The sequence below is a fragment of the Lissotriton vulgaris genome, chromosome 4_2 (assembly GCF_964263255.1).
Source record: "Lissotriton vulgaris chromosome 4_2, aLisVul1.2, whole genome shotgun sequence".
Classification (NCBI taxonomy): domain Eukaryota; kingdom Metazoa; phylum Chordata; class Amphibia; order Caudata; family Salamandridae; genus Lissotriton; species Lissotriton vulgaris.
Genome location: NC_141692.1, coordinates 1991449 through 2135627, shown reverse-complemented (window position 1 = coordinate 2135627; position 144179 = coordinate 1991449). Strand labels below are relative to the sequence as shown.

The window sequence follows — 144179 nt, the reverse complement described above, 5'->3', positions numbered from 1 at the left end:
CCCTCAATCAGACCCTCACAGAATGCCATCCTGCGGGAACTCTAAAGAGAGCATTGCACAGTTTATGTTTGCTCGCCCAGCTTACACTAGTGTTAGGTCTTGCTGGCTTGTGCCAATCTGTAAGCAACTAGGCACTCTAGACCATCGAGTTGCCCTACCTATTCTAAGAACAGACCCGAGAACATATGCTTGCGGTGTTGCCAAGATTTTGGGACGAGTCTGGCTAGTTAGGCAAAGGGCTATACGAAGGGCTTCCCAAAACTGATATAGTGCCCAAGAGTATGAACATTGTACAACTGAAGTTCGTAATGCTATACCTTTGTCCAGATACCATATATTTTATATCTCAAATGTAATTGCTTTTTTATTGTCTTAAATTGTTTTTAATCATAATGATTTTTAAAACACTTCAATAAGCTGTAATTCATATTGAACAAGGAGAATTGCATTCTAAGTTTTTATCTATTACGACGTGATGAACTATATTCTAATTTGAAATCCGTTTTGCAATTCTTTTATGATATTTTTATCGAAATAAAGCTTTGACTGACTGACTGACTGACTGTATCTATAGGAAATAAATGTGTAGCTAAATGTGGTAATCCATTACAAAACGTTTCAGAAAAGATGAATGAAAGTATGTAATTCGCAGTGACGAAATCATGAGTTCATGACCTTTCTGAGTTACCGCGTCCCGGTAATCCTGTGATCCCGGCAGCGTGCATGTCTATGTTTCACGTCGAGTGATCTTATAGGTATTTCAACTGATACCTGGAAGATCCTACACTGATGTTAGAACAGAACAAAGGATCAAAAGAAAAGGATGACATAAAAGGATACATAGAAGATATGAAGATATCAAGTTACAAAAGTATGCAACCCATTTTTTATGAAAAAGAAAGGGGACCCCCTGCTATGGATATGCGTTCTCGGGCAGGGACAGTACAATAAATGTACAAAAACCTCTGGCTACTCAAAATGCTAAGATTAACATTGGATCTAATAAAGGGCTCACAAGAAAATGCGTCTCGGTGATTACAAAACATAATTTTTATTGACAATCAACAAAGTTAAAAATATAAAAGACACATATTTCTATCCACTGTCATGGCTATGTTGGTGTATAGGTGCAAAGACTTTGTCATTTGGCATGAATCACACTGATCAAGTCCATCACGTATCTCACAATTCATATCCCCAGACATAGACAACATATGTTAAATCTGTACAACAAAGAATTCTTCAACACAGTGTTCCTTGATAATGTGCATCATGCTAGCATTTTTGAAGATATATAAATTAGCTAAATGCCTTGTTGTTAGTCTTCTGGTGGCTTTAATCCATTTTTATTTATTAAATGGATTGTCATTATTCTTCTGTAAACATAATTACAAAAGCTAATGTCCTAATATGGCTTTGGCATTTTGTCATGCATTTTGCAATGGATATCTTAACAAGATTGGTAATGTAAAGGCTTTTTCTTATTAATTACAGCACACATGTTTTCTAAATGTATTCCAGTTAAGTTAACTCTCTCAGACAGTTTACCAGTAAACTCTCAAACCTTGACTTCACTATTAAAAGTACCAAACTGTAACGTGGTGGGTGCGCCTGCCATATATGACTGGTGGGACCCTCGCAATGCTGACCATCCACCGACTCCTTCTTTTCAGCCAGGTCAGCGGAACGAAGGACGGAGCTATACGGAAGAAGAAGATAACATCAGCGGCTCCTTTAACTGGGCGTTTGCTGAGAGTAGGGAGGATCCGCCCCAGAGTGACGTAAGGGCGACGGGATTGGAGAAAAGCCGGGAAGTCCTGTTTGTCGGGTGTGCAAGCACCCCGGAGGAGGAGGAGAGAAAGGCGGAAGCGAGCGGAACGGAGGACGGAGACGGCGAGGAGAAGGGCGAGGAGAAGAGCGTGAAGAAACCCAGCCCAGACGACCAACCCGGAAAGGACGGAGAGAAGCCAGGAGGCCAACGACCCTGCGGACCGCCGTGCCACGCTCCCGAGGGAGGAGTGTGGCTGTCACAGGTACGGCGGCGTTGGGCGGCTTGGCCGGGGAGGCGAAGTGAGAACGTGTAGATCGTGTACAGCCCCAGTTCGTACCTACCCTGTGTTGTGTTCCTTTCCCTTCCGCGCATCCCTACCCAATCCTACTTCTACCTAATTTTCCCCTCCCTTCACGAGCACATAGAGCACTGTAGAGTGAAGCGGCACTGTACACTGGGTTTCCCTCACACCCCCCGGACCCCCCTGGTGCGACCTCATTGAGGATTGAACCCTAACGGCTCCCTTTTCTGTTGGTTCCCTTGCATGCACCGGAGCCTGAAGCCACGGAGAACCGTCCATCTTCCGGAGCCACGGCAGAACCACCTTAACCCCTTCCACGACCTGGGAAAGGAGAAAACAGACCACCGCCACGGACCCCAGCGTGTTTGCCCGTGAAAGACTGACTCTGAGAAACAGAAAGACTTTAATGTCTAAACCTGCCAGGGTGATAAAAATAAAACCATCGTTAACCCCTCAGCTTGGTGTCACGGTCGTCCCTAATCCCACGCCCACACTGGTGTCAGAAGTGGGATCTACCTCCACAGAACCGACCATGGCAATGGAACAAGTAATCCAGACCCTCATAGACGGGCAACAAAAGCTGGAATGGGCAATAGGTCAGCAAATCAACACGGCGGACGCCGACAGAGAGTTGTTCAGAACGTCCATGACCCAACAGATGGACAATCTCCATAAAGTTGTACAGGCCCCAAGCGCAGCGGTACCCCGACTAGGAGGACATCACCCCTCGGGAGTGGCCCTGCAGAAATATGTGAATGGGGAAGATCCGGACGCATTTCTACTAAACTTTGAGCGGGCGGCGAGGGCATGTGGGTGGCCTGAGGAGAAATGGCCGTTCTTCCTGGCTCCCTTGTTGACAGGAGAAGCCCAGGCCGCATATCAAGTGGCCAACCATTCCGGTACGACCTCATATGTCGACATCAAGGCAGTGATTTTAGACCATCTAGGCATGGATGCGGAGGCATACCGGCTCCGTTTCCGAAAAGAGAAAGGAATCTCTGGCGAGAACCCCAAAACCATGTACCTGAGGGTGAAAATGGCGGCAGAGAAATGGCTGAGACCCGACATCCATACCAAGGAAGAAATAATGACCAGTGTTATCCTTGAACAGTTCATGGAGGTACTGCCATATGGCACCCAAAGATGGCTCAGACAGCATCCGGGACTAACGGCCGCACAAGCCATTGAGATGGCCTCCAATTACAATAGGGCAGCCCCCAGGTCTTTTACATGGGATATGGACAAGAGCGGCAAGCCGAACCCGAATACTGCCAAACCAGAGAGAAAGAAACCAGTCCCCGAACCTCCTAAACCCCGACAATATCGACAGGAAGGACCTTCCCCCATGAGAGGGCCCCAATGCTATGAGTGCGGAGAGTGGGGGCACATAGCCAGAATGTGCTCCCATCGAAGAAACACCGAGGAACCTATGGAGGTCGGCTACATACCTAAAGCCGTGATGTACTCGGCCGAAATGGGTCCATCATTTTACGTACAGGTACGGATAAATCGCAAACAAGTAAAGGCCCTCCTAGATTCAGGGTGCAGGCAATCAGTAATACAGGGGAAACTGTTACGTCCTGACCAGATAGGCCGGAATGACACCGTGCATATTAGATGCGTACACGGTGACGTTAAGTCATATCCTCTAGCCCACATAACCATACACCCGGTAGGTAGAGAGCCCTGTGTGGTGAAGGTGGGGGTGGTGGAGTCCTTGCCCGAAGAACTCATATTGGGAGTGGATAACCCTGATTTTCTGTCCCTTTTCAAACGGGAACTGAAAGACCACCCGGCCGAAGCATACCTGTCGGTCGAACCCTGGGTTTTAGATCGGGGTTTTAAGTTTGCGCAATCTAATGACCCTACCCTACTGAATGCGTGGGAAGCGGCTCATGTCGCGCAAGGTAACCCTACCCAGGGGTTCCCCAGGTTCAGGATAGTGAATGACTTATTGTACCGAGAAGGGAAAGCGGGCGATCCATCCCAGCTAGTCGTACCAAAAGAGTTCAGGGAACAGATCCTGTTTTACGCCCACACTCATCTTACGGCCGGACACAGTGGGGCAGAAAAAACAACCCAGAACATAGTACGCTTATTCTTCTGGCCGGGGATATACAAAGAGGCGGAGACGTACTGCAGGCAGTGTGAGGTCTGTCAGAAAAAGAACTTGACACGACCCCCAGCGGTACCCCTACAACCCCTGCCGATTATCGGCAACCCATGGGATAGAGTAGGGATGGATCTCATCGGTCCATTACCCCGGACCACCCGAGGGCATACATACGCTCTGGTGGTGGTGGATTACAATACACGGTTCCCTGAGGCCTTTGCTCTCAGTGCACCGACCACAAAGAACATAGCAGAAAAACTAGTAGAGCTGTTTTCCAGGGTGGGGTTTCCACGTGAGATCCTAACGGATCAAGGTACCCCATTTGTTTCTCGGATGATGGGGGAGGTGTGCAAGTTGCTGGACCTCCACCACATCAGAACGTCCGCCTACCATCCCCAAACGGACGGCCTCGTTGAGAGGTACAATAGGATGTTAAAAACCACTCTAAAAAAATTGTTGAGCGCGGAAAACAAGGATTGGATAGGATGTTGCCCCTAGCCCTGTACGTAGTGAGAGCCCAAGTACAGAGCAGTCTAGGGTTTTCACCTTTTGAGCTCCTCTATGGACGGCAACCTAGATCCCTCCTTGAAATCACAAGGGAAGCCTGGGAGAAGGAGGAGGCGGCCGAACAAAGGAGTCTTCTGGAATATACTCAACAACTGAGGTCCAGACTGGGAAAGCTCAGAGACCTAGCATATTCGAACCTAGAAAAAACCCAACGAGTCCAGAAGCAATATTATGACAAGGGTAAAAAGTGGAGAACCCTAGTAGTAGGGGACTGGGCCCTTGTACTCCTTCCTTCTTCAACACAAAAGTTTAAAAGTGAATGGAAGGGTCCCTACAAAGTTCTAGACACCTATGGGAAAACGACCTACCAGTTACAAATGTCTCCCTCTCGAAGACAAACTTTCCACATCAACCATCTCAAACGGTGGCTAGGACCACCTCCTCGAACCGCACATCTGGTGTTACCCTCCAGCGTTCCAACCACCACCTTGGGGGATCTCCCGGTAAACACAGAGCTGAAGGACACAGAAAGAAAGGAACTGTTCCAAACGTTGAACCCTTTTTCTGCTATATTCTCGGACACCCCGGGATGTACACATTTAGCAGAGCACCGGATCAAAACCAAGGAAGGTCAGGTAGTGAAACAGAGGGCATACCGCATACCGGCTGCAAAAAGGGCAGATGTGAGGAGAGAGGTACAGGACATGCTAAACCTGGGGGTAATAAGACCTTCCAGGAGCAACTGGGCTTCTCCCATAGTCATGGTCCCGAAACCTGACGGGTCCACCCGTTTTTGTATGGACTTCCGTGCGTTGAACGCTATCTCGTCCTTCGATGCGTTCCCCATACCCCGGGTGGACGAATTGATCGAACGGATAGGGGAGGCTCGTTTCATCACTACCCTTGACCTTACCAAAGGTTATTGGCAGGTCCCATTGAGGGAGGAGGACAGGCACAAAACCGCCTTCGCAACAGAGGATGGACTCTTTGAATTTAATGTACTCCCTTTTGGACTGCACGGTGCCCCTGCCACCTTTCAAAGGCTCATGAACAGGGTGTTAGCTCCTCATGTCCGATATAGTTCCGTATATCTGGATGATATAGTCATTTTTAGTACCACATGGGAGGAACACCTAGGACACCTGGCCAATGTTTTGAAGGCTCTACAGGAAGCGGGGTTGCACGTGAACGCACGAAAATCAAGAGCTGCTTTCCCCAAGGTGAAATACCTGGGATTCATGCTTGGGGAAGGAGTGATAGCCCCACAAGAGGAGAAAATTAAAGCCATCACCCAGACACCCTTTCCGTCCACAAAAAGGGAACTACGAGCGTTTCTAGGCCTAATTGGGTATTATCGACGCTTCGTTAAGGACTTTGCTGCCCTGTCCAGTCCCCTGACTGACCTACTTCAGAAAAACGTCAAAAACTCCCTACCAATGCCTCCCACCGAAATGGCCCAAACCGCCTTTCAGGCACTGAAGACTGCTATGACTACAAGTCCGGTCCTCATACCCCCGAATTTCGAAAAAACATTTTCCCTGGCCACTGATGCATCCGATTGCGGTATTGGTGCAGTGTTGTCCCAGGAAGGTGAGGATGGTGTGGAACACCCCATACTGTTTGTGAGTCGAAAATTACACCCAAGGGAACGTAAATATCCCACGGTGGAAAAGGAGTGCCTGGCCATCCGCTGGGCAGTCGACAAACTGCGTTACTACTTGGAAGGCAAGGCCTTCGTTCTCTTCTCAGACCATGCCCCCCTGCAATGGATGCAGAAAAACAGGTCGCAGAATGCAAGGATCCTGAGGTGGTTTCTGTTTCTGCAGCCATTCTCTTTCACAGTGATACACAGGAAAGGAAGGGACAATGGGAACGCTGACTTCCTTTCCCGGATGCCGATTCCCCCCAAACGGGAGAATCCAGGGGGGGAGGAGTGTAACGTGGTGGGTGCGCCTGCCATATATGACTGGTGGGACCCTCGCAATGCTGACCATCCACCGACTCCTTCTTTTCAGCCAGGTCAGCGGAACGAAGGACGGAGCTATACGGAAGAAGAAGATAACATCAGCGGCTCCTTTAACTGGGCGTTTGCTGAGAGTAGGGAGGACCCGCCCCAGAGTGACGTAAGGGCGACGGGATTGGAGAAAAGCCGGGAAGTCCTGTTTGTCGGGTGTGCAAGCACCCCGGAGGAGGAGGAGAGAAAGGCGGAAGCGAGCGGAACGGAGGACGGAGACAGCGAGGAGAAGGGCGAGGAGAAGAGCGTGAAGAAACCCAGCCCAGACGACCAACCCGGAAAGGACGGAGAGAAGCCAGGAGGCCAACGACCCTGCGGACCGCCGTGCCACGCTCCCGAGGGAGGAGTGTGGCTGTCACAGGTACGGCGGCGTTGGGCGGCTTGGCTGGGGAGGCGAAGTGAGAACGTGTAGATCGTGTACAGCCCCAGTTCGTACCTACCCTGTGTTGTGTTCCTTTCCCTTCCGCGCATCCCTACCCAATCCTACTTCTACCTAATTTTCCCCTCCCTTCACGAGCACATAGAGCACTGTAGAGTGAAGCGGCACTGTACACTGGGTTTCCCTCACACCCCCCGGACCCCCCTGGTGCGACCTCATTGAGGATTGAACCCTAACGGCTCCCTTTTCTGTTGGTTCCCTTGCATGCACCGGAGCCTGAAGCCACGGAGAACCGTCCATCTTCCGGAGCCACGGCAGAACCACCTTAACCCCTTCCACGACCTGGGAAAGGAGAAAACAGACCACCGCCACGGACCCCAGCGTGTTTGCCCGTGAAAGACTGACTCTGAGAAACAGAAAGACTTTAATGTCTAAACCTGCCAGGGTGATAAAAATAAAACCATCGTTAACCCCTCAGCTTGGTGTCACGGTCGTCCCTAATCCCACGCCCACACAAACATAGATAAAGAAGATAAGATTACAGGTCTTATTATGATGGATTATAAGGGGGAAGGTGGGCAGTGGGGTGAGGGTCTAACAGCAAAAAATCTCAGAAGGTCAACAGCAAGAAGAAGGGACTGGGAGTCTCTTTCAATAATATGGCACAAAAATAATAGAACCGGTAAGATGGAGGTTTGACACACTTGAATAGAAAAGGTTTCACTTGACTTACTTGACTTACTGTTCATTGTGGATTGTAGAACAGGGCCTGTAGAAAAAGTTAGTCAATAAATTAGAAACAAACACAAATAACAATGATCACAGAATAGGTATACAGACAGAAAGTGGCAGAAATAACCATGCGCAGTGAGGAAAGTATACCTTTATATTATTTCTGTTTTTTTAAGTGCACATACCACTCATAAGAATGAGTCATAAAACGTGTTTTCCTTTACATTTCCACATACTTGTCAAGTAAAGATTGAACAACATTTCAAGTCACTCACAGAATGTAACAGAGTTGGAAATTCCCAGGTTTAACTGTGGAATTCCATACGAAGAAAAAAGTACTTGCTTTCAGTAACAGTTTTCCAATGGATGCTATGTTTACACATTGCTTTATCACCTTATGAACCCTCTGGTACCAAATTCAGTCACAAACTCTTCCAATATCTCCTCGCTGCAAAGAGATGAAGCAGCTTGGCTTTAATTTCTCCCTTCTATGATCATCACTGATACAATTTGGGCGAGATGCAGTAACATTAGGAATAGCAAAATACCTAATTGCGATTATCTCCGATTGCAATTAGTAACTCGCTATTTCTAATGTTCAAATTACAGTATTAATAAGGTTGGTCTCTGTTTGCAACGCCTTAGGGTCTGTGGTGAACGTTGGCCAGCTGGACCATCATGTATGTGATTGCTTTTAAATAAAGTAACGTTTTTGCTTTGAAATGCAGCCCATTTTCCGTAAAGGAAAACAGGATGCACTTCAAAAGAAAATAAATATTTTAAAGTCAAGAGTAGTCAGTGGATACCTATATAAGTAGGCCACAACACACAATACATGTTCTACAACAATTTGTAAAAAAAAGGAAACATGTTTATGATCAAAATGACATCAAAGCGATAAAATCCAATACAGGGAACAGGAGATATACTTTTTTAAAGAGTAAATGCTTTCGAGGGCCTAAGCCCCAAAATCATGAACTTAAGACACCTGGTCATGCTATGAAGAAGTCAAAATGGGGGTAAAAAGTAGGGGACATTGCAAAAAGTCCTGGTTTCTCACAACCCATCAGTTACATCTAAGCTCCCTTTGTGTGTGGCTATTTAGAGGGAATAAACAAGCCCAGCTGTCAGCCCACCCCAAACGGTGTGTTGGAGACAGGCATCAGGCACCAAATGGCTAAAGTAAGAAAATGCAATGTACTTTTAGTGGTGATGAAAAGCACGCCATGTACTCAGTTGTTTGACCATGCTTCACTGTTTTAAACATAAGCTGGCGTGCAGACTGGATTCGCGCTCCGCCCTACATAAGAAAGACACATGGGGGACATTGCTAGAACCCTCTCCAGATATACAGCCTTATCCATTAACAATTAATCGAATAAATCAATTTCATGCTTCTATTTTTAAGTTTCATCCATTTGTTTTAAACAACATCAATAAATGGTTCCAGACGCTCTGCATTTCTGTTTGGGATATTGGGACTACAAGAAAATGTGTTAAACAACTATATTAATGGAATATAATGGCATGTTTTTGTAATATTTACTCAAGTTGTGATTTTAAATAAAGGCAAGACGGTTTAAAACTGTACATGGTGAGTTTTTGATTTTTCCTTATGGACTTACTGTGTGTAGGAAACGCTGGATTTTTAAACACTTTAGTCAAGTTATAATGATATAAACACTACTTAATAGGTGGATTGGTGTGGTGGTGGGTACGTTAAAAACTGGGTACATGCATGCGATCTGAAAAAAAGCGTTGGAAAAGCTCTGCATGTTAGAGGCAAGAAGAATAGTTTTTGTCAATAATTGTTTGAGTAATAGTGTTCACGTACAGCACATTGTGTAAGGCTAAATAGGAACAGTAGATATAACACCCAGGATAATGTGCTGTGTGGGTAAATACTTTTTAGGTCCTAAAGGCGAGACCGATTGCATTGCAAATGCTTGTTTCTGTATTGGAGTGCAAAGTTACCTTTTGAATGCTTAATGGATCAGTGCAAAACTTTCCATGAAGAAGTCGAAGTGGATGAACTTTATTTTATTGAAAGATTTGTGACAGCATTTTGTTTCTGCTCTTTATGCGGCCTGGCCTGCTTCAAGACTATGCTAATATTAGTTTTTGAGGTGTTTATTTGAGTTTTGCTATATATTATGTATTATTGGACATAGTACAGCCTTTCCTTCCATGCTCCCGCACTCCTCCAAGATTGTCATTTATTTCATGTCGCACAATTTCCTCACTTTGAAGTGAAAGAAAAAGTAAACAATAGAGCGACATTGTCTGACATTTGAACTCTGTCTCTGTTCATACTCCAAATATAAAAGGTTATTCATCGCTCATTCTATTCCTCGTTTATTTAACTTGTGAACTCTGTCAGGATTGTTTCGTTCGTGCTGCAGCTGCACCTCCCGCACCCCTCCCTTCCAGCACCCTTCCTTCCAGCACCCCTCCTTCCAGCACCCCTCGTTCATGCGCCCCTCCTTCATGCCCCCCTCCTCCTGCACCCCTTCCACTCACCTGCATCCGGACGTCTCATCTGAGTTGTTTCCGTGGCTTCTCTTCACTCACTAATACTTGTCTCCTCGTCAGTGCATGAGTAAAACACCAGCAGCTTCCTTCCCTTAGAGCCGCCTCCCAGCAGTGCTGTGCTGCCTTCGACCACACGAGGGCGCCAGACACCCACACATGCTCTGTACTCTTTGCAGGCCCCTGGCGGTGAACTCTGAAGACTTGAACCCATGGAAGGAAAATGAAAGTGAAAGCCTTGGTGATGATAATCGGCCTACAAGAAGAGGCTGTCACCAGAGCAGCTGGCGTCTGACAGCAAGAGGTTATTGTGCATTGTGTTTAATACCTTGGAAACCCACAGAGCTGCACAACAAGAGTGACTCAGCAAGGGCCCCCTGCAGAGTTCAAAGCCTGAGCACCATCTACCAACCGCACCCCCCACCTCGGCTACAAACAAATCTGCCCCAGCACCGGCTCCTATGCAGCGTCCCGCAGGTCTAAGACATTTAGCAGTAAACATGACTTTAACCCCTTCACTGCGGCAGCAATTCCGCTGCAGCTCTAACGGGTTGCAGGGGCCGCGCGGCGCTCCCATGCTCGTGACGGAACCGCTCCGTCACAAGCCTCGGGTGCGCCGTGCTGATGACGGAGCGGTTCCGTCACAGCCCGCCCGCTCAACAGAACGTCCAGCGCAGGTGCGGAATCCGCGCCGCGCCGCGCAGGCGCGCCGAGTGGGCTGTGAAGGAACTGCTCCGTCATCAGCACAGCGCGTCCGTGGCTGGTGACGGAGCGGTTCCGTCACCAGCCTGGGATGGGTTAAATGGGATCCCAACTCAGGGGGTTAGAGCAGCGTGGGGGCAAGGATGAGGCAACCACAATGGAATGGAATGGGCCATGAGTGCCTCCAGTTCCTTTTATTACCCCCCTTGGACTTACTGTCCCGTCAACCCCCGTTTTGGGGAAGGAGTTACTACACATAGGGGTATATTTACAAGGGGGTAGAGCCACCAGAGCGATACCCTTAGTGACGTCCTGGTGGCGCTATACCTTTCTCCATATTTACAAAGGGACTTACGCCACTTTTTGTGGCTTAACGCTGCCTTGTAAATACAGCATCTTCACACACCATGTTGCGTGAAAGGGGCATGCGGTTTAGAGTGTTTCACATCCACACCCATTGCTTTTGATGCTACACCAGATTTACAAGGGGGGCGTAACTATGGGGCAGCACCAAAAAAACTCCATTCAGCAGCATTTTAATCGCGAAATGAGGGAAAATACTCCTATTTCTCCTCATTTTTGCTTTGCCTATATGTACGGCATTCTGAAGCACACATAGGAAGAGCAAGACACCATTAATAATTGCTTTTTGTGCAGGAAGGTGACTCTTCCTGCACAAAAACGATCATTAAATAATGTCGATATGCTACGTGCATAGAGGTAAAAAATCAGCATTATTGATTTCCATTCCTGTACAGTGATCCAGTGATCATTAGTGCAGTTTTCCCTCTAATCACGGGGTGCCGCTCACCCCGGGCGTGCGCATGAACCGTATATAGCGCGTATCTGCATTTCTATCAGTCGCAGGCGTTGCGGGTCCCGATTTGAAACGCAGGAGTTGCGGGCCATAGTTTGTGGCAGCCGGAGGTATCTGTGTCAAGATCGCAGGGGCAAGAGATCGGGATTTCTGGGCCAGCAGGCTGGGCGTTAAGTGCGCAATTAGTTGGTCCCAGGATGCAGGGAGGATCACAGGTGTGTGTTCGCTCTCGTCACGGCAGGAACCACGCGTGTCGAGGGAGATATTGACCCAGGGTAGGGCAGATCTCCTCGGCCTTTCTCCCTTGGGATCATGTGGGGTGCGGTCGGAGCATGACTTGGGTGAGCATGGCAGGGCATCGGTTGGGGGCAAGCGAGCGCCGCGAGACTGCCTCCACTGCTGGTCCTGGGGAGGCATAATCACAACAGGTGGGCACGGGGGTCTACCGGGCGCTACTTTCGGCCTGAAACGGGGCCTCGTTTACGTGGGACAGTGTTGTAGCCCGGTGAGTCCAATGGGTGTTGCGCGCCTGCTGGGCACCTTCCTCTCGGCTCTTCTCTCGGGCCCAGGCTGCCTGTGCAACGTATTTACTGTTTCCAAGCGTAATATATTTTGGCTCAGACGCGGTTATCGGGAGGCTCAGCACGTTGTATACAGAGACGTTTTAATGCATGGGCAAAGTGGGCTCTGGCCCAGGGCCCAAGCCTGTCAGGGGACTCCCTGACAGAGTCAGCTCCTTTATTCAAAGTTTTGCTCTAATGACCTTGAACATTTCTTAAAAAGATTGTTTTAAATACTGTTTTCCTTTAATTTATTTTGTATGTACCTGATGTGTGAGAGTCTAGTATTTTGCAGAGAAATGTGGTGTTTATGTTTCATGCAATATACATAAAGAAATTTTATTTTACATCAATAAAGGCCTTACATATAAGAAATGGGAGGGCATCACAGAGATTATTTGCAGTAATATTGGTGAGTTGCTGCAGTGTTACAAATATTGAAAACACACATAACTATCCCATAATATTAGATGTAAACACATGTAAGGCCTTATTTATGAGAAGAAATACATCGCTGTGTGAAAACAGGAATGCTTCACTTCTTAGTGCGCCCTCCTTGCGACATGATAGATGCATAATATTTACAGTATGACACATCATGTCGCAAGGAGTTACAGATACGTCAGTATTTCTGACGTATCTGTAGGCGCAAAAGTGATGCATTGCTGGGGTGTGTCTGAAAATAGATGCAACTACAGCAATGTGTCTTTTCACATGGTACAAGCCCCCTATGAAAAGATCTCCGTCAGTCTTGAGACTGCTGTGAGGCAGGTTTAACATATTGACGTAATGGTGTCCTAGAAGTGGCGCACTGAGGTTTCATTGATTTCAATGTGCCACTTCTACAAGGATTTTTGTGGGGGAACACCCACCCTGAATACATTGTACCTGGTGCAGATGTAATGTGGTGCAGGGGTTTACAAAGTAATGCATCTGCCTAGATTTGTCACTTTGCAAATAAGGCGCAATACGCTTTTTTTACGCTTTCGTGCATCATAAAAAAGTGACGCACCAGCGGCATAAAGTGAAGCAAGGCCTCATAAATAAGGCCCTTAGAATTTGGACGAGTGTTCCTTTGCACTGTCAGGGTCCAAATGAAATTAAATGAAATAGTGTATTTAATAAAGCGGACAGCTACTCAAACTACAGTGTCCTGGCGCGTGACAGCGGGAGGAAAACGTGCCTAAAAGACCCATCAGTTATTGAGAATACAGGTTTTTAAGTTCTTCCTGAAAGAGAGTTGGTCTGTGGTTAGTCTCAGAGACTCAGGGAGTCTTTTCCACAATCTTGCGCCTACAAAGCCGAGGGATCTGCCTCCAGTGCGGGCAGGGCATATTTTAGGCACAATGGCCAGGTTGGCATTGGAAGATCTTAGGGTCTAGATGTTGGGTAGCGATTAACATGCTTATTTATTTTGACTGACTGACTGGCTTATTAAGTAGCCGGCTCCTAAGGCGTAGAAAGCTTTACAGAAGATGGTCATTGCTCGAAGTCAATCGTTCTTTTATGCGGAGCCAGTGTAGAGACTTAAGAATAGGAGTCATACTAGATCTGGGTTTAGGCATCAGGGTGGCTAGGGCTACTGCATTTTGTACCACTTGTAAGCACTGGATAAAGTACTTGGGAAGACCGAGGTACAAGCTGTTGACATAGTCAAGCTTTGATGTCACCAGAGCCTCCACCACAATCTTCCTTCTCCCTAGTGGCAATAGTGGCAGGATTTTTATTTTAGCATTCGGAGTATGCAAAAGCAGGCGCCAGTTAGATTTTGGATTTGAAAATGCATGGAGAGTAACTTGTCTATGACAATTCCTAAGTTTTTTACTTTCTCCTTTTCCACAGGCGGGGCCAGCAGATCTTTTGGCCTCCAGGTGCTCTAGTCAAGCATTTCTGGATTACCAAATAAAACAACTTCAGTTTTGTCAGGATTGCACTTCAGCTGATTGTTCTTAAGCCAGTTAAAAACATTTGTGAGGCAAGACCTGATCATTGCCCCGTCAAAGTTGGTTCCTTTCTCACATGTAAAAATCAGCTTAGTGTCATCCGCATAGGAAATAATTTTGGTGCCCTCTTCCTCTACCAGAAATGAGAGGGGGGACCGATATATATTAAAATAGGACTGCGAATGGAGCCCTGAGCGACACCTACATTCATGGCCGGAACTAGAGATGAGAAAGTGGGGAGCCAGATGTCCTGAGATCTATTTATCAGGAAGGATGACATCCATGTTAAGGTGGTTCCCCCCAGGCTGATATTAGCTAGTTTCTCGAGGAGCCTCTCATGTGGGACGAATGTCTGACAAAATATCGAAATCAAAAATATCGAAATACAAAAATATCGGAACAAAAATATCGAAGTCAAAAATATAGGAATCCTATCCCTAACAACGTAAGTACAAAAATATCGAAAAAATAATATCGTAGTACAAAAATATCGAAATTAAAAATATCGTTTTTTTAAATGTATTAATAATAATGTAAAAATAATTATAAAATACATATAATGTTACAAATATTAAATAAAAATATTAAAACATAATTAAAAAATTAAAACTAATACATATACATTTAAAATAAATTAAAAACTTAATAATGTAATGTAATTTTATATTTTTTTATTTCATTTAATTGATTTAAGTTAAATTTATTTTATTTTTACCCTGTACGACTGTACCCCAAAAACCCAAAACTGACCCTGAACCCTAAAAATACCCTTTTACCCAAAAACCCAAAACTGACCCTGAACCCTAAAAATATCCCTGTACCCCAAAAACCCAAAACTGACCCTAAACCCTAAAAATACCCCTTTACCCAAAAACTGAAAACTGACCCTGACCCCTAAAAATACCCCTTTACCCAAAAACTGAAAACTGACCCTGAACCCTAAAAATACCCCTTTACCCATGAACTGAAAACTGACCCTGAACCCTAAAAATACCCCTGTACCCATGAACTGAAAACTGACCCTGAACCCTAAAAATACCCCTTTACCCAAAAACTGAAAACTGACCCTGAACCCCAAAAATACCCCTGTACCCATGAACTGAAAACTGACCCTGAACCCTAAAAATACCCCTGTACCCAAAATTAATTAATATTATTTAATTACCAATTAATTATTAATTAACAATAACAATAAAGTAAATATATTAGCACATTTGCTGTAATTAATTTAATTTAATAATTAATATTATTTTGCACAATTAATTAATTAAGAACAACAATAAATTATATATAAAAAAATTACTATAATTAATGTAATTAAATAATGAATAATAATTAATTACCAACTAATTAATAATTATAAATATGTAAAAAATTATAATAATTAATTAACTAATTATTAGAAATTAATTACCAATTAATTATTAATTAAAATATGTACAAACATATATCAATTAATTAATTATTATTAAATTACTTCCCACCCTATTCCCCTATAAACCCATAACCCGCTACAGAACATATTTATCAATTAATAAATTAATAAAAAATAATTAAAAATTAATTCTCAATTAATTAATTAATAATTCCTACTAATTAATAATTAATTTAACATAATTAAATTACTTCCCACCCTATTCCCCTATAAACCCACAACCCGCTACAGTAGTAAAAGACAATATTTAATAAAATAACATTAAAAATAAATAATAAAACATAATAAATACAATATAATATACACTAAATTTATTTAAAAATTGATATTAGTAACATCAAAGTTATTAATTTCGATATTATTAACATCGATATTTACAACTTCGATATTACTGATATCATACCAATATCGATATTTAGACTGTCGATATTACTTACCTTCGATATTTTTGTATTTCGATATTTAAACTTCGATATTTTTGCATATCGATTTTTAAAAATCGATATTTTGTCTGTGTACCATGTGGGACCGTATTGAAAGCTGCCAACAGATTGAGCAGTATCAGAAAAGCCTTGCCTCCCTGGTCCAGCTGACCCATGAGAAATTCAGTCACTTTCAGCAGAGCGGACTCCATACTGTAGTTAGCCCTAAAACTGGATTTGGACTCATGAAGGAGTTTCCCATCTTCAATGTGTTTTGGGAGGGCCTTGTTTACATGCTTCTCTAATACTTTGGAGAGGGCCGGAAAAAGGAAGCTTAGCCTCTAGTTAGCAGGGTCCGTCACTTTGGCGTTAGCCTTTTTTATCCGTGGAAGTAATATAGCATTCTTCCATAATTTTGGCATGTTGCCTGAAGGGAGCGAAGCATTAACCCCTTAAGTGCTGCGCCCGTTCAGCGGCCGACGGCACCACTACCTCGTGAGTGCTGCCGTCGGCCGTTGAACGTTCCAACTGCACCTGCGCACTGGAACGTCCAGCACTGGAGCTGGACATTCCATAGCTGCTAAGGTGTTAAAGAGCTGGTTTACCGTGGGGTTTATGTTGGGAGCTAATAGGTTCAGGATATTCGCTGGACATGGGTCGGTTGGAGAGCCATACCTAATGCTTTGGAGAAGGGTCATTGATTCTTGCAGCTGAAGCACAGGGAAAGCTTGTAAAGATGAAGGGGTTAAGAGGTGAAATTTGCTATCAGAACTTCAGTCAGTTCTTCCACTGAGATCTTTTTGTGGAAGAATTGAGCTATCTGCTTGTACCAATCTTCAGTGCATGGCCCTTCCTTTGTGCCGGCTTTCGGGCGGTAAAGGATTTAACTATGCTAAAGATTTCCTAACTGTTATTTTGGGCATTTTCTATCTTGGTTTGAAAGAAGATTTTCTTGGCTGCCTTCATGAGAATATAATGAGCTTTTAAGGTGTCTTTATACAACTTCCTGTTCGCAGGTAGATAGGATTTATACCACTTCCGTTCCATTTTAATACAATTTCTTTTGCTATATCTGAGGGAATTGTTAAACCATGGAGCTGGTGGTGCCGACCTCTTTGAGCAGTGAGAAAGAACAGGTATGACTGCATCAATGTTGGTTCAGATCCATGAATCTTTTGAGCCGGCGTCCGAGTCGAGGCAGCCAGGCATCTCTGGTGAGGAACGACGAAGGGCATCTGCTAACATTGGGATGGATATTTTATGGAACGTCCTGCAATTAGGGACCCTCTGCCCTGCGTTAGCCCGAAAGGCTGTGGCAGAGTTGGAAATGACGAATTTTAATAGGAGGTGGTCAGACCAGATAATGGGAAGAGGTAGGATTACTGATATGTCAAAGTTGTGAAAGATTTGGTCTAGGGTATGGCCCTTCTCATGGGTGGCCGAGAAATAGTTGGAAACATGTTGCATGCCTGCAGCGTTTTCAACAAGGAAATTGGTTTTGGGTCTTTTCCATTGTCCATCTGAATATTGAAATCTGCCAGAATAAGGCAGTTGTTGTATTTTAAGGCCAGGGAGGTGGAGACTGTATTAAGCGTAGTAATAAAAGTTCCAATTGCACTGAGAGGTCTGTAAATCAGAAAACCAGCTATGCTATGATGGGGGATAAGGTACAGCGGAAGCCAAAGGACCATGCACCCTCGATTTTTTCCATTGGGATAGGAGAGCCGTAAAGTTTTGTATTGTAAATTATGGCCACACCACCCCCCCTTCCCACTCGGCCGGTCCCTCCTAAGGATTTTATAACCCGTAGGGATGGCCGAGGTGATAGTAGGGTTGGAGGCTTCGGACAGCCAGGTCTTAGTGAGAAATAAAAGATCAGGCAGTTTGTTTAAAAGTATGTCATAAATGTGTGGTTCATGCCTTTGCATAGAGTGACAATTTAAAAGGATGAGCCCATAGTACTTTGACGGCAGGTACTCTGATTGTAGTACCTTCCCTTATCATGGGGAGAATATACTTGAAGTGGTGAAAAGGATTGATACATGCCTTATTCTTCGCCGTTTTTTGCTGCCTGAAGTTTCCATTCACTGCTGTTTTATCTGGGTGGCCTCTACTTTTGACATTTCAAGTCCAGGTGCATCATCTATCACTCCATTCAGTGATGTCGCCATCTATTTATTTATACATACGCCCTGCACCACCCATCTGTTCGGACACGTGGACTGTGTGTTTAGAATGATCCTTTTCTGCAACTATCTTGATTTTTTGCTACAATAACGGTGACCATCCAGCTTTACCTTTACTACGCGACTGCTGGAATTGATATTAGATCTAAAACTTCACCGACCCATGACGTGGACTTTTTTGGGCTTGTGGGATCAGCATGTCCCGGGGGTTCATCTTTAAAACATTGCTGCTGTCTTTTTTGCCCTGATGAAGTCCCCCTTGGGGACGAAATGCATTGGCTGAGGCCTTTCAAAGATTACTAACTATAAAGGAACTTTTTTCTACTGACTATATTTGCCACGGACTTCTTTCTTTTAGTGCACCATCCTTCACTCCTACACTTTGGTATCTGCCGCAACAGTGGAGCTTCTGTGTGGCTAGCCCCGGATGTGATTTCTACAACTTCCCAAATTCTTCCCACTGTGAAATTTGAGTGTGAACCTTGGTCAGCCACAACTTTCTTTATTTTACCAATTTAAAAGGATGGCCTTTAAGTCCTCTGTTTTCTAATTGTTTTTACACTTATTGTTGCGTGGGATGATCTTGGGTACGGGTTTCCTGGGCTGGAGGAGAGACCAGTTGCACTTATTGCATTGAAAGTCTACCTCTAAGCACGGATCAGCCGTTGCACATGGACATAATGATAGCCGCCTAAGGCTTAGCAGTTTTCCCTATTGTAATATAGTGGAGGAAACTCACCGGAGGGTAACTGGGCAGCATGGCCAGTGCCGGACACCTACGGGATACTGACGAGCGCAGACAGACTTCCAATTCGTGCGCCCGCTACGCGCGATTCAAGCAAACCGGGCCGAAGACGGCTGTAATGCCAGAAACCGGTCCCCGGGAGCTTGTTTCCTTCCCAGTGTAAGAATTGGCTTTTGTAGTTTGGTTTGCTCTGTTCCCATCATGCACTGGGACAGGAACAGACTAATTTGCATACAGCCAGGTTCTGAAACTGGGATGGTGCAGTGAGCTAAAAAACGGTGTTGGATCTAGCCCTGATCTCTTGACTGGGTGAGAGCTTTCTGCTTAATTCAGAGACTCTGTCCCTCACCACCCCTTGTTGTAAATGTTTTTGTCCACCCTAAGCGTGGAAGGGTATTCTCAGATGTGAGACCCTTGCTCATTGCACCATCAGGATTCAAGCAAACCGGGCCGAAGACGGCTGTAATGCCAGAAACCGGTCCCCGGGAGCTTGTTTCCTTCCCAGTGTAAGAATTGGCTTTTGTAGTTTGGTTTGCTCTGTTCCCATCATGCACTGGGACAGGAACAGACTAATTTGCATACAGCCAGGTTCTGAAACTGGGATGGTGCAGTGAGCTAAAAAACGGTGTTGGATCTAGCCCTGATCTCTTGACTGGGTGAGAGCTTTCTGCTTAATTCAGAGACTCTGTCCCTCACCACCCCTTGTTGTAAATGTTTTTGTCCACCCTAAGCGTGGAAGGGTATTCTCAGATGTGAGACCCTTGCTCATTGCACCATCAGGATTCAAGCAAACCGGGCCGAAGACGGCTGTAATGCCAGAAACCGGTCCCCGGGAGCTTGTTTCCTTCCCAGTGTAAGAATTGGCTTTTGTAGTTTGGTTTGCCCTGTTCCCATCATGCACTGGGACAGAAACAGACTAATTTGCATACAGCCAGGTTCTGAAACTGGGATGGTGCAGTGAGCTAAAAAACGGTGTTGGATCTAGCCCTGATCTCTTGACTGGGTGAGAGCTTTCTGCTTAATTCAGAGACTCTGTCCCTCACCACCCCTTGTTGTAAATATTTTTGTCCACCCTAAGCGTGGAAGGGTATTCTCAGATGTGAGACCCTTGCTCATTGCACCATCAGGATTCAAGCAAACCGGGCCGAAGACGGCTGTAATGCCAGAAACCGGTCCCCGGGAGCTTGTTTCCTTCCCAGTGTAAGAATTGGCTTTTGCAGTTTGGTTTGCCCTGTTCCCATCATGCACTGGGACAGGAACAGACTAATTTGCATACAGCCAGGTTCTGAAACTGGGATGGTGCAGTGAGCTAAAAAACGGTGTTGGATCTAGCCCTGATCTCTTGACTGGGTGAGAGCTTTCTGCTAAATTCAGAGACTCTGTCCCTCACCACCCCTTGTTGTAAATATTTTTGTCCACCCTAAGCGTGGAAGGGTATTCTCAGATGTGAGACCCTTGCTCATTGCACCATCAGGATTCAAGCAAACCGGGCCGAAGACGGCTGTAATGCCAGAAACCGGTCCCCGGGAGCTTGTTTCCTTCCCAGTGTAAGAATTGGCTTTTGTAGTTTGGTTTGCCCTGTTCCCATCATGCACTGGGACAGGAACAGACTAATTTGCATACAGCCAGGTTCTGAAACTGGGATGGTGCAGTGAGCTAAAAAACGGTGTTGGATCTAGCCCTGATCTCTTGACTGGGTGAGAGCTTTCTGCTTAATTCAGAGACTCTGTCCCTCACCACCCCTTGTTGTAAATACATAGTACTTTGACAGCAGGTACTCTGATTGTAGTACCTTCCCTTATCATGGGGAGAATATGCTTGAAGTGGTGAAAAGGATTGATACATGCCTTATTCTTCGCCGTTTTTTGCTGCCTGAAGTTTCCATTCACTGCTGTTTTATCTGGTTGGCCTCTACTTTTGACATTTCAAGTCCAGGTGCATCATCTATCACTCCATTCAGTGATGTCGCCATCTATTTATTTATACATACGCCCTGCACCACCCATCTGTTCGGACACGTGGACTGTGTGTTTAGAATGATCCTTTTCTGCAACTATCTTGATTTTTTGCTACAATAACGGTGACCATCCAGCTTTACCTTTACTACGCGACTGCTGGAATTGATATTAGATCTAAAACTTCACCGACCCATGACGTGGACTTTTTTGGGCTTGTGGGATCAGCATGTCCCGGGGGTTCATCTTTTAAAACATTGCTGCTGTCTTTTTTGGCCTGATGAAGTCCCCCTTGGGGACGAAACGCATTGGCTGAGGCCTTTCAAAGATTACTAACTATAAAGGAACTTTTTTCTACTGACTATATTTTCCACGGACCTCTTTCTTTTAGTGCACCATCCTTCACTCCTACACTTTGGTATCTGCCGCAACAGTGGAGCTTCTGTGTGGCTAGCCCCGGATGTGATTTCTACAACTTCCCAAATTCTTCCCACTGTGAAATTTGAGTGTGAACCTTGGTCAGCCACACCTTTCTTTATTTTACCAATTTAAAAGGATGGCCTTTAAGTCCTCTGTTTTCTAATTGTTTTTACACTTATTGTTGCGTTGGAGGATCTTGGGTACGGGTTTCCTGGGCTGGAGGAGAGACCAGTTGCACTTATTGCATTGAAAGTCTACCTCTAAGCACGGATCAGCCGTTGCACATGGACATAATGGTAGCCGCCTAAGGCTTAGCAGTTTTCCCTATTGTAATATAGTGGAGGAAACTCACCGGAGGGTAACTGGGCAGTATGGCCAGTGCCGGACACCTACGGGATGCTGACGAGCGCAGACAGACTTCCAATTCGTGCGCCCGCTACGCGCGTCTGTTTGCATCAGGAATATAAATGCTAATGCCTATGATGCCAACTGGATCGCTAACGCAGCTGAGGAAGCGGAAACTGCTTGGGCAGAAGTGAGGAGCCCGACAGTAGCCCCAGCTCTCTGCACAATTATCATATCAGCCGCAGTGGAACAGGACTGGAGGAAAGCGAGATGCGAATCGGAGCAGCTAAGGAGGTGTAGGCAAGCAGAATCAAGTATAGTGAAAGTGCATGTAGGTAGGAGAAATTGTTCAAAAGCACAGAGTAATTCAGCCACCCATATACAATGAAAAAAGTATTAAAAACCTAGTAGCAGGGCAGGAAACACTAAATCCCACCGCTGTCAGCTGCGCACGTCCGTTTACTTTGGGGATATATAGGCTAATGCCTATGATGCAAACTGGATTGCTAACACAGCTGAGGAAGCGGAAACTGTGTGGTGAACAGGGGCTCAAAGTGGAACATAAATTCAAAGCTGTTCTGAACAGGGGCCCCCAAAATATGTTTGGCCCAGGGTCCCCAAAATCCTTAAGATGTCCCTGGTTGTATACCATTTCTGAATGTAAGCCCCTTGCTGGGGGCAGAGATAGTTAATTTTCTTGAAAGAACCCAGCAACGCCATTGCGTTACTAAGGAGCAGGTTTCGGTATCTCCTGATCATAGAATGATGCCAGGGTTTATTTAAATGGATTATTGAAATAGACGGTCATTTTCGTGACGCTCTGTTAATACTTCAGTAATGAAGACTTGAAATAAGATCGCCAGTGACACAGAACTGAACGTTCTACTAACAAAGGCTTAAGAAAGTAGTGCCTCAATAGTAATAGACAACGAACTATTAAATGTAAAGCCCGGGTCTGCTGCAGCTGTCTTAACCATGTCACCCAAATAGTTGTCCTAAAATATTCATCCATGTTAAGCAATTAAAATGTATTGTACACTGTTTGTTCATAGTTATGGGCTTAAAAAATTCTGTATGCTGTCACCACCACTCTGTGTGAGAAATCGACGACAGAGACAGTAGTCTCTTGTCTGTCAATGAGGGCACTCTTGGTGCGTCCCTCCAGTTCACAAGACCAGCAAGGACCTTACTTATGTCAAGAGACAGGCTTAGGGTTCTGATCACATGCTAGATTAGCGTGAGGCTAGGGTCAAAATCTAAAACCAGCATACCAGATATTTGTACTTGGGCACCAATTGAGTTGGGGGAGTGCAAGGGATAGTCCGGTCCTAGGGCTGTCTTTGAGGTGCCATAACTGTGCGACTGCCTTCTTTTCTCCTACCTCATACAATGTTCCTTTGCCCGCAAGTGACACCTTCATTATTACCACGGGGCATGCTGGCTGGATTAGCAGTCCCGGCGCTTCATCTTTGTTTGTCAATGTGTTTCCAGCCGCAGACTGCTCGTGCTGTCGGGGGTAGGATGTAACCAGAAAGCTGCTAACCCGGAATATACAATATTCTAAACCACCACAGTATGGGGAAAGAGCTTGCTGTTGGATATACTGTCCAATTAATGGTGACGGTATAGAGTTGTTTTCCTAGATTTTGTAGTTTGAAGAGCACTGTTCGTGCGAATGGAATCCAGTTGAGCGTTCAGTGACCACCTGGAGGGTAGGGTTATCAAAATACATTCATGACACATGTTGTGGTACTTGGTAGCGTTGAAATCGATAGAACCCTTTGAGTGGCCATGTAGTATTCTTCCCCTCTTTTTGATCTTTTGCTAGGGGACGGGTAGACGGATTTGCAATTAAGTGTCTCAGGTGCTCCACACACAGGCTATGGGACCACTTTTTGCTCGCTGTAGGAGCAAAACATAGTATACTAGGGACAATACATATATCCCAAACTTTCATTGAAATAAAAAGGTACAAGTGCATCTAAAGCGGATGTGAGAAGTTTGCCTGGTATATGATGCTCACTAATTCTTAGTGATCACTTTGTACCATGCCAAGCAACCCTTATGATGATTGGTTGTAAGTCAACCTTATAGACCAGTTATCCTAGTGGTAACGTGGACAAAGCAGTCTTAGGCTAAACTCTGAAAGGCATGTGAAGCCAGCTGTATTACCATACACAACCCCCTTGAATACCAGATGAAAGGACACCACACAGATATATATAATGAAAATATATATATATTTATTAATTACAAATATCCCCTAGACTCTTTATGAGCACAGAAGCACAATAGTTAAACACAAGACAGTTTAAAATACACAAAAGTTGCACAATATGAATGAGCCCTAGGGGCCACCTAAACCATATACTAAGAAAGTGGTATAAGAGATACCAATCAGAAAGGAAGTAGGCCTAGGGCCTTGGGAATCGCTGGAGCTGATCGGGACTAGCAGTGACTTAGTCGGGAAAGGCCCGCGGGACTCGGGTGCAGTGTTTAAAGTACACGCACTCACCAATGCAAAGTCTATGGTGCGTAAAGAGTACAAAGTTAGTTAGATAGGAACCTTCCGGGTGACCTAGAAAGCTGAAACTTAAGACACAGGCCCTAGGAGTGTGTACCAGTGTGGGAACACCAGCGTTGCTGAGTTACCTCACCCACAGGACGCGGGTGCACAGGGTCCAAGTAGTGTCGGGTTTCGTCACGCTGGTCGATGGTGCTTGGAGCTGAAGATGCTGCAGGCAGCTCGACGTGAAGAGTTCCAGTGGATCCAAGAGTGGATCTGAAGATGTGAAGACCTGAAAGCAGAGGGGACAATGTTCAAAGTCACTAGCCAGTGACTACCGTGGAACCAGATTGGAACCAGGCGATGTCGGGTTCAAACAGGCATCGAGGTGTAGCTTCTCTCTGCAGCCACGTGAACACCGGTGGTCAAAGAGGTCCAGGAGTCGGTCACGAGCTGTCCCACGCAGGTTTCTCGCTGTTGGCGGTGTCGGCAACTTAATTGAAGCAAACAGGCCCTGGCTAATGCAAGCAACGCAGGAATCAAAAAAGGCTTGTTACTCGGACCAGCAAGGTCAGAGCGGGTGCTCCATTTTACAGGAACGAGGGCAATTCTGAAGCAACCAGACCCGCAGTGTAGTTCTTCGGTTTCGTCGCCAAGATGGCCGCTAACCACGTGGCTAGTGGCCGGGATGGCGCGTCGAGTGGCACAATGCAAAAGGGCCCCACGCAGTCAGGCCCAAGAAGGCTCTGACTTGTGTCTGGGTAGTTGGAGGAGCCCAGTCATGTATGGTCTGGATCTTGCTCTCCAATGGTTGAACCTGATCCCCACCTACTAGGTGGCCCAGGTACACAACCTTGCTCTGCCCTATCTGGCACTTGGTAGCCTTGATAGTCAGGCCTGCCTTTTGCAGGGCCTTGAGAACCTTCTTCAGGCAGATCAGGTGATCCTCCCAGGTGGAGCTAAAGACAGCAATATCATCTAGATATGCTGCACAAAAGTCATCCAACCCAGCAAGGACTTGATTCACCAACCTTTGGAAGGTGGCAGGTGCATTCTTCAAACCAAAGGGCATTACCACAAACTGATAATGTCCACTAGGGGTAGAGAATGCTGTTTTGGCTTTTGACTCTTCAGCTAACCTGATCTGCCAGTAGCCAGCTGTCAAATCAAATGTGCTTAGAAACTTGGCAGAAGCCAATTTATCAATGAGCTCATCTGCTCTTGGAATGGGATGAGCATCTGTCCTAGTGACAGCATTGAGACCTCTGTAGTCCACACAAAACCTCATTTCTCTCTTTCCATCTTTGGTATGAGGTTTTGGCACAAGGACCACTGGGCTAGGCCATGGGCTCTCTGATGGCTCAATCACTCCAAGCTCCAACATCTTTTGCACCTCAGCCTTGATACAATCCCTGACATGGTCAGGTTGCCTGTAGATCTTATTCTTCACTGGCAGACTGTCACCAGTGTCCACCTCATGGGTGCACCAGTTAGTTTGACTGGGTGTGAGTGAAAACATGTGTCTGTGGGCCTGCAACACCTGTCTGCAGTCCACCTGTTGCTGCTCAGTGAGGCTACTCCATCAACTGAACCATCATCAGGGTTCTGCGAAAGCAGGTCTGGGAGAGGGTGACTCTCTTCCTCCTGATCCCCATCTGTGGCCATGAGGAGACTCATGTCCTCCCTGTCAACAAATGCTTTCAAACAGTTCACATGGAGCACCCTGTGGGGGCTCCTAGGGGTTCCAAAGTCAACCACATAGGTGACTTCTCCCTTTTTCTTAATGATAGGGTAGGGTCCAGTCCATTTGTCCTGGAGTACTGCTGGGCTCACTGGGTTCAACACCCACACCTTCTGCCCTGGCTGGAACTCGACCAGAACAGCCTTTTGGTCATGCCAAGCTTTCTGTAATTCTTGACTGGCCTTCAGGTTTTTGGATGCTCTCTCCATATACTCAGCCATCCTGGAGCTGAGACCAAGTACATAGTCCACAACATCTAGCTTAGGCTTTTTGAGAGGTAACTCCCATCCTTCCTTCACCAAACATAGTGGACCCCTCTCAGGGTGGCCAAACAAAAGTTCGAAAGGGCTGTAGCCAACCCCCTTCTGTGAGACCTCTCTGTAAGCAAAGAGCAAGCAGGGTAAAAGGGTGTCCCATTTCTGCCTAAGCTTCTCTGGTAATCCTTTTATCATTCCCTTGAGGGTCTTGTTGAATCTCTCCACAAGCCCATTGCACTGTGGGTGATAGGGTGTGGTAAACTTGTAGTTTACTCCACATTTCTTCCACATTGCCTTTATGTATCCAGACATGAAGTTGGCACCTCTGTCTGAAAGAACCTCCTTTGGAAAGCCCACTCTTGAGAAAACTGCAATGAGGGCTTTTGCCACAACAGGTGCTGTTGTGGTCCTCAGGGGAATTGCCTCTGGGCACCTGGTGGCATGATCCACTACCACCAGTATAAATCTGTGCCCAGATGCTGTTTGAGGATCCCTGGGACCCACAATGTCTATTCCAACTCTTTCAAAGGGTACCCCCACCACAGGTAGTGGTATCAGGGGGGCCTTTGTTGTGCCACCTGACTTACCACTGGCTTGGCAAGTGACACAGGAGCGACATAACTCCTTGACATTTTCTGACATATGAGGCCAGTGAAAGTGAGGGACAAGCCTGTCCCAAGTCTTGTTCTGGCCTAGGTGTCCTGCAAGGGGAATATCATGGGCCAAGGTAAGAAGGAAACCCCTAAACTTCAAAGGTATGACCAACCTCCTGGCGGTACCAGGCTTGGGGTCTCTAGCCTCTGAGTAAAGGAGTCCATCATCCCAATAAACTTTATGGGCACCTTGAGCATTCCCTGCAGCCTCAGCAGCAGCTTGCTGTCTGAGGGGTTCAAGTGAAGGGCAATCTAATTGGGCCTGCCCCAGGTCTGCCCTTGAGGGTCCTCCTGTCCCCAGAAACTCAACTCAGGCTCAAGTTCCTCTGAGACAGTCTCCTCTTGGACTGCAGAATCAGCTTCCAGTGAAGTCTGATCCTCAACGTGGGGCAAGTGGGAAGGCACGGCCTTAACCCTCTTGCTCCTTCTCTTGGGTTGTGGTTGGTCTATTGTTTCAAGATCCACCACTGGTTCAGGAAGGCACTTCTTAGCCTGAGACCTTGTCACTGCAAGGACATGAGCTGAAATCCCTAGCATTTCTGCATGAGTCCTGTACTCAACTTCGGACCAAACTGAGCTTTCAAGATCATTGCCTAACAGACAGTCTACTGGGAGGTCTGCACTTACCACAACTTTCTTTAGGCCATTTACCCCTCCCCAGGAGAAGTTCACAACAGCCACACTATGTGAAGTAGTGGAGTTGCTTGCATTGGCCACTAGGTAACTCTCACCTAGTACAATCTGACCAGGGTCCACAAAGTCAGGTGTCACCATAGTGACACTGGCACAAGTGTCCCTGTAGGCCTGAGCCAGTTTCTCGTTGATTAAAGGCGTCTGCCTATATTTGCCCAGGTTACTGGGACTCACAGTAGTGGTCAAAGATAAGTCCACATCATATAGGAGAACTGCCTGAGTGGGGACTCTGACTAGGCCAGATTCCACCTCAGTACCCAAGGTTAACCCTACTATCCCCTTAGGTTGTGCACTGCCACTGCTGACTGTACTAGGGGGTGCAGTTGCTTTAGGAGCTGCAGTGGTAGGAACTGGATTTTTCTTGGTGCATTCACTGCCCCAGTGTGAAACTGATTTGCAGGTATTACACCAAGGTTTCTTTGGGCCATCATTCTTCTTTTTCTTTTTGTCATTTTGGGAACCACCCTCCTTATTACTAGTTTGGGGGCCTGAAGACGTCTGGTCCTTTTCTTTATCTTTCTGATTCCCACCCTTCTGGTCTGTTTTCTTCTGGTCACCATGGTTCTGGGGTTTCTGCTTAATCCTTTTTCAGACCAATTTGTCTGCCTTCTTTCCCAATTCTTGGGGGGAGGTCAGATCAGAGTCAATAAGGTATTGATGCAACAGCTGGTTCTGACAGTTATTAAGGATCTGCTCTCTTATTATAAGATTGTACATTCCTGTATAGTCTGAGACTTTACTTCACTGCAGCCAACCCTCCAGAGCCTTAGTGGCACAATCAACAAAATCAGTCCAGTCCTGAGTCTGTGCTTTTTGGGTGTCTCTGAACAACAACCTGTATTGCTCAGTGGTTAGGCCAAACCCTTCAATAAGAGAACTCTTCAGGACAGAGTAGTTTTTGGCATCCTCAGGTCTAACTGTTAGGAGACTATCTCTCCCTTTCTCTGAAAAGGAGTACCATAAAATTGCTGCCCACTGATCCTCAGGGACCTGCTGTACCATGCAGGCTCTCTCATGAGCAGTCATCCATTTGTTTGATGCCATCCCCTTCCTTGCAGGGGGGCACCATTTTTGTCAGGTTTCTATTGTCATAGCCCCTGTCTTTCTCTCTAGGAATACTGCTGCCACCAGTGGAATCTAATCCACACAACTTTTGCTCTCTTGCTAGAACAAGTCTAGCTTGAGCCAAGGCTATCTCTTCCCTCTCTATCTGGAGTTGGACAGCCCTCATCCTGGCCCTATGCTCTTTCCTCTGGGGGGAAGTCATTCCCCTTTGAGATTCCCTGGAGACACTAGAAACATGAGAGTCCCCTGAGGGAGATCTCACCCTTCTATTGCCTGAGGGAATTATGGTGTATGGTCTGGGGAGGTGCCGGCCCTCTCCATTCCCATGTAGGTTTAAGTAGCCCTGGTTAAGCCTGGCAACTACAAACTGGTTACCCTGCTGATCCTGGTTCTCAGGTTCATCTTCTTCTGAGCCCTCCTCCTCCTCCTCTTATTCCTCTTCTGGAGTGGTCTCATTCTCAGGGTGGGTCACTCCATCTCCTAAATCTAAGGGAGCTGCATTCGCCTTAGCTAAGTCATCCATTTCTAGGATGGCTATCAGGATAGGAATGGTGGGGTGTCTGCCGCTTTTTAGCCCTCTTGCAATGCACAAGGCACTCAAGTCTTTGTGGCTAAGTTTGTCATAGCTGGAAGTTGCCTTGGCAAGGTCAACTGTCACAAGAGCAGAGCCTGAGGCTCCACCTGCGTCTGACATGACTGCTAGTGAGGTGCAAGTGGTGCACTTGTTATGTTATGTTATGTTATTTAAAATGTGTAAAGCGTGCATACGCCCAGGAGCTTCTTGGCGCTGAAGAGAGATAAAACACATAACAAGGGATGTACCAACAAGAGTCTCTATTTCAAATAGGCCTGTGTGAAAAGGTGGGTCTTGAATGCCTTTCTAAAAGCAAGGAGATCCTTGCTCTGTCTGAGGGCCAGAGGTAATGAATTCCACAAGGTGGCTGCTAAAAAATGAAAACAGCTGCCTCCCTGTCGTTTTTTCTTGAACCGTGGTACCTCAAGTAGATCTTTATGGGCTGATCTCAAGCTGCGTGAGGGGATGTATCTTCCAATCAGCTGCCTGATGAACAGGGGGCCCTTACCTTGCAATGCCTTGAAAATGATGCACCCGGCTTTGAATTCGGCTCTTTGAGCCACAGGTAGCCAGTGCAGATTCTCTAAGCCTAGTTTTATCGATTCCCATTTGGGTACATTGTAGATCAGTCTAGCGGCTTGATTCTGCAGGTATTGCAATCTTCTGAGTTGACCTACAGGTAGGCCAAGATAGAGGCTGTTTGAAAAATCAATGTGGGAGAGGACTAGAGTCATGACCACCTGAATTAGGGCGGAATGGGTGAGGAAATGTGCAATTTTTCTAATTTTCCTTAGTTGAAAAAAGCCAGAACATACCACAGTTCCAATCTGGGATTTTAAAGTAAGGTCCTCATTGATGGTCACTCCCAAGATTTTTACTGTTTGCGATTTTTTAGGGGGCAGACCCATGTCAGAAGGCCAGATATTAGGGCTCCAGCTGATTTCACTCTTCCCGGGCAAAATCAGCTCGGTTTTCCCCGGGTTTAATTTGAGGTGATTTAAAAACATCCAGCTCTGAATTAAGGTCATGGTTGCCTGAAAATCCTCCACAGCATCAGGTGAATTGAGTACAAAGACTAGCTGCAAGTCATCTGCTTAATTATATACAGTGACTTTGTGCTCTCTTAAAGAAAAAAGAAGGGGCCGCATGTACAAATTAAATAATAAGGGAGATAAAGAAGAGCCTTGAGGGACCCCACAAAAAGAATTAATTTTAGGAGCTGAAAAAGATCCTAGGCAGACAGACTGGGTGCGTTCAGATATGAACGATTTCAGCCAGGCCAAGGCAGAATCTCTAAGGCCGGCCTGTTCGACACGGTTGACCAGAATGGAATAGTCAACCGTGTCGAATGCTGCGGACAGATCAAGAAGCACCAGAGCTTGGTGTAGATTTTTGTCGGCGTTAGACCTCAAGGTGTTCTGAACGGCCAGTATTACTGCCTCAGTAGAATGACCAGGCCGGAATCCTGCTTAGTTAGGTTGTAAATAGCCCGATTCTTCCACAAAGTTTGAGAGGCTATTGGTGACGTGAGCCTCCAGATTCTTAGATAGAAAGAGCAGGAGGGATATAGGCCGATAATTAGTGAGGTCTAAAGGGTCAATACCAGGTTTCTTAGTGAGGGGGATCAATAAGGCCTGCTTAAAACTGCTGGGAACTGTCCCAGATGTAAGAGAATTGTTAAGCAAGGATATCATACTGTTGGGGATGGCCCGGCCAATTTCCCTCATGATTTGAGGGGGACAAACATCCATAGGGGAGCCTGATTTGACTCTGGTCAGTAACTCTAAAAGGACTTTCAGATCAATGGGAGGAAAAGAGTGCAATGTTAAAGGATTAAAAAAGATATCATCCACAGGGGCGCAAACTGGAAGTGTGGATGTATTCTGTTTAATCAGTAGTATCTTTTCACTGAAGAAATCATTCAAGGAGTTACAGAGTGTTTGTGAAGGAACTACCGGAGGAGAGGTTCTGTCATCATTACATAAATCGTTTACTATTGTAAAAATTTCTTTCGACTTGTTGGTAGAGTTTAAAATTTTAGTTGAAAAATAAGCAGTCTTATGATTATGTAGAATTTTTTGGTATGCTTTCCTGGCTAGGCAGTAGGTAGCCCTAGCTTGAGGGCAGTACTGAGAACGCCATGCTCTTTCCTGTTGCCTCACTTCCAATTTTAATTTTTTTAGCTCTGGTGTGAACCATTTATGTGCGTCCGCGCTCCTAGAGCTACTAAGGCGCGTAGGAGGGGCATAGATATTGATCGCTGAAGTTAGCCATTCTTTAAACCTAAGGTCAGCTACCTCCACATTAGTACTCTCTAGGGGAAGGGAAGTATTTAAAAAGTTTAAGAAAGCTGACATATCCATGGAAGTCCATTTCCTAGTGGTCTTACTGGTTTGTAGCTTAAATTTAATGGTTTTATCTAGATGAAAAGAGAAACTTATGCTGTAGTGGTCAGACCAGCAGCAAGGTTTTATAGCAATAGAAGATATTGGTAAGTTCGAGGACCAGATTTGATCAAGACTATGACCTTTCTGATGAGTCTCGGAATGAATGTGTTGTATCAGATTGATGTCGTTAAAAAGGTCTTTCATCTCTGCTGCTTGAGGGTCTAACAATGTGTTATCTTACCTACACTAAGTGTTTTCCTACTGTACCTTGCTAGTGAGTTGTAGTCAGGGTGTGCTAATCCCTTTAATCTACAACTACTAAGTTCAGTAGAACTTAATATGCTAAGCTTTTGATTTATATGTACCTAAGGTACTTGATGTGATCTTTCAATTTGATAAAAAGATTGCAATGGTAAAACAACAGCAAGCTCAAATCTGCACTGCTGCGCACCAATGTGAGAAGTTGGCCTGATATATGATGTTTCCAATTCTGGAACCACCTTGTATCAGTCCAAACAACCCTTATGGTGTCTGGTTGTAAGTCAACCTTATTAGACAAGCTATCTTAATGGTAGCATAGACTAAGCAGCCTTAAAGGCTTAACTCAAGAGGTCCTGTTAAGCGAGCTGTTTTACCAATCACAGTCCTGTAATATCAAATGAAAGGACACCACACAAGTATCTATTATAAAAATATATGTATTCATTTCTAAAATAATCCCCAGTACTCTTTATGAGCAAAGGGGCACAAGCGTTAAATCAAAAGCACAGTATAACATACAAAGTTGCACAATTATGGATGAGGGCGGGCGGCCACTCAAACCATATATTAAAAAAGTGGTGTAAGATATAGCAATCGAACAGTGGTTAGGCCTAGGGCCTAGGGAATCGCTGGGAGCAGTCGGTACTAGCAATGCTGAAGTCGGGAAAAGCCCGCAGGATTCGGGTGCAGCGCTTAAAGCCCGGCTTGCACCAATGCAATGTCAATGGTGCATAAAAGTTACACAAATAGAGTTTAGGGATACTTCCGCTGAACCTAGAAGGACCAAACTTCAGACACAGACCCTAGAAGTGTGTACCAGTGTGGGAACACCGGCGTTGCAATGTTACCTCACCCACAGGAAGCGGGTGCATAGGGTCGAAGTGGCGCCGGGTTTTGTCACGCAGGTTCTTGGTGCTTGAAGCTGAAGATGCTGCAGGCGATGTGAAGGAGTAGTGTCCGGTGTGATCCAAGGGAGGATCAGAGTAGAAAAGTACCTGAAAGCAGAGGGGACGGAGTCTGGGTCACTCAGCAGTGACCAGGGTGGAACCAGGATGGAACCAAGCAATGTCGGGCGCAATCAGGTGGTTGTTGAGGAGCTTCTCTCCGCTGCCACATGGGCTCCGGGGCATCTGCGATGTCCAGGAGTTGGTCACGAGCTGTCCCATGCAGGTTCTCACCGTCGGCACTGTCGGCTTCAAGATCGCAGTCAACAACACTTGGCAAAAGCAATCCATGCTTGATTGGGAGATCGCTTCTCACTCGGACCAGGAGGGTCAGAGTGGGGGCTCCTTTTCAGAGGAGCTGGTGCAAGTCTGGAGCAACCAGAATCACAAGTTGGTTTTAGGTTTTCGTTGGCACAGGGGCCACAAGCCAGCTGGCAAGTGACCGGGCCAACGCGTTGAGCCAAAGAAAGCCGAAGGGCCCTACGCAGCACTCGTCGAGTGTAGAGGGGTGAGCTTCCGTGCAAGAGCGGCTCAGGGTTGGGGCTTCTCAAACCCCGGTGTACAGCTTCGAGGGTCACTCGTGGACTGCACAGTCAGCGTCTCATGGTCTTTTCAAGATGGCATGCCCCACGCTTCCGGTCACCTCCACGGGTCTCAGCTCTGCAGGGACTGTCGATCGGGCTGTAGGAAGGCAGGCAAGCTTAATCTCGTTGATCTCTGTCGTTCGAGTTCCAGCGGGAACTGCAACAAAGGAGACATCGAGGTGCTGGATGGTGCCTGTTTGCACAGGGTGGTCACTTCTTGACCACAAGGGAGATTCTTCAGTCTTCTACATTGAGTAGGATGTTGAAGGGTCCAGAGTTTCATTTCAAATGTTTCATCAGGATAATCTGAGTGCGTTGGCACTGCTCCCATTCTCATACCAATCTAGGGGGCTGGATTACCTTCTAGGTCCCCTCCTATGGGTGGGACCCAGGAAGGGGGTGGATATACCCCTTTCCCTTTGATCCAGGCCGCGCTGGGACTGGGGCTGGTGTGCCCCAGAACCGGTTTGGCCGGATTATGCAAGGGGCAGCCTTGTGCTCCCCAGGCAGTGTCTGGTTTCTTTCAAACCTCCCTGCTACAATCCACTATCTCCTGTCTGGGGTGGTGTAACACCGCCCTGCGACAGGAACGCCTTTGTCCAGGCCTCCTCTGCTGAGTTTCGGTCAGCAGCAGGAGGTCAGACTTATGTCTGTGGCAGAAGCATCCATTTTGTGGATCTGAGGCTCTTTTAAAAATCAACCGCGTTTCAGTAAAGTAACATGTCTTCTCCCTCTAGAGGGGTGGAATGCTATCCCCATTGACAGGACTGTCGAGGGGATAGTATTCCAAATCGTATGACACCTTACACGACATGTTTTGATAAAGCCAAACCAAAGTTGCTATATAACCGCGAGGATTATAATGCACTTAATAGTATATGGTATGGCATTATCCCGGAACAGCTTAGGGAGTTGTTCCCGACAGCTGCAGACAGGCTCAGCTCATGCTAGAGCTCCATCTCACATTAAACCACGCACTATGCCTCCAGGATTGATAAGGCCTTCCATAGGAGTGGCTCACAGGTTAATATGTGTCCAGATATAGGTTTAGATATAGGTATACTATATCTAAGCAAGGGGTGATTACACCCACGTGCCCCAGCTGATTGATCAGCCAGTTGTGTCAATGTAAGAACCAGCCAGGGGTGGCAAAAGCTATGCTTCAGCCCCTGGTAGGCCTTGGTGGCACCTATGCCCTGAGCACCTATAGTGCATGGTACAGGGGCTGACAAGGAGTCCATTTCCAATTGTGGTATGTACCTATAGCACATGTATTACGAATTTAGAGAGAGGACAGCAGGCTGGGGGTCTAATTAGCAGGCCCACAGCCTCAGTAAGTCGAAAACCAGTGAAGCAAAAAGCAAAAATTGGGGTGACCCTACTCTCCTACAGTGCCTCCAGATTTTGGTAAACTCCTGGTATGTGCACTGCCACTAGGAAGTAACAGGTGCCTCCAGACTCTGGTAAACTCCTGGTGTGTGCACTGCCACCAGTAAGTGAGAGGTGCCTCCGAATTCAGGTATAATCCTGTTCTGTGCACTGCCACCAGGAAGTGAGAGGTGCCTCCAGATTCTGGTAAACTGCTGGTGTGTGCACTGCCACCAGGAAGTGAGAGGTGCCTCCAGATTCTGGTAATCTATTGGTGTGTGCACTGCCACCAGGAAGTGAGAGGTGCTTCCAGATTCTGGTAAACTCCTTTTGTGTGCACTGCCATCAAGAGGTGAGAGGTGCTTCCAGATTCGGGTAAACCCCTGGTGTGTGTACTGCCACCAGGTAGGGAGAGGTTCTTACAGATTACGGTAAACTCCTGGTGTGTGCACTGCCAGCAGGAAGCGAGAGGTGCCTCCAGATTATGGTAAACTCCTGGTGTGTGCACTGCCACTAGGAAGTGAGAGGTGCATACATATTCTGGTAAACTCCAGGTGTTTGCACAGCCACCAGGAAGCGAGAGGTGCCTCTAGATTCTGGTAAACTCCTGGTGTGTGCACTGCCACCAGGAAATGAGAGGTGCTTCCAGATTCTGGTAAACTCCTGGTGTGTGCACCGGCACCAGGAAGTGAGAGGTGCCTCCAGATTCTGGTAAACTCCTGGTGCGAGCACCGCTGCGAGGAAGCGAGAGGTACTTCCAGATGATTCTGAAAAACTCCTGGTGTGTGCACTGCCATCAGGAAGTGAGAGGTGCCTCCAGATTCTGGTAATCTATTGGTGTGTGCACTGCCACCAGGAAGTGAGAGGTGCTTCCAGATTCTGGTAAACTCCTTTTGTGTGCACTGCCATCAGGAAGTGAGAGGTGCTTCGATGTTCTGGTAAACCCCTGGTGTGTGTGCTGCCACCAGGAAGGGAGAGGTTTTCCAGATTATGGTAAACTTCTGGTGTGTGCACTGCCACCAGGAAGCGAGAGGTGCCTCCAGATTATGGTAATCTATTGGTGTGTGCACTGCCACCAGGAAGTGAGAGGTGCTTCCAGATTCTGGTAAACTCCTTTTGTGTGCACTGCCATCAGGAGGTGAGAGGTGCCTCCAGATTCTGGTAAACTCCTGGTGTGTGCACTGCTACCAGGAAGTGAGAAGTACTTCCAGATTATTGCGAACACCTGGTGTGTGCACTGCCAGCAGGAAGCGAGAGGTGCCTCCAGATTATGGTAAACTCCTGGTGTGTGCACTGCCAGCAGGAAGCGAGAGGTGCCTCCTGATTATGGTAAACTCCTGGTGTGTGCACCTCTGCCAGGAAGTGAGAGGTGCTTCCAGACTCTGGTAAACTCCTGGTGTTTGCACTTCCACCAGGAAGGGAGAGGTGCCTCCAGATTCTGGTAATCCCCTGGTGTGTGCACTGTCACCAGGAAGTGAGAGGTGCCTCCAGATTCTGGTAAACTCCTGGTGTGTGCACTGCTACCAGGACGTGAGAAGTACTTCCAGATTATTGTGAACACCTGGTGTGTGCACTGCCACCGGGAAGTGAGCAGTGCCACCAGATTCAGGTAGAATCCTGTTGTGTGCACTGCCACCAGGAAGTGAGAGGTGCCTTCAGATTTGGTAAACTCCTAGTGTGTGCACTGCCACCAGGAAGTGAGCGGTGCCTCCAGATTTGGTAAACTCCTAGTATGTGCACTGCCACTAGGAAGTGAGAGGTGCCTCCAGATTCTGGCAAACTCCTGGTGTGTGCACTGCCACCAGTAAGTGAGAGGTGCCTCTAGATTTTGGTAAACTCCTGGTATGTGCACTGCCACTAGGAAGTGAGAGGTGCCTCCAGATTCTGGTAAACCCCTGGTGCGTGCAGTGCCACTAGGAAGCAAGAGTTGCCTCCAGATTCTGGTAATCTCCTGGTGTGTGCACTGCCACCAGTAAGTGAGAGGTTCCTCCAGATTTTGGTAAACTCCTGGTGTGTGCACGCCACTAGGAAGTGAGAGGTGCCTCCAGATTCTGGCAAACTCCTGGTGTGTGCACTGCCACCAGTAAGTGAGAGGTGCCTCTAGATTTTGGTAAACTCCTGGTATGTGCACTGCCACTAGGAAGTGAAAGGTGCCTCCAGATTCTGGTAAACCACTGGTGCGTGCACTGCCACCAGTAAGTGAGAGGTTCCTCCAGATTTTGGTAAACTCCTGGTGTGTGCACTGCCACCAGGAAGTGAGAGGTACTTCCAGATTCTGGTAAACCCCTGGCATGTGCACTGCCACCAGGAAGTGAGAGGTGTCTCCAGATTCTGGTAAACCCCTGGTGTGTGCACTGCCACCAGGAAGTGAGAGGTGTCTCCAGATTCTGGTAAACCCCTGGTGTGTGCACTGCCACCAGGAAGTGAGAGGTGTCTCCAGATTCTGGTAAACCCCTGGTGTGTGCCCTGCCACCAGGTAGTGAGAGGTGCCTCTATATTCTGGTAAACTCCTGGTATGTGCACTGCCACTAGGAAGTAAGAGGTGCCTCCGGATTCTGGTAAACTCCTGGTATGTGCACTGCCACTAGGAAGTGAGAGGTGTCTCCAGATTCTGGTAAACCCCTGGTGTGTGCACTGCCAACAGGAAGTGAGAGGTGCCTCCAGATTCTGATAAACTACTGGTGTGTGCACTGCCACTAGGAAGTGAGAGGTGCCTCAGATTCGGGTAAACCCCTGGTGTGTGCACTGCCACCAGGAAGTGAGAGGTGCCTCCAGATTCTGGTAAACCCCTGGTGTGTGCACTGCCACTAGGAAGTGAGAGGTGCCTCAGATTATGGTAAACCCTTGGTGTGTGCACTGCCACCAGGAAGTGAGAGGTGTGCACTGCCACTAGGAAGTGAGAGGTGCCTCAGATTATGGTAAACCCCTGGTGTGTGCACTGCCACCAGGAAGTGAGAGGTGCCTCCAGATTCTGGTAAACTCCTGGTGTGTGCACTGCCACCAGGAAGTGAGAGGTGCCTCAGATTATGGTAAACCCCTTGTGTGTGCACTGCCACCAGGAAGTGAGAGGTGCCTCCAGATTCTGGTAAACTCCTGGTGTGTGCACTGCCACTAGGAAGTGAGAGGTGCCTCAGATTCTGGTAAACCACTGGTGTGTGCACTGCCACCAGGAAGTGAGAGGCGCCTCCAGATTCTGGTAAACCCCTGGTGTGTGCACTGCCACTAGGAAGTGAGAGGTGCCTCAGATTATGGTAAACCCCTGGTGTGTGCACTGCCACCAGGAAGTGAGAGGTGCCTCCAGATTCTGGTAAACCCCTGGTGTGTGCACTGCCACTAGGAATTGAGAGGTGCCTCAGATTATGGTAAACCCCTGGTGTGTGCACTGCCACCAGGAAGTGAGAGGTGCCTCCAGATTCTGGTAAACTCCTGGTGTGTGCACTGCCACCAGTAAGTGAGAGGTGTCTCCAGATTCTGGTAAACTCCTGGTGTGTGCACTGCCATCAGGAAGAGAGAGGTGCCTCCAGATTCAGGTAAACTCCTGGTATGTGCACTGCCACTAGGAAGTGAGAGGTGCCTCCAGATTCTGGTAAACTCCTGGTGTGTGCACTGCCATCAGGAAGAGAGAGGTGCCTCCAGATTCAGGTAAACTCCTGGTATGTGCACTACCACTAGGAAGTGAGAGGTGCCTCCAGATTCTGGTAAACTCCTTGTGTGTGCACTGCCACCAGAAAGTGAGATGTGCTTCCAGATTCTGGTAAACTCCTGGTGTGCGCACTGTCACCAGGAAGCAAGAGGTGCCTCCAGATTCTGGTAAACTCCTGGTGTGTGCACTGCCACCAGTAAGTGAGAGGTGTCTCCAGATTCTGGTAAACTCCTGGTGTGTGCACTGCCATCAGGAAGAGAGAGGTGCCTCCAGATTCAGGTAAACTCCTGGTATGTGCACTGCCACTAGGAAGTGAGAGGTGCCTCCAGATTCTGGTAAACTCCTGGTGTGTGCACTGCCATCAGGAAGAGAGAGGTGCCTCCAGATTCAGGTAAACTCCTGGTATGTGCACTGCCACTAGGAAGTGAGAGGTGCCTCCAGATTCTGGTAAACTCCTTGTGTGTGCACTGCCACCAGAAAGTGAGATGTGCTTCCAGATTCTGGTAAACTCCTGGTGTGTGCACTGCCATCAGGAAGAGAGAGGTGCCTCCAGATTCAGGTAAACTCCTGGTATGTGCACTGCCACTAGGAAGTGAGAGGTGCCTCCAGATTCTGGTAAACTCCTGGTATGTGCACTGCCACCAGGAAGTGAGAGGTGCCTCCAGATTCTGGTAAACCCCTGGTGTGTGCACTGCCACTAGGAAGTGAGAGTTGCTGTTAGACGGACCGGGAGGGTCGGCCGAGGACAAGGGGAGAGGTCTCCGGGGAGAGCCGTCTCCAGCGATCGTACAGACAAGTAACTTCCCCCCGACAGATGTACACCACACAAGGATAAGGTTCAACGTTACTTTATAAGCAATTCTTTAAGTACGGTGGAATGGTACAAGGAGGTCTGGACTCCGGGGTCCCCTCTATTCTAGTCTCTTGGTTGGGAAAGGGGTAGCGGGACAGTCTCGTTACCAATCTGGTAGATGAAATAGCTCACAATCCTCGAGCTCGGCGTTCTAGATGATCGGGCCGCGGCGGAGCCAGCAGGTCCCGGGATGGTTGAAGGTAGCGACGGTCCGCGGCGGAGCCAGCAGGTCCCGATGAAGGTGGTGGTTACAAACGGTCCGCGGCCACGCCAGCAGGTCCCGACGACGATGAAGGTTTCAGAAGGTTGCGGCAGCGCCAGCAGGCAGGTCGATAGTTCGCAAGGCAGGGCTACGGCAGCGCCAGTAGTCCGTCAAGGATGAGTTCTTCACTGCGTCTCTCGACTCCAGGATACAACTGCCTTCCTGCTCTGGAGCTGCCCCAGTTATAGGTCTGGCGCCCTTTGATGTCCGGACCCTCGCACTTGGAGGTCGGGAGGTCCGGGATGAGGGAGTCCAGACACCCAGCAGGGGGGTGGAGCCAGCGCCTGAGGGAGCTGGGGGCGATCGGCACCTGGCGGGGGAGAGCCATCGACACCTCTTTCTCCCATTGACCCGCCAAGTAGTCTGCTCACCTCCTGGGTGGATGGTGGTGCCGGGATGTCGGGGCCTGGCCAGGCCCAGGGTTAGGGTCGATCGGAGGCCACGCGGCCTCGTGGTACTGTGTCCAAGATGGCGCCCGGGCCGGGCGAGAGGGCCGGTAGGGAATTGGACCCGTGATGGGGAGATGCCCAGGGGCAGGGGTCCCATATGAGACGGGAAACGGGTGGTTGTTGCGGGTAACACCTGAAGAGCCAGGCTCGGGCCTGGTCGTGCGGGGAGGGAGCAAGCCCTTCACGTGGCCTGTCCAACATGCGTCCCCCCCAGCTGAAGGCGGGGAGAGTCACCCATCCTCTTGGGGACTCTCTTCGTCGAGGCGGAAAAAGCGGGACAGGCCATCTGCGTTGGCGTGGTCTTGCCCAGGTCGATGTTCCACAGTGAAGTCCATCCCCTGCAGGGAGATGGACCAACGCAAGAGTTTCGGGTTTTCCCCCCGCATCTGCATTAGCCACTGCAGGGGCCGATGATCGGTCTGTACCCGGAAGTGGGTGCCGAAGAGATAAGGCCGGAGCTTTTTGAGGGCCCACACCACGGCGAAGGCCTCCCTCTCGATGGTGCTCCAGCGTTGTTCTCGGGCCAGGAGCCGTCTGCTGATGAAAGCCACTGGCTGGTCAAGGCCTTCGGGGTTCAGCTGGGAAAGGACTGCCCCAATGCCATGGTCGGAGGCGTCCGTTTGGACGATAAATTCCCGACTGTAGTCGGGGGCCTGGAGTACAGGGGCGGAGCACATGGCGGCCTTCAGCTTCTCGAAGGCCGCTTGACAGTCTGGGGTCCAGTTGACCTTCTTTGGTTGGTTTTTGGATGTGAGTTCCGTGAGGGGCCCCACAATGCTGCCATAGTCCCTCCGGTAGTAGCCTGTGAGTCCCAAGAAGGCGCGGACCTCGGTCTGGGTGATGGGGGGCTGCCAAGACTGGATGGCAGCGATCTTGAGTTGCAGAGGGGCCACCAGACCGCTTCCCACCTGGTGCCCGAGATAAGTCACGGACCCCTGGCCAATTTGGCATTTGCTGGCCTTGATCGTGAGGCCAGCTCGTTGGAGGGCCTGTAGCACCTCTCGGAGGTGGTGGAGGTGGTCGGACCAGTGGCGGCTGTACACAGCGATATCGTCCAGGTAGGCGGCGCTGAATTCTTCGAGTCCCGCCAGGACCTGGTTTATTAGCCGCTGAAATGTTGCTGGGGCATTCTTCATGCCGAAGGGCATGACCTTGAAGTGATAGTGGCCATCAGGGGTGGAGAAGGCAGATCGTTCTTGGGCCCGGGGTGTGAGACCGATCTGCCAGTAGCCCGCTGTCAGGTCGAAGATGCTGAGGTAGCGGGCAGCTCCCATGCGGTCGATCAGTTCATCTGCTCGGGGAATGGGGTGTGCGTCTGTTCTGGTGACCGCATTCAAGCTCCGGTAGTCGACGCAGAACCGGAGCTCAGGCGTGGTGCCGGGGGCGGCCGCTTTCGGGACCAGTACCACTGGGCTGGCCCAGGGGCTGTCTGAGGGCTCGATGACCCCGAGCGTGAGCATCTTGGCCACCTCCTCTTGGATGCAGGCCCGTACCCGATCTGGTACGCGGTAGGCCCGATGGCGGATAGGGGGACTCTCTCCAGTGTCCACGTCGTGTAAGCACCAGGGGGTGACCCCTGGGGTGAGGGAGAACAGGGTGGCGAACTGCAGCAGGAGGTCTCGGCAGCCTTGGCGCTGTTCCGGGGTGAGGGTCTCCGAGAGTCGGACCCCGTCCACGGAGCCGTCCTTCTCCCGAGTCTTTAGGAGGTCAGGGAGTGGTTCAGAGTCCTCCTCGGTTCCGTTGTCTGTTGCCATCAGGAGGCTGAGCTCTGAGTGCACAAAGTGGGGTTTCAGTCTATTGGCGTGGAGGACCCGGAGAGGGTTCCGTGAAGATTCCATATCGATGAGATAGGTGACAGGGCTCTTGCGCTCGACTACTTTGAAGGGCCCCGTCCATTTGTCTTGCAGGGCGCATGGTTCGGTGGGAGACATTACCCACACTTGTTGGCCGGGTTCAAATTCGATGGAGGAGGCATTTTGATCGTACCACCTTTTCATGTCTTCCTGACTGGCCTCCAAGTTTGCTTTTGCCATCTCTCTGAACCGTCTGGTCTGGTTGCGGAGGGTTAGGAGGTACTTGAAAACATCTGGAGGGTTCTTTAGAGGGGGCATTTCCCAGCCTTCTTTGACTAGGCTGAGCGGCCCTCGCACAGGGTGTCCATACAAGAGTTCGAACGGGCTGAAGCCGAGGGACTTCTGGGGGACTTCTCGGTAGGCAAAGAGGAGGCACGGCAGTAGCACATCCCACTGGCGACGGAGGGGCTCTTCCAACCCCCCAATCATCCCTTTGAGGGTGCGGTTGAACCGCTCAACTAGTCCGTTTCCTTGAGGGTGATAGGGGGTCGTGAATCGGTAGGTGACCCCACACTGTTGCCAGAGGGACTTCATGTATTTTGAAATAAAGTTTGTGCCTCGGTCGCTGATGACTTCTCGGGGGAAGCCCACCCGGGAGAAGATCCCCATCAAGGCCCGGCCGACTACCGGGGCTGTCACCGTTCGCAGGGGAACAGCCTCGGGGTAGCGAGTGGCGTGGTCCACCAGTACCAGGATGAACCGATGTCCTTGTGCTGTATGGGGGTCCAGGGGCCCCACAATGTCTATCCCCACCCTCTCGAACGGGGTGGTGACCACCGGAAAAGGTTGCAGAGGTGCTTTCAGCTTGCGGCCGCTCTTCCCGCTGGCCTGGCACGTGGGGCAAGACCGGCAGTGCTGGAGTACGTCGTTCCTCATCTTGGGCCAGAAAAAGTGGGTCACCAGGCGACTGTAGGTTTTGTCCTGACCCAGGTGGCCAGCCAGGGGGACATCGTGGGCCAGGTTTAGCAAGAAGTCTCTAAAGCGGAGGGGCACCACCAGCACTCGACTGGCCCCTAACTCTGCGATTCTCTGTTCGCTGTACAACAGGTCATTGTCCCAATAGACCCAATGGGTTCCGGAGGTATCCCCTGCACTCTGGGCGAGGGCTTGTTGGCGGAGTCCCTCGAGGGAGGGACAGGTCTTCTGCTCGTGGCGAAACTGTTCCTGGGTGGGCCCCCCTCCTGACGCCACTGAGCCAGGCTGGGAAGGTCCTGAGGCTGAACGAGCCCCTCGGGAGTTTGCTCTGGGGGGACGGCACGGTCGGTGTCTTCTACTGGAGCGACCGGGGGAGGAGGTGCCGGCCATTCATGCTCTTCGGGTCGAGGGATGGCACGAGCAGCCATGGACCGGGTGGTTACGCACGCCCAGTCCGGGATGCCCAACATCCCCAGGTGCTCTCTTCTCTCTACGGCGGCCCACGGGGAACTCTCAAGGTCATTTCCCAGGAGACAGTCTACGGGGGCATCATCTCGGACCGTCACTTTCAACATGCCGGAGACTCCTCCCCACTCAAAGGGGACGCAGGCCATCCGACATAGACTCTCCGAATTGTCGGCTGAACGGACAGGGCAGAGAACGTTCGGCAGGATCTGTTCTGGGGTTACCAGGTGACAGCGGACGGCCGTTACACTGGCCCCGGTGTCACGTAGGGCTTCGGCCCGGCGTCCATTAATGTTCACCCACTGACTGTACTTCCGGGTGTTGGCGGGTAGGGGGACCCGCGGGACCATGTCTTTTCCCCCTAGGCACGCTAGAACCATGGCGGCGGGTTCCCATTCTTGGTGTTCTTGCTCACATTCCTCGTGTTCTTCGGAGATTTGTTCTTCCCCTAGGGCGGCGGCAGCCATCTGGCGGGGTCTCGGAGTCTGGCTCTGTGGACAATTCGGGTCGTTTGCGTAGTGGCCGACTCGCTGGCATCGTTGACACGTGACATTGGCTCTGTATCCCGGCCACGCCGGGGTGTTGCCCCGGTTGGCCGGGGGTGGGGTGCTGGTAGCGGGAGCGGCCGGGGCGTTGTCTCTTCCTCGTCCCTGGCCCCCTCCTCCTCCTCGGGGACGGTGCTGACCGTGGTTGTTCCGGTTCTGTTCATGTGACCCATTTCGGCCCACTCGGGTAATTTCCCACCGGTCAGCCTCGGCGGCGAGCTGCCGTGGATCAGTCAGTTTACTGTCGAGGAGGTGCTGCCTGAGCTCGACGAAGCAGTTGTTTGATAGATGCTCCCATACCATGAGATTGAAGAGTTGCTCGTAGGTCGTTACGTTGCTTCCCTTGATCCAACCCTCGAAGGCTCGGCTGAAATAGTTCACGTATTCCACCCAAGTTGTACCCGGGATCCGTGTGCAGTCTCGGAACCTCTGGCGGTACATTTCGGGTGTGAGCCCATAGCGGGTGAGGAGGGTAGCTTTCATGTGGTCATAGGAGGTCATCAGATGGTCTGGAAGCTGTAGCAGGGCATCGCAGCCCTCATTGCCGAACCTCCCCCATAGACCGGCTCCCCAGTCGCTTCGATCGATCCGGTGGGAGGTCATAGCAATCTCGTAGGCCTTGAACCATTGCTGTATGTCGTCATCTCGGAAATATTCTCGAACGACATCCTTGGGGAGGTGTACCTTTTTTTCTGTTGCCCCCGGGGGGTGCGGTTGCTCGGGCACCCCTAATTCTTTGTTCTGCTTGCGTAAGTCTATCTCAGCTAGTTTGCGCTCGTGTTCATACGCCAGTCTCTTCTCTTCGAGCTCTCTTTGTCTCTGTTTCTCTTCCCGTTCTTCTCGGAGCCGCAGGTGTTCCAGGTTCAGTTTTTGTTCGGCTAATTTGAGTTCGCCATCCATTTTGAGCCGGGCCATTTCTAGCTCATGTAGTCGGTTTCTTTCTCATTCTTGGATCTCATCTTGCGAGAGACCCGTTCTTTGCTCCTCGGGAGCCGTGGTGTTTTTCTCTGCTGCTGCGACATTTTGGTCCGGGGGTCTGACGGCCCCGGTTTCTGCCCATGACTCAATGGCATGCTTGAAATCGTCTTTAGTACTCAGACCGGTGGTAGCGATACCTAGTTCCATGCAGAATTGTTTCAACTCACGATGGCTGTATTCTTCCAATTTCTCCATCTGGAATTTCTCAGTGGATCCGCTTTCTTTGGTTGACATTGTGGTTTTGTCGTGGGGTGAGCTACTCTCTGTACGATTACGCGTTGATTCGGATCGCGCCGCTGGCCACCAATGTTAGACTAACCGGGAGGGTCGGCCGAGGACAAGGGGAGAGGTCTCCGGGGAGAGCCGTCTCCAGCGATCGTACAGACAAGTAACTTCCCCCCCACAGATGTACACCACACAAGGATAAGGTTCAACGTTACTTTATAAGCAATTCTTTAAGTACGGTGGAATGGTACAAGGAGGTCTGGACTCAGGGGTCCCCTCTATTCTAGTCTCTTGGTTGGGAAAGGGGTAGCGGGACAGTCTCGTTACCAATCTGGTAGATGAAAGAGCTCACAATCCTCGAGCTCAGCGTTCTAGATGATCGGGCCGCGGCGGAGCCAGCAGGTCCCGGGATGGTTGAAGGTAGCGACGGTCCGCGGCGGAGCCAGCAGGTCTCGATGAAGGTGGTGGTTACAAACGGTCCGCGGCCACGCCAGCAGGTCCCAACGACGATGAAGGTTTCAGAAGGTTGCGGCAGCGCCAGCAGGCAGGTCGATAGTTCGCAAGGCAGGGCTACGGCAGCGCCAGTAGTCCGTCAAGGATGAGTTCTTCATTGCGTCTCTCGACTCCAGGATACAACTGCCTTCCTGCTCTGGAGCTGCCCCAGTTATAGGTCTGGCGCCCTTTGATGTCCGGACCCTCGCACTTGGAGGTCGGGAGGTCCGGGATGAGGGAGTCCAGACACCCAGCAGGGGGGTGGAGCCAGCGCCTGAGGGAGCTGGGGGCGATCAGCACCTGGCGGGGGAGAGCCATCGACACCTCTTTCTCCCATTGACCCGCCAAGTAGTCCGCTCACCTCCTGGGTGGATGGTGGTGCCGGGATGTCGGGCCTGGCCAGGCCCAGGGTTAGGGTCGATCGGAGGCCACGCGGCCTCGTGGTGCTGTGTCCAAGATGGCGCCCGGGCCGGGCGAGAGGGCCGGTAGGGAATCGGACCCGTGATGGGGAGATGTCCAGGGGCAGGGGTCCCATATGAGACGGGAAACGGGTGGTTGTTGCGGGTAACACATGAAGAGCCAGGCTCGGGCCTGGTCGTGCGGGGAGGGAGCAAGCCCTTCACGTGGCCTGTCCAACAGTTGCCTCAGATTATGGTAAACCCCTGGTGTGTGCACTGCCACCAGGAAGTGAGAGGTGCCTCCAGATTCTGGTAAACTCCTGGTGTGTGCACTGCCACTAGGAAGTGATAGGTGCCTCAGATTATGGTAAACCCCTGGTGTGTGCACTGCCACCAGGAAGTGAGAGGTGCCTCCAGATTCTGGTAAACTCCTGGTGTGTGCACTGCCACCAGGAAGTGAGAGGTGCCTCAGATTATGGTAAACCCCTGGTGTGTGCACTGCCACCAGGAAGTGAGAGGTGCCTCCAGATTCTGGTAAACTCCTGGTGTGTGCACTGCCACCAGGAAGTGAGAGGTGCCTCCAGATTCTGGTAAACCTCTGGTGTGTGCACTGCCACTAGGAAGTGAGAGGTGCCTCAGATTATGGTAAACCCCTGGTGTGTGCACTGCCACCAGGAAGTGAGAGGTGCCTCCAGATTCTGGTAAACCCCTGGTGTGTGCACTGCCACCAGGAAGTGAGAGGTGCCTCCAGATTCTGGTAAACTCCTGGTGTGTGCACTGCCACCAGGAAGTGAGAGGTGCTTCCATATTCTGGTAAATTCCTGGTATGTGCACTGCCACCAGTAAGTGAGAGGTGTCTCCAGATTCTGGTAAACTCCTGGTGTGTGCACTGCCACCAGGAAGTGAGAGGTGCCTCCAGATTCTGGTAAACTCCTGGTGTGTGCACTGCCACCAGGAAGTGAGAGGTGCCTCAGATTATGGTAAACCCCTGGTGTGTGCACTGCAACCAGGAAGTGAGAGGTGCCTCCAGATTCTGGTAAACTCCTGGTGTGTGCACTGCCACCAGTAAGTGAGAGGTGTGTCCAGATTCTGGTAAACTCCTGGTGTGTGCACTGCCATCAGGAAGAGAGAGGTGCCTCCAGATTCAGGTAAACTGGTATGTGCACTGCCACTAGGAAGTGAGAGGTGCCTCCAGATTCTGGTAAACTCCTGGTGTGTGCACTGCCATCAGGAAGAGAGAGGTGCCTCCAGATTCAGGTAAACTCCTGGTATGTGCACTGCCACTAGGAAGTGAGAGGTGCCTCCAGATTCTGGTAAACTCCTTGTGTGTGCACTGCCACCAGAAAGTGAGATGTGCTTCCAGATTCTGGTAAACTCCTGGTGTGCGCACTGTCACCAGGAAGCAAGAGGTGCCTCCAGATTCTGGTAAACTCCTGGTGTGTGCACTGCCACCAGTAAGTGAGAGGTGTCTCCAGATTCTGGTAAACTCCTGGTGTGTGCACTGCCATCAGGAAGAGAGAGGTGCCTCCAGATTCAGGTAAACTCCTGGTATGTGCACTGCCACTAGGAAGTGAGAGGTGCCTTCAGATTCTGGTAAACTCCTGGTGTGTGCACTGCCACCAGGAAGAGAGAGGTGCCTCCAGATTCAGGTAAACTCCTGGTATGTGCACTGCCACTAGGAAGTGAGAGGTGCCTTCAGATTCTGGTAAACTCCTGGTGTGTGTACTGCCATCAGGAAGAGAGATGTGCTTCCAGATTCTGGTAAACTCCTGGTGTGTGCACTGCCATCAGGAAGAGAGAGGTGCCTCCAGATTCAGGTAAACTCCTGGTATGTGCACTGCCACTAGGAAGTGAGAGGTGCCTCCAGATTCTGGTAAACTCCTGGTATGTGCACTGCCACCAGGAAGTGAGAGGTGCCTCCAGATTCTGGTAAACCCCTGGTGTGTGCACTGCCACTAGGAAGTGAGAGTTGCCTCAGATTATGGTAAACCCCTGGTGTGTGCACTGCCACCACGAAGTGAGAGGTGCCTCCAGATTCTGGTAAACTCCTGGTGTGTGCACTGCCACTAGGAAGTGAGAGGTGCCTCAGATTATGGTAAACCCCTGGTGTGTGCACTGCCACCAGGAAGTGAGAGGTGCCTCCAGATTCTGGTAAACTCCTGGTGTGTGCACTGCCACCAGGAAGTGAGAGGTGCCTCAGATTATGGTAAACCGCTGGTGTGTGCACTGCCACCAGGAAGTGAGAGGTGCCTCCAGATTCTGGTAAACTCCTGGTGTGTGCACTGCCACTAGGAAGTGAGAGGTGCCTCGGATTCTGGTAAACACCTGGTGTGTGCACTGCCACCAGGAAGTGAGAGGTGCCTCCAGATTCTGGTAAACCCCTGGTGTGTGCACTGCCACTAGGAACTGAGAGGTGCCTCAGATTATGGTAAACCCCTGGTGTGTGCACTGCCACCAGGAAGTGAGAGGTGCCTCCAGATTCTGGTAAACTCCTGGTGTGTGCACTGCCACTAGGAAGTGAGAGGTGCCTCCAGATTCTGGTAAACTCCTGGTATGTGCACTGCCACCGGGAAGTGAGAGGTGCCTCCAGATTCTGGTAAACTCCTGGTATGTGCACTGCCACTAGGAAGTGAGAGGTGCCTCCAGATTCTGGTAAACTCCTGGTGTGTGCACTGCCATCAGGAAGAGAGAGGTGCCTCCAGATTCAGGTAAACTCCTGGTGTGTGCACTGCCACTAGGAAGTGAGAGGTGCCTCCAGATTCTGGTAAACTCCTGGTATGTGCACTGCCACCAGGAAGTGAGAGGTGCCTCCAGATTCTGGTAAACTCCTGGTATGTGCACTGCCACTAGGAAGTGAGAGGTGCCTCAGATTATGGTAAACCCCTGGTGTGTGCACTGCCACCAGGAAGTGAGAGGTGCCTCCAGATTCTGGTAAACTCCTGGTGTGTGCACTGCCACCAGTAAGCGAGAGGTGTCTCCAGATTCTGGTAAACTCCTGGTGTGTGCACTGCCATCAGGAAGAGAGAGGTGCCTCCAAATTCAGGTAAACTGGTATGTGCACTGCCACTAGGAAGTGAGAGGTGCCTCCAGATTCTGGTAAACTCCTGGTGTGTGCACTGCCATCAGGAAGAGAGAGGTGCCTCCAGATTCAGGTAAACTCCTGGTATGTGCACTGCCACTAGGAAGTGAGAGGTGCCTTCAGATTCTGGTAAACTCCTGGTGTGTGCACTGCCATCAGGAAGAGAGAGGTGCCTCCAGATTCAGGTAAACTCCTGGTATGTGCACTGCCACTAAGAAGTAAGAGGTGCCTCCAGATTCTGGTAAACTCCTTGTGTGTGCACTGCCACCAGAAAGTGAGATGTGCTTCCAGATTCTGGTAAACTCCTGGTGTGTGCACTGCCATCAGGAAGAGAGAGGTGCCTCCAGATTCAGGTAAACTCCTGGTATGTGCACTGCCACTAGGAAGTGAGAGGTGCCTCCAGATTCTGGTAAACTCCTGGTATGTGCACTGCCACCAGGAAGTGAGAGGTGCCTCCAGATTCTGGTAAACCCCTGGTGTGTGCACTGCCACTAGGAAGTGAGAGTTGCCTCAGATTATGGTAAACCCCTGGTGTGTGCACTGCCACCAGGAAGTGAGAGGTGCCTCCAGATTCTGGTAAACTCCTGGTGTGTGCACTGCCACTAGGAAGTGAGAGGTGCCTCAGATTATGGTAAACCCCTGGTGTGTGCACTGCCACCAGGAAGTGAGAGGTGCCTCCAGATTCTGGTAAACTCCTGGTGTGTGCACTGCCACCAGGAAGTGAGAGGTGCCTCCAGATTCTGGTAAACTCCTGGTGTGTGCACTGCCACTAGGACGTGAGAGGTGCCTCCAGATTCTGGTAAACTCCTGGTATGTGCACTGCCACCAGGAAGTGAGAGGTGCCTCCAGATTCTGGTAAACTCCTGGTATGTGCACTGCCACTAGGAAGTGAGAGGTGCCTCCAGATTCTGGTAAACTCCTGGTGTGTGCACTGCCATCAGGAAGAGAGAGGTGCCTCCAGATTCAGGTAAACCCCTGGTGTGTGCACTGCCACTAGGAAGTGAGAGGTGCCTCCAGATTCTGGTAAACTCCTGGTATGTGCACTGCCACCAGGAAGTGAGAGGTGCCTCCAGATTCTGGTAAACTCCTGGTATGTGCACTGCCACTAGGAAGTGAGAGGTGCCTCAGATTATGGTAAACCCCTGGTGTGTGCACTGCCACCAGAAAGTGAGAGGTGCCTCCAGATTCTGGTAAACTCCTGGTGTGTGCACTGCCACTAGGAAGTGAGAGGTCCACTAGGAAGTGAGAGGTGCCTCCAGATTCTGGTAAACTCCTGGTATGTGCACTGCCACCAGGAAGTGAGAGGTGCCTCCAGATTCTGGTAAACTCCTGGTATGTGCACTGCCACCAGGAAGTGAGAGGTGCCTCCAGATTCTGGTACACTCCTGGTGTGTGCACTGCCATCAGGAAGAGAGAGGCGCCTCCAGATTCTGGTAAAATCCTGGTGTGTGTACAGCCACTAGGAAGTGAGAGGTGCCTCAGATTATGGTAAACTCCTGGTGTGTGCACTGCCACTAGGAAGTGAGAGGTGCCTCAGATTATGGTAAACCCCTGGTGTGTGCACTGCCACCAGGAAGAGAGAGGTGCCTCCAGATTCTGGTAAACCCCTGGTGTGTGCACTGCCACTAGGAATTGAGAGGTGCCTCAGATTATGGTTAACCCCTGGTGTGTGCACTGCCACCAGGAAGTGAGAGGTGCCTCCAGATTCTGGTAAACCCCTGGTGTGTGCACTGCCACCAGGAAATGAGAGGTGCCTCCAGATTCTGGTAAACCCCTGGTGTGTGCACTGCCACTAGGAAGTGAGAGGTGCCTCAGATTATGGTAAACTCCTGGTGTGTGCACTGCCACCAGGAAGTGAGAGGTGCCTCCAGATTCTGGTAAACTCCTGGTGTGTGCACTGCCACTAGGAAGTGAGAGGTGCCTCAGATTATGGTAAACTCCTGGTGTGTGCACTGCCACTAGGAAGTGAGAGGTGCCTCAGATTATGGTAAACCCCTGGTGTGTGCACTGCCACCAGGAAGTGAGAGGTGCCTCCAGATTCTGGTAAACTCCTGGTATGTGCACTGCCACCAGGAAGTGAGAGGTGCCTCCAGATTCTGGTAAACTCCTGGTGTGTGCACTGCCACTAGGAAGTGAGAGGTGCCTCAGATTATGGTAAACCCCTGGTGTGTGCACTGCCACCAGAAAGTGAGAGGTGCCTCCAGATTCTGGTAAACTCCTGGTGTGTGCACTGCCACTAGGAAGTGAGAGGTGCCTCCAGATTCTGGTAAACCCCTGGTGTGTGCACTGCCACCAGAAAGTGAGAGGTGCCTCCAGATTCTGGTAAACTCCTGGTGTGTGCACTGCCACTAGGAAGTGAGAGGTGCCTCCAGATTCAGGTAAACTCCTGGTATGTGCACTGCCACTAGGAAGTGAGAGGTGCCTTCAGATTCTGGTAAACTCCTGGTGTGTGCACTGCCATCAGGAAGAGAGAGGTGCCTCCAGATTCAGGTAAACTCCTGGTATGTGCACTGCCACTAAGAAGTAAGAGGTGCCTCCAGATTCTGGTAAACTCCTTGTGTGTGCACTGCCACCAGAAAGTGAGATGTGCTTCCAGATTCTGGTAAACTCCTGGTGTGTGCACTGCCATCAGGAAGAGAGAGGTGCCTCCAGATTCAGGTAAACTCCTGGTATGTGCACTGCCACTAGGAAGTGAGAGGTGCCTCCAGATTCTGGTAAACTCCTGGTATGTGCACTGCCACCAGGAAGTGAGAGGTGCCTCCAGATTCTGGTAAACCCCTGGTGTGTGCACTGCCACTAGGAAGTGAGAGTTGCCTCAGATTATGGTAAACCCCTGGTGTGTGCACTGCCACCAGGAAGTGAGAGGTGCCTCCAGATTCTGGTAAACTCCTGGTGTGTGCACTGCCACTAGGAAGTGAGAGGTGCCTCAGATTATGGTAAACCCCTGGTGTGTGCACTGCCACCAGGAAGTGAGAGGTGCCTCCAGATTCTGGTAAACTCCTGGTGTGTGCACTGCCACCAGGAAGTGAGAGGTGCCTCCAGATTCTGGTAAACTCCTGGCGTGTGCACTGCCACTAGGACGTGAGAGGTGCCTCCAGATTCTGGTAAACTCCTGGTATGTGCACTGCCACCAGGAAGTGAGAGGTGCCTCCAGATTCTGGTAAACTCCTGGTATGTGCACTGCCACTAGGAAGTGAGAGGTGCCTCCAGATTCTGGTAAACTCCTGGTGTGTGCACTGCCATCAGGAAGAGAGAGGTGCCTCCAGATTCAGGTAAACCCCTGGTGTGTGCACTGCCACTAGGAAGTGAGAGGTGCCTCCAGATTCTGGTAAACTCCTGGTATGTGCACTGCCACCAGGAAGTGAGAGGTGCCTCCAGATTCTGGTAAACTCCTGGTATGTGCACTGCCACTAGGAAGTGAGAGGTGCCTCAGATTATGGTAAACCCCTGGTGTGTGCACTGCCACCAGAAAGTGAGAGGTGCCTCCAGATTCTGGTAAACTCCTGGTGTGTGCACTGCCACTAGGAAGTGAGAGGTCCACTAGGAAGTGAGAGGTGCCTCCAGATTCTGGTAAACTCCTGGTATGTGCACTGCCACCAGGAAGTGAGAGGTGCCTCCAGATTCTGGTAAACTCCTGGTATGTGCACTGCCACCAGGAAGTGAGAGGTGCCTCCAGATTCTGGTACACTCCTGGTGTGTGCACTGCCATCAGGAAGAGAGAGGCGCCTCCAGATTCTGGTAAAATCCTGGTGTGTGTACAGCCACTAGGAAGTGAGAGGTGCCTCAGATTATGGTAAACTCCTGGTGTGTGCACTGCCACTAGGAAGTGAGAGGTGCCTCAGATTATGGTAAACCCCTGGTGTGTGCACTGCCACCAGGAAGAGAGAGGTGCCTCCAGATTCTGGTAAACCCCTGGTGTGTGCACTGCCACTAGGAATTGAGAGGTGCCTCAGATTATGGTTAACCCCTGGTGTGTGCACTGCCACCAGGAAGTGAGAGGTGCCTCCAGATTCTGGTAAACCCCTGGTGTGTGCACTGCCACCAGGAAATGAGAGGTGCCTCCAGATTCTGGTAAACCCCTGGTGTGTGCACTGCCACTAGGAAGTGAGAGGTGCCTCAGATTATGGTAAACTCCTGGTGTGTGCACTGCCACCAGGAAGTGAGAGGTGCCTCCAGATTCTGGTAAACTCCTGGTGTGTGCACTGCCACTAGGAAGTGAGAGGTGCCTCAGATTATGGTAAACTCCTGGTGTGTGCACTGCCACTAGGAAGTGAGAGGTGCCTCAGATTATGGTAAACCCCTGGTGTGTGCACTGCCACCAGGAAGTGAGAGGTGCCTCCAGATTCTGGTAAACTCCTGGTATGTGCACTGCCACCAGGAAGTGAGAGGTGCCTCCAGATTCTGGTAAACTCCTGGTGTGTGCACTGCCACTAGGAAGTGAGAGGTGCCTCAGATTATGGTAAACCCCTGGTGTGTGCACTGCCACCAGAAAGTGAGAGGTGCCTCCAGATTCTGGTAAACTCCTGGTGTGTGCACTGCCACTAGGAAGTGAGAGGTGCCTCCAGATTCTGGTAAACTCCTGGTGTGTGCACTGCCACCAGGAAGTGAGAGGTGCCTCCAGATTCTGGTAAACTCCTGGTATGTGCACTGCCACTAGGAAGTGAGAGGTGCCTCCAGATTCTGGTAAACTCCTGGTGTGTGCACTGCCATTAGGAAGAGAGAGTTGCCTCAGATTATGGTAAACCCCTGGTGTGTGCACTGCCACCAGGAAGAGAGAGGTGCCTCAGATTATGGTAAACTCCTGGTGTGTGCACTGCCACTAGGAAGTGAGAGGTGCCTCAGATTATGGTAAACCCCTGGTGTGTGCACTGCCACCAGGAAGTGAGAGGTGCCTCCAGATTCTGGTAAACCCCTGGTGTGTGCACTGCCACCAGGAAGAGAGAGGTGCCTCCAGATTCTGGTAAACTCCTGGTGTGTGTACAGCCACTAGGAAGTGAGAGGTGCCTCAGATTATGGTAAACTCCTGGTGTGTGCACTGCCACTAGGAAGTGAGAGGTGCCTCAGATTATGGTAAACTCCTGGTGTTTGCACTGCCAGCAGGAAGTGAGAGGTGCCTCCAGATTATTGTAAACTCCTGGTGTGTGCACTGCCACTAGGAAGTGAGAGGTGCCTCCAGATTATGGTAAACTCCTGGTGTGTTCACTGCCACTAGGAAGTGAGAGGTGCCTCAGATTATGGTAAACTCCTGGTGTTTGCACTGCCAGCAGGAAGTGAGAGGTGCCTCCAGATTATGGTAAAATCCTGGTGTGTGCACTGCCACTAGCAAGTGAGAGGTGCCTCCAGATTATGGTAAACTCCTGGTGTGTGTACTGCCACTAGGAAGTGAGAGGTGCCTCAGATTCTGGTAAACTCCTGGTGTGTGCACTGCCACTAGGAAGTGAGAGGTGCCTCCAGATTATGGTAAACTCCTGGTGTGTGCACTGCCACTAGGAAGTGAGAGGTGCCTCAGATTATGGTAAACTCCTGGTGTTTGCACTGCCAGCAGGAAGTGAGAGGTGCCTCCAGATTATGGTAAACTCCTGGTGTGTGCACTGCCACTAGGAAGTGAGAGGTGCCTCCAGATTATGGTAAACTCCTGGTGTGTGTACTGCCACTAGGAAGTGAGAGGTGCCTCAGATTCTGGTAAACTCCTGGTGTGTGCACTGCCACCAGGAAGTGAGAGGTGCCTCCAGATTATGGTAAACTCCTGGTGTGTGCACTGCCACTAGGAAGTGAGAGGTGCCTCAGATTATGGTAAACTCCTGGTGATGCACTGCCACTAGGAAGTGAGAGGTGCCTCAGATTATGGTAAACTCCTGGTGTTTGCACTGCCAGCAGGAAGTGAGAGGTGCCTCCAGATTATGGTAAACTCCTGGTGTGTGCACTGCCACTAGGAAGTGAGAGGTGCCTCCAGATTATGGTAAACTCCTGGTGTGTGTACTGCCACTAGGAAGTGAGAGGTGCCTCACGATTCTGGTAAACTCCTGGTATGTGCACTGCCATCAGGAAGAGAGAGGTGCCTCCAGATTCTGGTAAACTCCTGGTGTGTGTACTGCCACTAGGAAGTGAGAGGTGCCTCCAGATTCTGGTAAACTCCTGGTATGTGCACTGCCATCAGGAAGAGAGAGGTGCCTCCAGATTCTGGTAAACTCCTGGTATGTGCACTGCCATCAGGAAGTGAGAGGTGCCTCCAGATTCTGGTAAACTCCTGGTATGTGCACTGCCATCAGGAAGAGAGAGGTGCCGCCAGATTCTGGTAATCCCCTGGTATGTGCACTGCCATCAGGAAGTGAGAGGTGCCCCCAGATTCTGGTAAACTCCTGGTATGTGCACTGCCATCAGGAAGAGAGAGGTGCCTCCAGATTCTGGTAATCCCCTGGTATGTGCACTGCCATCAGGAAGTGAGAGGTGCCCCCAGATCCTGGTAATCCCCTGGTATGTGCACTGTCATCAGGGAATGGGAGGTTCCCTCAGATTCTGATAATCTCTTGGTGTGTGCACTGCCACCAGGAAGTGAGAGGTGCCTCCAGATTCTGGTAAACTCCTGGTGTGTGCACTGCCACTAGGAAGTGAGAGGTGCCTCCAGATTCTGGTAAACTCCTGGTGTGTGCACTGCCACCAGGAAGTGAGAGGTGCCTCCAGATTCTGGTAAACTCCTGGTATGTGCACTGCCATCAGGAAGAGAGAGGTGCCTCCAGATTCTGGTAATCCCCTGGTATGTGCACTGCCACCAGGAAGTGAGAGGTGCCTCAGATTCAGGTAAACACTGGTGTGTGCACTGCCACTAGGAAGTGAGAGGTGCTTCTAGATTCTGGTAAACTCCTGGTGTGTGCACTGCCACTAGGAAGTGAGAGGTGCTTCCAGATTCTGGTAAACTCCTGGTGTGTGCACTGCCACCAGGAAGTGAGAGGTGCCTCCAGATTCTGGTAAACTACTGGTGTGTGCACTGCCACCAGGAAGTGAGAGGTGCCTCCAGATTCTGGTAAACTACTGGTGTGTGCACTGCCATCAGGAAGTGAGAGGTGCCTCCAGATTCTGGTAAACTCCTGGTATGTGCACTGCCACCAGGAAGTGAGAGGTGCCTCCAGATTCTGGTAAACTCCTGGTATGTGCACTGCCATCAGGAAGAGAGAGGTACTTCCTGATTCTGGTAAACTCCTGGTGTGTGCACTGCCACCAGGAAGTGAGAGGTGCCTCCAGATTCTGGTAAACTCCTGGTATGTGCACTGCCACCAGGAAGAAAGAGGTGCCTCCAGATTCTGTGATGTGGGTGGGGCTCTGTCTCTCCTGTAACAAGAAACGCCATGGAGACCGGTGGTGTTTACACCTCAGACACACAGACAGAGTGAGGAGCAGCAAAGCAAGCGACAGGCTACTAACACCACAGAGCTCGTGAGTACCATTAAAGTGAACATCTTGCTCCTTGTGTTTCTGAGTGTGCAAGGAGGTGTTCTGGGGCGGCTCATCCAAACGCAGTCTTAACATGTGTCTGCTGGCTTCTCCAAACTCTGTAAGCGTTACCTGTGAGTTCTGTACTCTTCGTTTTGCCAGTGGTAACAGTTCAAGTACATCACTAAGGTGCAGTAGGGCTGTGTGCAGCAGAGTCTGAGGGCAGGAGTCAGTCCATTCGGTCCTTGTGGTAGTGGCTGTGCATGCGCAGGGGTCAGGGGCCAGGGGCCCCGCCTGCGCACCACTAAAGGGCCGAAACTGCTCCAAACTATTTCATTGTGAAGTTATTGTTTGTATTTAGACATGGATGCTATGACTATTATATGTTTTGTACGCTCGGTATCCTCTTTAATGTAACATATGTTAATCATGGTTTATTGCCCATGTCTTTGTAGCCACATAATGAGTCTGTTTCATTGTATTCACAGTATTTAATATGAGCTGCATTCTCTGTTCGACATTAATTGTTACTGAGTTACGATCCAAGTATCATGGAAATTGATAATTTAATTTCTTATTTACTATCATAATTCAAGGAATAAGAACACGTAAAAGGCATTTATTCTGAGCGATTTAGCGACGTCCAGATAATAGTATATAAGTTGGGAACAGAGTGCGAGGGGAAGAAGGGACATTCACGGCAGAGGATTGGGAAGGGACAGTCTCTGCAGAGTCCAGGACAGCAGACGATGGAATTGTACTGTGCAGCACAGTCACTGTTTAAAGCAGTGCTTAATTTGTAAAATATTAAGTGCCAGGGCTTTGACCAGGAGGTCACCGCAGCTTGCAGCACCCATCACTCTTGTCATTGCTGCCAAAACAACTTCTAACCATTTCTCTTGCGTGTAAATGCAACAATTTAAATTATTTCATGTCCCCAATACTAAAGGAATTGCTGAGGAGGCAGGTATTGGTATTTTCCTAAACAACTGCTATACTGCTCATCTTTAAATTACACGAGGAGCGCAACCTTTTGGCAGAGTGCCCTAAGTGTGGTGTTGACAAATAGGTGGTGGTGCCAAACACCGTAAACCAATTAAGTGCCAGTGCTCAGCACTGGAAAGCTCCGGTTCAAATTAAGCACTGGTTTAAAGCAAGTATGAGAAAGTGGGAGGATTATGTGGTGATGCTGGCTAGGCGTCACCACGCAACACTCCCAATATACCCCAAGAATGGCCCTTGGATTCACACTATTAAATCCTTAGTTCAGCCCTGGCAGAGCAGTCACGCTTTACTGGAGGAGCATATGTTAAGTAGGGGTGGGTGGTAAACTCCGATACGTTGGTGGAGTTCACCGAGTTTTGCACACTCAACACTCCACTTCGAAGACAGAGTTTCAATCAATCAATCACTGTCAAGTCAAATAACTTTATTCGGTTGTTCGAATTGACAACCATAAAAGTATTTACATTACAATTAATAACATGACATACACATAATCTTAAAAAAGCGTAATCAATTACAGATCAAAATCACAGAATTAAAAATACAGCACTATATCAAGATATTAAAGACCTTTTTTAAAAATAATGTTCCTTTGACAACAGTTATAAATAACAGTATCAGTATTATTATCCTTCCATACTGTTTCTAAATTTGATTGCCATTCTTAAAAAACTACATATAAATAAAGTGCAATCACAGTTTAGCAGCTGTAAAAAATGTTGTGCAGGACGGAATTGTTGAAAGTTCAATTTTTTCAAACAGGGTTTCAAGCATAGCTTCCTTGGTACAGCATAAAAGGGGCAAAAAAACAGAAAGTGTGCCAGATCTTGCGGAGACTTATCGTCGCAGCCGCAAGCTGGCAGCACTTGACCTCGATGAGAACCCCTAGGTACCGCCAGCAAGAAATGAAACAGGTTGAACCTGAACCTTGTTAACAGGAATCGGTCATAACTTGACATTTGCCATGTCAGGTAGGGTTCCATAAGCAAAGTGCTTTTAATTAGTATGTGATTGCGTACACTTTCTTTTTTTAATTCACATGATTCCCTTTCCTGTTGTCTCAAGTCAATAAAAGCATTTTTGACCGTAGTAAGATCCATTTTAGTGATGGATTCCGGGCATAAAAAGAGTTCAGGTCGGCCTAAATCAGTAAAACATTTAGATAGATATTTAAGCCAGGGAACCTCCAGCCTGTTATCCCATGTAAGTGCTTCTCTTAGAATAAGCTTGGTCAAGGGAATATTGTCATTTAACCAGCTATTCATCCAGCATAACATGGGATTCAATGCAACTTTATCACTGACATACGGAACCCCCAGTTCTTCATGCACAGAAAAATTTGCTGTGCCCCTTGGGACCCTTAAAATCTGTTTTAAAAAATTATTTTCAACTATCTGGAGTACGTCCAAGGGAACGTATCCCCATAATTCACTGCCGTAACAAGCTGTGGTTACACTTTTGGCCTTGTATAGTTGGAGTAGCGCGGCAACGGGGCTATTTCCCAACTTTTTTGAGAAATCCAATATAGCCGCGTTTACCCTTGAAACGTCTCCCTTCTTTTTCTGAATCACGGGTCCCCATTTAAGTTGACTGTCAAAGAGGACCCCGAGATAGGAGAATGTGTGCGTTACAGGTATTTCCACTCCAGCTACGTTTAGGTGATTTGGTTTTTTAAAGCCTTGGCCAACCTTCATTATGTAGGATTTAGTGTTATTAATACTTAAATCTCTGGTCTTCATAAAAGTGTAAAAGGAATCTAGTAAAATTTGGAGTCCATTGGCCATTCTAGATAAAAGGACTGCGTCGTCCGCATATAGTAAAACCGGCAGACCTTTTCGACCAATGTATGGATAGTCTGTGTTGGTACTTAAAAGGGTCTCTTCCAGGTCATTAATGTATAGATTGAAGAGGAACGGGGCCAGAATACATCCTTGCCGGACGCCCCGAAACACTCCAAAATCTTTGGTCACTTTTAGGTCCTGGGTATATCTGACATTCGCTTTGGTGTCTGAATGTATGTCTTCTAGTAAGTTTACTAGGTTTTTGTCCACGCCCATTTTTTCCATGGCGCCCCAGAGTTTCCCACGGTTCACACAATCGAAGGCCGAAGAGAGATCCATGAACGCCATATGGATCGTTCCTCTTCGTGCCTTGGTGTACTTCCCGGCTATAAGATACAAATTCAGACATTGGGAAATGGTAGAATGTCCAGGCCTAAAACCATACTGGATTGGAGATATTATATTATTTTCCTCTGACCAACTAGACAATCTATTTAAAATGACTCCTCCTATCACTTTTGCCACAGAATTTATTAGCGATATCGGTCTGTAGCAGGCCGGGCTGCTACGGTCTCCTTTCTTGAATATAGGGACTATTGTAGATACCCCCCATGATTTTGGGCATCCACATAACACAGCTGCATTAAGTACTGCTGTGAGTACCGGCGCCCATAGTGCTTCGCGTGACTTAAAGAGGTCAGGCGGAAGTCCATCGGGACCCGGGGCCTTATTATTTTACAGACCTTTAATTCCTTTAACTATTTCCTCATTTGTGAAGCATAGAGAGATATCTCTACCCTTACCTAAATTGTGTTCTGCCTGTGATTCATTATTTATAAAAATAGAACTGAAGTGGTCTATCCATTCGTCCTCTGATATGTTTGTGCCCACGTTTGGGATGGTAGGACAATCAAATATTGGTTTGTTGATTATCTCCCAAAACTTCGAGCTATTTTTTAAAGTCTCGGGCTCTAGGAGTGACTCCCATACACTTTTTTTAACAGCTCGCTTGCGAGTAGCCAGTGATTTCTTATAATCGTTCCGCAAACCCCTGATGATCAATGGATCTCTCGGTTTTGTTTTTAAAGCTTTCTTGAGCTCGCGACTGGCCTTTGAACAATCACTGTCAAACCATTTTGGATTGCAATTTGAATTTATCCTTCCCTTATTGGGTACCATTAGAAGAGCCTCCACCTTGTTAGCTATCTCCTTGAAGGATGTCAAGATTTGCGTCGGAGCTGATGCAGGGGAAGTACATATCATTAATTCTTGATTACAAACTGCACTAACAGAAGTATAAAATTGATCGCAATCCACCATTGCCCATTTTAAGCGACGCTTCCCATTAATGCATTTTAAATGGCCACGGTCCTCACGAGGAATGTATTTTTCAAGTAGACTCATGCCCATAGTAATGCATAAAGGGTTGTGGTCGCTGTAAGTACTCATGAGGATTCTAAAATCCTCGATGATGTTAACAAAGTCAGCTGAGATGAGGATGTGGTCTATATATGTACCTGTGGCATGGCCTTTGAAAGTAGGGATTGGGAATACAGTATGATCAGGTACTGTCGACATTGCCGTGAATAGATTGTTTTCATTCATTAACTCATTTAACCCTGTACCCCTCCGCGAGTGTTCAAAGTGTATTCCTTCCATACTGTTACAGCCCAATTGTCCAACAGGTCCCACACTAGGGTTCCCACATAAATGTGTGTTAAAATCACCCACTAGGATTTTAGAGCATGGCAGAGAACTATCAATTGCCCCTAGCAAATCACGTAAGATTTCTATATTGCATTCTCCAACCTGGTTCACAGAATTATAGAAATTAAACAGTGCAAAATTAGTTTTACCCCTTCTGAATTCCAAAACCTGTATGTTATTGTTACCAGATTTATGTTCAATTTTGTGACATATAAGCGACAAACTGACAAAGATGGCCAAACCCCCTTTAGCTCTTCCACTTGCAGATGGTATTGCCGGGATTATGAAACTCTGAAATCCCTCAATGTACAGGTTTTTCCCTACTACCCAGGTTTCTTGAAGACATATTATGGGATATTTTTTAACATAGTGCAGCCAGTCGTTATCTTGCATTTTATCAGAAAGTCCGGCTATATTCCATGATAACAATGAAAGTCCCTCCACACATTTTTGACGTCCACATTGTGATCTGTTCAAATTCTCTATTGCAGGGGGGTTAGTAGCAGGGATTACAGTATTACACGTATTCACATTCACTATGCCTACGTCTTCTGGTAGTCATTCTACCCCATCCAGCCCACCCTCTGCAGAAAAAATATCATACCTGTTGGAAGTGGGGATATTAAAGTAGTGGGGATCTGTATGATATGGTCGTGGTGGTTGGTCATATCCGTCCCTCCTATAACCCCAGTTATTTACTGGTACGTCAAAACCCCAACCATTTGTTTTTTCTGGCCATATTGGTCTAGTGTAGGTATGATTAGGCTTAGGGTATGACATACTCCTTTGTTTTTTACCAAAAAATTCCAAAGTGAGAGGGATGATAGTACCACTCCTTCGTTGTGGTGGTAGAATGTTTGGAAGGATATTTGGTAAGACTGCAGAGTTTGCAAAGTTTATAATTATGCAGTCGCCTTTAAATTTTTTGTGGTTTTGGCCTATCCAAGTGGCCCTTCTGGCTGATTTAATATCTCTAGCTAGCTGTTGCTTCCCCCAGGGGGCCAACCGCATATTGCCCGATAGCCAGTGCAGGGCTTTACTTGTTAGCGCCGTGGATGATTCAGTTTGGTCCGGTGTTAAAGGGGGAGCATTTGCTAAAACCAGCACTAAAGGAGCTGCATCCTCAATGAAGTGTAGTATATCTTCATCTACTCTTGGAAGGGTTATTTCTGGCGGTTGTGGAGGGAGGATGTCCCTTGTCGGTGACTTGTTGGATGCAGTATTTGGCGTCTGATCTGAGAGATTTACCCTTGTGGTGTTAGGAATTGTGCCTGTATCTGGCTGGAGGCCAAGTACCTCTTTTACAGGCATGGCCAGATTTTTAACTGAACCGGATATGTTGGACACTTCTTCCATTAACTTCTTTTGATCTCCTCCCAGCTTTTTCACATCTGCGGACAACTTATCCAGTTTGGCCACTACCGGTTTAATTAGGGCTCTAAATTTGGTGTCAATTAAATCTGCTATCCTGGATATAAGCTCTTCATCCATATTTAATTTTTCGTCCTCTTCTAATTTCCTCCTACCTTTTTCCCTGCTTCTCAGAGGTGACGCAGCCCTCTTCCTCCCTGTACTAACTCCACCGCGAAGTAGTTGGGTTTTTCTACACTTTCTAATCGCTCGAGGAGGTGGGGCTTGAACAGGGGGATCGGCTTCTATGGTTGTCTGCTCACTGTCTTGTGCAGTATGGTTTTCTTCAGGATCTACTATCTGTGAGTCTGAGACATTGATCGTAGCTATATCTTGATCCTGAGCTATATTGATACTCATGTTTGATGGACCATTTTCAAGTGTCTCAGAGTCTAAAATTACACTTCCCTCAGCCTGAGATGGAATATCTAACCATGGTGAGTCTGGTGATGGGCTTAAGGAGGATAAATTTGGGGAGTGACTAAGACCTAAAGATTGTCTCCTATCGTTATTGATCTTTGACACTACTTGTACCATATAGTTTTCAATGGAATTACCCCCCACCACAACATTCTTCTTTGGCATTTTAAAATGGGGTTGATGTTAAGTCCTAAAATTTGGCCAATTACCAAAACAAGCTAAATCACGGTAATACGGTGCAAAGTTAGCAAAGGGTGAACGAGTATTTCAGAGATTAATAGTCTTACTGTATGGTACAAATCAGGTTCAATAGAGGCAGAGTGACGTGCCCAGTCCAGTCTCAGCCTGTCTAAGACTGTCCGCCCTTTGTCCGGGCTTCGTCCGGCGTCCCGCACACGCGTCCCGCTATGCGTCAGAGGCACGTTTTTATAGGAGGGGTAGGGGCTGGAAGAGACTCCAGGTGCGCTGCGTTGATCCTGCGCGGAACCCTGGGTCTCGCAGTCCCGGCCCCTGTTAAAGACGCCTCACACTCTCCTTGCTGAAGGTAAAGGGTCGCTTACTCCACTCCACCGCTTCTGCAGGCAAACAGGCAGGATTTCCGAAGCAAGTACACGAGTTCAACAAACAGCTGCGAGCATTTCTAAAGCGCGCCACATACCTGTGAGTGTCTCAAGGCGCTGGGGGTGGGGCTGCTACTGATCGAAGAGCCAGGTCTTGCGGAGTCTTCTGAAGGCCAGTAGGTCTTGGGTATGTCGTAGGCTGGTAGGGAGAGCGTTCCAAGTCTTGGCGTCGGAGAAGGATCTGCCGCCAGCGGTGGTTTTCCCGATATGAGGAACTGAGGGGAGGGCAAGGCTGGCAGAGCGGAGGCTGCGGGTGGGGGTGAGGAAGCTGAGTCGGTTGTTGAGGTATGTAGGTCCGGTGTTGTGTAGCGCTTTGTGTGCGTAGATGAGGAGTTTGAAGGTGATCCTCTTGTTCACGCTGAGCCAGTGTAGTCCTCTCAGATGGGGTGTGATGTGGCTGCGTCAGGGGACATCGAGAATCAGTTGTGCCGAGGTGTTCTGGATTCGTTGTAGTCATCTCAGGAGCTTTGTTGTGGTTCCTGAGTAGAGGGCGTTCCCGTAGTCGAGTCTGCTGGTGACGAGGGCCTGGGTGACGGTTTTTCTTGTGTCGGGGGGGATCCATTCGAAGATCCTGCGGAGCATTCGGAGGGTGTTGAAGCAGGACGCGGAGATGGCGTTGACTTGCTTGGTCATGGAGAGGGCGGAGTCGAGGATGACCCCCAGGTTGCGTGCGTGGCGGGTGGGTTCCGGGGCAGTGCCTAGCGATGTGGGCCACCAGGAGTCGTCCCAGGCTGATGGGGTGGGTCCGAGGATGAGTACCTCCGTCTTGTATGATTTCAGCTTCAGTCTGCTGTCCTTTGTCCAGTCGGCGACGTCCTTCATTCCTCTGTGGAGATTGGCTTTGGCGGTGTTGGGGCCTTCGGTGAGGGAGATGATCATCTCAGTGTCGTCAGCGTAGGAGATGATGTTGAAACTATGTTGTCGTGCGACGTGGGCGAGCGGTGCCATGTAGATATTGAACAGTGTCGGGCTGAGGGAGGATCCCTGAGGGACTCAGCAGATGATCTTGGTGGTTTTTGAGGGGAAGGGTTGGAGGCGGACGCTCTGGGTTCTGCCTGAGAGGAAGGATGTGGTCCAGGCCAGGGCCTTCTCTTGGATTCCGGCGTCATGGAGGCGTGCTGCTAAGGTGCGGTGGCAGACCGTGTCGAAGGCTGCTGATAGGTCCAGGAGGATGAGGGCGGCTGTTTCTCCCTTGTCCATCAGGATCCTGATGTCGTCGGTGGCGGAGATGAGGGCGGTCTCGGTGCTGTGGTTGCTGCGAAAACTGGCTGAGAAGGGTCCAGGACGCTGTTGTCCTCAAGGAAGCGGGTTAGCTGTTTGTTGACAATCTTCTCTGTCACGCTCGCCGGGAACGGGAGCAGGGAGATGGGCCGGAAGTTCTTGAGGTCCTTGAGGTCCTTGAGGTTTGGAAAAAACGCTGCCACATGGAGGAGTTTTTCTCACACTTGGTCCACTAAGATAAAGTTGACAAGCGCAAGCGTGAAAAAAAGAGCGCTAGACCATCTCCTGGCGAGATGTCTCAATGCCGGGAGTCACAGCAGGTCGCTGCTACTCAAGTTGAGAAACTCATGTTGCTACTATTCAAGCAGCAGAGAGAAACAGTGCCCACGGACTATATAGCACAGGCCAAGGCCAAAATCAGCACAAGAACCTCGACGAACGGGAATTACTATGGTACAGTGACTACAGGTGCCAGAATAAAAAGAAAATCCCTGACTAGCTACACTACTTACTGATGGACCACCAAAAGCTGAGAACACTAGGCCACCCCATATTTGAATTCATTGTTTACCCATTAATCTCACTTCCAGTCTGATATTTCTTCTTTTATCAGTGGGGCCTAAACGTTATTTAATAAACCCATTCTATTTCATTCATTCAGAAGGGGATGTGTCGGATAATCAAAATGGCAGAGCAAATTTGTGTTGTGAAAGAGAGAAAAAATAAAGAACATAGAAAGAAGAGAGATTGGAGAGAGAAGAGGTTTGTGGAGAAAATGAAAAAGGAAAGGAAAAAATAAAAAGGACGAAAGTGAGGAGCTGGCAAAGGAAAGACATGTGGAGAGGAAAGAGAAAATGAGTAAGGATAAAGTGGATAAGCAGAAAGAGAAAGGAAATGGAGAGCGCACAGAGAAAAAAGAGAAGTTGCTATGAAAGAGAGAGAAAGGAGGAGAAAAAAGAAGCAGGAAAGGATGAGGTAGAAAAGAAGAAAAGATAGAAAAATGAGAAAAATGTAATAAAACAAAAGTTAATAGGGAGATTAAAAAGTGAGGGTGGAGGGAAATATGTGAGGGTCAAGTGATGAGAGTGCACAGGCAGAGGAAAAAAAGGGGCAACAATTATTCTGGCAGGGATACTAGGAGGAAGATAATAATTGAGTGAGAGATAAGTGAACCATAAATATGGATATGAAAGGAAGGTTGGAACAGAATGGCAGGAGGGCCCAGTGGATATTGATATAACTGGAGGGCTGGATTGACCTGCAGCAGGAGGGACTGGTGGATATTGATATAACTGGAGGGCTGGAGTGACCCTCAGCAGGAGAGCCCGGTGGATATTGATATAACTGGAGGGCTGGAGTGACCCTCAGCAGGAGAGCCCGGTGGATATTGATATAACTGGAGGGCTGGAGTGACCCACAGCTGTAGGGCCCGGTGATATTGATATAACTGGAGGGCTGGATTGACCTGCAGCAGGAGGGCCCAGTAGATATTGATATAACTGGAGGGCTGGAGCGACCCTCAGCAGGAGAGCCCGGTGGATATTGATATAACTGGAGGGCTGGATTGACCTGCAGCAGGAGGGCCCAGTAGATATTGATATAACTGGAGGGCTGGAGTGACCCTCAGCAGGAGAGCCGGTGGATATTGATATAACTGGAGGGCTGGAGCGACCCTCAGCAGGAGAGCCCGGTGGATATTGATATAACTGGAGGGCTGGAGCGACCCTCAGCAGGAGAGCCCGGTGGATATTGATATAACTGGAGGGCTGGATTGACCTGCAGCAGGAGGGACCGGTGGATATTGATATAACTGGAGGGCTGGATTGACCTGCAGCAGGAGGGACCGGTGGATATTGATATAACTGGAGGGCTGGAGTGACCCTCAGCAGGAGAGCCCGGTGGATATTGATATAACTGGAGGGCTGGATTGACCTGCAGCAGGAGGGACCGGTGGATATTGATATAACTGGAGGGCTGGAGCGACCCTCAGCAGGAGAGCCCGGTGGATATTGATATAACTGGAGGGCTGGATTGACCTGCAGCAGGAGGTCCCGGTGGATATTGATATAACTGGAGGGCTGGAGTGACTAGCAGCAGGAGGGACCGGTGGATATTGATATAACTGGAGGGCTGGAGTGACCCACAGTAGGAGAGCCCGGTGGATTTCTATATAACTGGAGGGAGGGCTGGAGTGACCTGCAGAATGAGGGCCGGGTGGATATTGATATAACGGGAGGGAGGGCTGGAGTGACACTCAGCAGGAGGGCCCAGTGGATATTGATATAACTGGAGGGAGGGCTGGAGTGACCCGCAGCAGGAGGGCCCAGTGGATATTGATATAACTGGAGGGAGGGCTGGAGTGACCCACAGCAGGAGGGCCCGGTGGATATTGATATAACTGGAGGGCTGGAGCGACCCTCAGCAGGAGAGCCCGGTGGATATTGATATAACTGGAGGGCTGGAGCGACCCTCAGCAGGAGAGCCCGGTGGATATTGATATAACTGGAGGGCTGGAGCGACCCTCAGCAGGAGAGCCCGGTGGATATTGAAATAACTGGAGGGCTGGATTGACCTGCAGCAGGAGGGACCGGTGGATATTGATATAACTGGAGGGCTGGAGTGACCCACAGCTGTAGGGCCCGGTGATATTGATATAACTGGAGGGCTGGATTGACCTGCAGCAGGAGGGCCCAGTAGATATTGATATAACTGGAGGGCTGGAGCGACCCTCAGCAGGAGGGCCCAGTAGATATTGATATAACTGGAGGGCTGGAGTGACCCTCAGCAGGAGAGCCCGGTGGATATTGATATAACTGGAGGGCTGGAGCGACCCTCAGCAGGAGAGCCCGGTGGATATTGATATAACTGGAGGGCTGGAGCGACCCTCAGCAGGAGAGCCCGGTGGATATTGATATAACTGGAGGGCTGGATTGACCTGCAGCAGGAGGGACCGGTGGATATTGATATAACTGGAAGGCTGGATTGACCTGCAGCAGGAGGGACCGGTGGATATTGATATAACTGGAGGGCTGGAGTGACCCTCAGCAGGAGAGCCCGGTGGATATTGATATAACTGGAGGGCTGGATTGACCTGCAGCAGGAGGGACCGGTGGATATTGATATAACTGGAGAGCTGGAGCGACCCTCAGCAGGAGAGCCCGGTGGATATTGATATAACTGGAGGGCTGGATTGACCTGCAGCAGGAGGTCTCGGTGGATATTGATATAACTGGAGGGCTGGAGTGACTAGCAGCAGGAGGGACCAGTGGATATTGATATAACTGGAGGGCTGGAGTGACCCACAGTAGGAGAGCCCGGTGGATTTCTATATAACTGGAGGGAGGGCTGGAGTGACCTGCAGAATGAGGGCCGGGTGGATATTAATATAACGGGAGGGAGGGCTGGAGTGACACTCAGCAGGAGGGCCCAGTGGATATTGATATAACTGGAGGGAGGGCTGGAGTGACCCGCAGCAGGAGGTCCCAGTGGATATTGATATAACTGGAGGGAGGGCTGGAGTGACCCGCAGCAGGAGGGCCCGGTGGATATTGATATAACTGGAGGGCTGGAGCGACCCTCAGCAGGAGAGCCCGGTGGATATTGATATAACTGGAGGGCTGGAGCGACCCTCAGCAGGAGAGCCCGGTGGATATTGATATAACTGGAGGGCTGGAGCGACCCTCAGCAGGAGAGCCCGGTGGATATTGATATAACTGGAGGGCTGGAGCGACCCTCAGCAGGAGAGCCCGGTGGATATTGATATAACTGGAGGGCTGGAGCGACCCTCAGCAGGAGAGCCCGGTGGATATTGATATAACTGGAGGGCTGGAGTGACCCACAGTAGGAGAGCCCGGTGGATTTCTATATAACTGGAGGGAGGGCTGGAGTGACCTGCAGAATGAGGGCCGGGTGGATATTGATATAACGGGAGGGAGGGCTGGAGTGACACTCAGCAGGAGGGCCCAGTGGATATTGATATAACTGGAGGGAGGGCTGGAGTGACCCGCAGCAGGAGGGCCCGGTGAATATTGATATAACTGGAGGGAGGGCTGGAGTGACCCTCAGCAGTAGGGCCCGGTGGATATGGATATAACTGGAGGGCTGGAGTGACATGCAGCAGGAGGGACCGGTGGATATTGATATAACTGGAGGGCTGGAGTGACTAGCAGCAGGAGGGACCGGTGGATATTGATATAACTGGAGGGCTGGATTGACCTGCAGCAGGAGGTCCCGGTGGATATTGATATAACTGGAGGGCTGGAGCGCCCCTCAGCAGGAGAGCCCGGTGGATATTGATATAACTGGAGGGCTGGAGTGACCCACAGTAGGAGAGCCCGGTGGATTTCTATATAACTGGAGGGAGGGCTGGAGTGACCTGCAGAATGAGGGCCGGGTGGATATTGATATAACGGGAGGGAGGGCTGGAGTGACACTCAGCAGGAGGGCCCAGTGGATATTGATATAACTGGAGGGAGGGCTGGAGCGACCCTCAGCAGGAGAGCCCGGTGGATATTGATATAACTGGAGGGCTGGAGCGACCCTCAGCAGGAGAGCCCGGTGGATATTGATATAACTGGAGGGCTGGAGCGACCCTCAGCAGGAGAGCCCGGTGGATATTGATATAACTGGAGGGCTGGAGCGACCCTCAGCAGGAGAGCCCGGTGGATATTGATATAACTGGAGGGCTGGAGCGACCCTCAGCAGGAGAGCCCGGTGGATATTGATATAACTGGAGGGCTGGAGCGACCCTCAGCAGGAGAGCCCGGTGGATATTGATATAACTGGAGGGCTGGAGCGACCCTCAGCAGGAGAGCCCGGTGGATATTGATATAACTGGAGGGCTGGAGTGACCCACAGTAGGAGAGCCCGGTGGATTTCTATATAACTGGAGGGAGGGCTGGAGTGGCCTGCAGAATGAGGGCCGGGTGGATATTGATATAACGGGAGGGAGGGCTGGAGTGACACTCAGCAGGAGGGCCCAGTGGATATTGATATAACTGGAGGGAGGGCTGGAGTGACCCGCAGCAGGAGGGCCCGGTGAATATTGATATAACTGGAGGGAGGGCTGGAGTGACCCTCAGCAGTAGGGCCCGGTGGATATGGATATAACTGGAGGGCTGGAGTGACATGCAGCAGGAGGGCCCGGTGGATTTTTATATAACTGGAGGGCTGGAGTGACCTGCAGCAGGGGAGCCCGGTGGATATGGATATAACTGGAGGGCTGGAGTGACATGCAGCAGGAGGGCCCGGTGGATTTTTATATAACTGGAGGGCTGGAGCGACCCACAGCAGGAGGGCCCGGTGGATATTGATATAACTGGCGGGAGGGCTGGAGTGACCCCCAGCAGGAGGGACCGGTGGATATTAATATAACTGGAGGGCTGGATTGACCTGCAGCAGGAGGGCCCAGTGGATATTGATATAACTGGAGGGCTGGAGCGACATGCAGCAGGAGGGCCCGGTGGATTTTTATATAACTGGAGGGCTGGAGCGACCCGCAGCAGGAGGGCCCAGTGGATATTGATATAACTGGAGGGAGGGCTGGCATGACCCGCAGCAGGAGGGCCCGGTGATATTGATATAACTGGAGGGAGGGCTGGCGTGACCCGCAGCAGGAGGGCCCGGTGATATTGATATAACTGGAGGGAGGGCTGGAGTGACCTGCAGCAGGAGGGACTGGTGGATATTGATATAACTGGAGGGAGGGCTGGAGTGACCCGCAGCAGGCGGGCCCGGTGAATATTGATATAACTGGAGGGCTGGAGTGACCCGCAGCAGGAGGGCCCGGTGGATAGTGATATAACTGGAGGGAGGGCTGGCATGACCCGCAGCAGGAGGGCCCGGTGATATTGATATAACTGGAGGGAGGGCTGGAGTGACCCGCAGCTGCAGGGCCTGCTGGATATTGATACAACAGGAGGGAGGGCTGGAGTGACCCGCGGCAGGAGGGCCAGTGGATAAGATTTTAACTGGAGGGCTGGAGTGACCCTCAGCAGGAGGGACTGGTGGATATTGATATAACTGGAGGGCTGGATTGACCTGCAGCAGGAGGGCCCAGTGGATATTGATATAACTGGAGGGCTGGCGTGACACTCAGCAGGAGGGACCGTTGGATATGGATGTAGCTGGAGGGCTGGAGTGACCCTCAGCAGGAGGGCCCGGTGGATGTGGATATAACTGGAGGGCTGGAGCGACCCACAGCAGGAGGGCCCGGTGGATATTTATATAACTGGAGGGAGGGCTGGAGTGACCTGCAGCAGGAGGGACTGGTGGATACTGATATAACTGGAGGGCTGGAGTGACCTGCTGCAGGAGGGCCCGGTGGATATTGATATAACTGGAGGGAGGGCTGGTGTGAACCGCAGCTGTAGGGCCCGGTGGATATTGATATAACTGGAGGGCTGGATTGACCTGCAGCAGGAGGGCCCGGTGGATATTGATATAACTGGAGGGCTGGAGTGACCCTCAGCAGGAGGGCAAGATGGAGATTGATATAACTAGAGGGAGGGCTGGCGTGACCCGCAGCAGGAGGGCCCAGTGGATATTGATATACCTGGAGGGAGGGCTGGAGTGACCCGCAGCAGGAGGGACCGGTGGATATTGATATAACTGGAGGGCTGGAGCGACCCACAGCAGGAGGGCCCGGTAGATAGTGATATAACTGGAGGGAGGGCTGGAGTGACCTGCAGCAGGAGGGACTGGTGGATACTGATATAACTGGAGGGCTGGAGTGACCTGTAGCAGGAGGGCCCAGTGGATATTGATATAACTGGAGGGCTGGAGCGACCCTCAGCAGGATGGACCGTTGGATATGGATGTAGCTGGAGGGCTGGAGTGACCTGCAGCAGGAGGGCCCGGTGGATATTGATATAACTGGATGGCTGGAATGACCCGCAGCAGGAGGGCCCGGTGGATATTGATATAACTGGAGGGAGGACTGGAGTGACCCGCAGCAGGAGGACCCAGTGGATATTGATATAACTGGAGGGCTGGAGTGACCCTCAGCAGGAGGGCCCGGTGGATATGGATATAACTGGAGGGCTGGATTGACCTGCAGCAGGAGGGCCCGGTGGATATGGATATAACTGGAGGGCTGGAGTGACCTGCAGCAGGAGGGCCCGGTGGATATGGATATAACTGGAGGGCTGGATTGACCTGCAGCAGGAGGGCCCGGTGGATATTGATATATCTGGAGGGCTGGATTGACCTGCAGCAGGAGGGCCCGGTGGATATTGATATAACTGGAGGGAGGGCTGGAGTGACCCTCAGCAGGAGGGCCCGGTGGATATTGATATAACTGGAGGGAGGGCTGGAGTGACCCTCAGCAGGAGGGCCCGGTGGATATGGATATAACTGGAGGGCTGGATTGACCTGCAGCAGGAGGGCCCGGTGGATATTGATATATCTGGAGGGCTGGAGCGACCCACAGCAGGAGGGCCCTTTGGATAGTGATATAACTGGAGGGAGGGCTGGAGTGACCTGCAGCAGGAGGGACTGGTGGATACTGATATAACTGGAGGGCTGGAGTGACCTGCAGCAGGAGGGCCCAGTGGATATTTATATAACTGGAGGGCTGGAGCGACCCACGGCAGGAGGGCCCGGTGGATATTGATATAACTGGAGGGCTGGATTGACCTGCAGCAGGAGGGACCGGTGGATATTGATATAACTGGAGGGCTGGAGCGACCCTCAGCAGGAGAGCCCAGTGGATATTGATATAACTGGAGGGCTGGATTGACCTGCAGCAGGAGGGCCCAGTAGATATTGATATAACTGGAGGGCTGGAGCGACCCACAGCAGGAGGGCCCGGTGGATATTGATATAACTGGAGGGAGGGCTGGAGTGACCTGCAGCAGGAGGGACTGGTGGATACTGATATAACTTGAGGGCTGGAGTGACCTGCAGCAGGAGGGCCCGGTGGATATTGATATAACTGGAGGGAGGGCTGGCGTGACCCGCAGCTGTAGGGCCCGTTGGATATGGATGTAGCTGGAGGGCTGGAGTGACCCTCAGCAGGAGGGCCCGGTGGATATGGATATAACTGGAGGGCTGGATTGACCTGCAGCAGGAGGGCCCGGTGGATATGGATATAACTGGAGGGCTGGAGTGACCTGCAGCAGGAGGGCCCGGTGGATATGGATATAACTGGAGGGCTGGATTGACCTGCAGCAGGAGGGCCCGGTGGATATTGATATATCTGGAGGGCTGGATTGACCTGCAGCAGGAGGGCCCGGTGGATATTGATATAACTGGAGGGAGGGCTGGAGTGACCCTCAGCAGGAGGGCCCGGTGGATATTGATATAACTGGAGGGAGGGCTGGAGTGACCCTCAGCAGGAGGGCCCGGTGGATATGGATATAACTGGAGGGCTGGATTGACCTGCAGCAGGAGGGCCCGGTGGATATTGATATATCTGGAGGGCTGGAGCGACCCACAGCAGGAGGGCCCTTTGGATAGTGATATAACTGGAGGGAGGGCTGGAGTGACCTGCAGCAGGAGGGACTGGTGGATACTGATATAACTGGAGGGCTGGAGTGACCTGCAGCAGGAGGGCCCAGTGGATATTTATATAACTGGAGGGCTGGAGTGACCCACGGCAGGAGGGCCCGGTGGATATTGATATAACTGGAGGGCTGGATTGACCTGCAGCAGGAGGGACCGGTGGATATTGATATAACTGGAGGGCTGGAGCGACCCTCAGCAGGAGAGCCCAGTGGATATTGATATAACTGGAGGGCTGGAGTGACCCACAGCAGGAGGGCCCAGTGGATATTGATATAACTGGAAGGAGGGCTGGCATGACCCGCAGCAGGAGGGCCCGGTGGATATTGATATAACTGGAGGGAGGGCTGGCATGACCCGCAGCAGGAGGGCCCGGTGGATATTGATATAACTGGAGGGAGGGCTGGCATGACCCGCAGCAGGAGGGCCCGGTGATATTGATATAACTGGAGGGAGGGCTGGAGTGACCCGCAGCAGAAGGGCCCGGTGAATATTGATATAACTGGATGGCTGGAGTGACCCGCAGCAGGAGGGCCCGGTGATATTGATATAACTGGAGGGAGGGCTGGAGTGACTAGCAGCAGGAGGGCCCAGTGGATTTTGATATAACTGGAGGGCTGGAGTGACCCTCAGCAGGAGGGACCGGTGGATATTGATATAACTGGAGGGCTGGATTGACCTGCAGCAGGAGGTCCCGGTGGATATTGATATAACTGGAGGGCTGGATTGACCTGCAGCAGGAGGTCCCGGTGGATATTGATATAACTGGAGGGCTGGAGTGACCCTCAGCAGGAGGGACCGGTGGATATTGATATAACTGGAGGGCTGGATTGACCTGCAGCAGGAGGTCCCGGTGGATATTGATATAACTGGAAGGCTGGAGTGACCCACAGCTGTAGGGCCTGGTGGATATTGATACAACAGGAGGGAGGTCTGGAGTGACCCGCAGCAGGAGGGCCCGGTGATATTGATATAACTGGAGGGAGGGATGGAGTGATCCGCAGCAGGAGGGCCCGGTGGATATTGATATAACTGGAGGGAGGACTGGAGTGACCCGCATCTGCAGGGCCTGGTGGATATTGATACAACAGGAGGGAGGTCTGGAGTGACCCTCAGCAGGTGGGACCGGTGGATATTGATATATTTTGTTCTCATTGTCTCACTTTGATAAAGTTGAGCTCCTTTCATAGATCTACATCTAATAATTTTCAGATTGTTTGCTGTGCATCTGTTGCCCTGGATTGCTGTTTTAATCAGAAAGTTGTTTGGGTGATGGGTTATATATGCTAAGAAAGAATTATTTCTATTAGATATATGTACAGAAGTGTGCTGGTACATCCATCCATGATTTGAATCGAATGTGACTTTTCTAACATCAATTTCACAGGAAGCAGAGAAATACAGAGAAGGAAAAGTAAAACAAAGAAAATCAAGAAAAGGAGGAGAAATGGCCATAGGTGCGGTAAGAATAATAGCTTCAATGTTGCGATAAGAAGTGAGACAGTAGAAATGATTGCATCAGAATGCTCACTGCAATAAGGACTGATGCATGGAAGATGGTTACATATCAGCTTCAAAGCACAGAGCCAATACCTCACCATGTAAAAGGAGCACACTTGAGCACTGTGCACATGGCTCATCCGATGCCAGACAGTGGAAAGTGTTTGTCATGATTTGTAAATAATGTCACTAGGTGCACAAAAGATGGCTGTGGAAACAGCTAGACGTGCAAATGATCACGCAAGCTTCAGGACCCAGCAGATATTGCTTTAAATCTCATGCACACAGTTCATTCACAAATGACAATAACAATGGGGCATATTATCAAAAAACTGCGTTAACATTATAGCTGCTTTAGTGACAGGAAACTGCCGCTAAAGCGGTGATAATGGGCTTCATAATATGCCCTTGTGAATTCCCATAGAAGCCCATGTTCTGCTGTGAACATGGGCTTACAAATACACATTATGTGAAACTGACAAAACATGATCAATGTTAAATTGGGGAAAGGGTATTCTCAAAGGCAGATTAAACTTTACAGTATCAGCATAGTGTATAGTGAAGCAACTATACCAATGGCAGGAAATTGAAATGTCACCTGGAAATTATAGTATATTTAATAGATCCATTGGGTACTTTGTGTGTAGATGGATTGCTGCAGAGTCTAAACCTGCAGTCTTACCTGTCAAAATAATATTGTACGGAAACCTTTTATAGATTAAGTGAGTCATCCACACATGGCCTTACAGCCCACAAGGTAGGGCCTCTAATATTTAGAAATGAAACCTTTAAACATTTAAGATTGGAATGCTCCTGTAGTGACGTGTCTCCAAAAGTTATTTTCACTCTTCAAGTGCTGTGGCACATCCAACTTGCTATTTTAGTAACTTTGATGTGAAAATATCTATCATTTAAAAAATATTTTTTAAAAATCCAATTCAAAAGTGAGGTTGATTTATTGCTTAATATACAGGAAAAGGGCATCCTAGGGCGTTATACTTTTCCTACCTGAAGCTCAAGTATTAGCGTGGCTGGGTTACCTTCCCTGACATTGCTTCACCTTTGAAATGTGAGCCCTGGTCAAGCAACAACAACAATTCATTGCAGGGTGAACCACAAAAAGCCACTAAATTAACCTTTGCTTAACCGTGGGTAACTCGGCACAAAAGCAGTCAGGCTGCTTAGAGGCAATGTGTAAAGTATGTATGCTGCACACAAACAGAACTAAAGTAAAAATATAACACAAAAAAATCCCAAACCAATTTAGAGAATTTTGATCAATTATTAGACACCAAACTTACAAAAATCCATTCAGTAGAACCGGAGTAATGAATTAAAAAAGTTTAATATTTAAAATAGCGATTACAATTTAAAAAGTGCTAACCGTGTGTAAGAAGTTAGCCTGGCATATGATGTCCACTAGTTCTAATGGGCACCTTCCACCAGTCTAATCAACCCTTATTGATGATGGTTGTAAAATCAACCTTATAGAAAGCTATCCTAGGGGTAGCAATGGTCAGCGGTGATCAGGCTAAGACTTCAGTAGGCAAGTTAAGCAAGTTGTTTTACCAATTATAATCTCTTGAATACCAAATGAAATTACGCCACTCAAGGTATATATCAAATATATATGTATTTATTCTAAACACAACCCCTCTGCACTCTTTATGAGGTCCGAGGTCAAAGTAAAATACAAGTTATTTAATTAGCATTTGATAAGTTGCACAGTATACATTTTACCCTAGGGGCCTAAAAAAAACATATACTAAGAAAGTGGTAAAAGAAACATGAGAGAATTAGAATGCAGGCCTAGGGCCTGTGGAATCGCTAGGGCTACTCTAAACAACCAAAGGTTAGGAAGTAGGAGGCCCACGGGAGACGCATGGAGTGTCTAAACACAACCGCGGGTTTACCATTGACTTTCTATGGGAAACAAACAAGTTACAATTTTACAATGTAAGGATACTTCCGAATGGACTATAATAGAACCCTTTTGGACTGAGACACTAGGAGGGCCAATACTCTTGAGACTACCAGGGTACTCTTGTTACCTCACCCAAGGAAGCCGGGTTCAGAGGTGTCTTTTGGTGTTGGGTTTCGTTGTCGATTTCAATGGAGAGCTGCAAAGAAGTGCTGCAGGCGACCTGAGGAAAAGTGTCTGGGTGGATCCAAGGGAGGCTCCAAGATCTGAAGAACCTGAAAGCAGAAGGGACTGAGTCTGGGTCACTTGGTAGTGACCAGGATAGCGATGGAAAGCTGCCAGCCAATGTCGGGTGATTTCAGGTGCAAAGGTGAAGTTTGTCTCTTCAGCCACAAGGTCCAGGAGGCATTGGCGACAACCAGGAGCTGGATTCGAGCTGCCCACAAAGGATCTAGTTGACTGCAGTGTCGGTATCCAAATTAGACCCAAAAAGCCTTGGCAAATGCAACCCATGCAGGATGTCAAGATTGGCTTCGGTGCAGACCAGCAAGGTCTGTGGCTCTTTTCCTTTGTAGGGAAACTGGAGCAATCCTAGTGCAACCAGGAAAGCAAGTTAGATTCAAAAGAAAGTCTTCAGGGGACTCACTAGCCAATGGACTAGGAACCGCAAAGATGTGTCAAGCTGAAATGCAAAAGTGGGGCCCAAGGGACACTTGTGGATTGGGGGCCTCTGAGCATCACTGCAAATGGTGCTTGGGTCTAGGGCTTCGAGCACCCCAATGCACAATTTCAAGATACCTCATCAAGTAGGTGCAGCTTGCAAAATGCAGGATGTCCAGGAGTTCTGGTCCCACGTCTCTCGTGCCCGCCATGGGTCTCAGATTTGCTGTGAGCAAAGTTCGGGTTCAGGGATGTCTGGAAGTTTGTGTCCTGTGTCGCAGATTCTTCAGGATCATGACCTCAGTTGGTGTTGGTGCTTGTTTGAATAGGCTGTTCACTCCTTGACCACAAGGGAGATGTCTTCCATATTCCATTCGAAATGGAATGTCGAAGGTCCAGGATTTATGTTTCAACGTTTCATCCAGGGTAATCTAAAGTACTAGGGACTGGGTTCCTATACTTATACTAAGTTTAGGGGCAGACTACCTTTAAGGTCCCTTCTATGGGTGGACGTGAGAATGGGGTGGTTACACCCCTTTACCTTTGTCCAGTTTCATGCCAGAGCTGGGGCAGAGTGTCCCAGCAACCGGTTTGAACTGGGAAATGAATGGAGCACCTAGTGTGCCCAGGCAGTGTCTGGAAAGCATTCACTGAATGCAACCCACCCTGCCCCAATACACAAAAGCCTGTCTGGGGAGGTGCCAGCAACAGGAAACCTATTGTCCAAGCCTCCCCTTCCGGGGTTTTGTCCAGCAGCAGGAGGGCAGTATTCCAAAGTGTTTGACACCTTATACGACATGTTTTGATAAGGCCAAACCAAAGTTAGCATTAACCACGAGGATTATAATGCACATAAGAGTGTATGGTATGGTTATATCATAGAACAGCTACAAGGAGATGGTTCCGAAAGCTGCAGAAGGGCTCAGCTCATGCTACGGCATCCTCTCACATAAAACCAAGCACTCTATCTCCAGGACTATCGAGGTCTGCCATAGGAGTGAGTTATAGGTGTATATGTGTCTATATATGTATATAGATATTGGGATACTATATCTAAGAAGGGGGTGATTATTCCACCTTACCCAGGCTGTGTGAACAGACCTGTGGTATCAGTTTGTAAGGCAAACCAGGGGTGGCACAATACATGCTGCAGCCCCTGGTAGGCCTGGGGCGCACTTATGCCCTGGGTACCTAGGGTACAGTATACAGGGGCTCAAAAGGGTGACCCAGTATCCAATCAGGTATGCACCTAAAGTACATGGTATCAATTTAGAGAGAGAAAAGCTAGGCCGTGGGCCTGATTACCAGGACCACAGCCACACTAAAGTCGAAAAAACAGAGAATCACAGCAAAAAACGGGGGTGACCATAGGAAGCAGACCCTACTCTCCTACACTGTGGACATCTGGTCATGTGAGACTGGGTCAAAATTAAAAGTTAAGGTTAGGATACAAGAAGAGTATTGCTCCCGGCCAGCGCTTACTTTTGGAGTTAGAAACATTTTGATGAAAAATGTCTGAAAAAAGTAGGATTTCAGCAGGGCAAGGCTGGAGAAGGGGAAACAACCTTTACAATTCAACTTTTACATCACACTACCATTGCAACGCAGTCATTACATTGCAACATCCCTTACATCGCATGCCATTACAATGCAACCATTATATCGCATGTCACTACAACGCATATCATTACAACGAATGTCATTACAACGCAGTCATTACAACGCATACTATTACAATGCATATTACCCTTACACTATCCAACACTTTCCCTACTGTTGAACTCACTGGAGTTAGAATAGTAATTTTTACCCCTATACTATCCAATACTTACCATAAATGCACTGTAATGGTATGCGTTGTAATGTAATGCTTTGTAAAGCTAGTATGCGATGTAATGGAATGCGTTGTAGAGGTAGTTTCTTTAAATGCGATGTCGTGTCATGCAATGTAATGGAATGTTTATAAAGGATGTTGCGATGTAAAAAATGCGTTGTAAAGGCATGCGTTGTAAAAGTATGCATTCCCAGATCAGCTCAGTAGTCTCCTCCTGTTTTTTTGCCCTCCGCACCATAAGGAAAATCTCCCGGTTCTTCTCTCTTCCTGCCCTAACACTGATCCTAATGGCAATGGTCCTATCTCGGCTGGACTACGGGAACATAGTGTACAACGGCGCCCCGCATATGCCCTCCGCTGCCTTCAGCTAGTCCAAAACCAGGCTGCCCGCCTGATTTATGGGCTGCCCAGATTCCACCATACCACTCCCCTACTTAAATCTTTACACTGGTTGCCAATTAAAGAACAAGCCCTCTTCAAGCTGTGCTGCACTACCTTCCAGGCCATTGCGGGGACTGCTCCAGCGTTCATTTCGGCTGCAATCAATGTTTACTGTCCCAATAGAGAACTCCGCTCATCTGCTAAATTCTTCCTTTTTGTACCCCGATTTAAAAAAAGCAGATCAGGGGGTTTGAAATTTGCTGTTCTCGCCCGACCTTTTGGAACTCTCTTCCCCTGCACATCAGATCTGTTCCCTCCGACCTCGAATTCCACAGGGCTCTTAAGACTTTTCTTTTTTCACATGCCTTCCCACCCCAGCAATTTCTCTTTCCCAAGCCTCTGGGCTAAGCATCCTCTAGCGCCATGAAACTGCTGGGTATACGTGCGCTATATAAATTCCTGGAAATTCAAAATTAAATTCAAACGTCATACAACCCTTGTGGAGGGTCCAAAAAGGGAGTGACATCTTTGGATCTTCTTAAAAATAATTACAATACAAAATCCATTTAAGAGTGAAACTTAATAATTCATATTAAGATTAAAAACATACTTTGTGCAAAACGTGCAATGTCACTGAGGTAGACAATATTTTCAATAGGTGACAATCATAGATTTTAAAACTAGAGTTAGCATGAACGTCATTGAAGTACGGCTGGTGTCAGGCTAAAGACCTAACGTGTTTTTGTAGCATCCAGTAGAAAAGAGGCCAGTGCCTAACAGACAAACAGAGTTTCTAATTGATATAATAAGGAGAGAGCTAATGCTGGAGGATGCAAGGTGAATTTTTTCAACAATGGGATAATAAAACAAATTCTCTCTACTGTATAAAAAGGTCAGTAAAATAGGATGTGCAAAGTTGGTAGGGTTGTCTTTTCATTGCATGGACAGACCGGCAGGTTACGTATTGAAAATAAGTTACTTGTGTGCCCCAACATTAGCGGAATGTAGTTTAGATGGAATCTGATCAGGATGTAATAGTGCTGTTTGTTTGTACAAATACAAGGTAAGAGCGACAGCCTTGGAGGAACTGAGGTAAGCTTTCATAAACCTTTACACATTATTTCTCTCTGTATCTTTTCCACCCATCAGTTGCCACTTTCTTATTAAATATATCTTTAAGTCTTGATTTGGTAAATTGTTGACAGAGAGTAGGTGTTTGTTATATAGATGCTCAAGCTCCAACGATACAAGGGTTTGTCTGATGTGTAGTATCCATGGATTTTTATAACCCTTGTCTGGATTCAATATATCTTCTAAAATCTTTTGATTCAGATCAAAAGTGCTCCAATTCTACGCGGGCAGCCACAGAGAATGAGGCAATTTAATACCATCAGTAATAAAGGGCAGACTTACTTTCTTATGTGCATTAAAATCATTGCATGTTTGTGGAACTGCTAATAATCTTTTAACAAATGTATCTTCTAAAACTTGGGGTGCTGTCACATCCCTTGTCCCCCATATTGCTGCCCCATTGGTGCAATTGATCTCGTGTTGGTGAAATACATGTTGGACATTTCCTGTATTGGATGCAGCCCAGTTTTTTGGGAGAATCTAAATATTTCAGCAATACTTTTGGAAAATGTGATTTGCTCTACTCTGTAACATCACCTTCCAGGTTAATTCAGAATCAAAGACAACCCCTATGTAGTTAAAACATTGAACTTGCTTTACTTTTTCCCAGCCAGATGGAGTCTTATCCAGATTTTTTATAGTACAACCTACCGCCTTGAAAAAGGTTTTAGTTTTATTTACATCTAGATCCAATTCAGTCATACCGGCCTAGTATTGTGCTAAAAGGTTTTGGAGGGCCGGAGGAGTCCTTACCAGCAAAAGTGTATCATCAGCATAAAGCAAAATTGGGAGGGAAGATGTTAGTTCTTGGCATCATTTACATTATTTGTAAAAAGGGCGAACACAAATGTGGCCAAGACACACCCTTATCTGATGCCTCTTTCGATTTTAAATTAATTTATGCATTCGCCAAGGCTCTTGAAGCAGATTATTGTGGCATTCACTCATATTTCCTTCATAATGCACCACAGTTTGCTGTGTACCACACAATCAAAGGCTTTAGACAGGTCCATAAAGGCCATATATAATAATCCCTTTTTTGCCAGGCAATACTTTCCCATTATTAATGACAGGTTGGGGCATTGATATATGGTTCCCCTGCCCTGTCTGAACCTCCACAGTCCTTCCGCTAGGATCATTTTTTATGCTGACCAGGGTTCAAATTTATTTAACAACAGCCTTCCCATAGGTTTGTCAGTACTGTCAAGCGAAGAAATGGGGTGATAGTTAGCAGGGATAGCAGCGTCCCTTTTTTTGTAAATCGGAATTATCACGGATTGTTTCCAGGAGGGTAGGGGTCCGGTCTTGGTTATTGAGTCAAAAGCCACAGTTAGCACTGAGGACCAAAAAGGAATGTTTGTTAGAAAGATATCCATCAGGCCCTGCTGCTTTCTGGGATGTTGGCTGGGATTTAGATTGCCTCAAGGTCGAAAAAGAGGTGAGTAAAGACCTTAGGGGCATATTATCAACAAATAGTGATATTCATCGCTATGTAGGCTTAGCAGCAATTTTTTTACCGCCGCACATCACCGGATTTTTATCGCTGCGATAACGTGCTATTAGCAACGTTTATCTCAAAAGTGATAAAATTCCCTGCGATAGCGTCAAAATGCGTGAATATCGCTGAGAATACAGCGATATTCACGCATTAGCGCTAACAGGGTCTTAGCCATGTTATCCCCCTCCCATTGGATATAATGGCTAAGAAATGGTATGAGCAGGCCTTAGTTTTTGGAGATATTCGCGCTTAGCGCAAATATTTCCAACGCTACGCCTGCTTTCAGTCACTAACAGGTTGGGAACGCCCACTTTGCATGTCATTAGCGATAAATACCGCTGACATGCAAAGTGGGCCCAAAACCGCTCGCTATCGCCTACAAGCTATCGCTAACTGCTGTTAGCGACAGCTTGCTAATAGGGCAATAGAATTATCGCCGCTTACCAGCCGAAAACAGACGCTAAAGCGGCGATAATTTCCTATCACCACCCGTGATAATATGCCCTTTAGTGTGGGGGCAAATATCCAATGAGTGCATCTCGCTTGGCTTTCAAAAGATAACTTGGAAGTACCTAATCCAATAATCTGCATCAATATGATCATCCAGAAAGGGGCCGCCCTTATCTGTCAGCAAAGGTGAATTAATCACCTTCCAAAAAGCATTAATGTTGTGGAGAGAAGAGGCTCGCTCTAAATTGTCCCAGGACTCGGATTTAATCTGCCTCAACCTACTATGCCTTGCTAATTTATAGAGGTTCCTCAGAGTACAAACATGGGGCCATATTAGCAAGAAAGGGCAATACATTATTGCCGATTTTATCGGCAGGAAACTGCCGCTAAAGCGGTGATAATGGGTTTGATAATATGCCCTTGTGAATTCCCATAGAAGCCCATGTTCTGCTGTGAACATGGGCTTCTTTGGGAATTCACAAAGGCATATTATCAAACCCATTATTGTTGCTTAACACCTTGCCTGCTGCCTTGATTCCTCCCCGGTGCTGCACATTCCTTAACTGGGTGTGGTCGTGACGGAACCATTCCGTCATCAGCACAGCTCAACCGTGACTGATGACGGAATGGTTCCGTCACCAGCATCGAAGGGGTTAAGCGGCAGTTTTCTGGCATTAATATATCGCCCTTTCTTGATAATATGGCCCTGATCTTTATCTCTGGGAGTTATTTTTAAGGCACTGCGGATGTTTAATGAGGCTAATGCGCAATTCTTATCAAACCAGCGATGCTGTGGAGAGTCTCTACCCAATATCAGATGGGTCTGTTGTGATTTAATTTTATCACTAAATGCACCAATCACCTGCATATGATTTAGCAATGGATCCAGGCACACTTGTATATCCCTGTGGTTTGCCACTATAAGATGAGTAAAAAATGTGTTCTCATCAATTTAATTCCATTTTAAAACGAAAGTGTTTTTCCTAGGTAGGGTTGGTTTTGGCACTCTGATGCCATTTCATATTTTTAAATGACCAGACTACTCAAAAGGTGGAATTCTCTACCTGTTTAAATATCGGAGTGCATAACATCACAACACTGCAAATGTCTGAATTTCTTGCCAAGTAACAAGGACACATCAATGTAGAAATATCAAACCATATCAAAATTATTTTATTATTTTTGATTCATAAATAGATAAAGAGTTTCAATAAATGACAACATACTAAAAATAAGGAACATCCTACACCGCACACACTCTGTCATTCAAACATCCAGTTTCATACCCACACATACTCATAGGTCCTGAAAATAAGGGATACAGTAATGCATAGTTAACAATTGAGAAAAATTAGTGGACCAATTCCCCTCCTAGGCATAAGTAATTTCAATGTTTGTTACAATTGGACGTATAATAATATTTTACATAAAGAAAAAAACATGAACAATATAAACCATAAATAGAATGTCCATAGTGTTTCATCAGATTACAAATATTGCAACAATAACTCTCAAAAATGGGTAGGGGTGAGATTAATGGCTGAAATGGGTCCACAGATATATTTAAATGCAGAAGTGCGTTTCGGTGTTCGACCCAGGTTTGGGTCTCACCTTCCTCAGGGCGTAAACGTCACAAGAGAAATGGCGAAAGGACGTGCCTGAATTTAACAAGAAAGAGCATACAGAAAGGCAGTAGCAAAGATTCAACTGGGATAAATATGAACACGGGTCCAAACGATACCACTCTAGCCTGCTCGACCGTGAAGAAAGAGGTTCAATACTCCAAACAGCGTAGGATCCAAAATAAAAGATTCAGCTGGGTAAGGAGATTTCGAGTGTTTCGTGTCTGCATGAAAACACCATTACGCTGCTCTTATGATGCAAAGAACTCGGCAAACTCAGCCGCCTCAGAATGGCGGTGTCCGCGTAGTCCAATCAAACTCCGCAAAGGGTAAGAATGCCCCCTGTGTGGTTCCTCGTGAGGGGACATCTGCGTGTAAATGTATGGCAGCGTTGATTAAACGATAAAAGGCTCCAAAGTATTCTTCTCCAAACGCTCAGCAGGAGCTCCACCTGCGGGTAATCAGCCGATTGCCCCCATTTTCCTCTACCTTTATCATTTGTACGGGGGCCCCCACTTTTTTGAGTGGATATTTTTAAATCATGCCAGTGTAAGGCGCATGAAAGCAAAGCGTGATCGCTAAATGCTATGAAATTAACCTTTATCTTAGTAATACTTGTTCTGAGGGTATCAGTTGAAATTATGTAATCAATCGTAGATGAGCATTCTGCTCTTTGAAAGGTGGGGGAAAGTTGCCCGTAACTGGGTCTATTTCGTAACAGAGCTCAAGTTACCACCACCACCCTCTGCAGCTGGACCCCGATCAGCACCGAAGACACCACCCGCATGATGAACTCCATCCACTCCGGATCACCAACCGACCCCAGCCCACACCAGGTCTTCAACAAAGCCGACGGCATCATCGCACCCCATCTCTGGGACATCATCAACTCCTCCTTCCACACCGCCACCTTCCCGGAGAGCTGGAAGCACGCCGAGCTTACCGCCCTCCTGAAGAAACCAACGACGGACCCCACCGACCTCAAGAACTACCGTCCCATCTCGCTTCTTCCTTTTCCGGCCAAAGTCATCGAGGAGACCGTCAACAGACAGCTTGCCGCCTTCCTCGAGACAAACGGATCCCTCGACCCCTCGCAGTCCGGATTTCGGGCCAACCACAGCACCGAGACCGCCCTTATCGCAGCCACCGACGACATCAGAACCCTGATCGACAACGGGGAAACAGCGGCCCTTATCATCCTGGACCTCTCAGCGGCGTTCGACACTGTCTGCCACCACACCCTAGTGAAGCGCCTCAGCAACATTGGAATCCGAGAGAAAGCACTGGAGTGGATCATCTCGTTCCACGCCGGAAGAACCCAGAGAGTCTGCCTCCCCCCATTCAGATCCGAGGCCACCGAAGTCATCTGCAGCGTACCACAAGGATCTTCACTCAGTCCAACCCTCTTCAACGTCTACATGAGCCCCCTCACAGCCATCGCACGCCAACATGACCTCAACATTATCTCTTACGCCGACGACACCCAGCTGATCCTCTCCCTCACCAACGACCCCACCACCGCCAGAGCCAACCTACACGAAGGGATGAAAGATGTCGCCGACTGGATGAGGAACAGCCGCCTTAAACTGAACTCAGACAAGACGGAAGTCCTCATCCTGGGATCATCACCCTCCGCCTGGGATGACTCCTGGTGGCCCCCGGCCCTGGGCACCGCTCCCAAGCCAACGGACCACGCACGCAACCTGGGCTTCATCCTGGACTCCTCCCTGTCGATGACCAGACAAGTCAACGCTGTCTCATCTTCATGCTTCAACACCCTGCGCATGCTCCGCAAGATCTTCAGATGGATCCCCACTGAAACCAGGAAGACCGTTACCCAGGCACTCGTCACCAGCCGACTGGACTACGGGAACACCCTCTATGCCGGAACCACAGCCAAACTTCAAAAAAGACTCCAACGCATCCAGAACGCCTCCGCACGACTCATCCTGGACATCCCTCGACACAGCCACATCACCGGACACCTGAGAGACCTGCACTGGCTCCCAGTCAGCAAGAGAATCACATTCAGACTCCTCACCCACGCACACAAGGCTCTCCACGACCTGGGCCCAAAGCACCTCAACGACCGCATGACCTTCTACACGCCCACCCGCCAGCTACGATCGACCAGCCACGCCCTCGCCACCGTACCACGCATCTGTAGAACCACCGCCGGAGGAAGATCCTTCTCCTACCTGGCAGCCAAGACCTGGAACTCCCTCCCCACCCACCTTTGGCGAACCCAAGACCATCTCTCCTTCAGAAAGCAGCTCAAGACCTGGCTGTTCGAGCAGTAACATACCCCTTCCCAGCGCCTTGAGACCCTCCCGGGTGAGTAGCGCGCTTTACAAATGACGTGATTGATTACTGTTTCTTCAATATGCTGTTTAAAGTGTTCCACTGAGGTTATGATGAAACTGGGAAATAGGGACTTCCCTGTGATAAAAATTCCCACATATATCTGCATTTTTAAGTTAAAATTCAATTGTACAAGGTTAGGGTGAAGTGCCACTAGGTCCTGTAGGGTACTATCAAAAATGCTGAGCTACCACCTCAGGAGTTTAGAAATTGTTGTTATAATAATACACTACCGCTAGATCCCAAGTACCATAGCCTTTAATTACTAGGATGTGGAAATAGGGCAAGGTATTTATAAAGTTTAGGATATTAAGTGCAACCGTATTTGCTATCAGTGTGAATAGACCCCCCCCTAGCTCTACCCCCTTTAGATGGTGATTGAAGTGATCGGTAACCATTATTAAAGATTAGTGCGATCTCCCAATTTTCTTGAACACAGATGATACGGAAATCGACCATGACGTTAAACCACTATTCATTACTCCAGCTATATTCTAGGAAAGGAGAGTATAGAATAGGTTGTTTGTGCTGGAATTAGGGGGCATATTATCAACAACTAGTGATATTTATCGCTAACTAAGCTTAGCAAAATTTTTTCTATTGCCGTGCATCGCCGGATTTTATCGCAGAGATAACATGCTATTAGCAACGTTTACCTCAAATGCAATAAAATTTCTGGCGTTAGCGGCGAAATGCGTGAATATCGCTGGTAATCCAGCGATATTCACGCATTATCGCCAATGGGGACTTAGCCAGAATATCCACCTCCCATTGGAAATAATGGCTAAGAACTGGTCTGAGCAGGCGTTCGTTTTCAGCGATATTCGCGCTTACAACAAATTTTTTCATTGCTACGCGTGCGTTGATAATAGGAGATAGCGATGTTAGCGACTGCTTTCAGTCGGTAACAGGTTGGGTACGTCCACTTTGCATGTCATTAGCAATAAATATCGCTGACATGCAAAGTGGGCCCGAAACTACTCGTATCGCCTACAAACTGTCCCTAACTGTTGTTAGCGACAGCTTGCTAATAGGGTGATGAAATTATCACAGCTTTGCGGCCAAAAACAGCTGCAAAAGCAGTGATAATTTCATATCACCTGCCTTGATAATATGCCCCCAGATTCTTTAACATCCTTATAAGATAATTCTAAAGCGTGGGAGCCATTCCATCTGCTCTACCTTCACTTGGGATGTCCTCACCACACTATTTGCCTCGCTTCCATTACCCTTTTTTTAGAGAAGCATCTGGGATCTGTGGTTGTTAATCTCAAGTCAGTTGCAATAAGCCAGGCCTGAAGGTGTGGAAAACCAGTTAAATGTACAAAGGTTCATGTGTTCCTTCTTCAGTGGTCAGCTCTCACCTGCAAGTGGTTCCAAACCAGTGTTTAGTACCTTTTCCTTAAGGGAACTCTGAAGTTTGTAGAAAAAACCCAGGAGTACAAGGAAAATCCTGGTCGCTGTCTTATGAACTAGTGGGGGTTGGAAAAGTAAGTCACCCGCGATCCATGGACTATTGAAATTTAATACAATACAGTTGCCTTCATGTGCCTTTGAAGTTGGTCCTACTCAAGGAGTTCTCCTAGCCATTATAAGATGATTCTGAACTAAGTGCCCTGATCTGGTATGGCTACATGGCCAATGTCGATATTTGTCCATGAGCGTTTACAACGACTAAAACGAAAGGGCAGGCTGCAGGCAGGAGGTTGAGGGTTGGGTAATTAGTTTACCTCAGGTGTTGAATAGTTTCACTGTGTGTTAAATTAGTGAACGTTTTGTTAGAAGTAACAATACCGGGCAGCGTTCTGCTAGGAAAGGACCTATTTACTTTAGCGGTCAAGGATGAAAGGTCTGAAGGTGTTTCAACAATAGACCTTACTGGTAAGTTAAAATCTCTCCCCCATGATTGTGCCGTGCAGTTGTGCGACTGTACAATGGCTGTGCGGGTACCTTTTCCAGAACAAGCCTTGTTTTTTCAGCTTTAGTGCCCATGTCAACCAGGGAGTGTAGAGTTATTGCAATGGGGGTGGGGGGTTATTTTGAGTGTGGGTAGAATGGATGTTAGAAACTGTATTTTGTGTTTAGACTGGGCAAATCTTTAATAACTCTTAGAGTTTCAGTTTGATAGAGTCCAAACGTAACAGGATTGGGTATAGCATGGAAGATTGCTTAACACAAAAATCATCAGCAGGGGAAAGAGTCTGGGTAAATTAGAAATGCATTTTCACAGATCTGTAGTGATCGGTAAAAGTATTGACTTCCTTGGATTCTTTAGTTTTGAGAGGGCAGGTTCCTTAAGAGGGCCTCTTTTCCTCTTGCCACTTGCAGCCTTAGTAGGCATAGTCTTTGTTGCAACTGGCAAGAAATGGGAAGAAATGGAAATATCTAAGGAAGTCTTTTTTACTGCTATTGGTGAACTGGTAATCTCTGACCCCCCCCCCCCCCCCCCCCCCCCCCCCAGCTACAACATGAACAATTGCCCCGTCGGGAGACAGCGTGCCATTGTTAAAAATGAGAGCCTCATCCCCCCAAAAAAGTCTTCTCTATGCCATGGCAATCTCCTTGGAAATGGCATTGATAGCTTCGGTTAGGAAACAATCAAGAGTGGATAAAGTTACCCCTGTGGTGACCAGGGAAGTTGTCTTCTTCTTTCCCATCACAATCCTGTTTAGAACTGAAGCAAAGACCAAGTGGTCGGTGCCAGATGTTAGAGGGGGTGTGGACGGGCCTGCGCCGTAGGACTGGGTTGCGCTATTATACGCAGGTGAAGCCGAATAGGATCCTGGGACTGATAGTCCCCAGCAGTGGATGGCAGACAATGCGGAGGCGGCAACAGTAGTCAGTAGTGAGGGAGCAAAGTCACAGACCGGACAGTTAGGGCAGCAGCTGGCAGAAGAAGGTTAATCGCACCTTAAGAAGCTCATCTATCTGATGTTATTCCTAAATCAAACAAGTTTAGGTTGCGAAATGATTCACCAACTCAGGTGATCAATTCTGGGGACAGTGGCTCCTCTTCCCACCGCAACTATATCACAGCCAGTAAAACCCAGCCGAGCCCCTCCTTTAAAGCTGGCAGGTTCCAGTTACAGCCCTTGTGCCGCTACTCAGGGTTCAGACAATAAATCACATCACAGACCGATGGGGTTAAAAGGTTGCTTTTATTTCAGCAACAACACATGCAATACAATAATGCAATCATTAAACTTGCATGTAACCCCACCCCCACCATCCCTCCTTGATTCCCCATGAAATATCCCAATATCGATCCCACATGAATTTTCCCCATATCGATCCCTCATGAATTTTACCCCATATCGGTCCCCCATGACTTTTCCCCCATATTGACCCCCATGAATGTTTCACCCATATTGATCTCCAATTTTCCCCCACCTTGAACCTCAACTCCAACTAATTAGTTTGTCCCCCTTCCTACCTCCTGCCTCATTCCTCTGTCCTCTGTTTTCCCTCTGTCCTAAGCTATTCTGCATGCCCCATTCCTTCCTGTCTGCCTCAATCCCATCCAAATCTGCTTTTTTCCGGTCCAGGGAAGACATGTCTTGGCAGGTCAGGCTGGACTGTTCCCACAAGGCACAGGGTCAGGCTGATTTGCATATGGCCATGTCTGAACTGGGGTGGCGGAGTGAGATGAAGAATGATGATGGATTAAACCCAGATCAGTTGTCTGGGGTGAGTGTTTAATTTGCTCAAAGGCTCCATCCATCATCCCCTTTAATTCTTCTTTGTTCGCCCTAAGTTGGCACAGTATGCCCAGACGTGGGACCTTTTCTCACTTTGCGACTGGATTCAAGCTTGCCTGGCTGATTAGATAGAAACCGGTCCCAGGATGCTTGTTTCCAGTCCAGGAAAGACATGGCTTGGTAGTTCGGGCTGGACTGTTCGTATGAGGCACAGGGTCAGACTGATTTGCACATGGCCATGTCTGAACTGGGGTGGCGGAGTGAGCTAAAGATTAATGATGGATTAAACCCAGATCAGTTGACTGGGGATGAGTGATTTCAATGTTCAACACTCCGTCCAACATCCCCTTTGTTTTTGCTTTTTTTGCCCTAAGTTGGCAGGGTATGCCCAGACGTGGGTCCCTTGCTCACTTTGCCACTGCATTCAAGCTAGCCTGGATGATGATGGATGATTAGCCAGAAACCGGTCCCAGGATGATTGTTTCCGGTCCGGGGAAGACATGGCTTGGCAGTTCGGGCAGGATTTTTCCCATGAGACACAGGGTCAGACATGATTTTCATATGGCCATGTCTGAACTGGGTGGCCAAGTGAGCTAAAGAATAATGATGGATAAAACCATGATCAGTTGAACGGGGGTGAGTGCTTGCAATGTTCAACACTATGTCCATAATCTCCTTTGGTCTTGCTTTGGTAGCCCTAAGTTGGCACGGTATGCCCAGACGTGGGAACCTTGCTCATTTTGCCACTGGATACAAGCTAGCCTTGCTGATTAGCCAGAAACAGGTCCCAGGATGCTTGTTTCCAGTCCAGGAAAGACATGGCTTGGAAGTTCGGGCTAGACTGTTCCCCATGAAGCAGATTTGCATATGGCCATGTCTGAACTGGGGTGGCGGAGTGAGCTAAAGAATGATGATAGATTAAACCCAGATCAGTTGACTTGGGGTGAGTGCTTGCAATGTTCAACACTCCATCCTTCATCCCCTTTGGTTTTGCTTTGTTCGCCCTAAGTTGGCAGGGTATGCCCAGACTTGGGTCCCTTGCTCACTTTGTCACTGGATTCAAGATAGCCTGGCTGATGATGGCTGATTAACCAGAAACAGGTCGCAGAAGGCTTGTTTCTGGTCCAGGGAAGACATGGCTTGGCAGTTTAAGTTGGACTGTTCTAATGAGGCACAGGGTCAGACTGATTTGCTTATGGCCATGTCTGAACTGGGGTGGCAGAGTGAGCTAAAGAATGATGGGGTGAGTGCTTGCAATGTTCAATACTATGTCCATCATCTCTTTTGGTCTTGCTTTGGTAGCCCTAAGTTGGCACGGTATGCCCAGATGTGGGACCCTTGCTCATTTTGCCACTGGATACAAGCTAGCCATGCTGATTAGCCAGAAACCGGTCCCAGGATGCTTGTTTCCAGTCCAGGGAAGACATGGCTTGGAAGTTCGGGCTAGACTGTTCCCCATGAAGCACAGGGTCAGACTGATTTGCATATGGCCATGTCTGAACTGTGGTGGCAGAGTGAGCTAAAGATTGATGGATTAAACCCAGGTCAGTTGACTGGGGGTGAGTTCTTGCAATGTTCAACAATCCGTCCGTCATCCCCTTTGGTTCTGCTTTGTTCGCCCTAAGTTGGCAGGGTATGCCCAGACGTGGGTCATTTGCTCACTTTGCCACTGGATTCAAGCTAGCCTTGCTGATGATGGCTGATTAGCAAGAAACCGGTCCCAGGAAGCTTGTTTCTGGTCCAGGGAAGACATGGCTTGGCAGTTCTGGCTGGACTGTTCTGACAAGGCACAGGGTTAGACTGATTTGCTTATGGCCATGTCTGAACTGGGGTGGCAGAGTGAGCTAAAGAATGATGAGGGATTAAATCCAGATCAGGTGACTGGGGGTGAGAGCTAGCAATGTTCAACACTCCTTCCATCATCCCCTTTAGTTTTGCTTTGTTCGTCCTAAGTTGGCAGGGTATGCCCAGAATTGTGTGTCCCTTGCTCACTTTGCCACTGGATTCAAGCTAGCCTGGATGTTGACGGCTCATTAGACAGAAACTGGTCCCAGAATGCTTGTTTCCGGTCTAGGGAAGGCAGGGCTTGGCAGTTCGAGTTAGACTGTTCCCATGAGTCACAGGGTCAGACTGATTTGCATATAGCCATGTCTGAACTTGGGTGGCAGAGTGGGCTAAAGAACGGTGATGGATTAAACCCAAATATTTTGACTGGGTGTGAGTGTTTGATTGGTTCAGCTACTCCGTCCATTACCACCCCCTTTTGTACCGCTTTTGGCCGCCATTAGTGTGGCAGGGTATGCTCAGACGTGAGTCCCTTGCTTACTTTGCCACTGGATTCAAGCAAGCCGGGCTGAAGACGGCTGGAATGCCAGAAACCGGTCCTCCGAAGCTTGTTTCCTGTCCAGGGAAGGCATGGCTTGGCAGTTCGGGCTGGACTGTTCCCATGAGGCACAGGGTCAGACTGATTTGCATATAGCCATGTCTGAACTGGTATGGCAGAGTGGGCTAAAGAATGGTGTTGGATTAAACTCAGATCTTTTGACTGGGTGTGAGTGTTTGATTGGTTCAGGTGCTCGGTCCAATACCACCCCCTTTTGTACCGCTTGTAGAAATGAAATATAGCATGCAATGCGATATAGCAAGCATAAAATTAACTCAGCTTGTGAAAAAAACAAACTTTTAATGAGAAAAACCTTATCAATAAATACCAGAAAGCTCACATCAAATCCCCCAGAAAGGAAAGCCACGTATGCAATCCTTTAAGCCCACGGATGCAGGCTCAAAATGTAAGATAATTTGTCTTTAATATTCACCAGGTATTGTTCATTCACAATGAAAGACAGATGAACCCCATCCGGTCTGAAAAATTGAAAATTATCTTTATCAATGTCATCATGGGATAGCCAGCTAATATTGTTAATGATGCAGAACTGATGAAGCTCCATATTGAATTTGTGCCTGGCTCTGTCGATGGCAGAAAACTTATTGTCACCCCTCCAAACCCGCCTTGGGACCAGGGCAGTAAATATAATTTTTGTAGAAGGCCAGGATGTCACAATTTTTGCCAAGTCAGCTTTAACATCCAGCAGAAGACCCAGGCCGACAGTTGTACTAAATCATTCTTACCCAAAAGAAGCAACAACACCTTAGGGGATGGCTTAGAAGAAGCCAACTCAGATAAACTGGGCAAAAGCTGAACATAATGCGTACACTCTTACCAAACTAGAAAATGTTAGTGTCCACAAAACTAAAACTCTAATTTGAACCATAGTGGCTCCTCTCAGCTTGTTTGGCCATCCATTTCACAAATGAGTGCCCGATTATCCAGACACTTGCCATGTATGCCTGTGAAGAGAAGTGAGGACCTGGAAGAAATAAATGATGTCTAAGAGTCATTCAAATCTCCAACATATTTTAAACAGCAATTTGAAGTCCAGCAGCCTAATCTTCGCAGCTGCTGTAAAGAAAAAACCCACGTGACAGTTTCTGAGGCTGCTCCTATTCTAAAAGAATCGGTACCACATTCTAAGGGGTTAAGACCTAATAAAAGCAAAGATTTTCTAAGGACCACTAAAAGCTGTGAAGCAGTTAATGCAGATCCATCCTGATGCTGAAAGATAACATTATTATTTGGGTAATTTTCAAACTCTTTACATTTTAACCAAGCAGACCATGGACATAGCGGACCACCAAGCTACTGCAACACCACAGTAGCCCCTTTACCTTTTTGGTCCGTTTTAGATGATTCTAAATAAATACTTAGTGAATTTGGTTAGGTTGACACATTGGAATACTTTAGCCCTTGAATGAATGATTTACCTAACAGCTCAGATACCCTAAAGGCCCCAAAGAATAATTATAAATGCAGCTTTGAATTTGGAATAACAAAGTGTAGGCAGTGTTGGTAGAATTACCCCCGTAAGGAAAAAGATATAGGTTTGCGCAGTACTGTTCCACGTCTCTTTGCTTTAGACCAACATAGTAAAATTCTCCTTCCCAACTCTCCCAAGGAGGAATCATAACCACAAAAGCACCAACCATAGAAAGAAATGCCTGAAAGTGTTCCCGCAATGCTGGTAGCGGCTATATTCCTGTCAATGTTGCTCGAACAAAACGCATAATGTCATCTTTACGTAGTAAAGAGCCTATTTGACCATTGTTACCACAAGCCACACCTGACTAGAGAAATTCCGCCCATGTCCTTCTGTAAGCTAAACGTGTGCTGATAGCAAAGAGTGCTTCACCAACATCTTCATCTTCAGTCTGCTAGAAACCATACGTCTTGAGGAATTTTAGTCTTTTCTGGATCTGCTGTGGGTGCCAAACCACGGAATCTCTGCAACTGAGAACGAGATAATGCATCTGCTATATTATTATCCAGACCAGGAATATACTTCACTCTAAAAGTTATATTAAATATTAAGCAACCCAGCATAAATCTCCGCAACAATTTAAGCAGACGTTTCTCTTCTGCCTTCTGACCACTCACCAAATCAATGACAGCTTTATTGTCGACATGAAAAAGCACTGACTTGTTTGCCAAAAACTTGCCCCAAACTGACAAGGCTACTAACAAGGGTAAAAACTAAAACAATGCCATACTGCATTTCTCGTCCACCCACTTTTGAGGCCATGGTTCCGCGCACCATTTTACACCCCAGAAAAGTCCCAAACCGTTAGCTTTTGATGCATCGGAAAAATGTGCATTGACCATACAAAGTGTTCATCCAAAGCCTTGATAGGAACACCATTGAAGCTTTTAAGAAACATGAATCAGACCTCAAAATCGGACAGAGACACTCAAACCCTGTGATGAGATAATGAAACACCAGCCATAGCAAAGCCCAACCTCTGACAGAAGATATCCCAGCCTTTACTTCTTTGCAAGCAAAGTTTAGGTGCCCCAATAACCGCTGCATCTCGAGCAGAGTGAGTTTCAGTGACATCTTAGCATGATCCAAACATTTTACAATTTCCTGCACCGTAACAACTGGCAACCGGGCCTCTAATTTCACTGTATCAATCTCAATACCTAGAAATTTTACATATTTCTCCGGTCCTTATGTCTTCTCTTTTGTCAAAGGCATGCCTTTTTCTTGCATCAAAGCTTGGAAAAATTGGAGTGCCTAGCCACGCTGTTGTGATCCCTTTGTGCTAACAAAAAGAAAATCGTCCAAATAATGAGACACTTGTATGTGAACAGATCAGAATGAGAAAATCCATTGCAAAAAGGAGCTAAAGTCTTCGAAAAGCTGACAAAAGACTGCACAACCCATAGGTAACACTTTGACAACAAAGAAATGTCCTTGAAAATGTATGCCAAGCAATTCAAAGTCTTGTGGATGAACTGGAAGTTATCGAAAAGAGGATTTAATATAACATTTGGCTAACATTGCTCCTGAGCCAGCCTTCTTCCCCAGATCAAGAGCTACATCTACTGAAGCAAATTGCACTACAGTGTCTTCTTTGGCAATATAATCATTCACTGACAAACCCTGTGGCCTAGATAAATGTTGTATCATGCGAAATTCCCCATGAGTCTTTTTAGGAACCACTCCTAAAGGAGAAGTGATAAGATTGGGAAGAGACCAAGAAAGGAAGGGGCCAGCAATCCTAACTTCAGCAATTTCAGAGTGTAATTTGTGGGAATTGCTTTGCAGATTTCAAGTTTTGGGCAAACCTGCATTGCCTAGGACCCTGATATCCAAGCTTAAAACCCTCCTTAAACCCACACTCCAACTTTATTTTTTGTTTTTTTATTTTAGGAGTTTTATATAGCGCTGACCAGACCCGAGTGAATCGGAGCGCTTTACAGCATTGTTTCAAGGTAGTTAAGCATATTAGAGTAATCGTCAGCAAAAAGAAAAGAACGATTTTGTAGTCGAAGCATGCTAAGGCTTATGGAAGCGGTGGACGAGATCGGAGGTAGCCTTGTTGAATGTTGATTTCAGTAAACCTAAAAGGATCGGCAGACCAGGCAGAGTCAGGTCAGAGAACACTTTCCTCAGGGGTCGCGTGGCTATCCATTTGGGAGGGCGCGGTTCAGCAGGAGGATTTTAAGGTGTTTTTTTAATTTTGTGAAGGAAGAGATAGTTCTGATGTCTGCTGGGATGGAGTTCCAAATTTTGGGTGCGGTTCCGGCAAATGATTTTGCAGCTGTTTTGTGTTTGCGTGTTTTCAAGGGGATGAGAAGGAGGGAGTTTGAGCTCCCGAGGTTACTCGTCTGCCCAGCCCTCTTAAGTTTGGCAGCTAAATAGTCTGGTTTTCCAGTGTGGAGGGCTTTGTTGCGTGAGGCATGCCATTCTGAAGTTGGCCCGCTGTTCAACTGGGAGCCATTTTAGTTCTCTTAGTGCTGGTGAAATGTGGTCATATTTCCTGATTCCAGTGACCATTCTGGCTGCTGCATTGAGGGTTGTTCTGAGGGGAGCTAAGTTGGATTTTGAGGCACCAGTGAGGGTTGCGTTGCTGTAGTCGAGTCTGGATAGCACCAGCGATTGTGTGGCTTGTTTGAGCAGGAATGAATGGTTTGATTTTGTATAGAAGCCTTAGGTTGAGGAAGGCAGACTTTGCAGAGTTTTTGATGTGGTTGGTCATGTCCAGTTTGGGGTCTAGGGTGATTCTGAATGGTTTTACGGACTTGGCCAAGGTAAGGTTACCATTTAGAGCGTCCAAAGCTTTAAGCCACTCCGCAATTTGTGGGTTCTCTTCTTTGTTGGAGATGAGGAGGATCTCCGTTTTTACTTGGTTGACCTCTCTCTGGGGAGTACACTCACCGCGGGTTTGCCGCTACCTGGTGGGGTAATCCGCCGCTGTTCTGCTTCCTGTAGGGTACGTGTGCTTTGGGCCAGCTGTCTCCCCCGCCGCCGCTGCCAACAACCATCCAGGCGCGTACGCTGCCAGGGGAGACTACATTTCCCAGAAGCCCTGGCACCAACGCTCTGGGACACGCCCCCTTCGTGCTGAAATTCCGGACCCACCTTCGGCTGAGCGGGACCTCTCTTTGGGGAATACACTTCCCCCGGGTTTGCCGCTACGTGGTGGGGTAATCCGCCGCTGTCCTGCTTCCTGTTGGGAGCGTGTGCTTTGGGCCAACTGGCCCTCCCCCCCGCCATCGCTGCCAACAACCATCCAGGCGCGGACGCTGCCAGGGGAGACTACATTTCCCAGAAGCCCCAGCACCAACGCTCTGGGACACGATCCCCTTCGCGCCCGGTGGCGCTGAAATTCCAGACCCACCTTCTGCTGAGCGGGACCTCTCTTTGGGGAATACACTCACCGTGGGTTTGCCGCTACGTGGTGGGGTAATCCGCCGCTGTTCTGCTTCCTGTTGGGAACGTGTACTTTGGGCCAACTTGCCCCCCCGCCGCCGCTGCCAACAACCATCCAGGCGCGGACGCTGCCAGAGGAGACTACATTTCCCAGAAGCCCCGGCACCAACGCTCTGGGACACGCCCCCTTCGCACCCGTTGGCGCTGAAATTCCGGACCCACCTCCCGCATCACGGGACACGCGCGGGTGGTGCCAGGAGAAGCCCGGGACAAGGGCGGGACAGTCTGTGGCAGTCCGGGGCAGGATGAGGCTGGTCTGGGCCACCTCCCTGACACCTCATCTTAAAACTGTAAGACTCAAGACTTGACCAGCTGGTCATTTATATAACTAACTGTTCTTACTTCTAAACTAAAATATTAGTTATATTATCGGCCTTGCATATACACTGGGCTCTGTTTTAAACAGTCAAGCTTTTAGTTTTAATTCTTTTTTTGAAGTCTTCATGTAGAAAGGGGGTCTTACTGAGGTTATAGGTCCTCCCATTCCTTATCCTATTTGGGGGACAGTGATTGAGTCATTGAGGTATTCCACTCCGGGTATGAGCAGTATGGGGAAAATTACTAACCCCTCCCTTACATGCCCTAGAGCCAGGCAACAAGCCGCTACGACCCAACCACTCCCGACACTTACAGCAATTGATCTAATTCTACAGAAAACTATAGGGGCAGTAGCAACGGCCATTGAAGACACGGAAAGGCGTTTATCTTCAACCCCTGCACTAACCCTCCCCTGGCTAGAAGGTGACGCCTCTATGGCAATTGCCAATCCATTTGAGTCTACCGCATATCAAATGCCCTCCTTCTTTGAGTTACCGTGTGCACAGATCGCACCGGAGGTGATTGTTTCGGCTCCACCCTCTCCATTGGTTCCCCTCCCAACTGTAACAAATGACCCCAAGCCTAGTCCCAAAAGGAAAAAATCAAAAACTATGAGAAAATATGTGCGAAGGAAAATACATTCTCCTACTAGTGTGCAGTCCGAGCCAGTTCCTTCCCGCCCCTCCTCTGTACCACCTCTTTGGGTAACACACTTGATGATTGATCTGGAGGCCCACATAGAACAAGTAATTATTTCCTATGTAAAATCCCTATCATCAAGACTTGACTGAATCCTTTCTCATATTACTAACAAAGGACCGGGGAAGTCCCAGCTAGATAGCTCACAGGGGAACCACGATAGGGGAGAGGGTACAGTCTCCACCTTGGGTGCTTCTGCGGCCACAGGTCTGGTGGGTAGCACACAAACAACCAAACCACCACATTTTATGGTCCACGTAGTTGTGCAGAAATCCACCACTGTATCAAACACAGCTGCGTGTGTCCCTTGTCTCCCTGAGATGCCTAAAGCAATTGCTCCGACAACCTGTTCCCCGCACCCACCTTTGGCAGCACCCGTTAACCGGCCATGTGCCGATTGTAAACCCATGCCCACTGTCTCCCAGAAACGGCAGGTAGAGAGCCCAACCAAACTTGCTCCCCGTCCTCAGCTACCGCCTGAGGCTATGCCTTACGTGGTGGTGCTTAAGGGAGTCCCACCCTTGGAAACAAGTTCCACCAAATCATACCCAGAGCTCAAAAACAAAATTATATTCTGGCTAAATCGGCATAGACCTATAGTGGGACCTGGGCAGGGGGAGATCCTATTTGCACACAGAGTCATCTGGCTGGGTACTAGACACAAGAATATAGGAGGCGACTGTGTGATCATCAACTTTAGGGACACAGAGGTGGCTAAAACATATCTTAGGCAATGGTGGGCTGGAAAACACGAGTAAAATTTGTACTCACCACTTGAGGTATTTCTATCCACAGACCATGGATCAGACTCCTCCTCTTTACAGCGGGTACGACCTGGAGTATAATCTCCCAGTGGGCAACAGATACAGGGCCTTGAGCTATGTCGACTGACTAACTCCACATGGGGATGATAACATTATGTTTAGTTATTCTTTGGAGAGGCTGATCGAGGGAGGCTCTAGTAGTGAGATAGGGTCGGAGGATTTAAATCAGTGCCCCGCAGTAGCCGGTGTCCCATCCCCACTGTCACCTTTGATCCCAAATGCTTCTGGGGGGGGTCGGGAGTCGGGTGTATGTCAGGGTGGTCCCCTACCTCCCTATGCCATACACCCGGAATCTGCCATTGGTCAGGGATCCTATAGCCATTCTCTGATTGGGTCCTGGAACGTTGCAGGGTTGGGGGCAAACCTGACGATCCCGGAGTGCGGAGATCTGAAGGATGGCTACGATTTATGCCTATTTCAGGAAACCCGTTCCTGTCTGCCCCATTTAGGGTGGGATTCGCATCCTATCATATACCGGCAGTGCAGGGACCCAGGGGAAGACCATCAGGAGGACTGTGTATTTGGGTGGCAGTGCATCTGGGGGTGTACAGTGAAGATAGTTGACACACACAGCCCAGACATCCTCTGTATTCTCCTTACTCTTAAGGATGCCTCGGTGGTGGCCGTGATTAACATTTACTTACACCCGATTCCACTCAAGCTAGGATTATCAACTTTAGAGGCTCTGGAGGCATTACTCTCATCCTTTCCTTCCTCTTACAACACGGTGAAAGGTGCAGATTTCAATTGTCACTTTGAGCCACTCTGGGGGATTCACCAGGCAACGACGAGGAGGATGAGATTTGGTCAATCTCTGAATGCCCCATGTACCCAGTAAAGTGATTATCGCCACTGGTCCTTGCAATCAATAATTTGGTTGTATCTAATTCTCTTAGAGCATGCAATAGTAGACTGTTACCAGATATACCTGGTGCTCACACTTTTAATAGTCCATATAGAAGCACCACAATTGATTATATCGTGGTTAATGTGGAATTCTGGGTAAAAGTAAAAACATTTACGGTAATCCCCAGGGTTGAGAGCGACCACAATCTTTTAACATTGGAATTGGTCACCCACCTAGGGGCAGACAATATACAGACTGCAGTGGAATTTTCACATAATGAGAATGACCTGCAAACGGTGGGAGGCATACGAATTCACTGGGCGAAGGTGGCATTAGCCCCGGACTCGCTAGTGGAAATCTACAACCATGTAGCTTGGGCCCTATTAGTGGCTGGCGACATGACAGGGTCTAACTTAGATCCATCAAGTCTTCTGGCTCTCCAGCACACTCATAATGAGCTCCTCACTGCACTGGTAGATTACTTCTATACCACTAAGCCTGGTAGGTCTGGGGTCCGGAAGAATGAACACCAGTGGTTTAATAAAAATTGCAGGGCGGCAAAAATTATCCTGGTAAAAGAGGTAAAAACTGGATCACCCAGACGGATTAGGAAGGCAAGACAAAACTATAAAATTCTAATTACAGAGGCTAAATCTGAATCGGAGGCGGACAGATGGGACAAGGTGAGCAGGGCCCTCACTGCCCGGGACTACAGATCCTTCTGGAATTTGGTCCAGGGGGGATCGGTGGCAGAGATGTCAGCCATACTTCCCAACCTTTGTGAATATGTGGCTTGCCCATTTCAAGCCCTTATACTCACTTGGCCCCTTAGACCACTCTGTTGTGGCACAGGAATCATTAAGACCATTGACTACTGTGCCCTTGAGGGGTACGGCTCAAGACAACTATCCCTGCACACTGCTGGAAGTTAATGCAGCGCATAAAAACCTGGTTACAGGGAAAGCTCCAGGCCTGGACAGAATCCCTGGTGACCTTTATCGGTCCGAACAAAGGGTCTGGGCGCCTTACATCTGTGTTCTGTTTAATGCAATTATGCAGGGTTTGGATATCCCTACGACATGGTTGGGCGCTGAAATTATCCCCATCTATAAAAAGGCTTCCACCCTTGACCCTGCAAAATACCGGCCCATCAGTTTGATCGACGTATTACAGAAGCTCTTCGCTCGAGTCCTACTGTCCAGGTTGCAGAACTGGATGGATGACCATCACATCCTCACCTCCCTGCAGGCAGGATTTAGGGCGGGGGTATCTATGATCGACCAACTGTTCAGGCTCCAGCTTGTATACTGGAGGACTGTTGTTTTAGGGGCGGGTAGTTTGTTCCTAATTTTTGTGGACCTCAGGTCCGCATTTGACCTAGTCAACAGGGACAAGCTTTGGGCTCTGCTTCTGGAGTTGGGTGCCCCGACTTATTTGTGCGACCTCTTAAGGTGCATGCACGAGGGTAACTATGCCAGGGTCAGGTTTGGAAAAGGTGGGGAGCTGTCTGCCCCATTCCCTGTTGATAGAGGTGTGAGACAGGGGTGCGTTCTAGCCCCTACGCTCTTTTCCCTATATCTTAATGGGTTGATCTAGTGGGTGCTGGCAACTTGGACACCCCCAGCCTAGCAGGGCAAAAAACACGGGCCCTAATGTTCGCTGATGATACCCACTTATTGTCTAAAACATTTGGGGGTATCCAGAAAACATTGTAGGCTTTTTGTGGCTTCTGTAGGATGAGGGATCTGGAGATTAACGTCTCCAAAACCAAATTTATGGTGTATAACTGTAAAAAAACAAATTGTCCCCACCCCCACATGGATGGACTGCCGTTGGACCGAGTGTCCACATTTGACTATCTGGGGGTCACCCTTAATGATAAAATGGACTGGTCCTCACACGTAGCTAAGGCCAATTTGAAATGGTCTCAATCATCGGGTGGCATTTTAAAAGTTTTCAACAAAACGTCTCAGAAGCTAGTGGGGCCGCCGGTTGAAATATACAAAGTGCAGGCGTGAGGGGGTGCGATTTACGGAGCGAACCTTTGGGGGCATGTCAGCACCCCTTCGCTCTCCCTCACAGAGAACAGCTTCATTAGACGCATTTTGCGACTACCCAGGAGTACCCCCCTAACCCCCTTAAGGTTCGATCTTGTCTTAGTCCCTATACAGGAAATTGTTTTGAATCGTCCACTCCTGTATTGGAGACGACACTGGTCCACTCTGTAACTAGAGAGCTTCAGAGAGGACCTGCGTGATCTCCTGTCTAGAAGTGGTGCGGGAAAGATCCCATGGTTGAGCCACATTAAACACCTTACGCTAGCACTCGGAATGGGGGATCTGTGATCATCCCCTGAGGTGGCCTGCCCCCAGATCTCTAAAAAATCCTTGAGTCTGGCTCTAAATCAACATCGCCTTGCTAGCGTGCTTACAAATTCTGCCATGGGTAGGCTGACGGAGCATTTTCTTGATTTTAAGCCTCTACCCGGATTTGAGAAATTCCTGGACGATATCCAGCCTCCACTGGCTAAGAAATTATATATCCAATTTAGGCATGGATCACTGCCCCTTTGGGGCCTCACGTATAAGTGGGCTGTGACCTCACAATTAGTGAGTACTTGCTCCCGGTGCGGGTCGCAGAGGAGACTGATCAGCACGTTCTGCTCTTCTGCCCCTCGTACCATGGGGCAAGGGCCAAATGGATAGCCCAGTATTGTAGGTCCAGGGGTCTCAGAGACTTTAGGGAGGTGCTGAGAATCTTAAGCATGGACACTTCGGGCCTGGCTGTGTTCGCAACATCAATGTTGCTTTTATCTATGTGGTACATTAGGTGTGCAATTTTAAAGGGAAGCTCAAAAAACACCCCCCAATAGCTAAGGGATCTCCTTCTGTTTATGGTGGGGGTATTTTCCTTTTGGAAAACTGTGCGGGGCCTTACCAACTCTTTCTATGTCTGTCATTATGACATGGGTATGTGGTCTTATATTGCCTTCGTTCATTCTCTTGTATATTTTATGATATAGCTTTTATTGTGAACCTTTTTACTGTTTTAACTTGTATCTTTTAAAACCAGCTTATGAATTTGTAACTTGTCTTTTTATGGTTTTTAACCGAAAATAAACGCTTTTGACTTGGTTGAGTTTAAGGTGGTTTTGGGATAGCCAGCGTTGAATTTCTTTTAGAGTGTTCCTGAGTCTGAGGATGTCATCAGGGGAGGAGGTTTCTAGATAGAACTGGGTGTCATCGGCATATAGGTGGAAGGGGATCTTTGCCTTTTAAAGAATGGTTGTGAGGTGTTCCATGTATATGTTGAACAGTTGAGGTGAGAGCACTGAGCCTTGGGGTGCACCTCTGCTGACATGGTGGAGGTCGGAGGTAAAGTTCTTGATTTTCATCTTTTGCGAGCGGTTCTGGAGGAAAGAGATGAACCATCGGAGGACCTTATCATCGGCCCCTGCCCTTTCTTTAATGGCCTTGATGAGACGTTGGCCGTCTACTGTGTCAAAGGCTGCCGACAAGTCGAGGAGACTGAGAAGGCAGCATTGGCCATAGTCAAGTGACTGGTGTATGTCGTCTGTGGTGTTGAGGATCGCCATTTCGGTGCTGAACCCTTTTCTGAATCCCGATTGGTGGGAGTCAAGAAGGTTGATGTTGTCCATCTGTTGAGTTAGCTGTGAGAGGACGCATTTCTCCAGGATTTTTGATAGGAGGGGGAGATTGTAGATGGGTCTAAAGTTGTTCAGGTGCTTGCAATCAAGGCCTTGTTTTTTTAGTAGTGGTGTGACTTGGCCAACCTTGAGGCAATCAGGTATAGTGCCGGATTGGAGGGAGCTGTTGATGATTCTGCACCAGAAGGGAGCTATGGCGAGTTTGAGCTTTTTAGTCAGTTGAGTAGGTATAGGGTCTAGGAGGTGAGAGGGGGGTTTGGAGGTTGAGATTAGCTTGATAATCTCGGTTTCGGTGATGTGGGCAAAGGCCTTCCATGTAGTTGCGTTGTGAGGACATGCGCATTCTGTAGTATCTATGGGAAGGCTTTCGCTGTCGGGATTGTTGCTGGTGTCTAGCGAGTGTTCGATCTTTGTGATCTTTTCTTCGAAGAAGCTGGCAAAATTTTCGCAGAGTTCCTTGGAGGCCTGGGAGAAGGTTGTTGTGGGCTTAGTGGTTTGTTGCTTGATGATTTTAGAGAGTTCATTAGGCCTGTTTTTTGCATTGTCCGGGGCGGAGAAGAAAAAGTTGTTTTTTTCATTGTGGATGTGTTTTTTGTAGCTTCTCCGCGCTGCTTTGAGTTGTTCGAGAGTGCTAGCGGAGGGGTTGTTTCTCCAGAGACTATCTGTGGCTCTAAGTTGTCTCCTTTCGGTGTTGATGTCCGTGTTGAACCAGGATCTGGATGGAATGTTCCTGGGTTGGGAATAGTAATTGGTGTAACTGCTTTTGAAGTAATGCTGGAATGGGGCGCCTCTCCCTCTACCTTGACTAATAGTGAAACCGGACGCTTGTTCACTAAAACAATACAGAATGGCGTGTTTTTCTGCCGCATTTAGAACATTCATGCCTATATTTACATAGATTCTTCTGGCAGACACCCCTTTTAAAATTCCAGCAGGGTCCTGTAGCGAAAGCTGATGATTTAGCCCAAATGCCCAACCCTCACGGGGTGGATCTGTTAAGAAAGAGCCAGGGAGCATTAGCATGCCCATTAGTGGTACGCAATGTAGGGGGAGGCCTCTGGGTTTAAATCCATTGCACCCATAATTTGTTATCCACTTCATCCCAAGGTTTCTCTGGAACCTGCACCAGATAGGCTCTGAACTCTTTGTTGTCATGTAGCCAGGCAAAACCTCCAAATTCTACCTGAGCCTTTTCTAATTGTATCCAAGTATTTGAAAATTGAAACTGGATGATCTGGAAACTTTTCACAGTTAACAATTGCAAAAATAAGCAATGCTGAGCTCCAGGAATCAATATTAGTGGGAACCCTGGGCCTTTTCGCTAGCTCCCAAGCCTCCTCCCTAGAACCTTCCTTGGATTGGATCTCCCTATGCAGTAACTTGAAAACATCCACAAATTCCCCATTGCAAATGACTTTAGTATGCTTATTCAGATGCCGAACCAAAGGACATGGACAGCCTCATGTAGGGAAGTTGTTTTAAACTTGTGGTTTTGTTCTTACCATCTTTCTCTCCTTGAGAATTAGTGTCAGATGCCAACATTTTGTCTTGAACTGTATCGAGTTTAGGAGAAACTACATTCTGCAACATTGAAGGAGACGCACAATGGCAACAAACCTTAGCCTCAGCAACTCCATCTGCTTACGTTTACAAACATTTAACTTAGGATGACTATCAAGGATTAGCTCACCTGTGGAAAGGGCTTTTACAGCGTTGAATGCTTTTCATGTTGGTGCTGTCAGATGACCTGAAAAAACGCTCCAGCTCCTTCCAACTCCTTTCAGATACTTTAATCTGCAAAATATTAGCTCAGGAAATCTTGTTAGTTATCCCCCCTAGTTTGGAGAGAAAAAGGCTGTTAGACAAGTCATCCTTGCTAGCAAGCTTACCTTCTTTCAAATCAGATAACTCATTGTCACTATTATTGTAAAGCCCCCTGACGAACACCACTGCAGGATGGTTGAGCTCCATCACCCACACCACCATCAAATTGTCTCCAGTTTACCGCTTTTTTTAACTGAGAAAGTTTGTGGTTGGGTAATGAAATTTGGGAAAATCACTTCAGAATTTTTTGCATGGTTGCGACGAGGTGAACAGGAAGCTTGAAACCTGCTCAACGGCGGTTCGCTGCACCTGATGCCCTTTTGCAGCCTCGAAATAATGTTGGCCTGCTAGTCGCCATTACTTGTAGACATTGGGGGGCTACGTAATTTGGCCGAGCAACGCAGAGCTACCCCTATCCTCAGTATCAATCCACACCCACCTACCCATCCTAAGAGGTCCGCTACCTGCCCTGACAGAAAAAGCATCTACTCCACCAACGTCATAGGCTGAAGAACTAGCTTTGGTCATCAGATTTACAGCAAGCCCAAACCGTTTAGATCAGATTTTACCACAGAATGACTACTTGGACAAACCTTTTATGAAACTCAAGTCGATAAAGCTGCACTATTTAATGATAAATTGCTAGTATCAGAAGAAATGACAGGTGAAAGGAGCCTCTAACAAGAACCAGAAACCCCAGCTTTAGCCAATAAAATGTAGTTCCAAAAATAGGAATGTCAAGTCTGGTTGCCAAAGAGGAAGCACAATCATCCTAGACATCACCAAAACTGTTTAAATGTAATTCTCCACTAGCTGGCGCTAACACCTCATTGTCATCCAAAACAACTCCTTCAGAAATTCTAGATATCCCTTTAAGGGAGGCTGGTTTTCTAACACACTTGCCCCTGACTAAGTGTGTGCAAGCCCGCCCCCTCTCGTTCTCCACAACAGAGGAAGCTGGCTGCTGGACCGAAGTAAGAGGGAGAGTTTCCTTTGAAACTTTATTCCTGGCATTATTTTTTTTTTTTTTTTCTTTTTTTTTTTGGAAAACCTTTATTTATAGGAAAAAGTACACCGCTATTCAGCCATACATCCCGGAGGCCAGGCAGCATTAAGGCAATAGGATAGGTCCTGTACCATATCGGAAGCAGGAGCAATCAGGTTTAATTTTTAAATAACATCAAAGCTGAAACAAGTAAACCATAAGATAAGAGGGCCCAGAAGGCCAAGAAAAAGAAGTGTGCAAGAGGCACAGGAGAAAAAGAAGGGAAGAGAGGGTAGGCTGAGGACAATACAGATTCAGCGGACTTGCGTGGCGGCAGGAGGTCGGGTGCTGCACACCCAAGGTAACACACTGACAATGACAACAATGAGGCATGTGGGAAGTAGTACCGCAGGATAAACAATCTGGAGCCACAGGTAGGGGGCACTACGGGGAAAGCTGGATCTCGGGATCAAGTTCAACAGGGGGGTCGCAAATATCACCTCTATAAGTGTTCCAGGCACCCCAAACAGATCTCCACATTTTAGGTTTACCCCTGGCTACATACACCGTCTTTTCACGCAGCATGCACCAGTCCATATTAGTTTCCCATAGGCTGAGCGAGGGAGGAGCAGGCACACCCCATTTCTGGGCGATGTCTCTCTTAGCCACCATATTGCCCAGGGTGACCCAGCGGGTCTGTGCGACATTGTAGTCGGTCGGGCCCCAGATGTTAAGGAGGCATCTCCGGGCCTCTGCCGGCAGGGCCACACCAGTCACTTCTTCCATAACCTCATGCACACGTTTCCAATAACGGGCCACATCCGGACACTCCCATATGATGTGCAGGAAGGTCCCAAGCATACCACACCCCCGCCGGCACATGCCGTCCATAGAAAGCCCCATACGTAGAAGTCTCGGGCCGGTGACATACACTCTGTGCAGTATCTTCAGCTGCACCAGGCGGAGCCGTGCAGATATGGCCACCTCCCTGGGGGAGGAGATCGCCGATTGCCACTCCTCGTCATCCACCTCTATACCGTCATGCACCCACAGCTCTCTCAGTCGCACCAGCAAGTCCACTCGTACATTAATAAGTTTTTTATACGTTAGGGAGATAGCGCTGTCCGGCATATGGCCGTCCAGCACCCGATCCTCCAGGGGGGATGATTCAGGGATAGGCTCCCCTTCCACTACATAGGGAGAGAGGGCATGACTAAGCTGGGCGTGTCGGAAGTATTCCGTCGCCGCCAGTTGGTGTTCAGACTGCAGCACTTCAAATGACTTGACCCGTCCCCTGGCCACCATGTCCCCCACCTTGGAAATCCCAATGGTGTCCCACCTGTCGAAGCCCTTAGTATGCCACAGCTTCCCCAGTATATCCGAATCAAACAGCGGGGTGGCCATAGTAACCTTATTATGCCAGCCCAGAGTTTTAGTAATTGTGCGCCATATACGCACCATCGTCATAGTGGGACCTGTCAGCTTCCGATCCAGAGATCCGGAGTACAACGCTCTATAGTAATTCCCATCTCCCACTAGCCACCGATCCATAGCATAGCCCGGGTTGACCGCCGGGCCGTAGAGGCCATGATTGATTGCCGCCAGCTGGGACGCCCAATAGTAGCGCCTTATGTCAGGTAGGGCAATGCCCCCGTCATAACTTGGTATAGTCAACTTAGCCAACGAGATTCTCGGCCTACCATCCCACAGCAACGCCCGCTGCAGTGATTCGATATCAGTAAAGTATTTCGCCGGTACGGGATCCTGTGTATTCTGCAGGGCATATAAGAAGCGAGGCAGCGCCATCATCTTAAAAAGCGCAGCTCTACCCATCAGGGAGATCGGCAACTTCTTCCAGCCTTCGACGTCCCGGCGCAATCGCTCCAACGGCGGGAGGAGGTTGTGCGAGTACCGGGCTCGGGAGTCCCGCGACACGTAGATGCCCAAGTACCGAAAGCCCTGCTGGGCCACCTGAATTGAGCACCCACGGGGGAGGCGCGGCGTGTCTCCGGACAGTACGTACAACGAGGATTTAGACCAATTGATCGCCAGGCCCGAATGGGTCCCGAAGGTCCGCAAGAGTTCAAAGGCCATTATGAGCGAGTGGCATGGAGAGGAGAGGTACAGAAGGATGTCGTCCGCATAGAGCGATATCCGGTCCTCGAAACCCGGGGACCACGGTATCCCAGAGATATCGGGGTGCGTTCTAATCCAGGCCGCCAGTGGCTCAAGTGCTAAGGCAAATAGGAGCGGGGAAAGCGGGCAACCCTGCCTAGTGCCCCTGTGCAGCGCAAAGGAGGCAGACAACCGACCATTGACCGTCACATTGGCCATTGGAGCGGAGTACAGCAGCCGGACCCAGCCGATGAAAGCGGGGCCAAACCCCAACTTGGCCAGAACTGCCCACAGGTAGTTCCACTCCAACGAGTCAAATGCCATAGTGGCGTCGAGGGAGGCGAGGACAGCGGGTTCTCGGAGCAGATGGACACGCGCCATTACTGCGTGAAGCCGTCTCAGATTGAGCGCCGTATTCCGATGCGGGATGAAACCGGACTGGTCCGGGTGCACCAGGTCCGAGATCACTCCCAACAACCGATTAGCCAATAGTTTGGCCAGAATTTTGGGTTCGGCGTTTAAGAGGGAGATGGGTCGGTAGGATCGACAAAGATCGCGAGGCTTCCCCTCCTTATGTATCACCACAATGGTGGCCAGCCGCTGGTCGGGGGGGAGTTCTCCCACCTCGCGGGCCTCAAGGAACATGTTTAACAGAGGTGTCGCAAGTGCGTCGGCCCTGAGTTTGTAGAGCTCAACCGGGATGCCGTTTGGCCCCGGCGCTTTGCCCGAGCGTAATGATTTAATAGCCAAGGCCGTCTCATCCACCGTTAGGTCCCTGTCCATATCGTCGCGCTCGAGGTCCGAGAGGCAGGGAAGCTCAATGTCCTCCAAGAAGGATGCCGACGCAGACTCCGGGAGGGGGTCCGCCGAGGCGTAAACCTCCCCAAAGTAGTCCGCGAAGGACCCAACTATAGCCGCCGGGTCCGTGAGGGACAGGCCCTCCGCACTGGTCAGCACCGGGACCACCCGAGACGCGAGTTCCCTTCTATCTAGCCACGCCAGGAGCTTGCCAGCCTTGTCACCCGCGTCATAAATTCTGCCTTGCTGTTCCCTGCTCAGGGCTTTCGCCGCGTCAGTGGCGGTCGCCCGAAGCTCAGACTGCTTGAGGGAGAGAGCGTGGAGTAGCTCGGGAGACGGGCCCAGCTCCAGCTGGGAGTTTAATGCAGCAATGTCAGATTCCAATCGAACTACGTCTTCGTCCCGCCGCCGGCGGACCTCCGCAATCAGGGAGAAGGCCTCGCCGCGAAGCACAGTTTTGAAGGCCTCCCAAAGGGAAACAGACGAGGCAACCGATCCTGTATTCTCGACGAAGTACCGATCCATAGCTTTAGCCAGGAGCGACCTGGTCTTCGGGTCGCGAAAATACCAAGGGTTGATGGGAGCCACCCGCGAGGACACGGGGGTTCGAAAGTCAAAGGAGACCCAAACCGGGGAGTGATCCGAAATGCCCCTAGCCAGGAGACGCGCAGTGGGCACGGACTGCGCCTGGGCAGCCGGAGTGAGGACGTAATCCAGTCTAGAAAGGCTACCATGGGCGCCGGAGAGGAACGTGTACTGTCTCTGGGAGGGGTGCAACAGACGCCAGCAGTCAACCATCCCCATGGAATCTAAGAAGTCAGACAGCCAGGACTGGGAAGGACGCAGATCTCTGGATGGGAAGCGGTCCAGGTCCCCGGAAATGACAGAATTAAAGTCACCACCCACAAGCAGCAGCCCCTCAGGGAGACCCAAAATGGCGCCAGCTAGATCCCTGAAAGTAGTCTCTTGTAGCCCCGGGGGAACATAAACCGAAACTAAAACTAGCGTGCGGCCCTCCCATTTGCCCACCACAGCAACATATCTGCCCCTCTCATCCGCAAGCACCGACTCCACCTCCAGCGGGAGGGACATGCGCACCATGATGCCCACCCCTCGTGATCCCGAAGAGAACCCTGAGTGTGCCACCATCTTGAAACCACGTCTGGTCAGAGCTTTACAAGTGTGCCCCACTAGGTGGGTCTCTTGCAGGAAAACCACATCTGGTGAACAACGTTTGAGCATTTGCAACACCACACCCCTTTTAATACGGTCCCCCAACCCGTTTACATTCCAGCTTAACAAGTTAAGAGTTCTACCCCCCATCATCAGGGACGTTCCGCCCCCTTCCCCCCACCCATGCCCGCAATGGCGCCCACAGCAGTAACATAGCAGCGCAATAAGACCTCAGCCAGGACAAAGAATAAGACAAGAAAAGAAGTAGAAAAAACACACCCCAACTACCCACCACCCTGCACCCCTGCATAAGACTAAAATCCACCCCAACTAGCAGTGTGCCTGTCGCCCCTTAACTAACCTACAAAAAGCCCACAGAGGAGAAAGGAGACATCCTATCACCCCCCGTCATCCCCCATATTATTGACAAAACGAGTCAAACCATAGCAGCAGTGTCTGAAGTGAAAGTCCCATACGGCTACCCAGCTCACAGAACGTCAAACAACAAATATTCATTCCTGCGCTTCCGCGCCCCGGGTGGAATCCTCCGTCTGGTCAGCCAGTTCGCGTCGTTCCTGTGGCAGGGTATCCAGCCAGTGCCCCACCTCGTCTGGATAGTCAAAAAACAAAGTCCGGTGGTCCCGCTCGATGCGGAGCTTGGCAGGGTAGAGCATGGAGTATCGCAGGCCCATTTCTCTCAGTCTTCGTTTCACCCCGGTAAAGCTCTGACGCTGTTTTTGCACCGCCTGGGTGAAATCCGGAAAAAAGTTCACGTCTGAGTTCTGGAATCGCAAAGGACCCGCGGCTCTCGACGCCTGCAGGATAGCGTCTCTGTCCCTGAAGTTAAAGAGCCGTGCGATGATGGGGCGAGGGAAAGTGCCAGACTTGGGTGGTCTCCCCGGTATCCTGTGTGCCCGTTCCACCGAGAAGAACTTACTCAGGCCCCCCGGCGCTAAGTTCTTAAGCACCAGCTCCTCCACGAAAAGTTCAGCCGAGTCCTCCTCGGCCTTCTCCGGTACCCCAGTAATACGGACGTTCTGGCGCCGCGCACGGCCTTCAAACACATCAGTGACCAGGCTAGTCGTCTTGAGATCCAACGACTTCACCCGGTCATTGGTTTTCCCGAGGTCCGTCCTGATGAGGTTCATATCGATCTTCAGGGAGTCGACCTTACTGGACAGTTCCTCCCGGAGTGCGTGCATCTCCGTCTGCACTCCCGTGATCGCACCCAGAACGTCCCGAAGCGTTATGGCAGAATCGTCCGGTGATCCATCCCGTTTCGAGTCAGTAGTGCAGCCCACCTGCACCGGCGAGCTCCTTGACTGGGAAAAGCGTTCCGGGATAGTAGACTGGGACTGGGACGGTTTTTTGGTGACCCGCTGGGATTTGCCTCTGTCCAGGTCTCCTTTGCCCGCCATGTTGGTACCTCGGGCCAGACGGCCAGCAGGGGTAAGGATCCTCTTGGTAGGCGCGCCACACACACGATGATAAAACCAGGGTCCGGTACGTTGGCCGAGTAGCGGGGCATGCAGATATCAGAGTTGCTCCCCGGTGGAACTAAGCTCAGACAAAGAGGCGCCCGTACGGAAGCACCGCTGTACCCCTCAATGATGTGCAATGACACGGGAGGAGCCTCCGGGCTTCGTCGAGCTAACTAAGTCCAGGAAAGTCCGATTTTCATTCCGAAAGCGGGCGCCGCATCAGGACCCACTCAGCAGTCGGTTCCCACCATCGTGGGACAGGATAGATAGCAGGATTATTGCGGAGGACCGGGAGGTCTTCGGAGCTCCGAGCTCACGCGGCCATCTTGATCGCCGGCGAAGCTCCTCCCTATTCCTGGCATTATTAACTTTTTCCAGGCACTACTTTAAGGCCGGACTTCCATATTGGGCATTGGGTGTTTCCAGGGGGAGGATGGAAGGCCGGTTCTGTTACTCGTAGGACAGTTTTACAGTGCTGCACTGTCGGCCCCCAGTAACAAAATCAGCATACCGGCATAACTAATACAGCAACCACTTTTGTTTTCATCCTCCCTTCGTTTTTAAAGCAGTAGCTGCAGAGTACTTTGTATATCAAGCATAATACACTTGTCACGATATCTCTAGAGATTAATTTATCTGCTGGGGTTTTGTCTATTTGTAGTTTTAACTCATCTATATGGTAGTTCAGAGGGCTATTATGTCTGCTGCAAGAATGTGTACCATGCAGATCACATAAATGTATGTTAAGTGCATAGCTCTGTGGGTTACTGCTTTTGTCACATAATATCCTTTTGTTCCTGTACAGTTCATATATTACAATAGTAATCTAGCTCAGTGAGCTATAAACTGCCATCAAAAAGAGCTGCATGCAAACTACATGGTACATGTTAGAAAGTTAAGTTATTTCCAGTCTTTCATTATCCTAATGTTGATAAAAAAGGGTTTCTTTGGGTAGAAGTAAAGTCTTATTAGCACATGTAACCCTAACCACTGTGTTACGTTTTGAATCCCAAGTTTGTGCTTCTCCAGCTCAAGTACCCTTAAGAAATGCCTACACATCATAGTGCCCTTGGTCTTATGTAACATTTTCTATACACTGACTTACACATATATTATTCATTGTCTCTATGTGTGTTTGATGTAAAGTGCTCCGACACCATAATCTGGTAAGAAGCTATAAAACAAATGAAAATACATGAAAGAGGGGCTTTGGAGAGAAGAGGGTCGCCCCTCTCAAGCTTATCCGAACTAAGCGCCCCCACGACGCACATCGCTGGTTCTCTGACAGCCTTAAATCTTTAAAACTTGGTCTCCGCCAAACGGAGCGTCGCTGGCGTAGAAGCTATGATCCCTTAGAGAAACCACCTTTTTTGAAATTACTGGGAGAATATAAACAAGCAATTTCAGCCGCCAAAACCACCTACTTCTCCGTCAAAATCCTCAACTCCGCGCAAAAATCCAAAGACATTTTCGCCATTGTAGAAGAACTCTCACATCCGGATAGGGTGACCATCAAACCCCTTCCATCCCAAGCACTTTGCGATTCCCTCAACTGCTTCTTCATAGAAAAAATTAGCAAAATCAAAAATAGTATTTCCTCCACACCCTCTACTACACCCCTCACTGAGGCTGCTCCCTCCACTAACCCTCACTCTCTGACCCAGTTCCCCCCCTTATCAGAAGACGTTTTCATCTCCTTGCTTAACAAAGTTTCCTCTGGCTCCCCCACAGATTGCTCCCCCCCCGCGATTCTCCGGGCTGCTTTCTCAGCCTGCCCCACTCTTCCACTGTCCCTCCTGAGCAGCTCCCTTCTGCTCGGTGAGGTCCCTTGCCAGTTTAAGAACGCGGAGGTAGTACCCATTTTAAAGAAACCCACTGCCGACCCTACGGTTATGGGCAACTTCCGTCCCATTTCCCTTCTTCCCTACCTAAGCAAAGTACTTGAGACGTATGTAACTAGTATCCTTAGTTCTTTCATTGAGGACTCCAACTTCTTGGACCCCCAGCAGGCTGGGTTTAGACCCGCCCACTCAACTGAGGCGGTCATTCTCTCTGTAATGGAGGAACTCCGTAGAGGCGCCGATTCTAACACTCATCAAGCCTTGATTCTCTTGGATCTATCGGCGGCCTTTGACACGGTCGACCACACCACCTTGGTCGACCGTGTCAAAGAGGCTGGTATCGGAGGGATGGCCCTTGATTGGGTCCGTTCATTCCTGACGAACCGCCACCAATCTGTCCGACTCTCCCACTTTACGGCTGACAGGATGAAACTCACCTGCGGTGTGCCACAGGGTTCGTCCCTGTCCCCACTTCTTTTTAATTTGTACCTCACCCCCCTGAACCGCTCCCTCCGGGGAAGGAATGTCGCTGCATTTAACTATGCAGATGACATTCAGCTCATTTTCAATCTTGACTCCTCGCAGGATGCGGCCCAGGACCTCCAGTCTACCCTCTGTCATATCAGCAATTGGATGGGCACTCACCATCTCAAACTCAACCCCGACAAGACGTAGCTTGTTCTTGTCAGAGGCCCATTCAACCCCTGGAACTCCACCTTCTGGCCCCCTGCCCTTGGCCCCTCCCCTCGCCCTGCTGACAAGGTAAAAAGCTTGGGGGTCTATATTTCACATGATCTTTCCATGCAACACCAGGTCAGTGCTACAGTGTCTTCCTGCTTCCACCAGCTCAGAAAAATTCGTAAAATAGCTCATTTTCTGACCACCGAAGCTCTCACCCTGACGTTGCTGGCATTAGTCATCTCTCGGATTGACTATGCCAACGCTTTGTACGCAGGTATCCCACAATACCAAATCAAAAGATTACAGCTGATACAGAATCAGGCAGCCTTCCTGATTTACCATCAACCAAAACACCATCACGTCCGTCCTCTACTCAAAGCCCTCCACTGGCTTCCTGTATCAGAGCGCTGTAAATTCAAAATAGGCTGTTTGACCCATAAATCCCTGGCCGGCATCGGCCCCTCCTTCATCTCGTCTCTTCTGCACCCGTACGTCCCTTCTAGACCCCTCCGTTCTTCCCACCATGCTCTCCTTCAGATGCCCAGGTTTAGGCGCAAAAAGCATGGAGGCCTCAGATTCTCTTTTTTGGCCCCTTCACTCTGGAATTCTCTCCCACTGGAACTTAGACTTTCCTCCTCTCACCCTCACTTCAGGTCGCTCCTAAAAACCCACCTTTTCCGCAGTGCTTACACATAAGCTCCCTCTCCCTCCCTCCTCTGTCTCTTTATGATTTAGTGAACAGCGCCAAGAAACCGTCCGGTGTATGTTGCGCTCTACAAATTTTTTTTTACATTACATTACATTGGAGGGTGATAGTGAAGGAACCATTGAAGGGCCCCATTAAATATTGTCCTAGCCTAGTGCATTGTAAGCTTTTCATTTGCTATGCTTTAAAAGCTAATATGATTGAATGTATATTGAAAAGTGTGATGTAGAATGCACCATTTTGCCATTACCCCCCGAATTTTCTTGGGGGAGAAACCCTCCAAACCCTACTTGTGGCCAGGCTCTCTCGCTACACATCCTTTGGGGGCTGGTCTGACTAAATGTGCCAGGGTTGCTTTGGGTTCCCAGTCCGGACCTGCTATGAACACGGCCGGATTTGGAAGGGGGGCAATTGAGCGATGCGCACGTGCCCAATGGTCGCCTGTGGGCTGTTTTTAGGGCCTCTGTAAACCAGCCCAGGAGACTTAGCCTGCCAGACCACTGTAATGTGTGCCAGAATCACATGCACCCCCATGCCTCGTGTAACTTTCCCTGCCAAACCTGTGTCATCCCCCACTTGACCATGAGCCATCCGGCGGCATCACAGGGACGGTGTACACAGCGAATCTGTACTCGCGCTGAGGTTATGGAACGTAGCATGGCTTCACATCAAGGTTGTGTTTGGGAAGCTTGATTCGATACAATACAGTTCTGATATGAACAAAAGGATCCTGCAATAACATTAATGACTGTTCAGGCTAAGATTATATGGTAGATCGACTGGATAAGGATACATGAGTAGCATTTTAATAATCGCATACAGATACTGGAACTGAGATACATGATCACACCATAAAAGCCTTGAGAAAGCCCGAAGGGGGCGAAACGCGCATCGGCTGTGGACCATAAAGTTGGCAAAATAAAGGCTTGAATTTTCTACACGTTCTGGTTCTGTGGAATTGACTTTTGATCAAGGATATGGACTATTGGTGAAACGCTAAAATAGCAAAGGGATCAAAGAGACTATTTTGGAAGTGCACTGGTGTGTTATTCATATTTAAAATAAATGTAGGCAGATTTGCGGATCTACCATGAATCCCACTGAAAATTTAAAAAACAAATGCTTTTTTTTTGGCCTTCTGTATCCCTGTGGGACCCCCTGCCCCTAAGCAGGCCTATGGGTCAAGGTGTTTCTACCCTGCCCCTTTTTTTAATTTTATTTTAAAAAATGTTGCTTGAGACTCGGTTCCACCGAGTAACAAGATGGCTTTAACACTTCCTGGTTTGAAGTGTTGGCAGCAAATCAGATCTCAGGCATGAGATCTGGAGGGTTCGTGGATACACCGCAGCCACAATTGTGCATCTGTGAAATCTTAAAATTTCTCTACAGAATGGATTTACACACAAAAAGAGTGCTTTCTGGACCAAGAGCTACCTTCCTGCCAAATGTGGTGTAATTCCGTTCAGCAGTTCAAACTGTAGCCCGTCAAAAGTTTCCTATAAAAATTAACATGGAGAAAAAGTGTTTTATTTTTTAGGAACCCTCTTTCTCTCAGCCCCTCTTGACGGATCACCCTGAACTTTACAAGACAGCAACTGACGTGACTGACCCATTACTTTTCAAACTTTCGTGAAGATTCAACAAAAGGTACCAAAGTATTTGACAAATCAAAAATCGCTCTTCCTATGGAAAAAAGGTCCTAACTATAACTACCCAGGCCCTCGTCACCAGCCGACTGGACTACGGCAACTCCCTCAACGCCGGAACCACCGCAAAACTCCAGAAAAGACTCCAGCGCATTCAGAACGCCTCAGCACGACTCATCCTGGACATCCCCAGACACAGCCACATCTCCGCACACCTGAGAAACCTGCACTGGCTTCCTGTCAACGAGAGAATCACGTTCCGACTCCTCACCCACGCACACAAAGCTCTCCACAACCAAGGCCCAAGATACCTCAACCACCGCCTGAACTTCTACACTCCTTCCTGCCAGCTTCGATCGACCAGCCACGCCCTCACCGCCGTCCCCCGCATCCGAAGAGCCACAACGGGAGAAAGATCCTTCTCCTACCTGGCCTCCAAGACGTGGAACTCCCTCCCCACCCACCTTCGACTGACCTAAGACCACCTCGCCTTCAGGAAGCAACTCAAGACCTGGCTATTCAAGCAGTAGCGGACCCCCCTACCCCAAGCGCCTTGAGACCCTCCGGGTGAGAAGCGGGCTATACAAATGCTTGATTGATTGATTGATTGAACTACCTACTGGCAACATTAAATAAATGACCCAAGTAATTAAAACAGACATTCACATTATAATTTATAAAAATGCAAAAAACAATACATTATAATCAAAACTATAAAGTTAAAACTATAAACATATAGTGGAAATAAAATATATTTAGCCAATTTTAGCAGATGTACTGGAGTCTGGGAATAATATTCCCACTCATTTTTAGACAAAGTGTAGAACTTCTGTAGGCCTAAATATATTATTACCACTCCAAACAGTACAACATTAGGGAAAGAGTTGGACTTCGAAAAAGTAATATTTACTATTCCTGCTCCAGACTGTGCAGCACAGGTAAAGAGTTGAACTTGGGAGGTATATGATTTATTATTCCCACTCTAGGCTGTGCAGTAGTCGGGAAAGTGTTGGACTTCAGAAGGGTTACATTTACCATTTCCAGTTTATGCACCAGCAGCCAAGGAATAGCACATTGGAGGGGTCATAATTACTATTCCTTCTCCAGGCTGAGTGACAGTAGGGAAATCATTGGACTTCAGAGGGCTTAAATGTACTATTCCCACTCATGTCTGTGCAATAGTAGGGAAAGCGTTGGACTTCGGAGGATTCAAAGGGGTAGGGTTTACTAATTCCACTCCAGTCTGTGCTACAATAGGTAAAGCGTTGGGCTTCAGAGGGGTTACATTTACTAATTCCACTCCAGTCTGTGCAACAGTATGGAAAGCATTGCACTTCATAGAGGTTGCATTTACTCTACCCAATCCAGGTGGTGCAACAGTAGGGTAAGTGTTGGACTTCAGAGGGGTTACATTTACTATTCCCACTCTACTCTGTGCAGATGCAGGGAAAGTGCTGGACTTGGGAGAGCTAATATTTACTATTTTTACTGCAGTCTAATCAACGGTAGAGAAAGTGCTGAACTTTGGAAAGTTAAGATTTACAAATCCCCACTCAAGTCTGTGCAACACTAGGCAAAGTATTGGACTTTGGAGGGAGTTACATTTACTCTTTACACTAAGCAACAGTAGGTAAACTGCTTCACTTAAAACACATTACATATTTGAAAACCATATTAATTTAGAAAACATCTACAACTCTTAATATAAACAATATTAGTTAACATAAAATACGTATGCATATTAACAATTTACAATATTCATAAACAATTTAATAATTAAGTATTTTCAATTTTCAATTACAAAATAATGGTTATTTCATTATTACCTAATGAACTAATTAACTCTCCACCCCAAGCTCCAACAAACATAGCAACCCACAACAAAATAAATGACTAAATAATAAGTGTAATACAATTAAAAAAACTAATAACTGTTTACACACAAAATCAACAACGCTAAAAACTCAACAGCCCACACCTGATATACATCTAAAATATATATTTTCAACATAATTAATACATTAAATATTTATTTATACCTTAATAATGTATTTTTTTAAATTATTATTTAATTAACTTCCCAACCTATGCCCCTACACAACTAGCAACATGCAACTAAATGATGTAATGTGCAGTATTACTTAATGCACATAATTAATAATCAATTTAATAATTAATAATGTATAAAAATTGAATTGTTAAACTATTGTCACCTAATTGATTTCCCACCCATATACCTACAAACGTAGCAACTCACGCCTATTGTATAAGTAAATTAAGCCACTGTTACATTTTATACACAATTAATATCAATCACGAATCTACATATTATTCCCTTGCGTGCGGGGCGTATTCCCCGCCTGTGCTGACTCCGCCTTGCGTGGGCGGAGTCATGATGGAACGGTTCCGTCATCAGCACAGCTCAACCGACGCTGATGACGGAACCGTTCTGTCATCAGCAGGCAAGGGGTTAATGATTAATTAATTACTAATAAATATTTACTTAATTAACATCTCACCCTATCCCCTTAAAACACCAACAACCCGTACAACACTACAAATTACTATTAGCAATTAAATTAAAAATTCTTACTCAAAGAAAATTGAAACTATACGTAGAACAATTAACAATTATACAAACAATAGTATCACATACAATTAATATATAAACTAGAACACATTGAAGAAATTAAAAACTATATTCTTTACAGCTATTTTATAGAAAACTATAATTAAAAAAAAAAAAATTCCTAACAAGGATATTACTTTTCCCAAAAAACAATATTCTTGGCAACGATATTTATGTATCACAATATTTTTGTATCAAAATATTTACACCTTGATATGTTGTCCACCTGCCTGTTTTGCCCACTGTAATCTTGCACATATTTTTTATTTTATGCATGTTTTGCCTGCTTATGGAGCGACACTGTAGGTGTGAAATGCTTATGATGACAAGCCAATGATAAAGGTTAAATTGCTCATTGATTATAATGAAAATTTACAATAAAGAAGTAATGCTAGCATATTGATTGTTGAAAGCATATGTTTAAGTCAATAGGAATTTAATGGTAGATTGTTATAATTCTGTACTAAAGCCTACGCATAGGATGTTTTGTTTCATGGAACCTCAGACTTTACAGTAGTAGTCAATTATATTGTTGCTGGTTATCCCCTCTAAGAAACTGGGCGTATAGAATATTTGTACTGTCATTGTCAGGCCCTCCTAGGAGAGGGACTGTTTTATTTTGCCAACTGCAGTCTGTGTACTATGTTTTTTGATGGGGAAACAGCCTTTGTAACGAAGTTTTAAAAACGACTGACTTGAACAACGAATCCTGAACAACGACACATCCATAACCACGACATTCTTAACTACGACTTACTCGAACAACAACTTCCCTTAACCACGAAAAAAAAGACATTGTGACTGGCCAGTAGATGGCACTGTTGTAATTAAAATGTAAATGTAAATGTATTTGAGCTTATATAGCGCACAGCTACCCACAAAGGGTTTCCCGGCGCTTGCTTAGGGAACCCGTCCTGGTATTCCCCTGTGAGATAACCCCGGCAGGGTATCCACAAGGTGAAAGCCAGGCATCCCGCCGCGAGGGGCCGTTGTGGAGATTAAGCAAGCTATTGCCCAGAGTCGCAGAGTGTGAACCCGTGAGTCGAGAAGGCACCGGAGCGAGAATTATCGAGTCCGTGGAATTTTTGAGCCCAAGACCCGCCGAGGCGGGGAATTGAACCCTGGTCCAGGGCCGATCTCAGCTTCCAGGTCTGCCGCCTCTAACCCCTGAGCCACAAAATGACAAGTCAGTTAATGTATTGCACGTTGATTGATTATATTTGATGTAATGTATATGATGTATAGGGATTTATAACAGCATATTAATATTTTGATGTATGAATTGTTAAGTCATGCTGAAAGCGAAAAATAAAATTATACTACAAGATCCCAAGCATTTATAATTGTGTTTGCTGTCTGACTGAATTTTAAAAGATAAATGCATTTTTTACAGAAAAAAAAAAAAATTTGCTTTCAGTCCCATTTGTTGTCTCATCCCGGCCAAATTCGTTGGGGGCACTAAATGAATTTGTCCATACCATGCTACTAATTTAAATGTAACAGACTAAGGCTGCTGTTCTCTTTAGTTTTAAAGACGTATGAATGGGAAAGTGTTATCTGCTCGCATGCAGTTCTATCCTGCCTCAGGACGGACAGGGAGCCTACCGGCCGGCCACATACTCCCGCTCACAGCACCCGGGGCCTGGAAGCATGTCATTTGCAAAGCGCAGAATGCTTCAATACATTTAAAATGTGTATATGATAAATATCCGAGTGGGCTTACTCGGAAGAAACTGGGCTGACTGATGCATTCCACTATGCAGCTGCAACACATAGCAAAATATGAACTAGGAGAGAAGGTTAAAAAATACATTTTTAAAGGAGCACATCCACTCTTGAAAAGGACGTTTAAGGAGGGAAAATAAAATCAATAGCACCATCTATTGGCCAGTCACGAGGTGTTTTATTTCGTGGTTGAGGAACTCATGGTGAAAAATTTAGTTGTTTGGCTATACTCGTTGTTTAGCCTTCGTGGTTTAGGAATTCGTGGTTTAATCAGTAGTTGTTCAATCATACATCCGTCTGTATTAAAGCCATAAGATAGGTATTTTTTTTACATAAAATGTTAAAATTACCTTTGTATGGAAGGATTTTGGAGTTGTATATGACCTCCAAAAAACCCTCGAGGAGAAGATTTACTTTGTGATATTTTTTGCAAGAATCTGGTAATAAAAAATAATTAAATAATACATACATCCTTTCTCCTAAATATGTAAGCATATAGATACCTAGAGACCCTTTTGGTCCACTTTATTCTCCAACTGGTCTGTTTGTGAGTCATTTATAATCTTCTTCCATCCATGATAGCAAACAGCATGAGGTAATGTTTCAGTCCACACCAGTCATTTGCTATGTTTACCTTGGAATTATGGTATATAAAGTGCTCATTTCATTTCTTTGCTTCTCATCTTTTTGTTTGACTGTTTCTAAAGATTATACGGCAGCTACCAGGCAGCGCGAATAGGTTGCTTGCTTGCCCCTCATTTCTCTGTGGTGCAGCACATTCCACTTGACTACTTACTCCTCAGAGCTGGCGAACCGGGTTCAAGTCTCGGCAGGGGTGCTCACCATCCAATGATTCTGAGAAAATCACTTAATCTCCCAGTGCCTAACAAAAATGAATGTGTCTATCTGGAAGCAATTGGTGCTCATGTAAAGCTCTGTGATACCTTTAAGTCTACTTCGCACTATTCAAAACTCCCAAAAATAAAAATAAAAATCCAGGCGATCATAATGGAATGCTATTGTCCATAGGGTATCGTTGTTTTACCATTCCAAGATGGCCAACAGTTGGTACTAAATATGGCAGCCATGCATGTATTTTAAAGCAATGATAGGACTATTTCAACTACCTTTGAAAGAAAGGCACCCACTGCTCTGTCTACATTAGTTATTGCAAACATATGTCCCTGTAGGAACTGGGGTCACCAGTTCCCCAGGGGTAGCATGACATGAGCAGGTAGGCACCCGAAAGCTTAGGTGTTTAGTGACTACACAGCACGCGCATCCACTGAGACAATAAATGCACACACAATGACTGAGACCACACCAGAATGCTAGATTCAAATCAATAAGTTATTTATGTAGGATTGGCATCAGGGTGATTAAAAATTCACAGGAGTATAACTTATTAGCTTCTCTTAAAACACATGGGCTGCATCACTCAGTAATAATAACCAAAATGAATTAATATTAAATATTAGATAGCTGTAGGCATTTCAATAAATACTGCATTAGTCAGAAGTACGCATTTCATCTGGGAAAGGTAAACATTTCAGTAAAGATCATGCAACATCCCATTCTAAGTGAACAGGCCTCTCATTAGGTAGGAATGGACTTTCATTAAATGTAGACCAGTTACTTAGCAGAAGTAAAAGTTTCAGTGGTCAGGCCAACCATGTATAGAGCCTAATGAACCTTTAACTTTACCCCAGGACAGTAGGTCAGAATCAGCAGTCCAGGGCCTATACTAAACAGGCATAAACATTTCATTAAGCATAAATGTCATCTCAGCACATAGGGATAACCCTTTTTGTAGGTAAAAGTACGAACCCTGAGGCTGGCAGAACAGTTCATTCAGCATAGGAAAACCACTTCATAAGCTTGGGGAAAACATTTCATTAACTGGGCTATTTTAGACCGGCAACAGTCTTCCCCCAGGGGAGGGGCGAACTCAGAGCCTCCTCGGGGCCTTCCTCCCTCCTCCCCGGGGGTTTACCTGAAGTCTCTGGTCCTCTTCAGCCCTTTGCGGAGTTCCTCTTGGGCTGGCGGAAGCTGGGGGGGGGGCTCTCGCTCAGAGGTGAGCCCCGCGCTAAGGTTTCGCCGGTCCCAGGCCTCTTGACTGCTCCGTGGGCCCAGGGACCAGCGAGGTCGCGGTGCAGTAGAGGCGCGACAGCCTCAACCATTGATAGGGCAGCGGACGCTGGTGCCGGGCACAGGAGACACTTAGAGACTCGCTTCCCGGGAGGCTCGGTCACGGCCCAATCAGGACGCGGCATTGGCGGGGGTGGCCCCCGTCACGTGATGTGGGTGAAGGGCCTCCAGGCCTAGTGCAGCCCAGCTGAAGTATGTGTCGGCCTACCTCAGGCTCCGGGGGCCGCCACAGGGATTCTCTACTCTTGGGCCGGACGGCGGCGGTGATATCGACAGCGGCGGCCCTCTCCTGCTACCGGGGGCCGCCACAGGGATCTCCACACTCCGGGTCGGGCGTGGCCCTCAGTGACGCTGCGGTGGCCCTCTCCTGCTACCGGGGGCCGCCGAGGGGGCATACATCAGCGCTTCGGGTCCCGCGCTTTACAGGGAATGTGGCGGTGAGTACTTCTAGGAGCGCTGCGAAGTCGCAGCGGCACTCCGGGGGCACCGTACTTATCCCGCACCACAGGTACAGCGCTGGGAGCCGGGACAGGCAGGAGGACGCTTGATGCACAATTACAGTGCTTCTCAGGTGGCATACAAGGAAGCGCTTGACAGTAAGAAGTCCACAGCGCTACTCAGGGGCATAGCAATTCAGGCAGTTCAGTCAGGGGGTGTTAGGCAGGACAGCATGGGGGCGCAGGTGCAGCACAGTTCAGTACCTGACTGATCCCCAGTAGTCCTGACTGGCGCAGGGGAGTTTCTTCTTGACGCTTGTTGGTTCTGGCGCCCTTTGGTTGAAGTAGAGTCTTGGTTTCTTGAGGGGGGGGTGAGTTGAAGGCTTTCCTCAGCAGGTCACTTCAGGTGGTCCCTGGGTTCCCCTCCCGCCGGGCCAGATCAGTGGGCTAGTTCAGGGTGCCTCACTCTACTTGGAAGGCAGCACCTAAGCCCTGTCACTCCCAGTGGCATAGATCCCTGACTAGGCCTTACCGCCTAAATCTCCTGCGTGGGTCCCCCAGGTCAGTGATGCCCCAACTGACTGGAAAGTTTCCCTCCCTTTCCTTATATAGCGACAGTTGGCGGTTGGCAGTGGCAGTTGGTGTTACCTCCCCTGTTCTAGAAGGTTCCAGGAGCTTCCCTCATTCTAGCTATGGACAGGCTGGCAGGCTGGTATCGCAACATTGTTTAAGGGTTCCGGCCAGCTCCTGGCTACTAGAGTGCGTCTACAAAGACCGCGCTGCAGTAGTAGTGGTCAGTGGCAGCCATCTTAGGGGAAGAGAGCGCCTGCATCTTAACATTGGGAAACAATGGGAAGGTGCCCAGAGACCCAAGGCCAACAAAAAGTAGGTGGGAAAAATGAGGCGAAGGTGAAAAAAAATAGGGAAAGAGCACCCTAGGGCTGACAGGTCTAATAGTCCCCATGTTTACAAGACAGCATTTTTTACCTTTTGTTTTTACTTTTTCTTGCAATGTTTTTGAGTTTCTTTGTAGGCCTGTCAGGGGGTTCAGTGACAAAGTACATATATGATGACTTGATGAGTGTCTACATTTATCAGTGACACAAAAGACACTTTCATTCATAAGCCAAAATATTTTGGATTTTATTTTTAAAGGCTTGTTGTGGTCTGTGACTGGAAGAAAAACACAGATTAATGAAAGTATGTTTTTAGATTATAAATCTGGTTTATATCAGCTTTGAAACTTGAGAACAAATGTTTGATCATTTCCTATAAAAACTTTCTCAATAGTTTTCTTTTATTTATTATGCCATTTATCATGCAGTACATCTCCCCTCCATGTATTTTACAAAGTGTATCTTCTTGGATTTAACACACTCTTACCTTTTCCATCCACAGATGGTTCAAACAGAGGGAGAGAGGAGCTGAAGTTACTTCTTATTGGCAGTGCTGGAGCTGGGAAGAGCGCCACCGGGAACAGCATCCTGGGGAGGAAGGAGTTTGAGTCCAGAGCATCAGCAGTGTCAGTGACCAGACAGTGGCAGAGAGGGGAAGGAGTGTGGGGGGACAGGCCTCTGGTGGTGGTGGACACTCCAGACTTCTTTTCTCTCATGTTCTCTGCTCAGGAGCTCTCCTCAGAGATAAAGAGTTATTCAGAGCTCTCCTCCCCAGGCCGACACGCCCTCCTCCTCCTGCTCCAGGCCGGACGGTTCACCATGGAGGAGCGGGAGTCCGTGCAGAGGATCCAGCGCCTCTTCGGGAAGGAGGCGCTACAGTTCACGGTGATCGTGTTTTCAAGGAAAGAGGACCTGGAGGGTGAAACTATAGAAACTTTTGTCTGTAAATCTGAGAAGGAGCTTAAAGAGCTGGTCAAGAGCTGTGGGTGGAGGGTCTGTGCCTTCAACAACCGAGCGACAGGATCAGAGAGGGAGGAGCAGGTGGGGCGACTCATGCAGGTGATAGACAAAATGATGGAAAGGAATGAACCGCCTCAGAGGCAATGGTTTTTAAATATGTTATGGCAAGCTCCAAGGCAGCTGATTAACTGGATTATACTTTCAATACATCAAGGGATGGCCCAATAATTGCTGCACCTAATACCTCTTTGTAACCAGTTTATGGCCACAGCCCTTTTTGTGTCAGAACATCTGCAATGTATCTGTGACTAAAGATAAGACTTTGAAAATGTTTGGATTCGGATTTCGTTGATGATATTTTATGAATATGCTCTTAAGGCTATATTTTCTTCAATCAATAGGTATTGTGTTATGTGATTCTGTCTAAGGTGTGGGTGCATCCTACACCCCCAAAACCTTAAATGAACTAATCATCATCATCAATATTTTGTTTGATTATTAAAAACCTTTACAATATTTGAATGGATAAAAACAGAAAGGAGAAGAGAGAGAGTTAAGATGAAAATAAAATGACATGTATTCTTAACAATAAAAAGTAAAAATGTTCTGCCCCAAAAGGACCTCTCTGGACATGTTTCTTTTGTTAAAACACAGTCAAAAGAGGGGAGGGCAAGTTCTTCCCTACCGGGTCACGTTGAGGCTCCACCGGAAGTCATCGAATTGATAGTCTACAGTGTTTCTGGATGTTTCAGACTGAAGCTGGCGACAGCATGAGAGCACAGTGTGTGTATCCGGGGCGAGATTTTCGCTAAATGGCGTTTCTACCACCAAGTTCTTCTTTCCCTGGCCACTGTTTGCACTAGATGGTAGGTGCCTTTGTCTGTTCAGTTTCCTGTAGCAGTTTTGTTACTTTGTTTTACTCCCCGGCATGACAGAATGGAAGAGGCACCTCCTAGCCAGCTTATCACCGCTTGTCTGCAAGTGCGGATCTTTAGTATGATAAAAATTCCCCGTAGATGCCTTCTTCTTAGAGCCAGTAGGGCCGGACACGTACATAACAAGTGCGTCAGTGTTTCCTTCTGGTATCCGCATAATCTGCAGTTGAAACTTTCGGTTTGTTGTTTCCAAGAGGGCATTACATCTTTTGATGGATGCATGCCCATTTGGTACGCTATAAAATCTTTTTTTAGATGTTGAATGTAGTGCGAGGCTAGATATCCTTGTGGTTTTTGGTTGATATATAGGAGTTGACTACTGTTTTTTGCAGTTGCCTGTATGTGTAAATTAGTGACTGCGCCTTGCCTCTTAGTACCAGAATGTGCCTTTTTTTGTGTTGCCCTGCTCAATGGTCATCCCCAGGTATTTATATGAGACCTGCTCTTTGAGGACTGAGTTGTTGATTGACCATCTGAAATTAAGTTTCTTCCCCTCCACTAGCCGGAGCACTTTTGTTTTGTCTTTATTCAGTTCCAGGTTTTCTTGTGCTAGGTAGGCCAATAACATAATTAGAAAGCGTTGCAGGCCTATTGGGGTTTTTCTTAGTAAAACTATGTCATTGGCGTACTGCATGATTGGTACAGAAACGTTGCCGAGTTTTGGGGCATGACTTTCCGTTACTTCTAAATTACGTCCGATGTCTGCTAGGTATAGATTAAAGTGACTGGGGGCAAGGACACAGCCTAACTAATCAATCAACAATATTTGTGACAATCTTGGAAGAAAGGAACTGCTTACATGGTTCTGATAGGACACAATTCACTGAGCATTCCCATATTGAGCAAATGAGTGGAATAAATGAACAATATGCATTCTAAATATATGATTCTGAGTTGACTCACACATATGTGCAAAATAAGTGTGCAGCATGCACACTTCTGGTCCTTGCAACTCTTCTCTGATTTACCCACAGTGAACGTCACATGCCTGAATGAGTGGACAAGCGTGTGGGACCCAGACCAAATAAAACCGTCCCAAACACTGGCCCTATCAATTGGTCCCATCTGACATTGCTAGACCGGCTGAAGTTTCAAGCATTTGAGTCCAAATGTGGGCATGGAGGCATTGCTACCTCATCCTAACGTAAGGAGATGAAGCTGCCATAGGAACTTTCAATGTTCTTTTTTAGAAGCTCCTTCCTATCAAGTATAAATTGAGCCCCTTCTACCCATGGTATCCTCAATTAATTGTACTATATGTTTTCTAGTGTAAAAAAATCATAATTTTAAGTTCTTCTTGTTCAATCATGTTCTTCCAATTCATGGATTTGTGATATTGCTCACATAATTAATGATGGTACAATTCTCCCTCCATACTGAAGTTGATTGAAAATAATTTGTGTGTTTTTGCTAAAAAAGAGTAATTGTATTACACAGATTGTGCTGAAAATGGTTGACCTCAATGATCAAGGCCAAACGCCTATAAGTACTATTGTGGACGATATGTTTTAGAGTCAGTAGCATTTATGGATTGATTATTTTTATTTTTACACTGTATTTCGACTTGTAGAAAAGTATTTGCTAATGTAGACCCCAGGTAAAATACAAGAGGAACAGGATTTGCATGGTTTAACCCAGTGACCAATACAATGAAAAGGAAAACAGCCTTTACCCAGCAGTCTTTCCCACACACACCCTTTATGATGCAGCCTTTACTGCACAATTAAGTATTTCTGTTTTCATCATGCAGTCCTTTACCAAGAAGTGTTTTTTTTAAAAGATAATTATATTATGACATACAAAATGGTTTAGGTGTAGGTAGAGGTAGAGGTTGCAATGATGATGTAAAGGTTTCAGGATGAGGTAGGATAAAAGGAGCTAAGGATGATTTTATGGTTTAAAGTTGGATGATCGTAAAGAGAAGAAGGGGTGATTATAGGGTATAGGGCGGAGTAGATATATAGGAAAGTAAGAGAACTGTTAGGGTTTAGAGGTGGGTAGAGGTAAACAAGGTGAAGCTACATTTAGGGTTCATGGATGGTTAAAGGTGAAGGGGGTAAGGGTAGTCTTAAGGTTAAGGCCAGGGTAGAGTAGAGTTAATGGGCGGTTAGGAGAAAAAGGGGGGGTTTGTTGGCCCCTCGAAACAAACAGATATATCCATATTTGTGTGGTAAGAGCTAATGATGTAATGATGTCATGCAACACCTTGTATTAAATATGTAGTTAAGGCATACATCCAAGCCGGAAGACCTTTACCTTCATTCGGAGCTCCCTAACAAATACAATAGGAAATGATTCTATATTTTAAAATATTTAACAAATAGACTAGGCATCAGTTTCACACCATGAATTCTCAGACAGAAGAATTTGAAGAGGGTTAAAATTGTCTACCATGTTGAAATATTTGTAAATAGAATAGGGGTGGGGTTCACGTTTTGAGCAAAAGCAGCAGGTGAACTTTAAGTACATACATGGTATATCTATATTTTACTTTCTATGTTCAGTCATGTTAAATGCTGGGTGTCTCCAAGGGAGGGTTAAGGTTATGACATTGCACACTTTGGATCTGCCTAAATTGTTTGTTGAGTATTTTTGTAGGCAGGTATGTTATGATGATTGTGTTTCTGTTCAAGTGCCACTAACCTGATTCCGCATCGTGAAGAGGAGAAACGCCGTTGCCTGTTCCCTGCTGGGGGAGAGCCGAGGGAGTGTTGTTGCTGCTGCAGACTGCAAGCCGCGCCGCGAGAGCAGAAACGCGGCTGCTGCCTGTTCTCTGCTGGAGGATTGTTCCTGCCACAGATCACCCGTGCCTGGAGTCCACCGCGTACCGCGCGCTGCCTGCCTACAACATCCAGCAGGCAGTGCGGTCTCGCGTGAGGTGCCGGCCGGAAGCCCCGCCCCCTGGGACCTTGAAAATCGGCACCGGTGCAACGCGCAGCGGGACGTGCCACTAACCTGATTCCGCATCGTGAAGAGGAGAAACGCCGCTGCCTGTTCCCTGCTGGGGGAGAGCCGAGGAAGTGTTATTGCTGCTGCAGACTGCAAGCCGCGCCGCAAGAGCAGAAACGCGGCTGCTGCCTGTTCTCTGCTGGAGGATTGTTCCTGCCACAGATCACCCGTGCCTGGAGTCCACCGCGAACCGCGCGCTGCCTGCCTACAACATCCAGCAGGCAGTGCGGTCTCGCGTGAGGTGCCGGCCGGAAGCCCCGCCCCCTGGGACCTTGAAAATCGGCACCGGTGCAACGCGCAGCGGGACGTGCCACTAACCTGATTCTGCATCGTGAAGAGGAGAAACGCCGCTGCCTGTTCCCTGCTGGGGGAGAGCCGAGGGAGTGTTGTTGCTGCTGCAGACTGCAAGCCGCGCCGCGAGAGCAGAAACGCGGCTGCTGCCTGTTCTCTGCTGGAGGATTGTTCCTGCCACAGATCACCCGTGCCTGGAGTCCACCGCAGACCGCGCGCTGCCTGCCTACAACATCCAGCAGGCAGTGCGGTCTCGCGTGAGGTGCCGGCCGGAAGCCCCGCCCCCTGGGACCTTCAAAATCGGCACCGGTGCAACGCGCAGCGGGACGCGCGCGGGTCTCGGACGGGGCTAAGCCCGGGCAAAGGGCGGGCCATCTGAGGCCGTCCGAGGTCGGCCAAGGTTGGGTTGGGCCAGGGACTCTGCCCTACTTTTCCTAAGCCCACAGACGGACACAGTGTTCCTGAACCACCGACCTCCAGGTAAAACAAACACCTTTTATTTCTTGCTGAGCCACGATCTTGCACCAAGATCTCATTCCATCTGTATAAATGCCTGGAAGAAGGTTAACTCCAGTTACAAACACCATGGAGAACTACCTTGTCCAAGTTGTGGCGAAAATAAATAGCGATAGAAGGTCTTCTTTGGGCTTAGACTCATCTACACAATCTCCACTCGCAGACAAGGAGGCAGAGGATTCTTTTGCTCTGCTAAACAGCAGCCTCTCTGGTGTGGCACATGCTTCTACTCAGGACACAGTTACTATTCAGCCCAGTGGCATAGTAGCTAGCACTGAAGAAAACAGTGACAATGAAGTAGTAACTGAGACCCCTACAAATAGTGAGTCCACAATCCCCACTGCTGTCCCTATTCCTGCACCGAGGGTTACAGGGGGCAAAAGAAAAGCCTTACAAAAATGGGGGGGATTAAGGTCAGCTAAAAATAAAGTCGCAACGCCACCAAGGAAAATACTTGATGAGGAGGAGGATGATTTGTCTGGGGAAACTTATGTGACCTTTTCCAACGCCCAATTTCAGAAATTTTGCAGCTTGATGGATACAAAAATCAAAGTGATAGTTAAACCTTTGATAAGTAAAATTGACAAACTATCTGCCGAGGTAAGCAAACTTGAAGGTTTACTTGGAAAAACTTTGGGGGAGGTGGGAAAACTCCCAGAAGTCATCACGTCCAGTGTTCAGCCATTGGTGAGTGAAATTCAATCGAGCAAATCCAACGGACTGATTCCTGCTGTTGTGCCAAACCTCCCAATGGCTCCACTGATAAATCCACCTGATAACACCTTTGGTGCTGTACCCTCTGCCCCTCTTAATGGCAAACCTAATACTTCGAAAGGGTCATTTGAGCTTGTGGTGGAAGCCTCGCCACTAGTTCTTGTACTAGCAAATGTACCCCCACTAGCTCCTGGCGAAGCAGAATCAACATCATCACTTCTAAATAAATCCTTATCATGGCTAACTAACAACATGGCCATATCTCCTTGGGGCAAACAGCAATTAGCTGAAGAACTGGTAAACGCTAGAAGAGTTGAGTGGATTGGGAACAGGGAAAAAAAGTTCAAGGGAGATTGCGTCGTGCTCAATCTTTCTGACCCTGAGGTCTTACCAAACATCTTGCCTAATATCTTCCCTCCACAGAGACGATCTACTTCTATTGTTCCACTGACTCTAGACTTCTTCTATCCCCAGAAAGGCAGAGGCCCCAATTCAAGCACCTTAAGAACAAAATAGAACGTTGTAACCAAAAGGGGCAGTAAGAATTTTGGCTCCGCTGAGTGGGGTCTAGGTCTGGAAAATAGATTCTCTGCCCTCTCCAATTTAGATGCTTGTGATTGACAAACAATTAAATGCATGCCTCTGTTGCAAATCCCTCCGGTTTCTTGTATAATAGGGGATCATAGTCGTTTTACAGGTACACAAAACGAGTCACGTAATCCTGTTGCCGCAGTAGGACTATTTTCTGCAAATGTAAATGATAATGTTAATGACGATGTAATGTTGAATGGGTCTGATCACAGTTCTGAATCAAATACGGTATATGCCACCGGGAACCTATTGTCTTGGAACGTTGCTGGGCTTTGTTCCAAAATGGACTGTGGAGAATTGTTTGGGTTTATCTGCCAGTATGATGTTTGTATTTTTCAAGAAACATGGGCCTGTGATCCCGTTTTTGCTTTGGGGTATTTAAATTTTCATGTACCGGCTACTAAGGGCCCCAAAGGGCGTCCGATGGGGGGACTCACCATTTGGGTCCGCCAGTCCCTGAAGATCATTGTGAAAAATCTGGAGCTTAATCAAAAAGAAATTCAGCTCATTAGACTTACGAGGGACTTATCCACCTCCATTGACATTTATAATATATACGCTAGAGGTGGAAGCGCAGGAAAATCAGTGGTCCTATCGTCTCTGTATAATTTCCTAGACATTCACTCTTCTGGGAATAACATTATACTGGCAGGCGACCTAAACCGCACTTTTGAACCGCTAGACACTGGTGAGGCTTTTTTTAGGTGCGGAGGAAGATAAGATTTGGGACATCCCCGCACTCGATACAACCCCAATAACTCGCTGGACCGAGGATATTCTAGGTTTAAATGCTATGTGCCTTGAACATGGGTTAAGGGCTTTGAATGGTCGTACTAAGTCAGACAGAGTACCAGCCATGACTTTTAACAATGGGAGATATGAGAGCCGCATTGACTACGTGATATGTAGTATGCCCCTATGGTCATCTGTTACTGATATGGTTGTTATGGAAAGGCCCGAGAGTGATCACAACCCTCTATGTGTTCTTCATAAATGGTGGCTGTCTGATGCTATTGCTCCTAGTATTTGTGCTGATTCCTTACCCCCGTTGATTGTGTCAACTAATGACTTACGCAGGTTGAGGTGGACTAGCGTTAGAACAGATCCGCTGGTTTTAGAAAAAAAAAGCATGGCAACCGATACGGCTATAATGGCCCTTGAGGGTGAGGCTGGGCATCCTCCTAGCCAAAACATTGTTACCAAGGTCCATGAAGATCTCTTTAATGAAATCAAATGCCACTTTCTGAAACCGGTAAATAAAAAGAGGATCTGTGCCTATAGAGCCGCTAGATGGTACAATCACGACTGTAGGGTGGCAAGAATCTCCTTGGGAGATGCAATTAAGAATAAAAACCTGGAGGCTATTAGATCAGCCAGGAAGCAATATAAGCAGAGCATAGCTAAAGCGAAAAAAGACTGGGATGAAGCCCACTGGAATAAGTTAAAAAGTGCAAGCGACCAAAATCATTCTAGGTTATTCCGGCATATAGTCAAATGGGGACATGACAGGCTAGAAGAGGCTAGTACTAACAATGTCCCCCAGGACGCCTGGGTTGAATTCTTTAGTGAACAGTACGCTTCCAGAGATCAGACAGTAGACAGTAGATGCCTGCCTTTTTTACTAGCAGACGATGACATTTTCACGCAGAGCGAAATAGTGACTGCCCTTAAAACTGTTCGAAGTGGTCGCGCCCCTGGTATCGACGGGGTTCCAGCAGATGTTTTTTTGAATGATACAGAAAGATGGTGCAAATACATCCATCTGCTAATAAACTATATTACCAGAGGTGCAGATATCCCAGTAACCTGGCGGGTGCTGTAATCATCCCGGTATATAAAAAAGGAGATCGAGCACAGCCCTGTAATTATCGCCCTATTAGTTTAATAGATTCTATACAAAAAATAGTGGGGTGAGTAATCGTTAATAGGTTGCTCGATTGGGCCGATGATAACAACATTCTATCTCCCTTCCAGGCTGGATTTCACAGGGCAACCAGCACTGTGGATCAAGTCTTTCGTTTCCAACTGATCCAGTGGAGGACCGTGGTTCTAGGCGGAGGCAGCCTGTATGCAGCATTCGTTGATCTGCGGGCTGCCTTCGACCTGGTACCAAGGGCAAAACTGTGGGAAGTGCTTGAGACACTAGGGGTCCCTGGGGACCTGTTGACTTTAATTATGCGATTGCATGAGGGCAACTATGCCAAAATTCGATGGGGTGGGTATGGAAATGACACTGCCGAATTCCCCGTTGAGCGCGGGGTTCGGCAAGGATGCTCAATGGCCCCTACTTTGTTCACCCTTTTTATTAATGGTATTGTTTCCCGCATGCAATCTCAGGTAGTGGATGCTCCCTTTCTTGCAGGTGAAAAAGTCCCTATTTTAATGTTCGCCGATGATACCTAAATTTTATCCAAAACCCCAAGTGGTCTGCAAAAAGCCTTGGCAATATTTGATGAGTTCTGTGTAGATCACGGACTGGAGGTGAACGCGTCCAAAACAAAACTCATGGTTTTTAATCCACACAGAAATTTTAAACCAAAAAGTTCCATGAGTGGTCGCATTCTGGAAGTTGTAAAATCCTTCACTTATTTGGGGATCCTTATCTCTAATGACAATAAGTGGCAGCAACATCTTAATATTGCTACATTAAGGCACAAGCAGCTAGCCGGCACTATTATCAAGGAACATAGGAAATCACTGACTAAACCTATCAAACCACCCTTGATAATATATGAGGCAAAAGCAATTGGGTCTGCTTTGTACGGTGCGGAGCTATGGGGGCATGAAAATCTTCAGGAACTCCAAACATCAGAAAATAAATTCTTAAGGTCACTGACAGGTACCCCACAGAGCAGTCCGCTATTGCCCCTGCGTTATGAGCTAGGCAGGAGAGAAATTTCGGAAATGGCAAAATTACGCCCGATTTTATACTGGCGTAGGCTCTGGACTACGCCAGAGCTCTCCCACTACGCGGACGGGTTCATAGATGTTATTAAAGCTGACCGTTATAATAAAATCAGATGGCTTAAAACATTAAAGATTGCATTGTTTGATTTAGGACTAAATTCTTTATGGACCGATCCAGCTGGGGCTTCATTTCCCGCTAAGTCCACTTTAAAAAACATTTTCTGGGAATATGTTGTTAATAGGAGTATGCTCAGTACTAATAGTGGGACCATGACCACCAGTTTCCTAGAAGTTAAGATGTACCCTATTTATGAAATGTATTGGGATTACATAACGAACCCCATGGACAGAAAACTGCTCTTCCAATTGAGGGTAGGTTCGCTCCCCCTCCGTAATTTAACATCTAAGTGGAAATCAGGGGGTGCAGCAATTTGTCCAGTCTGTGGGGTAGGAAAAGAAACTCTTGGTCATTTTTTGTTTTCTTGCCCAGTATATTCTGCCCCAAGGCGAGCTTGGTTGGCTTCTATGTGCTGGAACTTAGGCACAAAAAGTAGCATGGTAGCGCTGCGTATTGTAAAATCCACTTCTGTAAATTGGATCATAATTGCCACACAAAGTACTTGGGGTGGGCGTGGGTCATAAGGCAGAGATTGCTGGTAAGCTAATTACTCACTGCCAAGTTGATCAGAGACTGCTAGACAATTGTCTATTCTCTGTAACTGCTTACTAATAGTTCAGAGACTGCTAGACTAATGTTTATTCTCTGTAAATCTTATTTTAGCTGATCAGAGATTGCTAGACTTGTGTCTACTCTCTGTAAACGCTCATTTAATGTATCATCGGTATGAAATTTTAATGGTATGATTTTTTGAGGATTTTTTACTGTCATTGTGATTATCATTTCTTTGGTATTCTTAATAGTAATGAACTTTGCACCTGTATCTATGACGCGTTATAGTTTTTCTAAATTGTGTAATGTGCTGCGTCTAAATGACTGTAAATTTAATCGCTTTTTATTATATGTTTGTATGTCTGCTTTTATGAGTAATACTCGAATAAAGCACTTTTGAAATTGAAATTGTTCAAGTTACAGACAACAGATTTCGATGTATTGATTTAGTGCAGACAAGGGCATTGTGTTTTTTTTATATATTGGGAATGATATGGAGATTAAAACATTTGATTGTGAAAAAGGTCATGGTTTCCAGTAGGCCCCTATAGACCCATTGCTAGTTTTTATAATTAGAGAATGCTAATGCTCATATTGTCACACAGCAGTGCTTAAGTTGTAAAATATTAAGAGCAGGCGCTCAAACATTTGTAGGCAGCCACACCCACTTCCCTGGCTCCATCCACTTCCTTCATTGGCTCCACCCACATCCTCAACTGGGTCTGCTGAAAGCTAGATGAAATACGAAATGTGAATTCCTACCTTGGAAATATGATGGTTGACTTGAAACACGTATTGGTTTTCAAGCTCCTTGGGAAGGATATCTTATTGAAATCAAGGCAAAACCGCAAAAGAGACTGGATGTCATGACTTCTGGAAAAGAAGATAAAGACTCAAAAGTAATGCTGAAAAGACTATCTACTTCTGTTGTGTTTTGAGTCTCCCAGGTATTGCTTTTCAAATAGCACCCTAAGCTGCTCTGGACCAGACAGTTAGTAAAAGACAATACCACACCTTACACACTTCTCAACACTTTTGCTCTGAGAATTTAGGGAATTTACCACTGATATATGTACATTTTGTTGCCAAAGGATATAGGACATTATAGAGCTTAGATGCTCAAGCTCACTTTGAAGGCATCTATCACATGAAAAATATATTGGGCTCTGCTAGATGCACAATATGCACATCTCTGAAATATGCACAACCCAAACTGATTTATGCGCATCATTCAGCCCTGTATTATGCCAATATGGACTGGTAAAACATCTGATTATATGCATATATCAGATCTCTAAAATGTGCATATATCATAGGCTCATGTAAAATGTTATGTCACAGATATCATATGCCTATACTATGCAATGCAAACCATTTGCATATGCACAGTATGTAGTGCTGTGTAATGCTGTGGCATCTGAAAATTAAACTTTTCAGATTTGCAGATGATTTAAGCATTGCATTGCATATAATGGTGGTCTGCAAACTGGACAAACCCAAGTCAACCTGTCCACCTGTGCGGGCTTCTATTTGGACCACTCACACTGCACTCACAAAGGCACATCACTCTTCCTGCACTCATACAGGCACACCACTCTGCCCTCACTCATACAGGCACATTGACCAGCCTGTACTGATACAGACACACCCCTCATTATACAAGCAAACAGGCACATATCACTCACCCTGCACTCATACAGGATACAACACTCACCCTTCACTCATACAGGCACACTACTCACTCTGCACTCATACATACACAACACTCACCCTGCACTCATATATGCACACAACACTCATCCTGGCCTACACTCATACAAGCACACTATTCACCCAGCACTTATACAGGTACACCACTCACCCTGCACTCATACAGGCACACCACTCACCTTGCACTAATACAGACACACTGCTTGCTCTAATTTCATACAGGCATACTACTCACCCTGCTCTCATACAGGCAGAATAGCACTCACCCTATACTCATACAGTACACACCACTCAACCTACACTCATACAGGACACACACAACACTCACCCTTCACTCATACAGGCACACTATTCACCCTGCACTCATACAGGCACACTACTCACCCTGCACTCACACAGGCACACTACTCACCCTGCACTCACACAGGTACAAAGCACTCACCCTTAACTCATACATGAAGACAACATAAAGACTCATTGCATGCATAAAAATCTGTAGAATTTTGGATATACATTATCACACATTAAGTCCGTTTAATACCTTTAGAGGAACACCCTATTTCCAGTCACGGCCCCTATAGGGTGTGCCACCGGGCGGTGACGTGGGAGGGGAAGGGTGGATGATTGTACAATGTGGCAAACTGACATTTTCAGGTAAAAAAAAAGAATTTTGTTTCGTGCTCTGCATCGCCAAATGCGATGCAGCGCATGCAACAAAATTTGTTGTATTTTGTTTTCCAATACTTACCTGAAATTGTCCGTTTGCCGCATTTTACAACCCCCCACCCTTCCCCTCTCCCGCCCCACGTCAACGCCTCGTGGCACACCCTATACGGGCTGTGGCTGTTGATTTCTGAAAACAGAACATTTATGGTTAAATCAATCCATGCACTGAGAAACTAACAAGGAACACTCTGTGTTCCTCATTCCAGCAGCTGTGATTAATGGTATCTCTTCATTGCTGTGGGCAATAAAGATCTGGACACTACTAGGGGTTGTTGCTGCATTTAAAGAATCTGTACAGAGTAATTTTGCAGTTAAAATATTCACACTAGACACAGGGGAATGGGCATTTTTGTGAACTGCAAATGGTAGCTTCCCTTATTGATACACAAGTAAAATGCCAAAGACGAAATTGCACGTCCCTTCTTGTAATGGAAACCTTCTTCCATGTGCAGGGAGGCCAGGAGATTTGTAAGACGGAGTTTGGATGGCATCACCATATCAAACTTACAAAAGGCATCACTCCGTTTACAGCATTCATGCTGTGATGTGTTAACTGCTATTATTATTACATACCTAATGAAAATGTCCCGCTCATCCAGTAGACAGTCATCTGGTCAATGGAGACATGCGGGGTGGGGCTGCAGCCTGGCTCCAATCCACAAAGGAACACTACAGCTCACAAGAGGTGAGGCATTTGGCAGCACGGATACGTCTGCTATCCTGCTGTTGGAGGCTACAGTGGTGACAGGAGCAAGGTACACCATGCTTAGTTTAAAAACAAGCATTAAAAATGCAATAGGTCTCGCCTTTAATTAAGTTAAAGTCATTGCTTTGCTATACAATATCATTAGCAAAGCAAATAGCTTTAACTGAATCAAAGGCGAGACCTATTGCATTTTCAATGCTTGTTAGTGTAGCCACCTGCTTTTAGGATTGCTGGATGTGCTCCTTGGCAGCCAATTTTAGTAGTTTAAATGTTTTCTTAAACCCATCTCTTCAAATAGAAGCAGCTCCCATCTCAGCAGACAAAGGGACGCATAACCTCTGCAACCCTTCTTTAGACCAATGCAACGAGTGACAAGGCACGTGATTAGTTGAATATCTTAATATCCACCAAGTATGAAGACCAACTAATTCGTGACATCTGCAATGAATATGTATGAGAAACTATTTTAACCCCTTCGCTGCTAGGCCTTTCCCTCCCCCTGCTAAGCCTTTTTTTGGCTATTTGGGGTAGTGCGTGCTTAGGCCCCTGTAACGTTTTGACCACATAAGGTATCCATGCCAAATTTGTGTCCTTTTCTTTCAACATGATGGGGATTCTAAAGGTACCCAGGGTTTCTGGATTCCATGGGAGGGGTCCCAGAAATTAGCCAAAATATAGCTACATTTTGTTTTTTTAGGAAAAATGGGAAAACCGGCTGCAAATAAAACCGTCTGGGTTTTTCCCTGCAAATGTTATCAATAAAGGGTTTGTGGGGCTGAATTCATTATTTCCTCAGCTTTTAGGGAATGACAGACTTTTGTCAGAAAACCTACATTTTTTACACAGTTTGGCATTTTTCTGGTACATAGCCTATTTTTGATATTTTTTGTGCTTTCAACCTCCTTCCACTTAATGGTAGAAATGGGTGTGAAAGTAATAATGGGTCCTAGAAAGCTATACATTTTAACCCCCATCATCAAATACTAAAATAAAGGACCCCCTGAAAATTCTAGACGTGCCTAGGACAGGGAAACAATTCCTAATAAAGTAACATTCTTAGCTAGCTAGGGACTATATGTAAATCAAATCTTAGACAAGGAACATAGACTCAGTGTACTACAAAAATATGGTAAAATAACATTTTATTCATATAAAAGTTTTTTAAAAAGTTGGGACATAAACAACCATAATAGAGCATAAACATGACATGTAAATCAAAAATGTAAAAACATTTGTCAAATTAATGAAATAATCAGTTTAGACAATACAATGAAACAAAAAACCCAAGGACAATACAAAGCAAAATGAATATTCTAGTGGTATGGACCACAAGTGGCTGAAAGTTGTAGATGAACGGTCTTGGAAAACTGATTCTACAAAAGACACTATGTGCACTTGATATGTAGACACCTTGTAATATGAACTGTTGTGGATAAGTAATTCTGCACAGGATGCTTCGTCCACTATAGTCGACTTATAGTTGAATGATAAAACGCAAAAGGCTCACAAAAATGGAGACTGGTACTTTAGTGGTGCTTTGGCCCTAGACACCTTATCAAAGAGTAACAAGTATCGGAAGAGCCTGATGTCAATTTCAGTATGGATGTGAAAGGAAATTGTCAATAAAAAAATGATAAATGTGTTGTCAAAGAAGGAAAAACGTTCACTTGTTGCATCTCTAAAAGTAGCGAGTATGTGGGGATGGCGTCTGCATGCTCTTTTTCCAGTGATCAGCCAGGCTAGCTTGAATATAGTGGTAAAGTGGTGAGCAAGGGACCCACATCTAGGCATACCCTGGAAAAATAGGGCGAACAAAGCAAACACAAGGAGATGATGGACGGAGCGCTCAAACTTTTCAGACAATCCCTCAGTCACAGATCTGGGTTCAAACCATCATAATTCTTTAGCTCACTTCGCCACGCTAAAGTGCACGCACTTTACACTGAACAGCAGTTCTAAAGTGCCCAGAGGCCTAAAACTACCGACACAATGTCAGAAATAAAGCTGGGAGAAATGCAAAAAGTTTTGGGATGACCCGGCAAAAAGGAACTAGTCCAACAGCTACTATAAGTGGTCAGTGGCAGAATTAAAGCAGAATTAACAGTGGTTCTTACTCCACACTATCATACTAACTACACACATACTTAGACATTCACACATCACACAACACTATGCAAGGATGGTCTTTGATGGAGTGGAGACCGATGGTTTGGTATCCTGGTTGGTTCTGTAAGTTCCAGGATAGGAACAGACGCCAACGCGCGTTTCGGTGTGCGGTCCCCGGGCGAAATATTCGATTTTTCCACAGGTATGATTTGATTCTTAACAATAAAGGGCCCTCTCTCTCTCCCCCCTCGTGCACAATATTAAAGAATCTCTAGGGGCGAGTACTTATGATGTTCAAATATCCTCATTACCCTATCCCCCCAGATGTTAAAAGATCTTGACACCCTGTTAATTCTGCTTTCCTACTCTTTCTTATATTTATGTATATATTTTTTCACTGGATTGTCTCAACCTATCTACAAGAAAAATGAACTTTAAATTAAAAAATAATTTTGATAAATTGGAGCCAATGTATTTTTGAAGTGTCCCTCGCGGGTTCTGGGTACGTCACATAATATAGTGGACCTCATTGAGGCCATCTATTAGACCATACAGGACAGGTTCTCCTCTCTTGTTTGATCTTTATTGTCCCCGTCGACCTGCCTTTAATTGATGTGGGGTCCCCCTCTGGTTTGAAGATATTATAATCTTAGCCTAGAAACACAGCCATTGCTTCCGAAATTATGCCCACAAATTTAAACCACACCCACAGTGAACTAGCACCTAGTCTTGTACAGATCTGGCCACAAGCTGAGGAAGTAGAAGCCAATAGTGCCCCAGTCCATGGCTTTTTGGATAGCTGTCAACCTGGGCTTGCCTCCTCTAAAGCGTATAGTCTTCCCAAAGTCATTGTTGTTGTGTTTGTAGTAATTATATTGTAAACACTATATTGCTGTCTGTCCCCGATGAGGCTTCAAAGCATAATTTGGGTGGGCAAGTAGTGGATTAACATGGACATGTCCACAGCCCAAGCTTATCAGTGGCCATCTCTTTATACGCCTTGCAGCTCCCACCATTGATGAAACATGTAGGACCCTGCTGCAGGGACTACCTTCCCGACAGTACAAGTAAGGAGAAAAAAACGATATTTCCCAAATACAAATAAAGTTGCTTTTGGCAGCTCCCAGGTCTCTTGTTTGCTGAACGTCTTGGTCACCACCTTGCCCAAATCCTATTCCAGGTGGTCACAAATCTTCTGGGATAGGTCCTGGTGAGTAATGCCACTGAAATTCCTGATGCTCTACATCCTAGGCGAAGGTTCATATGAAATACTCAGAGAGGCAATAAAAGATGAAACAGCCAGTGCTGTGGGACTGTAGTGTAGTTCCTATATTCCCAATAGGCTCTGCGCATTGGAATAATATATCCTATAGATTAGACGTAGGACTGAGGTCGACTAGGTCTCTATCGAATATACTAGACCTAATTGTGTGTGCCAGCTAGCTCAGAGGTCACTAGAAACTTTCTCGAATTCGCGAGAAGGGATTAGTTTCTTAGTTTCTGACAACCGCATAAACATGACAACTTTGTTTCCCCAAGATAAACTGATCTTCAGAGTCGTGGAATCAATAGATAGATATTTCACTCAGTTAATTGTGCATGCTTCGTTTCACCAGAGGTGCAGAGAAAGTAGAAAGACAGGCGTTTTCAATAAAAGGTTTTTATTGAACAGTCTTCTTTCTCAAGCAAAAGAAATTAACTGCTACAATCGTAATACTGGTTGCAAAATACAATGCGTACAGTACGAAGAGTAATATAAATGAATAATGTAAAAGCATTTTATGGTTTCCAAGCCATATAAAATAACACACATAAATAGCAATGACTAAAAGTATTCAACTGGTGCTTCTAAAATACGCCTACCCCGGTGTACCTAACCTAGGTCTAGTACAAGGGAAGAAGTAAGTGAGGTGTAGCCTTAGATTCAGTATTCTTTGCCAAGAATCTTCTCCAAGATTTCTCTAAGGGTCTAATCAGCTCCATACCTTGGTTTTAGAATGAAGGAGGTCTGGTATCTCTCTCTCAGGACTTGATTGCCCAGCAACCCGCGCAAGGGTAGCCTGGAAACACTGGAGCTGTATTTCTCGGCAGGAGAAAGGACAGCGTCTCTCAGTGCATCAGCTGGAGGGTCGGCTTCCCTCGGCACTTTCTGCAGTGAGATGCGTCGGGCAAGTAAATAGTCGAACTGCTCCAAACCACTGTGTGTTTGTTTGGGCATGTGTGGCATATTTATACCTTGAAGGTGCCGAGTTTGACGTAGGGTTTGACATAAAACGTCATCAAAGATTCTCAATTCTTTGAAAACTCCATGAGATCTTGGATAAATCAATATTCAAGCAGGAGGAAGTCCCTAACTGCTGAAGGCGGGGTTTTCCAAGAAATCGCTGTAGATTTTCGGAACTAGTGGAAGTAGCCATGCAGTATTAGGACTGCATGAGCCGTGTCTTAATATGGTTATGATTTCTATGCCTATATAAGGATACAGTATTTTAAATCTATATAAGGGCATGAATCGGGAAAATTACACTAGGGTCCTAAAACGCTATACAAGAGGGATTCCTTTATGTCCTGGCCAGATTTTGCTACCCTGATGACAATTGTAAACAGCGACAGCATCTGCAGAGAAGGCACTACAAATTGATGTTGTTGACAGCCGGAATCTACTGCAGATCGCAAGTCTCACTTTTGAACTGCCATCAGGCTTCACAACGCATGGGTGTGGTAAAGGGTTGATGATTTAATATTGTAAATTTCTTTGTCAAAGAACCAGTCTATATACAAGACCTTCACAATTTAATGTGACCTTAACCATGTTGACCATGGACTAAGGAATTCCCCTTGCACAGAGGACACTGATCCCTTTTTCCACACCCAACATGGTCAGTGTTTTAACAATGCAGTCTAGTATTTTAGAAATCCTTGACGCGCATGGAGAAGGCACACTGAGGCCCAGATTCTAAAAGCAGACAGGCAAAGCAGAGCAGCACTGAAAGATGCTACACTGCGTTGCGTGACAGGTAGGTAGCAGGACAGCGCCATATTCACATGGGCATGGCTCTCTCCTCCCCTCTCCCTAGCACCGGCACTGATTTGAGCTGCCAAGTGCAACACTCACACCTTAGTGCCATAGCGATAGGGTGTGTGCACTCGTTTAGCATAGGTTTTGTACAGGAAACGTAGCCTTCCTGTACAAAATGCAATTCTTAGACAAATGGAAAAGTTTTTCTTGATTTGTATGTGTGTTGTACAGAGCAGCACGCAGACACAGTTGGGAATGTTTATTGCCTGCTTTTCAGCTGCATACATTTTTGGCACTAAATCCTTTCTACTGATGTTAGTGAATAGGGTTTGCCATCAAAAAGCATGGGTGGTTCCATGTACCACCCATGCAAGGTCCCTTGATACAAAGTA

The 144179-nt window shown here is 47.7% G+C and overlaps 1 protein-coding gene across 1 annotated transcript; it reads left to right on the top strand.

Annotated features, from left to right (window-relative positions):
• Window positions 1-56431: 56431 nt before the first annotated feature.
• On the top strand, window positions 56432-126560 carry LOC147718088 (GTPase IMAP family member 2-like). The gene is made up of 3 exons (XM_086919255.1): window positions 56432-56497; window positions 74548-74617; window positions 125490-126560. Exons 2-3 carry the CDS (start codon window positions 74608-74610, stop codon window positions 126173-126175), a joined length of 696 nt encoding a protein of 231 aa, XP_086775381.1. The 5' UTR covers window positions 56432-56497; window positions 74548-74607; the 3' UTR covers window positions 126176-126560.
• Window positions 126561-144179: the final 17619 nt, after the last annotated feature.